General features: G+C 44.3%; 11 protein-coding genes across 20 annotated transcripts in view; 7 read left to right on the forward strand and 4 right to left on the reverse strand.

The window, feature by feature from the left end:
• The window catches only part of fam83c (family with sequence similarity 83 member C), a 6,370-nt gene extending 2,682 nt beyond the window's left edge, over positions 1-3,688 (forward strand). Inside the window, exons 3-6 of the mRNA XM_037448233.2 lie at positions 194-361; positions 581-705; positions 1,115-1,333; positions 1,664-3,688. Coding sequence (XP_037304130.2) covers positions 194-361; positions 581-705; positions 1,115-1,333; positions 1,664-2,411 — 1,260 coding nt within the window. The 3' untranslated portion in view covers positions 2,412-3,688. The remainder of the gene's footprint in view (positions 1-193; positions 362-580; positions 706-1,114; positions 1,334-1,663) is intronic.
• A 6,761-nt stretch (positions 3,689-10,449) lies between these two features.
• mmp24 (matrix metallopeptidase 24) lies at positions 10,450-25,802 on the forward strand. Its single transcript, XM_037489798.2, has 10 exons — positions 10,450-10,890; positions 18,004-18,152; positions 18,903-19,019; positions 21,098-21,197; positions 21,478-21,682; positions 22,331-22,492; positions 22,827-23,041; positions 23,438-23,576; positions 24,455-24,721; positions 25,384-25,802. The coding sequence occupies exons 1-10, from the start codon at positions 10,750-10,752 to the stop codon at positions 25,746-25,748; spliced, it is 1,860 nt and encodes a 619-aa protein (XP_037345695.1). The 5' UTR covers positions 10,450-10,749; the 3' UTR covers positions 25,749-25,802.
• A 1,856-nt stretch (positions 25,803-27,658) lies between these two features.
• Positions 27,659-32,377, reverse strand: LOC119229452 (nuclear factor 7, brain-like). Its single transcript, XM_037489794.2, has 2 exons — positions 32,211-32,377; positions 27,659-32,138 (listed from the first exon to the last, which is right to left on the reverse strand). The coding sequence occupies exon 2, from the start codon at positions 32,119-32,121 to the stop codon at positions 30,733-30,735; it is 1,389 nt and encodes a 462-aa protein (XP_037345691.2). The 5' UTR covers positions 32,122-32,138; positions 32,211-32,377; the 3' UTR covers positions 27,659-30,732.
• A 2,259-nt stretch (positions 32,378-34,636) lies between these two features.
• Positions 34,637-39,098, forward strand: eif6 (eukaryotic translation initiation factor 6). Its single transcript, XM_037489795.2, has 7 exons — positions 34,637-34,760; positions 35,254-35,399; positions 35,840-35,925; positions 36,358-36,533; positions 36,704-36,880; positions 37,073-37,257; positions 37,548-39,098. The coding sequence occupies exons 2-7, from the start codon at positions 35,293-35,295 to the stop codon at positions 37,555-37,557; spliced, it is 741 nt and encodes a 246-aa protein (XP_037345692.1). The 5' UTR covers positions 34,637-34,760; positions 35,254-35,292; the 3' UTR covers positions 37,558-39,098.
• Positions 39,077-42,499, reverse strand: map1lc3a (microtubule-associated protein 1 light chain 3 alpha). Its single transcript, XM_037489797.2, has 4 exons — positions 42,308-42,499; positions 40,498-40,553; positions 40,184-40,290; positions 39,077-39,619 (listed from the first exon to the last, which is right to left on the reverse strand). The coding sequence occupies exons 1-4, from the start codon at positions 42,345-42,347 to the stop codon at positions 39,457-39,459; spliced, it is 366 nt and encodes a 121-aa protein (XP_037345694.1). The 5' UTR covers positions 42,348-42,499; the 3' UTR covers positions 39,077-39,456.
• Positions 42,500-43,154: 655 nt separating this feature from the next.
• dynlrb1 (dynein, light chain, roadblock-type 1) lies at positions 43,155-45,002 on the reverse strand. Of its 2 annotated transcripts, XM_037448374.2 has the most exons (5): positions 44,855-45,002; positions 44,520-44,595; positions 44,039-44,206; positions 43,556-43,632; positions 43,155-43,469 (listed from the first exon to the last, which is right to left on the reverse strand). In XM_037448374.2, exons 1-4 carry the CDS (start codon positions 44,855-44,857, stop codon positions 43,589-43,591), a joined length of 291 nt encoding a protein of 96 aa, XP_037304271.1. In that variant the 5' UTR covers positions 44,858-45,002; the 3' UTR covers positions 43,155-43,469; positions 43,556-43,588. The 2 variants fall into 2 exon arrangements, with proteins under 2 accessions (XP_037304271.1, XP_037304270.1); XM_037448373.2 differs by having other exon boundaries at positions 43,155-43,632.
• A 1,374-nt stretch (positions 45,003-46,376) lies between these two features.
• On the forward strand, positions 46,377-51,679 carry ssuh2.1 (ssu-2 homolog, tandem duplicate 1). Of its 2 annotated transcripts, none has more exons than XM_037448489.2 (12): positions 46,377-46,497; positions 48,148-48,243; positions 48,751-48,835; positions 48,926-49,055; positions 49,169-49,229; positions 49,511-49,635; positions 49,728-49,790; positions 50,289-50,368; positions 50,516-50,608; positions 50,699-50,804; positions 50,900-51,007; positions 51,355-51,679. In XM_037448489.2, the coding sequence occupies exons 1-12, from the start codon at positions 46,476-46,478 to the stop codon at positions 51,487-51,489; spliced, it is 1,104 nt and encodes a 367-aa protein (XP_037304386.1). In that variant the 5' UTR covers positions 46,377-46,475; the 3' UTR covers positions 51,490-51,679. The 2 variants fall into 2 exon arrangements, with proteins under 2 accessions (XP_037304386.1, XP_037304387.1); XM_037448490.2 differs by having other exon boundaries at positions 48,754-48,835.
• A 1,044-nt stretch (positions 51,680-52,723) lies between these two features.
• si:dkey-49n23.1 (semaphorin-3D) lies at positions 52,724-74,618 on the forward strand. Of its 2 annotated transcripts, none has more exons than XM_037447812.2 (18): positions 52,724-52,856; positions 60,412-60,594; positions 66,590-66,744; positions 66,818-66,883; positions 67,107-67,226; positions 67,345-67,435; positions 67,711-67,839; positions 67,931-68,073; positions 68,490-68,604; positions 68,841-68,910; positions 69,422-69,566; positions 69,711-69,933; positions 70,802-70,890; positions 71,531-71,572; positions 71,890-72,047; positions 72,869-72,933; positions 73,446-73,579; positions 73,683-74,618. In XM_037447812.2, the coding sequence occupies exons 2-18, from the start codon at positions 60,459-60,461 to the stop codon at positions 74,094-74,096; spliced, it is 2,295 nt and encodes a 764-aa protein (XP_037303709.2). In that variant the 5' UTR covers positions 52,724-52,856; positions 60,412-60,458; the 3' UTR covers positions 74,097-74,618. The 2 variants fall into 2 exon arrangements, with proteins under 2 accessions (XP_037303709.2, XP_037303710.2); XM_037447813.2 differs by having other exon boundaries at positions 66,821-66,883.
• A 941-nt stretch (positions 74,619-75,559) lies between these two features.
• Positions 75,560-90,071, forward strand: rtf2 (replication termination factor 2). 2 transcript variants are annotated; one of them, XM_037490419.2, is made up of 9 exons: positions 75,560-75,719; positions 76,116-76,210; positions 76,404-76,497; positions 76,868-77,007; positions 77,224-77,302; positions 86,456-86,566; positions 86,781-86,841; positions 87,777-87,848; positions 88,043-90,071. In XM_037490419.2, exons 1-9 carry the CDS (start codon positions 75,651-75,653, stop codon positions 88,264-88,266), a joined length of 945 nt encoding a protein of 314 aa, XP_037346316.1. In that variant the 5' UTR covers positions 75,560-75,650; the 3' UTR covers positions 88,267-90,071. The 2 variants fall into 2 exon arrangements, with proteins under 2 accessions (XP_037346316.1, XP_037346317.1); XM_037490420.2 differs by having other exon boundaries at positions 88,070-90,071.
• Positions 79,158-83,754, reverse strand: gcnt7 (glucosaminyl (N-acetyl) transferase family member 7). 2 transcript variants are annotated; one of them, XM_037490418.2, is made up of 5 exons: positions 83,413-83,754; positions 82,435-82,684; positions 81,609-82,350; positions 80,377-80,469; positions 79,158-79,913 (listed from the first exon to the last, which is right to left on the reverse strand). In XM_037490418.2, exons 2-5 carry the CDS (start codon positions 82,639-82,641, stop codon positions 79,672-79,674), a joined length of 1,284 nt encoding a protein of 427 aa, XP_037346315.1. In that variant the 5' UTR covers positions 82,642-82,684; positions 83,413-83,754; the 3' UTR covers positions 79,158-79,671. The 2 variants fall into 2 exon arrangements, with proteins under 2 accessions (XP_037346315.1, XP_037346314.1); XM_037490417.2 differs by having other exon boundaries at positions 80,377-80,472.
• A 2,038-nt stretch (positions 90,072-92,109) lies between the features above and the next one.
• On the forward strand, positions 92,110-102,731 carry tfap2c (transcription factor AP-2 gamma (activating enhancer binding protein 2 gamma)). Of its 5 annotated transcripts, XM_062564121.1 has the most exons (9): positions 92,136-92,173; positions 94,626-94,920; positions 95,547-96,005; positions 96,324-96,375; positions 97,591-97,662; positions 98,238-98,460; positions 99,448-99,566; positions 100,792-100,933; positions 101,138-102,731. In XM_062564121.1, the coding sequence occupies exons 2-9, from the start codon at positions 94,873-94,875 to the stop codon at positions 101,430-101,432; spliced, it is 1,410 nt and encodes a 469-aa protein (XP_062420105.1). In that variant the 5' UTR covers positions 92,136-92,173; positions 94,626-94,872; the 3' UTR covers positions 101,433-102,731. The 5 variants fall into 5 exon arrangements, with proteins under 5 accessions (XP_037304382.2, XP_037304384.2, XP_062420105.1 ...); XM_037448485.2 differs by lacking the exon at positions 94,626-94,920 and having other exon boundaries at positions 92,110-92,173; XM_037448484.2 differs by lacking the exon at positions 92,136-92,173 and having other exon boundaries at positions 94,529-94,920.
• Positions 102,732-139,534: the final 36,803 nt, after the last annotated feature.

The following is a 139,534-nucleotide window of genomic DNA, read 5'->3' on the forward strand; positions in this document are numbered from 1 at the left end:
GATTGAGAATAGGTGTATGAACACAATAGACTCAGAAGTTGCATCGCAGTTTGGATTCAAGTGTTAACGTGTCCTCCTCAGCTGGATTTGTATTTCATTCATAATACCGCTCCAATTAACATGTTGGTCCATGTGTGTGTCTCCCTCTATGTGTCCATTTGTGTGTGTGTGTGTGTGTCCATTGGTGCTGCAGGTGATCGCGCTGGTGATGGACGTCTTCACGGACGTGGACCTGCTGTGTGACCTCATGGAGGCCTCCAACAAGCGCAAAGTCCCCGTGTACATCCTGCTGGACGAGAAGAACCTGGAGCACTTCACAGACATGTGTTCGGCCCTGGACATCCGCAGCACTCATCTGAGCGTGAGTACTGCCGCCGCGGTCACGCCGGACGCCATGCAAGCGATTCGCGCCGCAGGATTACGCAAAAAGCCGACGGCATTTGCCGAATCCGAAAATAAAAATAAGTGGGATATATGAATAGTAACGTTATCTGTGTGTTTGAACTGTAACCGTTTTTACCTTCCATTAATCCCCTGTTAGTAATTGTGCGTGTGTGTGTGTGCGTGTGTGTGTGTGTAGAACATGAGGATCCGCAGCACATGTGGCGACACCTACTGCACAAAGAGCGGCAAGAAGTTCACCGGTCAGGTCCTCGAGAAGTTCATGATCATCGACTGTGAGGAGGTCATGGCTGGGTCGTACAGGTGAGAGCCACACACACACACTGTTTCACTGCTTCCTGTTACTTTTGCTTTGTTAACTTTGTAAATCTGAATATTATTATATAAATAAATGGAGTGGAGCTCTCCTTGTTCTATCAGCTTCTCTGATGATGATGATGATGATGATGATCTTCTTTTATAGTGCGACACACAACAGCCAATAGACAGAATATCAAATGAATAGATGTCATGATAAAACGGATCTGGGTCCTTACCTGGAAGATAAAAGATGACATTTAAAAAGGGAAATAATAATCCTCTTCCTTTCCCGCTGACGCACTTCTTCTTCATGTGTACATAACGACGTAGTGCCCATAGACGTCTATGGCTCCCTGAACACCCTGAACTCTTTCTCGAGCTCACTGCCCCCCCCCTCGTGTCTCCTCTCCAGCTTCACCTGGCTGTCGGCTCAGGTGCACAGCAACATGGTGATGCACTTCTCCGGTCGCATCACCGACAGCTTCGACCGGGAGTTCCGCTGCATGTACGCCGACTCGCAGATCATCGAGCGATTCGCCTGCCCCGAGGACGAGGGGGCGCCGTACTACCAGCCCTACCAGGCCATGATGATCCCCGGCGCCATGGCGGGGCTGGACCTGCTCTCCGACAGGTACCCAGCTGGAGGCTTTGAATCGTATACGTCATACGTTTCTATAACAGATCTCTGGACGTGAGATATATATCAGAAGGAGCTATGGATAGATGTCTACATCCATAAGAAACACAAAACCGTATCAATCTGACCATGAATATTAATAAACCTTTAATGTGAAAATTCAATGAATCCAAAGAAATTAAATGTTAGAAAAATACGTAGTTTGCCTGATCTCTTTGGAGTTTTGTTCTCTTTTCTTTTGCGTTTTGCTTGTATTTCTTCTGTATAAAATACAGACAGTATAATCAATGCTGATGTCGTCCCCCCCCTCCCCCCCCCATCCAGCAGGCAGAGGGACTGGCGGAGCTCGGATAACTCCAGCAGCCAATCGAGCAGCAGTGTGTCCAGCGTCAAGGCTGCGCCTGGGATGACCTCCAGCACCGTGTACAAGGTCACCCAAGGTCACGACAAGAAGGAGTTCAGCAGCAAACCCCACCCGGGGCCCATGAGGAGGGGCTCGGGGCAAACGCCGGCTCCTCCGACTCACGTGACGCCGGGGCCGCGAGTCCCCGCCAACGGGGGGGCCAATCACCACGCAGCCGTGGACCGGACGCCGCCGCCCTACGGGCATCTGGCGGCCGGAGAGTGGCTCAAGTCCAAGTCCAACTTAGTCGGCCACTCCTCCAAGTTCCAGGGGCTGGGGTTGTACGACCAAATGTCAAACCTGGAGCCCAAGGCCCAGCCGCCCCCCCCCGCCAACGATGGCAAACTCCCCCGCAGGCAGAGGTCCCCCTCCAACCTGTTCCTCAACAGACTCTCGGACCTCTTCCTGCCCCCCTCCAGCAAAGAGCCCTTCCGGGGGTCCCCGTCCCCCCACGGCGCCGCGCCCTGGGGGGGGCCGGACCTCTCTCAGCCCGAGCCGGAGAGCCAGCAGAGCCCGCCCCCCCCGCCGGGCCCCCTCTCCCCGACCGTGCTGATGAACCGGCACGACCGGAAGCGGATGACGCTGGGCCACAGCAAGCTGGACATGGTGAACCAGTACAACCAGTCAAGGCAGGTGTACAGCCGCTTCGAGCTGAAGTCCTCCGACTGAAGGCCGGTCCACGGCGGGCTGGACCCCTGGACCCCCCCCCCCCTCACTTCCTGCCTCTCTAAGAAGCGGATCGCCTCTCCTATCATGTGAGCAGAGGTTTGTGGTTAAATGTTAAAGAATTATTTTAGAACCGTTAGAAAATCTGAAAAATTCAAATGATCACCCTTTGTAAGGAAATGCGACGACAATGCATCTGTTGTTGGAGATGATGTCGCTCAGCTTCCAGCTGCTGGGGCGCGTGTGCAAATTTTGTTCTTCCCTCTTTCTGGCTCCTCTGCAGCAAGCTGTAAAGTTTGCAGTTCTTCCTTTGCAGACAGCTTGGTAAAACCATCTAATGCTGGGATTTCCCAGTGTAAAATATGACATTTTGCACTCTGCTAGCACAGGATTAGCATTAGCAAAATTACATTCAACCTAAAAGGTATAAAATCGCTCGCTGTAATTGTGTCACAGCTGATTTTTGTCGGTTTTACTTTTTTGTTTAAACTAGGGTCATTTGCAAAGAAAGAGGACAGTTTAGCTGCATTCCCTGAGTAAGTAAAGTAATAATTGGATGCTGAGGAGAAGAAGAGAGAAATAAATAATTAATGAAAAGAAAGTCTAAACATCTCTAATAGTCAAACCTTTACCAAGCTTGTGGTAAGTGGTTTCATTCTTTTCTTTGTTTCTGTGCTCCAATTGTTTGTGTCAGGACATTGTTCTGGACATCACAGAATAAGTGTTAACAAGGGACAGACGTGTCCCTTCCTGCTGTAAATGAGACATTTTATGGTGAAAGAACTGAAGGTTTTACAGCTTTCTCATCCCTTCAAATGTTGTGGTTGTTTTGTAAATAGACTGTGAATCAGACTTTAGATACAGTTCAAACTAATTGTACTATTTGTCGTGTTTTCTTTTGGGGATGAATCAAGCTGATATTTTGTAGTCTTTTATCCAAGAGGAAGTGCTAATATTTGACGTGGATGAATTATTTGGATGTGTTTACTGTTCATTTCAGTTGGTGTGGATTTACTGTTTTTTTTAATGTTTTACAGGCATCAATTCCACCACGTCTCATGTTTATTACTATGACGAATGTATATAACAGTGTATATAATACATGAAGTGAGGAATCTGGGTTATTGTTGAAGAAACACTTTTGTTAAAAGTTTTTTTTATTTTTACAATGTGTTATTTTACTGGAGAATGTGAACTTTCCGTTTAAAAGTCGGGCCATTGTTTGGAAGATGAACACTTGAGGGTTTAATAAAACAAAAGTTTGGCGTTACGAGATTTGTTGTCCGGACATTGTTTGGTAAAAAAAAAAAGGATGAACGTTGATGAAGCTGGAACCTTCTCCAACTTACACCTCTATTTATAATGTTCTCACTGAATTGTAAACACAAAGATAATAAGAGTTGGGGACATAGTTACATTCAGATTCAATTTTGCCAGGATTTTAATTTTAATTTGCCACCACTGGTTGACTGAAGTATCGCAACAGCTGTTTTTTGGATTAACTGGAAATTAATCAACAGACTGAATCACTGTATACAGCTGTGTATTCTAAAATAAAAACACAGCTTCTAGTGCAAACTATGCCAAACTTTAAAGAATTACTGTTCTTTTTAAACAGAAAAATGGTGCCGAGACCTTATTGCTGTTTGCAGTAGGTTAGTGAAGCAAACACATTTGGATCTATGAGTCTAAGAAATCAACTTTCCCTAACTGGGCTGCTGTAACGTACGCTTTTCCTGTCAGAAACAATGTGCGTCGTGTACGAACAATGGACCATCCCAGAGACTCTGGACACAACAATCATCCCCACAGATCCTCAGCGTTTGCTTTAAATATGTGATCCCTCACCGGGTCCAGGTTCACAGGTCCTGTCAGTAAAAGACCCAACACGGCCAACATTGACTCTTTTGAGATAAAAGCATTGAAGGCTCCTCTCTGTGTGCACGGAGGGGGGGGGGGGGGGCAGAGGTTTGTAGGGCAGACGAGGTAACTCAAGCTTGACTCTCATGTTTCACACTTCACCACAGCTGCCAGAGAGAGTGAGGAAGTCCACAGAGGTATAACAACCTTAAATAAATAATCAAATCTCTGTAGCCTTTTCTAAAATACCAACAAAGTCAACGGATCGCTCGTGACCTCAAAGTCTCTTTCTTGAATTTGAAACGAAACCAAACCAAAAGGCCACAGAGAAGGTTCATTGTTTATGACGCTTCCATGATGTGGCCGCTTTATGGGCTTTATACACCTGCACATTGCAACGGCTCAATCACTCCTGGCCCCACACAGCAGCGTTCCCTGCCCCCCACACTGTGGTTGTGGTGCATCCCGATGTTATCTTCAGGATGCAGAGTTCTTCCTGCCTCTTGGAGCTATTTTCTGCTGGGTGTGTTGATGCAGGATCGGACCTCAGGGCTGTAGGTGCTGTGTGCACGTGCAACAGTGTTTGTGTGTGTTTGTGTGTGTCCTTGACGGTCTGTGTTTTGAAATGCGTTGGTCCCTTGACTCCTTGACCTGCATGTTGTAGTACAGTTCCTCTACTGCATGTGTGTGTGTGTGTACAGCAGGAAGTCTGGTGTATTGTCTTCTCAGCATTCTGGTACAGGTCTATATTTTCTGCAACGCTGGAAACCCCAGTGAAGAGAAGTGAGCACGGGATTATCACTCCTATTTATTCTAAATTTATCAAGGCTATTGTTGGGGCTGAGGGGCAGTGCAGCCAGTGGACTGTATAGTACAGCCACAGGCTCCGCCCACTCGTTGAGGAGAACATTGAGGTCAGGTGATGAGGAGACGCACCTGGGGCTGATTTCTTCGTCCGAGAGTATAAAGCTCAGGCAGAGCCACCTGGCTGGTGGATGGGAAATGGTGGAATGGCATTAACTTGTGGCTCCTGATCATTTTGGCTCGGCAAACACCTTCTATCACAACCTTTCTTGGTGTCTGTTGACATTTGGTCTAAACACCTGTAAACAGGTGTGTGTGTGTACTGTACAGTTGCAACACATGAATAATCTCTAGAGGCCCTGGACGACAAAAACTCTCAATGAGTCACTGCCAAAAACAATTTAGCAATTCAGTGTTTTTTTTTGATGCGGTTAAGTTGCATGTCTCGCTGACGCTGCTTGTTCCCATTTCACAAGGAATTCCTTCACACCGAGGGCTTAATGCTGGTATGTCAGCTGAGGCGGAGGCTGAGTTTCAATCAAAACAAACAGTGGCAAACACACAAAGATCTTCTAATGCTTTCATTTTCTCCTTAGACTTGTACCGGAATAACTTGAATATTTACCTCTAGTCACACAGTGGTGTTGTCTCACTTAAGGCTGCGTTTTGAAGGAAGCTTTTCTGAAATGGCTTCAAGGCGCTTTGGCCAAACTCACATTTAAAGGCCAAATATCTACACAAGAACGTGGCCTCATTCCATTGGCCTCAGGGTTTCAACAAGCATGCAAATACAAAGCAAGCTCAGTGTCACTATGCAAAGTTTGACGGGTGTGTTCGGCTCGGCGGAATGTGGCTTCTGTTTCCAAGGAACTTTAACAAAAAGGTATCTAAGCAAACAGTGGCTGTCAGAGACCGAAGGCCTGGAGGAGAGAGACAGAGAGACCGAAGGCCTGGAGGAGAGAGACAGCTCTGCTGCTGAAGGAGCTCCTCATCCTCCTCCTCCTCCCTCCGGAGCTCCGTCTGCAGGTCCAAGGCTACAGTGAGGATCCGGATCTGGGACCGTCCCTGGTGGACTGGTCGCTCCTGAAGGCCCAATGCAGCTAAAGGAGCTTCTGGTGAACCTTGGTGATGTCATCTGTTGATGGCACTGATGGTGTCATTAAAAAAAGCTATGTAGAAACAGACCACCTTCTTACTGATGGTGTTGTTTACTTCTTTATAGAGTCCTGATATTAAGTTCTAGTAGCTTTCCACAAGGTTAATTAAGCTAAACTGTGGAATATATAATCCTCTATTCAGCATGTTAGCCTGAAACATTTGCTCATCTGCAATAAACAAAGAGTGGCACAGAGCCTGAGCAGAGGATGTGACAATGAATAAATGAGCCTGTGTACCACATTTCATGGCATCCATCTGGATGTCGTTGAGATGATTCAGACTAAATCATCTCATCATCATATTACAAAAATCCCGTGTAAAAACAGGTTGTTGGGCATTAGCTTGATGTGTGCAGGGTACAAACCCTTTGTCTGACCTTTATTCTCTGGAAGTGATCCAACAATCACAATGTCACTTGTTGTCACAACAGAACTGAAGAGGACACAAAACTCGTCGTGTAAGAGATCGTAGAATTGTTGCTTTGACAAACATTTTACAAAAATAACTCCAAATGTGAACGTTAACCCCGTGTGCAGCGTTTCCTCGACTTCGGGGCGTTCGAGGCTCTGCTGAGTCGTGTAAGTGAATATCTGAACCACAGGATGGCAGCACGCTGATGGAGTTCACTGAAGGGAGCTCGCGGCTCCGGAGTCTGTGCAACCACGTCTACAAACAGTTGAATGTACTTTATATTTAATACTTGAAAATGAAGAGAAATTTTGCTAATTAATATAGACATTTTATGTTTGACAGATCTTAAGAAAGAAAACATTAAATCAAATGTCTTCCTGCGTGCATTGTGTGTTATAATAATAATAATAATTATTATTATTATTATATCACATGTGATTTTAGATGCAAAACACTGTGAGTGGTTCACCTGGATGATAACCGACACTTACACAGACTGGAAATACAGATGAGCAACCATCTCAGCATCCTCAGAAAGGAGGAGCTGTGGGTTCAAGATGTGGGTGAATGGAGCCTCCGTCCACGTCCAGATGATGGTCCACGAGGCTCGGCTGAATAAGAAGTGTCGGTTCATCTGAAGGGATCCTCATTGCAGAACAATGTCAGCTGCTGAAAACTGGGTCACAACCCAGAAATTAGAAGCCGATATAACTGAACAGGAGGGAGAGGGAGGTGTGAACCGGCTGGAAGCAAACCACAGAAGAGAGAGGAGGAATCAGGAGAGAGTGAGGCGGAGCATGAGCACCAAATGAGGGCTGAAGGACAGAAGTGTTAAACGAGTTTTCAGAGCAACAGATTACATGAAACAAAGCAGAAACAAAGAGGAAGGTGTGAGAAGCTTGCACTCATGTTCCATGGAACTGGCAGACCATGACGGAGGCACAGTGGTGATGACTGAAGTGTTGCAAGGGAGGACAGCTTAGTAACCAAGGGGAGGGAGAGATGAGGAGGAGGAGGAGGAGGAGGAGCATCACAGCTCCTCATTGGCATCATACGAGCGAGAGATGGATCTGCGTCGCTGTTGGCCGCCTTGCACTGTGTGGGTGTTTGTTCACACACTGCCTGAGTGAGCAAGGAGGATTGTGGGTAAGCCTGAGGGGATGACGGATTTTTTAATTTGAACACTGTCCCAAAAGGAAAAACTCTTTTTTCTGTTTATCTATCCCCCCCGGGTCGATTCTGGTGAAACCAGATGAAATCATGAAGGTTCACCAGAACCTCCTTCAGCTCAGCTTAAACTCCAGTAGAGACAAGTCCACCGTGGACAGACCCAGATCTTCCAGTAGAGACAAGTCCACCGTGGACAGACCCAGATCTTCCAGTAGAGACCAGTCCACCGTGGACAGACCCAGATCTTCCAGTAGAGACCAGTCCACCGTGGACAGACCCAGATCTTCCAGTAGAGACCAGTCCACCGTGGACAGACCCAGATCTTCCAGTAGAGACCAGTCCACCGTGGACAGACCCAGATCTTCCAGTAGAGCACTTGATGAGGGCTCTCTAATTGGTTACAACTTCAAAGGGGAAAACACTCTTGAGTAAATTGTAAATTCATCAACATGCTCCGTAAAGAAAAACCTCCTCACGATTCTGCCAAATCAAGTGCGTAGGCATAATTTGTAAATGAAACCAGGTCCATTTTCACAACTATGAAGGCGCTAATGTTGAGCGTTTCAGTGAGGAAGAGAGAGAAAGATCTGGAGATGGAGAAGTGAGAGAGTGTGGAAGACGGGGGGGGGAGATGAGTAGGAGGAGAAGGAAATGTGTTGACTCAGTCTGCATCCCTGCCACTTTTTTTTCTTCTGGCGTTAGTATGTGCTACTGATAGTAGCCTCATTGTTTAATACAAAACTGCTCACTGCTCTATTACTACTCATATGTCGACAGCAGTAGGAGCCGTGCATTTGATTTGTTGTTCCACTCCGTGGTACTCGGTACAGGCCCGAGGGAGTTTCAGATCGTACCAGTTGTACCAACATGTTGCTATGTGTTTTAGCGCCCTTACTGGAAGCCATGCACACAGACTATGGATGGTGCATGTGGATATTGATCTTCTGAGCACTCTGCTCCGTTGTCCCGTCGAGGGGTAACACAAGAGGGAGCGTAGTAAACATTCCTGCATGGGGATGTTAGCGTTGAGCTCCAGACAACACAGGTTTATTGGTATAGCACGTTTCAATGCAGTCCTTAGCAGAATAATATAATACAAATTAAACAACATGAAATATATACATCAGAATAAAACGAATGAAAGGACCCGTATAAACAGAGTGAAATCCAGGAGGACGTGTCCAAATGGAGTCTGAGGAACACCATCTGCTTTCTCCACATCACCTAGAAACGCAACAAGAACACAGAGGAGAAATATCAAGGACATCAATAATACAAACACACACACACACACACACACACACACACACACAAACAGACCACCTGCATCCTTGGCACCACCTTAGGTCAGAGAAGCTGAGCTGATGAGGTGGAGTTAAGAAGTTACAGACTACTGATTGGTCAGAGGGAATAATTACCAGCGTGACACAAGATGGTCTGCATGCATCTCCTGCTATAAGAGCCCTGTCAATCACTGTGTAGCCCCGCCCTAAAAAACACACATGGTCTGTTTGATTCTAAATGGACCATAATTCACTGAAGTCACATCATGCAGTATTGAAAAATACTTGAAACTAGAGATTGAGACCATAATGCATGTTTATAATGTTTACTGAGGGAATAAATCAAGAGAGAAGTAGAGTAATTTTCTCATAGACTTCTACGGGACCAGAGGAGTCGCCCCCTGCTGGACAATAGAGAGAATGCAGCTTTAACACCTTTGAAGCTTTGGCTTCCCTCTTCAGAGGTTGAGGACTGGTTGTAACGTGAACTTTGTATTGTTTTCAACTCCCTGGTGATTTGCTCCGTTCCACCTGACGCCTCCTCTTCACACTGACAAAGATCTATCTCCTTTCTGCTGAATATGTTCTTTTCTTCTTTTCCATTAAATGAAATACTTAAGTGTAAAGGACCAAAGAAAAATCTCTTTCCTATACTGTGCAGAGCAGAGGTTTATTTCCCCACACACACCACCCTCTTGAGCGCCCGAGGGCAGATGTATTATGAATCAATACTCATTCATTTATGATCTGAGTGGAAGCCAATGTTCCTGCAATGACGTCACAGGCGACCACAGACGTTTCTGATTCCACTTTTCATAAATTCTGCAGGTTTGATGACATGGTTTGGAGTATTTGAAGTGAAAATAGAAGTGTACTTTTATTTCTCTATCTCTCTATCCTCCCTCTGGTCACATGGTCAGCACATGTGATCAATGTGGAGATGTGGGGAGTTATAAAGTCGAGAGATCGCTGTTTTTTGGAGTCGGATTCCATCTTTATTCTTCCTCGTACATGATTATGTGGACGAGCAAACGGGAACAAGAGTTCGAGAGAACATGCAGCCACCTGCAACACATTGGATGAAAGGATTCTATTGTTTGACTTTTCTATGGAAAATAGAAAATGATTGATGTCATAATCACTGTAACTCTACGTCTTGTCCACTGGAGAAGCCCCGAATTGTTGAAGTAAGGTGGCAGGAGGACAATGAGCCAAAGAGACAAAGAGGAGTCTGGCTGCCTCTGGAGTGCTCCTGGTGGTGATAAGCCGCTACTGCAACAACATCCATCCATCCCTCTCTCTCTCTCTCTCTCCCCCCATCTCTCTGCGTCCCGCCCCCTTCTCCTCCTCGATGATGCCCGAGACAGACCGACCAACCTGCACGTTGTAGCCAGGCTCCCCAGATGTTCCGCTCCACCCAAATGAGTCTGCGCAATGGCCGCTGAACCAATAGCGCGTCCGCGCTGGCGCACCGGGAGATAGCGGGAGACAAAAGAGAGGAGGAGGGAGGAGGAGAGGGAGGGAGGAGAGGAGAAGACGGGATGAGGCGCGACCACACGGACTTTTTCCTCCGGTAAACAACCAGGACCCGGAGCCTGGCAATCTTTTCTGAGTAGTGGGCGGGGGGCGGGGGGGGGATTTTAGGGGCCACAGCCATGGCGACGGGAGGAGGAGAAGGAGGAGTAAGGCGGAGGAGGAGAGCCGGGCTCCCGGGAGTCTGCTGGAAAACCTGCTACTTCCCCATCCTGTTCTGGGTGGTGTCCGTCTGCGGGGAGGAGAAGACGCTGATCGTGGAGGTAGGCCCCCCCCCGCACCATGGCTCCACACGCTTCTCCTCGGGATGTTTATTTCTTAGTAACGCACACTTGCATGTTCGCTCCTGTTCCGGACGACCAACATGGGGGGGTCGTGTGGTCCAGTGTTATTCATAATAGTTTACACTATTAATCCGCTGTTGCTCAGCGTTAAAATAAGATAATCTCATATCGTTCATAAACATGCCTGCAGAGAGCTTCAGAGGTAACCCGCTCCTCTGCTCCACCTTCCAAATATAGCCCTTCTCCATAATTCATGGACGTGGCAGTGGGTCGGAAGAGATGAAGGAGAAGAAGAGATGGGAAGCGGCAGCAGACAGATGTGTGTGCAGACAGATGTGTGTGCACGTGGAGTTCTTTGTTGACAGGTTCCTGATGAAGATGCCGTCGTCTTCTTTGGCTCAATGGGATTGATCCCCTTTCTTCCACACATTGGGTTCGCTATCAAAGTGCTTGTTGCCGTGGGAGACGAGGTGTTTTGTGTTGTTTGGAGGGATGTTTGGTGTTGCTTGTGACTCTTGACAGACAAAGGAAGCTGCGCCTGTGGCGGCCGCGCAAAGAAGGGAGATGTTTCTTTCCTTTACTGAAGCTCCATGCAAACGTGAAACCCTTCATGTGCATAGAGGTGGGTTCATCTCGTAGATTGATTTCTTGTTTGATCGCGGGAAAGGTCTCCAAAGCCCCAACCGAGGTGACGTCTTTTGTCCAAGCACCAGTTCATGTCACACAACACAAAGAAAACCAGCAAAGGTTGCAGATGCTGACGCGGGGAGGAGCTCTACAGGCAAAAGGAGCTAAACGCGTAATCCATCCTCAAAGTGTTCGGCGAATTAATCCACATTTCTTCCGGGAGTTTCCTCCATTAATTTTGGATGCAAAGTGGAATCGAGATGTGTCTTTTTTCGTTAGGGACGGCATAAAAGTAGTTATTGTTTCCGTCGAGGCTACACAAATGACATCATGTGACACATCAGATCCTCTCAGCCTGTAAATAGTTGAATACATTTGTGTCTGAGGTCAACATTTTATTGAGTTTACTCTCAGTGAAGTGCATTTGAGTTTAAGTAACATCAACAGGCTAACATGCTCATTATTCGTGGATGTCAGCCTGCACATGTTAGCTGTAAACACTGAACGTTTCATGAACCAAATATTATGGCGAAGCCTTGTCGAATCTTTTTTCCGCTTCTTGAACAACTCGGTCTGAAGGAATTACCCACAGTGCTTACCTTTGTGAGGTTAAACATGTAGCAACAACGTGGAGCAAGACTTACTAAAAACAATGCCCTGTTATTGGGAGATGTCCCTCAGGAGAGGAGGAAACGACGTGGATGTTTGTAAGGCACAAGAAGTCAAGGTTGTCATTGTCATTTGAACCCCAACCACCACCTTCTCCTCAACCTATCCCAAACCTGTCCATGAGGCAACGAAGGTTAGGGACGCTAAAGTATTGAAGCTGCATCCTCTGTAGTGACCACCAGGGGGCGACTCCTCTGTTCCCATAGAAGTCCATGAGGAAATGACTCTACTTCTCTGTTGATTTTTTAATAGTCTCAATGTCTAGTTTCGAGTGTTCTTGAACACAGCATGATGTTCATTTTGTAAATTTATTTCATTTAGAGTCAAACGAACCATAACGCAGGAGATGCTTTAGGGCGAGGCAACATGGTGATTGACAGGCAACAGCAACAGTTTGTTTTCTTGCATAATGACTCGTCAATTATATCTGTCTTATAGAGCAGCTCATCTTCACCATAACTCCCTGCCCCGTGGCCGCCAAATGTCTGACCGAGTTTCCTTCGGCTCAGCTCGTGTCTGAGTGTCTGTGATCACCGATGGAAGGTGAGAGAGAAACACAGAGAGAGAGAGGGAGAGAGAGAGAGAGGGGTCTTCGTCAGTCTCACTGGTCCTTTGTCCACAGATGTGAGGATGTGCTGATGTGTTTCGGGTTTTCGGCTCTCTGGATCAAACCCTGGTTTGGTGCACATTGTCTCTTTTGTTCTACAGACGTTTAATCCTCCTTCAGGTTGTGTTGTGAAGGGTGTCGTGCAAATTAAACTGTTATTATGATCACAATGGTCGTGGAGGTCCTGATGATTTGGAATGATCGATTGTTGATGAGAAGACGTGTTAATTGATCACAGTGTTTCCATGGATTATTTCTTTTGTCTTTTTCCTCCTCTTTTCTTTCTCTCGGTTTGGTACAGAGGATTTTTCCAGACTGTACTGAACATTACAGTGAATGTTAGGCCATTTACTCCCAAAGGCTTTAAATAAAAGATAAAAGCCTGAGAGCTTTGTGGGGCCAGCGAACTGATTCCGGTACCTGATCTTGTGTGTGCCGATCCAATAATGGCGTGTATAACAATGACAACCAAAACATGTCATAATTACCTCTCTAATATCTATTTTGAAAGCAATTTCTAACTGGAAAAATGAACTTTTAAAAGATCACAATTGAACACTTTATAATTTACCTTTTGTATAATACCCATTTTTACTGACTGTCAAGTCAGCCTGAGTCAAGGTAGATTGTAGCTGTTAGCTTTTGTTCATTAGCCGAGCTAACAGCTAGCATGAACTAGCTCTCTGCAACACAGCAATACAGAACCGCTAAGTCAACTCAAATTTATTTCTTCACTGTTTTTAATCGACGTATTCTTATAAAACTCTTCTTTCAATAACATCCAGCTCATTTTTGTTTTTGTCCTTTTTGGGATTGTGTTGATTCAAATCTGATCTATAACAGCGTGTTCATCTCCTTTAACTACGAAATTGCTGGATGAAAACCGGCACTGAAGGTCCAGAGTAAAAAGGCCTTAAGGCCCTCTGATGACATCATCACTCCTCTCTCTTGTTGTAGCTTAGCATATTAGCATCCGAGGAGCGTTGTCCATCCAGAGAGTGGAGTACTCCACCTGTAACTTGATGGAGACGCTCTGATCTGTTCTACCACGCCTCCACCTCAGACCGTGTGTGTTGGAGTGTGCACAGCGTAGGCGGTGTTACTGGAACCCACAAGGACTTCATACTCACTTTTCATTTTGCCAGCTCGGAACGCTTTGGCCTTTTAATCAACAGTCTTGTTGTTTTTCTCTCTCTGTCTTTGTGCTGTTTGTTTTTGTGACGATCAGTTTGAAGTACTTAGAAGCCGGGATGTGACTTATCAGTACTTATCTTAAATAATTCAATATGCCTCAGACAGCCTCCTGATATGCATCGCTCTCCTCCGGGAGTCGGATTAACTTCTGTGTCCTTCATCTAGTCAACTGCCGTTGGTTGTTTGCACGAAAATAAGCACAAGAAATCCTTCAGGCATGATTTAAGAATTAAAGCTGTGTGGCCGAATGCACAAACCTCACCTTACTGAACTCCATGAACAAACACAAATCCCATCTAATAAACACAAGCAAACATCCCTGACTGGGGAACAGAGCATCACTGCCACTTGTTCTGGTTAATATTTACAAAATTAGTTTGTTATATTGTTTATTCTTTTATTGTTTCCGCTCACACTTTTTTTTACCAAAAACATCCCTGTGAAAGAAAGCATCCAACCAGAGTTTACCAGAGCTAACATGAGCTAACCAGGGCATCCCAGAGCTAACCAAGGCTAACCAGAGCCAATCAGCTAACATGAGCTAACCAGGGCCTACCAGAGCTAAACAGAGCCAACCAGTGCTAACATAAGCTAACCAGAGTTAACATGAGCTAACCGGGGCCTACCAGAGCTAACCAAGGCTAACCAGAGCTAACCAGGGCCCAACGGAGCTAATCGAGGCTAACATTACATTATCTGTCATTTAGCTGACACTTTTATCCAAAGCGACTTACAATAAGTGCATTTCAACCATAAGAATACAAGCTCAAAAGAAAGTGCAATTTCATTAAATAAGCCGATCTACAACTTGCTCCAGAGCATTTACTCCCCTTTATGCTAATTTCTTTCTTTCCCTTGTCGGTTGCGCTGCTTCAGTTTATCATTAAATATGTCATGTAAGTGGTATTTGGGTTCTATTAGCCCAAATAATCCATATATACACAAGAAACAAAACACATACGCTTATAAACCTTTACTCATAGATTTAAGCTTTGCGCCTTAATGCACCTTTCTTTCTGTGTCCATTTCATTACACACTATTTTATTAATTTCGTTATTTGTTACCGACATCTGGTGAAAATTTCATGTCAACAACACCTTTACAAATATACATGTATTTACTGATAAAAATCGTGTTGTGTTGACTGCTTATTTCTCTCCCTGCTGTGTACGTATATGTGTCGAGCTCTGGGGTCATGTGATCAATTATGAATATGAATAAGTGGTAGTTGTTGTCAGCGGAACCAGATGACTCCCCCCGCCTCCCCCTCTCATCACCCATCTGTTGAGAAAGCTGTCGGCTGCCTCTTGGATCCGAGCTACGCCCCTTGGTGGCGCTGTAGCGCTCGGTCACCTGTCGGTCACCTGTCGGTCAAACTGGGCGATGATGTCCTGATGATGCGTGTCAGTAGATATAGTCCATTCATGTTTCATCTGAAGCTTCAGACTTCTGTCCTTCAGGCCTTCAGTGACTTCACTGTTGCTTAGTAACCGTGAGGACGCGGATTGGCAAATACGATTAAGATGAGTAATAGCCAGTTGCTAAGTAATCAGCAAAAAAACAACTTTTTGAGAAAGGACCCGAAAAAGACTCAAAAGTTTCAAGGAGTTTACAGTGACTAACATTTTACTGTGACTAAATGCGTCAATCACAACGAATCAGCAGAATAAAATGATTTAAGTTCCCCAAAGTGACGTCTTCAATTGTGGTTTTCTCTCCATCCACAGGCCAAAATCCAGAGATTAATTTTACAATTTTATAAAAGCAGACAAAGACGTGGTGGCAGAAAGCCATTTAACACGAGTGCTGCATTTAGTCAACGTCTCCTTCATTCAAGTTTCTCCTCATCCCATGTCTGTTTTCAAAATAAAGTCCAGCAACCATTTGGGCTTGTGCAGTTCTTTCAAAATAAAACTCCCATCTTCACAAGAAACAACTCTTTAAGTTCCAGGTCAAATGTACTTGACTATATTTGAGAGAAGCTCTTTTTTGGGATATTAAAGAGGGATAGATTATATTTATATATGTACTATATATACATATATATACATCAACAAATTATGCTTCTACAATCGTTTGTGTTCATCCTCAGATAAACAAACTGCCGGGTGGAGGCGTGACCTCGCTCCGCCTCCTTCGTCCCTGAGTTTCCGTCGCCATGGTTACACCCTCGGCGGGAGGCCGGTACTCGACAATAAAGCCAAAGTGCTGCTGCTCCACAAAGAACTTCTATACCAAATGAATACAAAATAGAGTTTCTGCTTATTTTTCTTCTTCAGAGTTTTTAAATACACATTTTGATCAGATTAAAGATTGTTATTTGAGATCACTATTTGAAGTTAAAAAAATCGTCTAAAAAGCAGCGTTTTGTGCGTCTCTAGACCAAGGTTCACTTCCTGTTTGTGTCTCGCTTGTCCCTGATTTGTCACTCACGTGTCACATGGTCCCTCCTCAGGAAGCAAGCGTGCTGTGAGTCACAAGCGGTGGGAGAGTCACAAATGTTTTATTGAACATGTTCAAATGTGGAGGTTCTATTTCTGCCAGTCGTGCTGCTGCACTCACCTTATGTAATGTGTGTGTGTGTGTGTGTGTGTGTGCGAGTGTGTGTCGGAGCTTTGATGGCACTGTAGTACTTCTTGTGCAGCTGGTAAATTATTTAATTCAAGCGGCTTCTTCTGAGCCAGCAGCAGCTGGGCCACTAGTGTGCAGAGTGCACACGCACACACACCAACACACAAGCACACAGAGACACACACACACATCACAATATGGCACAGTAAGCGGTGCAAGGATGAAAACACACACACATTTGCTGAGATGCTGAATATAGACACACACACACACATCAATAAAAAAAAGTACTTTTTGTTCGAAATATAGAAGAGCTTTGATGTCTGAATTCTGAATAAAAAGGTGTAATTATTGTGCCTTGGTAAAATTGCTGCTGATATTTCTTTTGCTGTTTTTTTTTTCAATCTCATTTTCTCATTATTGTGGTTCTGGATTGAACAAAAGTCAATTTCCAGGAATCAGACGGACATGCTGTCATCGCCGAGCACTCTAATTGGATTGTGAGCGGCTCGATGGCATTTTAGGACCAAAGGCCTTCAAGCGAGCTACCAGTGGACTTAGCTCCTTCCACGGAGAAGTTTTTTCCAGGTAGCTGCCCGGAAGGGATTCAGGTTCACCGTCCAACCCCAGCGCAGCAATCACAACACTTTTATTCCCAGCGTCACTCCTTCTCCCAAATGATGACCTAATATCTTGAAATGAAACAACCCAGAGATTTATTTCCTCACATGAGGAAGGGAATATATTTCAGGTATATTATGATATCGCATCCGTCACGGTCGCCAGGCAGACGATGGTGTTGAGCTGAGACTTATTGCTCTGAAATATTAATGACCTACTGTGGAGAAGGGCTGAGCCCCCCTTTCCTGTCGTTCCCCCCTCGCTATCTATCTCTTTACTCCCCTTCTTTCTACTTCCTATCTTCCTTTCTTCCTTTCTTCCCTCTCTCTCTCTCTCTCTCTCTTGGTTGTGTTATTGGATTGGGTTATGTCATATTAAAGAGACAGGTGCTCTGAAAAGTAAAAAATACCACATTTAATAGAATCTTCAGTGGAAACTTGTGGATTGATATTCGATCGGGCTATTAAAATGTTCTGTACAATTCAGCTCTCTCCTGAGTTTCTCTCTGATATATATATTCCATAAATAAGTCCACCCTCCCTCTCTGCCGACGGGAAGAAACTGTGTGTGTGGCGGGAGGTCTCGGCCCTGATGGACCTCAGCCTCCTGCCGGATGGAAGGATGGAAATTCTTAGTTCTTGATATTCAAAAAGCTTCAGTCTACAGGAGAAATAGTCCCATGTATTTGTTATTGAACACTTTCTGTTCTGTTGAAGTTGGTGGTCATTAAACAGAATTTTTAAAACACGACCTTGATCACAACCTTCTTTTGTTTATTCCCCCCCCCCCCCCCCTCTGTCAGACGTGGCTGAAGAACTACGGCTACCTGCTGCCTAACGACCTCCGCACCTCCGACCTGCGGCAGGAGAAGGCCATGCAGTCGGCCGTGGCCGCCATGCAGCGCTTCTACGGCATACCGGTGACGGGGGTCCTGGACGAGACCACAATAGAGTGAGTGAAGCACTTACAGGGGCACGTGCATGCTAACGTTCCTTCAACGCGCATAAGCAAGGCTTATTTAATGAAATTTCACTTTCTTGTTTCTTGTTTTTTTTTGAGTTTGTATACTTATGGTTGAAATGCACTTATTGTAAGTAGCTTTGGATAAAAGCTAAATGATATGTAATGTAATATAAAGTAAAAGTAGCATCTTCATGCTAACGGTGCACCTGCATCCTAAAGGAGCATATTTATGCTTAAAGGAATGATTTTTCGGAGGCTATTCGCATTCAAAGAGACAAATGAGACAATTTGTAAACAGATGTTTTTGATTTGAGATTACTTAAAATTAAAAAATTGAGATTTTCTCATTCAACCAATGTGTGAGGAAGGGACACAAATGATCTTTTAAGAGCCTTCACATGTAGCCAAAATAACCTGTTCCAGATCCGGCTTGAGCTCGGCGCGGCGGATGAAACACGTCGGGCCGAGACTCGGGATGAATGACACTCTAGAATCAGGTCGAATACACTGGCCCGAGTCCGGCGTACGGCCCTGCCGTCACTCGGCCATAATCTAGAAAAAAACTGGGCCGACTGGTTTGCCGACTGGGATCCGGCTGAGAACCACAAACCCCTCAATAATGTAACAAGCATCGTTCTCTTGATCTGCAACCGTCATCTGGAAGAAAACGGTTTTATGGTAGTTAGCATCAGCTGATGTGTCCCCTCCTGTGTGCTGAGGCCTGCTTGTTGTGTGCAGGTGGATGAGGAGGCCTCGCTGTGGCGTCCCCGACCATCCTCACAGCAGCCGGCGGCAGAGGAACAAACGCTACGCTCTGACGGGGCAGAAGTGGAGGGACAAAAAGATTTCCTACAGGTTTTTATCCCTCTAGTTTCTCCCCCACTCTGGACCTCCCTGTCCCACAGGACCCTGCATGCATCGCTGCATTACTTCCTCCCACTCGTGTCTAACGTAAATTACAGCGCTCCCGTGAGACATTGAAGGCGTGGCGAGCTTTGTCTGCGCTGCACTCTCCAGCATCACATGACACCCGAGTGAGATCACTTTCCTATCGGGTTCCCGTCAGAAGCTCCTCCTCGTGCCTTGCCTGCTATCGGCTGTCAGTAACTTAATCATTCAGCCCCGGGAACTATCTCTTTTGATGTTTCCTTAAGAGGGGGGGGTAATGCTGCATGGATGACATCATTTACATTCAGATCACGCTGTAACCTCCTGTTCTAGAGAGTGATGTCTCTGCTGAAGTTCAAGCTGCATTCTCTGTAGCGACCACCAGGGGGTGACTCCTCCGGTCCTATAGCACAGGGTCCCCAACTTTTTGGCCTCACGGACCGTTTTCATGTTGGACAATATTTTGTCTCACAAGACGACAAAATAACCGGCCGAGAGAGGGGAGGGGGGGGTGGGTTGCAATTGTTGCAGACGGATCGACCGATGCCGAGTGTGCGCAGTGAGGAGTGGATGAATTATAAACGAGAAAAAGAAATATGTCGAGAAGGACGAGAGCACGCAATTAGGAGACCATCCGGTCCCTTTTCAAAATAAACCATTTTTCAGAGAAAATAAAGTTAAATAACACATTTACACTTTGACTTCACTTTAAAGAGCCAAAGGATGCTGCCTGGCTCAAAGTGAAATATCTAAACCTAAATACGTAATAGCCTTATTACCAAACACCACTGCAGAACTCCACCCTGCAGCACAATACCCTCCGTCTCTTTAAGCCGACGCACACACGCTTTCGGCTTCGTCTTGTCGCGTCCCGGTCTCCAAGAAGAAGAGAGATGACAAGTTCTTTCAGCTTCCCACGAAGGTAAATCCTACGTGTTATGACTGGAAGGACCCGGAGGCTTTTCGGAGTTCTGAAGGCTCCATTCACACACTCCAGGTTTCCTTCACTCCTTTCATTCTCTGCAGCACACGTTGTTATTTAAATGTCGTGTATGGCTGCCGTCTCTGCACATGCAACTGAAGTGCTAGACAAGTGTGCGTGCATGTGTGTGTGTGTGTGTGTGTGTGAGTGAGACAGAATACCATCTGTGTGTTTTGGCCACAGGTCATTTGGCCAGCTTCACCGCCGAAACGTTCCACACCGTTTACCCAAATCAGACTATGCAACCTAGCTGTCTGACACACACACACACACACACACACACACAAAGCACTGGGGTTCAGGTGGAGTAATAAATGCACTTTTAAAGGGATTATCATGCAGACAGAATGTGACTCAGGGGGGTTTGCAGATTAACTTTTAGGACTGCACAGTTTTTGTAATTTTTTGCTTCCAACTATTGGATACAAGTTTTGAAAAAAATAATCTATTGGTCACATGGCTTTCGGACTTCAGTAACAGCACTGATTTGGTCATCTTCACCCAAACTATAATATTTTTCCAAACCTAGAAAGAGATTATAGTTTATAGTCTATGATAAAATGATCACAGACTTCGATGGGACCAGATGAGTCGCCCCCTAGTGGTGAATTCCCCTAAAGAACCAGAGTTTCCCTCCTCTTGTTTACACTCAATCTGCATCATTATCCTATCTTTTCCTTCCTCTCTCTCTCTCTCTCTCTCTCTCTCTCTCTCTCTGGCTCGGGGTGTAGAGGTTTAAAAAGCTGAGGTTATAAAACATGTAATCATAAAGCTTCCTCTCTCTCTCATAGGAGGCCCGTTTCCTTTCCTGCCTTTACTAATGACTAACGAGTTTTTGAGTGGGTGTATAAACACAACTATCCGCAGAAAGCTGTGGCACTTTGTTCCAGACTAATGTCCCAACAACATTCGTTATCCCCAGAAGATGAATCCCAAAGACTTTTGTGGATCCTCTAACTTTGTCGATGCTTCTTTGAGATCCAACCCGGCTCATCGCTGCATCGCGGTCCTGTGGGAGGTCGGGTGGACTTCTAACGCTCTGTTTCTGTCGTGCTCCCCACAGCATATCGAACTTCACCCCCAAGGTGGGAGAGAAGGACACCCAGCGAGCCATCCAGCAGGCCTTCATGGTGTGGCAGGCGGTGACCCCGCTCTCCTTCCAGGTCAGAGGATTAATCCACTGAAGACGGTTACACCCATCTGGTACCAGAGTAGTACATGTGAATAAGTAATACGTCTTAGTCACATGGATGAATTTCATTCATGATCCTGACTTTACTTTTATTCATTCTTTTTAACTTGAGGAACACAAAAACAAACTTGCATCCCTGCACATGTAGATGCATTAAGATGAAAAACAATATTCAAAAAGAATGGAAGAACATGACAATTTTATGGAGGCTTCTTTTTAAATAATATTTGCAATGAAATTGTGATACACAGGAGGTGCCATACTCGGAGATCAAGAACGACGGCAAGGAGGCGGACATCATGATCTTCTTTGCCTCTGGTTTCCACGGCGACAGCTCCCCCTTCGACGGGGAGGGGGGGTTCCTGGCGCACGCCTACTTCCCCGGCGCCGGCATCGGAGGAGACACCCACTTTGACTCGGACGAGCCGTGGACGCTCGGCAACGCCAACCACGACGGTAGGGCGGGTCATGTGATGTCACATGTGGGGAGGATGTCTTGTGGACACGTCCGAATGAGAGAGACGGGTTCCATCACAGGGAATTTAAACATGGCCGAAGGAGCCAAAGCAGACGATAAGTCGTCTTCCTCCTCCTCCTCCTTCTCCACTACCACTTTAGTCCACAGGGGGCGCCAGAACCACCACACAAGGTGTTCCTCGTAGTAGCTTCAGTAGAACCATGGAGAGATATATCTCTTCGGACCAAAATTCTTCTGAAATTTTCAAAAGCGTCCCTCACGTTAAATCTGCATACAGGAAATCATGTAAATGTGCTGCATCCTTCTGCCGTTACCACGGTGACACTTCATTGTGGGACCGTTATTCATGCATTCACAGCATCTACATTTAAGACCTGTTTCTTTACTGTGAACTTTGAAGTTCAGTGAGGACATTGAACTAGCCCCCGTTGGGCTCAGGCCAAGCTCGCCCCCCCCCCCCCCCGGGTGCGTTTGATTCTGTGTTTTTTTTGTCTCTTCTCTCATGTGTCTGGACGGGGGGACGGGAGCACAGGGGGGGTTCTCTGCTCCCTGCCTTTTGCTGTGAAGTCATCGTTTTAAATGACTTTTCATCCCCTTCACCCCGCCCCTCCTCCCCCCGTCTCCAGGTAACGATCTGTTCCTGGTGGCGGTCCACGAGCTGGGCCACGCGCTGGGCTTGGAGCACTCCAACGATCCGAGCGCCATCATGGCGCCTTTCTACCAGTACATGGACACTCACAACTTCAAACTGCCTTTGGACGACCTGCAGGGCATCCAGAAGATCTACGGTGAGGTTCAGCCCCCCCCGGGGCAAATCTGAAGTCTGACCCATTTGAGTCTTTCATTTGAAACCTAAGAAGTATCACAGCTTAGATATTAGTCATGAATCAATATGAAGAAGTGAGCGAGTGAAGCAGGATGAAAATGTCTTTGTTCCACTTCAGAGAAGAAGAACTGAGTGAAATAACCATGACAGCTTCCTGCTGTAATAATGAAAACTCAAAGAACACGTTAAATATCTGAAAGATGAGCTTCAGCGTCTTCTCTGGATCATCAAAGGCTATGATCCAGAGGTGTCATTGGATTGATATTATAATTGTTATTATTATTATGAATCCAAAGGAATACCCACGGCCATGTTGGAGCCCACCCGCCCGCTGCCCACCTTACCTTCTCGGAGGACACACTCCACCTCGGAACGCAAGCACGACCGCCACGGCCGGCCGGCGCGCCCCCCCGCCGACCGCCCGGCGCTGCCCGGCAACGGCAAGCCCAACATCTGTGACGGCAACTTCAGCACCGTGGCCTTCTTCAGGAGGGAGATGTTCGTCTTCAAGGTGTGTGTGTGTGTGTGTGTGTGTGTGTGTGTTTTCTGTGTGTGTGAGGAACATCAAGAAAGAAAAATCCATTTTGATCCTTGATCTTTAAACTGAATGTTAGAAAAGGTCACCAGTTCGTCTCTCTCTCTGTCTCTCTGTGTCTGTCTTTCTGTCCCTCTGAATGTCTGCCTGTCTCTTGAGAGGGGGGACGGGGAGGTGGGGGGGAGGTGGTCGGGGGTCAAAGATGAGGAGGAACTTGATCTGCATTCTTCTTGTACCTGCTTTCCTTTCCCTCTGGGACCTCAAACTGAACCTCTGTGACGTTTCTGAGCGCTCTGATTGGCTGATTCCACGGATGACTTCATCCACTGGGCCCCTGTGAGGTCGAATGTCTGACGGGTTCTTTACCTGCAGGACCGGTGGTTCTGGCGCCTAAGGAACAACAAGGTGCAGGAGGGCTACCCCATGCAGATCGACCAGTTCTGGAAGGGCCTGCCGCCTCGCATCGACGCCGCCTACGAGAGGTCGGACGGAAGATTTGTCTTTTTCAAAGGTACGCGGAGAACCCGCCCCCCCCCCCCCACACACACACACTTAATAAATCACCCTTTAGTCTCATGGGTCCACACATGTATTTTTTCAAACTGGTTCACCAATTCACTTGATTTTATTTGTGATTTAAGTCCCATCATCTCAAAAGGCCAGACAGCGTCCCGCTCACAGGCCGAGCGACATTTAAGACATTTATACAAATATACAGTATGTGTAACACTTGCACATCTATCTAAACTTTTCATATTTTTGTATTCATATGCAAAAGATTCAGTTATGAATGTATAAGTGTTCAACAATATATATATATATCCTCAAAGCCTTGTGATGATAAAAGCACCTTTGCTTCTGCAGCAGTGATATGTGCAGCTCATTTATTGCCTTTGATGACTGGAGAGAAGCCGTTAGTGTTTTTCTCTGTGTGCTCCGTGTTTAAAGGAGTTCCTGTTGAGTCAGGCAGATTTCATTGCCCTGTAAAAGAGACATTATGTCATTTTTAATCTTCTTTTATGTTTTCCCACATCGATCCTCAGAACACCATATTACAAAATAGCAACGCTGCAGACGGGCTGTTTCAGCAGCTGCTCGCTTCTTCCTGCTTTGAAAAAGAACAATACGATTTATTTCTGACGGTTGTGTTGGTGTTTTGAAGAGTTCATTTCCCCTTCTGTTGTTTTGTCTCTCTGCCAGCTGGATACCTAAAAAAAAACACATTTTTGGCCGCTCTGGATGATCTGGATCCTGGATTTCCTTAAATAATCTAATCTATATATTAACCATGATTCAGAATCCTTAGGGCTGTTATTGCACCTTCAACAGATGCTAAATCCGATAACGTGTGTCCCATAATCGGCGTTGTGACTCGGCTCCCCCTCGCAGGCGACAAGTACTGGGTCTTCAAGGAGGTGACGGCGGAGCCGGGCTACCCCCTCGGCCTGGTGGAGCTGGGCAGCTGCCTGCCCAAGGACGGCATCGACACCGCGCTGCGCTGGGAGCCCGTGGGCAAGACCTACTTCTTCAAAGGGGACCAGTACTGGCGCTACAACGAGGAGAAGCACACGGCGGACCTCGGGTACCCCAAACCGATCAGCGTGTGGAAGGGAGTGCCGGACGCACCGCAGGGGGCCTTCATCAGCAGGGAGGGATGTGAGTGACGGGCTTCTAAAGATGACCAGCCCCAGCTTCGATGAATGAGGACATATATTTAAACATGTAGGACTGAGCGAGGCCAATCAGCGTGTAGCCCCGCCCTCAAGCATCCCCTGCTTTATGGTCTGTTTGACTGTAAATGGACTCTAATCTACTAAATGAGCATCATGCTGTATTGAAGGAGACTTGAAACTAGAGACCATATACTCATGTTTATAATGTTTACTGAGGGAATAAATCAGGAGAGAAGTAGAGTCATTTTCTCATACACTTCTTTAGGTCCAGAGGAGTCGCCCCCTGGTGGTCACTACAGCGAAAGCAGCTTTTACACAAGAAGTTTTGTGTTTTAAAGAACCCGAGGTTGTCCCCTGTTAAACAGAAACCAGAGGGAGGGGGGGGGGGCGTTAGGTTTAGATGAACCAAACCATCAACGCTTTAGAGCTGGTCCTTTAACAGTTCGATCCCCGGGTTTTATTAAATGAAATTACTGTGCAGCGTTCCAGAAGCTCAGGACTCATATTGTCCCGACCCGACTCCCTTGAGGGTCCATGGATGATTTGATTTTTCATCAGTATGTTCATTGCTGAAACACTTGACTCAACTCACTCATTTCTCATTTCTGTTCTCGGCCCCCCCTCCCCCCCTTTCATCCCCCCCAGACTACACCTACTTTTACAAGGGGAAGGAGTACTGGAAGTTCGACAACCAGAAGCTGACGGTGGAGCCTGGGTACCCCAAGTCCATCCTGCGTGACTGGATGGGCTGCGACCAGTCGGACATGGAGCGCTCCGGCAGCAAGGCGAACCGCGGGGACCGCCAGCTGCCCATCGACGACGTGGACATCATGGTGGCCATCAACGACGCGCCGACCACGGTCAACGCCATCGCCGTGGTGATCCCCTGCGTCCTGTCACTGTGCATCCTGGTCCTGGTCTACACCGTCTTTCAGTTCAAGAACAAAGGAGTGCAGCGGAGCGCCGTGACGCAGCACTACTACAAGTACCCCGTTCAGGAGTGGGTGTGACGGGCAACCCCTGATTCCAAGAGGTCCAAGTCGGCAGGTCGGAGGTGTTGGGGGTGGGGGGAAGGGGTGAGGTGGGGGGGGGGCAGCCTTCGCACCGTGAGCTCGCTCACGTTGGCTAAAGCCAAGACGTTGATAGCAAACGAAGCGGGGGAGAGTCCGCTTGTGGGCTTTCATTTTTCCGGTGCCGCGCGTTCACCCGTGTGCGTGTCTGGGGGCTCTGAGGGAGACTTCGAGCCACTCCGAGGGCTAGTTTAGTCTTTTGTCATGTGTTAGCGGGCCGCTGAAAGGGAAGTTTGACTCTTTGTTTAGGCCTGCTCCTCCAGTGATGATCGTGATGATTCTCTCATCGAAGCCGGGAGATCTCCAAGTTCTGACTCGACGTGAACATGCGGACTCCAAACGATGAGTCAGATTCAAAAAATAAAAATAAATAAAAAATTTGAAGATAAAATATAGGTAGAAAGGCCATAAGATAAATAGAACCAGTGATCTCGCCTTGGATGTCTGAATTTAATGAATTCATACTTTTATGAAGCTGTAAAAATGTTAACAGGACCTTTTTTTTTACTACACAGAACAGAAAGCATCTTCATCACCAGAAAATCTGCTCTTTGCCGCTTGGACTTCTAGGTTTTAGCAGAGGTGGAATAGCCGGTCATCAGCGTAGTGTGACACATAAATGGTTTGGATGAATGAAAGTTCATAATTCTTATCTTAGTTACAACAGAACATTTAAGCCCTTAGTTATCAAACTACTTCAGACTGAAAGGTCTTCACTGGAAAACATTAAAGTCAAAGCTATTGATATTTTTTGTGATTAAAGAAAATATTTAGCTGAGTGTAATTCTGGGATTATTTTTATTTAGATCACCATGTCCCATTTTGGCAACAAACTCAATTAAATATTGTTGCCAATTTATTTATATTTAGAAAACTGATGTTTATCATGGTAATTCATACTTGAGATGTCAAGGATTTCACACAAATTATTGCATTTCATCTGTCTACAAACATCTTCTTTTTTTAATAATGAAAAATATTATAGATCTTATTATAGTTCTTCATGTATTGTCTCTTCCTGCTATGGAAGTATTAGGACCAGGCATAAGAGCGTAAATGATTTCTTTATACCTTGTGCATTTAAAGAATAAAGAAGAATGTCTAAAATTAAGTTGAATTTTCAGAATTTACTCCAACGCCAATGTTTAATTTATCTCAAGAGTTTATTCTATATAATGATGTCTTCATTCTGGTACCTCAACTTTACTCTCAACATTTTTCATTCATCCTTGAGTTTTTTTTCTGATGAAATTTCATCTTCAGTCAAGTTTAGACTTTTTTCCTCAAAATGTTTCCCTTTGTTCTCTAATATTACTGCAACTCTAACTCCAAAAAGACATTTCTCTCGTTCTGCCCTCAGTACCAGTCTGTATCCGGTTCTGAACATGCATCTCTTAAATGTCACTCCAACACTTCTGCAGAATCCAGGATTGAGTCTTTAGGATATTTTGGAGAAGTTGAATGAATACGGCTCCTGAGCTGAGTCTTTATTCTCCTCTTTGTAGATGCACATTGATTTCATCAGGATTAAATATGTGTTTTTATTGTGTTTTAAGAGCTTGTCCACAGAGATTTGGACATCTTTGGTTCTGAACTCTTCTCAGAGGGCAGAGACCTGGAGACCCTTGGACACGACAGTTCTTGTGGACTGTTGAGTCTCTTTCAGTAGAACCAGGATGAATCGTGGCGGTCCAGATCCTCCCTTTGCTCACGAGGTCTCCGACCCGCAGGGATCGAATGTGTTCTTGCTGCTCCTGCGTGAGGTGACCACAGATCTGTTGTTCAGTGACAAACGTTTGGTCCTCAGGACGGACGATGGAACGTCCGTCTTCTTTTACCTTCTGGACCGGGCTGCTGGGAGGAAAGATGAATGTCTAGAACATAAAAACCTTTTTTTCTCAGCTTGAGAAAGAAAATACACAGAACTTTTTTAGTTTTTTTATTCATGTAATCATTACTTTCATGATAATAATTATTGATAATTCAAAAGAATAGCATGGCGTCAAAACCCTTTTTTTCTGCAAACAGTCCAAAGATATTTCATTTATGATCAGACAAAATAAAGTGGCAGCAAATAATCCCATTTGAGAGGCTCGAGGCAACGGATTTAATAAAATAGTCACATTTTCAACATAAATATTCAGTATGTGTTCACAATTGGATCGTTTTAAGCCAGTATTTTAAATGTGTAATTTCCATTTCGGAAAGAAACCTTTGAAGGAAGATGAAACATCTGAACTACTGCGAGCCTCCTGGAGGTGGAAACGTCCCTCGGAGCTGAGACGTCTCACTGGTTGCTCCCGCACGGTGCTGAAGACAACACACGGATCATTAATAACTCCAGTGTGACCATCGGGGTCTTTAGACCTCCATCATCTCCACTCACCATCCCAGGGATTAAGTGCCTTGCTCCGCGGCACTCCAGCGGTAGACGTTGAGGGAGAGAAGCTCCAGCTTTCTGGGGCCTTTAAAGCCGGCGACTCTCCGGTTGGTTGCTTGATTTTTTGTTTTTTTTATTTGTTTATTGGAAATGTTTAAGCTCCTGAATGACTCTTGATCTCGCGTCATCTTCATCAGGTTACAGTGTGTTTTTTTTATTAAAGGCTGTTGCAGTAGATACTTTTAACAAAAGGAGGGTGTTTCTGACACGTTTAAATTCTATTGTGTGCACAGACACCACCCTCCTCCACCCGTCTGGGGGGAAAACTGTGTATTTATTTACTGAGATTTACAGAATAGAATAGCAGTTTACAGCGGTAGAGTGTATCTCAGCAGATGTCTGTTTGTGAAAAAGGACAAAGGGGCCCTTGAAGAGAACATACTGTGGTGATTTGTCGTCGCTTATTCGTGCTACTTATGGAACACACATAAACACCTGTACTTCAGATGTTCATCCTCCGCTCGTCCCAATTGAAACTTGTTCATCCAACGGTTCTGGTCCTCCGGAGATCTGCCTCCTTTATGGTCATCGTGCAGCGGACCCGGGGACAAACTGCCACTCGGATTCGTCTCTGCGTCCAACCGGACGCCGGAACCGATCCTCGTCTTTCTCCGTCCACTCAGGAGATTAACGGAGGACCTTCTGTTTCCGGAATAAAGAAAATAAAAGCGCGCCTAAAAAAGAAGCCCCAGGGAGCTGCGGTCGGAGGCTCATTGTCACTTGGGGGGCGGGTTTGGACAACAGTGCGTTGCCTTTAAAGGTAGACTCAGTGATCACATGTCGCCACGGCTCAGAGGTCAAAGGTCACACTCTGAATGAGGTAAATTCAGCACCTTCAGTCCATCACCATCCTGCATAGAATTAGCCGAACTGCTTGTGTGTATTTTTGGAGCCTGAGAACAAACTCATTCACTCCTGATCCAACCTTTATTACACCATTTAGTTTGGTTGAATTAACCAAACTATTCAAATTACTTCAGCCTTCTTTTAAAGGGTATTCTAGACTACAGTTGCTTTGTAAAACCAAATCCCAAACTAATGATTGGGCTCAAGGCAGAGCTCACGTGTGAAGACGGTTTCATAAGATCTCAAGTTTCAGATAAAAGTTGACGTCTTCATCTCTGAGTCCGCAGTGTGGCTTCATGTGTCCCAGTCTTCTTTTAACTTGCCCGTTGTTGCCTTTAGTTTCTAGAGTTTCTCTTTTCTTAAGAAAATATGTATGTTATAAACGTTGGTGAATAAAAACATATCAAAGGTAGGCAGACTTTCTGGAGTAACAAGATGTATTGGTATTATTTGGATAATATCACAACTACTTCTACTACTACTACCACTTCTAGGGAGGGTTTAACAGATATAGCTTTAAGAGAGATACATTTGTTCACTTAGTGTTCTTATGAAGGTTTTCTGTAAATACCTTATTACTTTTGTTTGCTTTGGGTTTTTTGACTAAATGGGTTGATTATAAAATTGAAAAGAATCTGATGTTTGTTTACTTCTTAACACGCAGGTTGATGCACTCTTTAGTTTTTTAACTGAGCGCTTTCCTCTGCAGGCGGATTGCTGATATCAGCTCATGTAAATAAACACCAAGCTTTGGAAACGTTTTCATTTCTCTCTTATTTAACAGTTAGTCATCATCCTTTACACATAATTACCATTATTATGACAATGCTTATATTGGATAGGCATGTTTACGTTTAGGATTATTCCGTGTACACGTTTTGTTTCTAATGAGACAAAGTTTGATCATTTAAAATGGATTTTTTTCCTCTTTTGTTTGGTTTTACTGTGCCACGCAAATTATATTCCAATAACACCATGTTCTGTTAACGATGAAAAGTCAATAAAAGTGAAAACTTGGTTGTGTACCTTTGTTTGTACTGGTTTTAGAGGATGATTTGAACACTTCATGGTCATTGTTCCGTAGTCATTCTGTTTTTCTCTTTCCTGCAGCAACAGATCGAAACACCACAACATTGCTGGTTTTATTTATTTAGTGATTTTTAATACTTCCATTGATGATATTTATTTTCCCACTAGTTATTAACAAAATACGCCTCATTGTTTCTAACAATTTGTTTGATCAGAAAAGTGATTGACCACATGCAGTTTTCTTTTATTCCATATAATAAAACATGTACTTAAACTTAAAATAACACAATAAAGATGAAAAAAAGACTGAATCCAACCTGAGTTAAACATAGAAAACACACTCTTTGATATGAATGAACGTAGCTTTTGAAGCTGTTGATGAAGATTAATATATAAGATTATTGTATCCATGTAAGCTGCTTTCAACAAAAGTGTCATCAAAATGAAGATGTTTAAAAATAGAAACAAAAATAATATTTTCAAAAACATTTGTAAAACATCAAAATGAATGAATAAGTAAGATCATCATTCCCCTGGTTAATAAACAAGACAGGAGCAGCTCGAAAGGTTAAAAAGACAACATCATAAAACCATTTGTGATCTTCATCTCTATCTGCTCTGGTCCAAAGTCACACAGACCTTCAGTGGTGAGATCTTCAGTTCATCTACTGTGTAAATGTATGGAAACATCCTCTCAGTGAAGGTGTGTGTGATGGTGTGTATGTGTGTGTTAGTATCAGCATCAGAGAAACACAGCTTCCCTCCGTTCCAGTCCAGATGCACTCTGATCCTCTGAAGCTTCTTCTGCACTTTGAGAAAAGTGGCTGGACCTGATAGTAACCGTGCTGAGTATTTTCTGTCAAAGAACCCTATTCCAAATAATCCAGACTGTAAGTTTCCCTTCCTCTGGGCAGACTCTGCTGACACACCTACATACCAGCTTCTACTGTATCCTACTTCAACATCCCAGCTGTGAGTCCCTGAGTTAAATCCCTCAGAGCCCAGAACAGAGCTGTATTTATCAAACCTCTTTAAATTATCAGGAAGCTTCTGTCGCTCTCCTCCTCTCACACTGGTCAGATCTTCAGACAGGATGAGGTTTCGATAAGCAGTGTTTGGGTCCAGAACCACAGGAGTGTAGGAGACCATCTCCTTCATCTTGTTCCAGATGTTGAAGGTCAGGTTGCCCAGGTGTTTGGCCTGGTCTATCAGAGCTCCTGATGGCAGCTGGTGGTCCTCCAGCAGGGGGCGCTGCTGGACTCTTTCCACTGCAGCCTTGTAGTGGTTCAGGAAGGAGACATCTTCAGCTCTCAGCTGCTCCTCTGTGGCTCTGATGGTGTCTGAAAGAGCTGCTATCTCTCTGCTCAGAGCCTCCATCTTCTCCTCCATCATCTCAGTCTTCTGCTCCTCTTCCTCCCTCAGAGCCGAGATCCTGGCCTCCTCTTCCTCCTCTAGAAACTGGTGAAGCTTCTTGAACTGATCCTGAATCAGCCTCTCTGTGTCTCGGGCCTGGACCTTCATGTGTTCTGCAGTTTGATCAGACTCCACTTTAACTTGTTCAAGGACCTTTAACTTCTCCTTTAAGGCCTCCAGAGGTTCCTGAAGGTTCTGCTTGTGTTGTTCAGCAGCTTCATTGATGGGTCTGAATCTGTGGTCGGTGTGTTTCTCTGAATCTCTGCAGACGAGACACACCGGCTCCAGATGGTCCAGACAGAAGAGTTTGAGCTTCTCAGAGTGCAGACTGCAGAGAGTCTCTGAGGCTCTCTGGTCTCTCTCTACTATGAAGGACTCACACAGGTTCTTTAACACCAGGTTTAAAGATGGTTCTTCCTTTGAAGATCTTCTCCTACAAGCTGGACATTCCCGAGCTTGTTTCTCTCTCCACCAGCTCTTCAGACAGACTTTACAGAAGCTGTGGCTACATGACAGAACAACAGGATCCTTGAAGACATCCTGGCAGACAGGACAGCAGAGATCCTCCTCCAATCTCGAAGCCATTTGGTCCCAGAGTAAAGCTGAAGACACAGAAAGTACATCAGACGTGTTTCCCCTCCCTCCTCTACTTCACTGTTTCTACTTAAACTCACCTTCGGTGTGGAGTGTCAGTAGGTTGAAGCAGGACGCTGGTAGATTCTCTCTTTTCTCTCCTGTAGAACCAATTGGAGAAAGTTGGTTGGTTCTGAAGGTGAATGTGATCGTCTGTTTTCAGTCTGCGTCTCTCTCTTCAGCGACTACAGAGGAACTGATTCTGGTGATTCAGGAAAGGGAAGGAGCTTTGTCACAACGCTGAGAAATGTTGTTGGTTCTCAAATGTTACACTGAGGTGTGTCTCACCTGAAAGTACAGCATCAAGGTTGGACATGTAGTCTGACAGGTTCAGCAGGCTGCTACAGTAGTGTTCAAAGTTTGAATGCAGGTTAAAATAAGTGAAGAGGTTAAAATATAACTTAACAACAATAATAACAATATAACAAATCGAGTACATGGAATATCAAGTGAAAGAGCCAACAAGTGATGTGATCCAACTGCTGCTACTCCTTCATGCTTCAAGCCACAGAGACACAGTTTTATAAACTTGATTTAAAAGATGTTGACAGGACGGACCCAAAGGAACCGGTCCTGTCCGATTTATTCCATAAATCATATCAGAAGTTTTTGTTGTACTACTGTATTATTCATGTATGTCAAAAAGAACATGGTAGTTTTTTTGTTTCATTTCACCTCTGAGATCTCGTGACACAAAAGAGCCGCGGTGTCTATAACATTAAGAGCTCCACCTGCAGACTATAAATGAATTGGAGAGAGAGAAGGGGGGGAGAAGAAGAGATTCCTCCGTATCTCGAGAAATCCCGACGCGGAGCGGCCACTCCAGAGATCATTTACAAGGGAGGAGAGATCCCTCCGCGCGATGTACCGGGAGAGCTGCAACGTGTTTCCAGGTAGGAGCCGGATCCGGTTTCACTGTAGTGTTCAATACTTTCAATTTGTTTGTTCTTTATCAGCCTCGCGATCTAGCAGCTATATAAACGTTACTTAGCCGGTTAAATATATTTAGCAACATTAACCATTATATATTTTCACCATTGCAGAATTGTCTCATCCAGGTGTCCAAGTACAATTCTGAAGACTGAAGCCAAAGCTTCATGAGTTAAAGCTGCATTCTCTGTAGTGACCACCAGGGGGCGACTTCTGTAGTCCCATAGATGTTTATAAAAAATGGCTCAACTTCGCTCTTGATTTATTCCCCCAGTAAACATTGCAAACACGAGTTTATGGTCTCAATCTCTAGATTCAAGTCATCATTCTGAAACATGAACTAATCTTATTTCCACTCTTGCTACTTCAAAGCTTTTTTCTGATGTTAATATTTTAAAGTTACATGTGTCTGAGTTACTTTACTTGTAACTATTCTAAATCTCATCTTGGTCAAGATCTCGCGCGAGACCGACTTTCGCTCGCGCAAGTCTGACTTTTTCTCTCTCGAGGCGGAGTTGTACTCACGTATGTTTAATTTACGCGCGAACGAACCTTATTTGCGCTCTCGGATTTTGACAGCGATTTGCCGCCATACTACTTGTCTAAGTAGACATTATATAACTAGTTCTCAGGACGGCCACTTACTTGTTTTTGACATTATGCATCTTCTAAAAATGTGTTAATATCTTATACTTCAGGCATTTATAATTGTGGCTTATATGGTGGAGGACAGTAATTGGATACCAGGAAACAAAAAGGGGGTTGGGTCTACCCACCCCTACAGTAGCTCAGGAGGGACATTTCACTGCTGGTTACAGAAAGAATAAGCAAGACGAGAACAAACGAGGAGGAGTGAGACGTCCTCAGCTCCCGGTTGCCATGCAGATTTCACACGAGAAAGAGGAAAGACGGTCCGCCGACCACTCTTATTTTTAAATGTCCCTCCCCCCCCCCCCCAAAAAAAAGTCAGTATAATATACTCTGTTATTCTTCTTTTAGTTTCTATTAAACCAATATTTGAATATTTGGTGAATGGTATGTTTTACAACCTAAAGGAACGACTTCAGTAGAAATAGGAAAGAGGCTTTAAAAAGAAAGTAAAGATAATTAATTAAATATAAATGGAAAAATGAGCCCCAATGCCCAACAATATCTGTAAATAAAAAGTATATATATATAATCTGGTTCAAGTAATAAAGTAAACTGAAGTAAAATAAGATTCCGCTTTTTTCACTGCTTTTATAGAATATATTAAAATATTTCGGTGTTTTTTCTCTCTCGCTTTAAATTGCATGACAAATAACTATTACAACTATGAGCCATGAATCACAAAATCAAAAGGTCAGTGTTTTTGTCAATAATTTATTAAAGGGTATATGATATTTGGTAGGTTGATCTGCGATGGTGGAGGAACAGAAGTGTAAAGTTACACAAAATAAAAAACATGATGCTACAGAGAAAAACTATTTTTATTTTTTCAAAAGTATGGGCACCGTACCCGGGTTGTTTTAATAACTCATTTTCTTACTGTAACGGGGTTATTTTATTATTTATTATACCTCCTTTCTACGTCTTACGTCACCACGTTAAAGCGGAAGCAGACACGTGTGGGTGAAGAAGGGAATCACCACGCATGTTGAGAGGACACTGCTTGTTCTCAGGTAATCGTATCTTCAGGAACTTCGAAGCATTTTAGAAACACACATCTCGATGTGTTAATAAAGTTTCGTGTTCATAATAATGTGTTTTTGCTCTCTGGCAGCTGAAGTATAGGCTCTGAAAGCTAGCTAGCTAACTGGCTAGCACCGTTACTCCCACCGGACTGTCATAGCTGCTAAACACGCAACTTTTATAGTTTAATCTACATTTACATACATGACATCATAACAAGAGGCTCTTAACCTTTAACAAAGCAATGTGTTTATAAAATATGTGACATGTTCTCCTCGCTGGCTGCTAAACGCCAAAAACTTCAAAAAGCTAACCAGCTAGCATTGGTCGTCTGGCCCAAATGTCACAGTTAACGTTAACTTAACGGTAGTTCACTCGTGTATTATTATTTAAGAAACATTTAACAAACATGACGTGACCATCAGCAGCTCGTGTGGTAAACAAATGTGCATCTGTGTTCATTTAAAACATGTGTCGTTCCAGGACCAGAAGCTAAACCCTTCCACCCCCTTCTACGTCATCATGGCCGTCAGAGCGTCGTTTGAGAAAAACAACGAGATCGGCTGCTTCGCCAAATTGACCAACACCTACTGCCTCGTGGCCGTGGGGGGCTCGGAGAACTTCTACAGGTGAGCAGCGCGTGTGTTGTGTGACGTTAGCATTTGGGCTAGAATGGCTTCACGGCGGCGACCTGAACTCGAGCCTCTTGGGCTGACGTCATCAAAGATCGACACGTGCTTTTTAAAGTCACTAATCTAAACGTCTGAGTGGTGTTCCCATGTTTTTAGTGTGTGGAGAGAGGTTAGAAGATGTTATTTATATTTGTAGTTTGAGAAATTGTGTGCCGAGTTAATGGGTAAAAGTTTCTTAATGAAAGAGTTGAAAAACATCCTACATCCATTATATGTAACGTTATCATGGTATGAAATTACCTTCATATGAATAGACTGGACAACATATAGATATATATATATATATATATATATATATATATAATTATATATACTCACTCACCGACTTAACACACTGCACTGAAGTCGTTAATAAAAGATACTTTGTGTGGCCGCAGTGTGTTCGAGGGGGAGCTTTCAGAAACCATCCCCGTGGTCCATGCTTCCATTGCTGGCTGTCGCATCATCGGGAGGATGTGTGTGGGTGAGTATACATACACACACACACACACACGCACAGACAATCCTCTACAATGTTTTCAGGCTAGTGAGCCCCAAACTGAGATGGAGTAGAGACCCCTACTATAAATATATTAGTGGTGTCAGAGATCGATTCGCTTGGCTCACTTGTGCAGATAAACACATTTTTCAAACCTAAGGTTTAGTACCATTTTTGCTTCCCTGTAGATTCTACTGATGGGGTGAGGGTGGTGGATGAAACCATTCCAAAATGTTGGCATTGTTTACAAAGAAAATCATAAGAACGCTGCCCTACATGGAGGATGGCCACACATCTGGATATTTTTGTTTAAAACTAATAGCAAAGTTATTTGCTTTAGGTAATTTAAACGTCATTACTTAAAAAATGGAAAGCAAAGTTATATTTGACCCCTCCCCTTTTCTTTTCCTACCTCAGGTAACCGCCACGGCCTCATGGTGCCAAACAACACCACCGACCAGGAGCTGCAGCACATCAAGAACTGCCTGCCGGACGCCGTGAGGATCCAGCGGGTGGAGGAGAGGCTCTCCGCCCTCGGCAACGTGATCGCCTGCAACGACTACGTGGCGCTTGTCCACCCCGACCTCGACCGGGTGAGACACCGTGGGGTCGCTGCATTTTGGAAATTTTTATATAATATAAAATGTTATATTTGAGGGGGAGGGGCTTATCTCCAGGGGAGCCTCTGTCGCACTATTCTCTACAACCTCATCAGAACTAAAAGGGTTCTGGTTGACATTCTACTTCTACTCCTCGTGTCCAGGAGACAGAGGAGATCCTGGCAGACACCATGAAGGTGGAGGTGTTCCGTCAGACGGTGGCGGAGCAGGTCCTCGTCGGCTCTTACTGCGCATTCAGCAACCAGGGCGGCCTCGTCCACCCCAAGACGTCCATAGAGGACCAGGACGAGCTGTCGTCTCTGCTGCAGGTCCCCCTGGTGGTGAGTGACGTCCACCACTGATCCCCAAAGACACACCCCCTTATTATCAAGGATCTAGCTCAAATACAGCAATATATTTTATATAGTGAAAGATATTTTTTATTATAGATATTGTAACAGTAGTGGTACAAGAGGAAGTGTCTATACCTGCGGTGCTTGTTAATGAGGTGACCCAACTGCTCACTTGCCCAGGCCGGCACGGTGAACCGGGGAAGCGAAGTCATCGCGGGGGGGATGGTGGTCAACGACTGGTGCGCCTTCTGCGGTCTGGACACCACCAGCACGGAGCTGTCTGTCATCGAGAGCGTGTTCAGGCTCGGCGACTCGGCGCAGCCCTCCGCCATCGCCACCAGCATGAGGGACTCTCTGATCGACAGGTGAGAAGGGGAACTTTCTTTTTCACTGAGGGGATCGTGACGCCCAACAGATGTGGAGACAGACTGTCTCTTTGACACTCGTCCATCACACACACTACCATCTGCTCATTGTTTACAGATTAATTTAACTTGTTTTGATTTCTACTAAAGTGACATACATGTATATATCTATAGATGTCATCTGGTATACAGGTCTCCTAACATGCTCCTCACTCCTTGTATGGTCACCTCCTGTAGACGCTACAGTAGGCTTTTCTGTGACGTGACCCATGTCTTCTGTCTCCCATCAGCATGGCTTGAACCAACACTTTCGACGGAGCTCAGCTGCGGATCACGTTCCCCTCCAGACTGCGCCCCCCCATCGTTTTGTCTTTTTTTTATTTGTAGCGTTTGGTTTAAACCAGATGGGTAGAAATACATTTTCTTCAGTTAGGAGAGAAGTGGTAAGAATACAGTTTATTTCTGTGCCTCCGTCAGTCGTCTGGATGCTTTCACGCTAAACAGGAACTTAAAGAAGCATGATTTTCAAACTGCATCACTGGCTGTTTCTGACATATAAAGAATTTAACTCCAGATCAGTTGGGAGGCGCCGGCCAATCTTAGAGGAAGAGACGTCACTAACCCACAGGTGGAGTGGCCTGTCAGTGAACATACACCAGCAGGTTGGATGAACTTAAAAAAAAAAAAAAAAAGTTTGTAAAATAAAGCACCTGGTTTTTATCTGTGTTCTTGTGAGTCTCTTTGGTTCTCTGCCCAGCATACGTCACAAGAAGTACATTGTACCTTCAACTTATGATTCAGCCTTTAGGACTATGACCTGCAAGTATTTTGCATACAACATTTCACTGGTCTTAAGTTTCACCTGCTGGTGAGTAGAGGATGCCATCTAATAAAATTAAAAAAAACTTCAAAGACAGTTTAAAGGCAACTTTTTTCATTTATTGGCAAATGCTTTGAATGTTGCAGAAATGCATCTATATTCATTTATGTACACACACCCCTCTAAATAGCTTGATTATATGCAGATATATTTTATATTGTTTGGTTTGTCGGGTAAACTTCTAAAATGACTTAAAACAAACAATACAATTTTTTTCTATGGCATGAAATCAATTAACATTTATAATAAAAACATGCAGGTTTGTAGTACACTCAACCTTCTGTCTTTAAAGTGTCCGACACATGGATACAAAAGAATCATTGTTTTGTAGTTACAGTAACTCCTAAAAAGAACCTATGCCACTCGTATTTATCAACTTGTGTGCAAAAGAAGCTTGTTCATTCTAAACATTTAATACATTGTTTTCACTTCTGATGTTGGTCTGTGCTACGGTGAAAACTACCAAAATAATAAAACCTCTGCTGACTTGTCCTGCACAGCCAGAGTTCACTGTGATGTTTTTATGAGCCTGTCACATTCTGATTTGCTTTTGACTCTTAATGTTTCTCTTAAAGGGGCAGCGTGACTAGAGGAGTCCCCTGGGACATCTTAAACTGAACTCGTTCTCTATGTTAAAGATATTTGTGAAGCTAATGGAACTAAAGTGGCCTGTGAGCAGCTAAAAGTCACACAAAAGCTCCTGAGGTTTTTTGTGTGGTTTGTCCGCTCTGGGCCACCGTAGCAACACGCAGGAAGCCGTGAAGAAGAGATGTAGTTATTAACCGACCGCTCTGCAGAAACCACCGCCTGGCCTTTAAGAAACTTAAGGATATTGCACATGTAAAATTAGTTTAACAGTCGGTTTTTCAGATGACGTGTACATGAATGACTCAAACTACGTGATCTAAACTAAAGAATTTAAAAGAAAAAGTGAGTTAAAAAAAAAAAAAAGAAGCAACAATCTGAATCAGTGACCTCATTGCCTTCTAGTCCCCCTCTGGACTCTCACATGGTCTCAAGTTTAGCTCGTCCACAGACACACGCACGCACATTCGCTGGTTTCATTCGACATTTTCAAAATAAAAGTCTTGCGCGGGATCACATAGACGAGAGGAAATTTATAACCGGAAACACTTGCGGGTACGATTCTGGTTAACGGCGAGGACGAGGAGAGACGTCCTCTGGGTTTTAGTTGCTAGTGTTCTACTGACCAATAAGAAGAGGGCACTAAACTATGGCGAGAGAGAGGCAGTGGGGGGGGGGATTGTAATCTGACCAACAGGGTGTCCACCTCTCTCTCTCACACACTCGCTTTCTCCCTAGCAGCCGAAGGTCTCCTGCGAGGCGTACACCATGTAGAGGAAGCCGTCCTCGTCCCTCTCCTGCTCGTAGATCTCGGAGATAGCCGTGGACACAGACACCATGCTGTGCTGGTTGACCAGCAGGAAGAAGGCCTGCGTGGGGTTAAGCTGCAGCCGGCGCCTGTAGGGAGGGGAGGGGAGGGAGGGAGGGGGGAGAGGTTAGAGCACACGCGTTGTTCCAGCGTAAATATTGATAATCATTTAGGAGCTACGAGGTGAGGAAGAGGAGCTACGTGAGCCAAACAGAATCTGGAATAAAAGCATATTTATACATTTGATACTTTGTTGATAAAAAGGAGGACACTTCACTGAAGTCAACAGACTTGAAAGCAGCACCTTTTGACGATGTCAGAATCAATGCAGTCACACATCATCTTCTCTCACCTCTTCCTCTCAGTCTCATCTTTCCAAGTCATTACATTACACGTCATTTAGCTGACGCTTTTTCCAAAGTGACTTACAATAAGTGCATATTTTCGTTAAATAAGCCATTTTACAACATGTAATACAGTATAAGTAAGATAAGTGCAATTTAAGTGCTATAATTTGTTAGTGCTACAGTTTGTTAGTGTCATGTCAAATTGACTTTGTACATCACAGACGTTACGGCTTCTCACACACACAGACGCACACACACGCGCACGGCTCCCCTCGAAGGTCCTGTCTGTTTTTTTTGTTTGTTTACCTGATGATCTTCACCAGCTCGCTCATGTTGACGTGGTCGGGTACCAGGAACTTGGTCTTGTCCAAAACGGGCAGCTGCTTCTCTCCCTTGTATCTCTCGATGATCACCTGCAGCAACACAGCTTCCTGTGAGTCACTCTGTTGTCGACAGGAAGTGACATCCTACCGGACGAATTACGCTTGTGCTACCTGTACAAACATGAGTGCCAGACTATCTCATGCAAGATAGCATCCTTTGTGCAGTACACACACACAGAATAACACACCAAATCTTAATAATGATCACTGAGGCGTGGCATGCTGGAGTCAGCTTACCGGTATCTTGTTAGGGTGCTGATCCCGGATCTGCTGGACCTCTTTGCAACGGTCAGCTGTAGGGAACAAAAGACAGAATTCATCTCAACCGATTTGTAGAAACTTTTTGGATACAAAGCTCAGATTCCCTCGCCGATGCAAAACCAGAAATGTATTCTTACGCAGATGAAACAAACAGCTCCTTGTCTTGAGAGAATTAAGAAGAATAACGTCTCTATTTGCGGCCCTTTTATCAAATATGATAAAAATATATACAGGCACCGCCGCACAGAGTTTGTAAGTTTAGTTCAATGTGATGTTTTCTCTTAATTTTAGCCCAAATAAAATCAAGCGAGGCCTCATAGATAAACAATAAGTCCCGTGTTCCGTCTCCCTGATGATTCATTCATGACTTTCAGGCCCCCGGCTTCGGTTTGTGTCACAAACTCCAGAGGAAGTGACCGTTTAGACGGGCCGGTCACATGTGGATTGAGTGGCAGGGAGACAGGAATCTCTGTAAGGAACCCTGAGACTTGCCGAGATGAAGACTCCTGCGGTCTAATAACTACACCCTGTGTCTCAGAACTAATACATCTTCTCCACCTCACTGGTTTCACAACAGACACTCTCTGTAAGAAAAGATGCAGTTCAGCCTTTTCTCCTTTTATAAATTCGTTGCAGGGTTCAAAGTGTGAATGGGGCCTTTGTTTCAGATCGAGGGACGTTGGATTTCCTCTGCTGAGTGCTGGAATATTCATCAAGAGATTCAGGGATGAAAAACAATTTAAAAGCAATCACAGATGACATGAGCTCATTTTAGTTAATCTTCTTGGTTTTAATCTCGTCTTGTGTAGAGAGAAGTTGTTGAGGACTCTCGTCAGGCGTCCTCGAAGCTTGTGTTACACCTGAGTATTTGAGACAAATACTCATTTCCTAAAAAACAAAACTCAACACTGCAGGTGCATGACGCAACATCTTTGTTTCTTGTTATGTGACACCACAGTGACACAGAAGACAAACACTAGAGATACAAACATGCTGCTGTAGATTATCGGGTAGTTAGTTACCTTCCTGATCAATATTTTTCTACGGCAGGCTTTTTAAATTTTATTAAACTTAACTCAAGAAATACGAGTAAGAAACATTAAAAAGCACAGTTCATGGTAAGGACCATTATTAAGTGAACAAACTTTACAATAGTGCGAAGATTTAGTACAGAGAAATTATATTATAATTTTATCTGTGGTGTCTTGACACTTGAGGTCTTAATGAAAAGGTTAGAACGACCTATTCAACACTGTGTCACTGCTTCTTATCCCTCAGTTCTTATGCAATGGACGGGGAGACGCGGGGGGGGGGGTGTTCAGGTTACAACATAAATCACTGAACACGTGTGTACTTGGTCAACATGTGACCACATGTTGTTTTCCTTCTTAAGTAAACACATGAATGTTTACTGCTAGCATAGGTGCAGCTAGGTAGCTCGGCTAGCTGGCAGAAGGCTGGCTTCGAGGCTTCGAGGCCGGTCAAGCTAACGTGACAGTGACCCGGATGGCTTCCAGACAATAGCATCAAACGGACTGCAGGACAACGTCGTCAAGCCCGATTTAACGTGTTAATTTAACGTTAGCAAAATAAAATATTGTCTAAACATGGCCCCCTGGAGCTTCCGTCCAAATGTTGTTAACAACCCGAGCCATGACGCCCTCGTCACGGACACACACGTAAACACCGCACAACGGACTGCACACAGTCTACATATACACAGAGGGAGCTAGCGGGCCGGCTAACTAGCGTAGCCTCTCTTCTCGCCCTCGAGTGCTTTTCTTACCGAATGTCCTCCTTTGTTTGAAGGGTCTGTCGGACGGCATCTTTGTCGCGGTTATTACACAGTAATAAACTAATCAACGGGCGGTGTAACCGCTCACAACGCCACCCGGTGACGGAGGAGCTGGCGGGCGTTTAGGTCGAGTGTCTGCGGGCTCAGTCTGAGAATCTGCTCCGGACAAACAAAGCAAGTACACTGAGGCGGTGACGTCATCGGCGGATTTAAAGGGACCGTTCACACATTACTTGTTTACGTTACAACTGAAACTTTAATAACGTAAAGCAACAATAACCCTGGTCATAATTGTATCAGTAATTGTAAACAAACCTGAATATGGATGAATAAAATGCATGAATTATATTTCTCAAGACGTTTTGTGTTTATTAGTCCAAAATTCATAATGTATTACTTAAATTATAATGTCTCAGAAGTTCCCACATGGTGAAATGTAACACAGTCAAACTCCTACAATGAGAGTAATGACAAACACAATGTACCAATATATATTCATGCAGAGCATATAGATCTGGTGTAATAATGATTTATGTGTTGTCATCGTCATAAGCAGAAGATTTGAGAATCACACCGTATTGTTGTGGTCAGATTGCTGCTTTGTCTTTGTAGTTCTGCATCTAATTCTGAACAGCGAGAATTCAGTTTCTTTTTAGACATTTTGAGTCATTGTAGACGTGTTCTAAATTGATTCGTTTTAAGTCTCCTTGTCATGCATTTATCTCTTCTCATGGTTTTGAGTCTGAGTGACTTCATGTGAGTCCAACACCGATTGGTCGTCCACATAAAAATGTGGCAAAACATCAACATGATCTAAATAACGTACAAAACCACACAGAACATTTAGAGTTTTTTATTTCTTAAAAATAACCATCGGAAACTTGACGTGGCCGAGCAGAGAAGTGTTTGTGGTGTAAGTACTGAACTCCTCCAGCCAATTAAACAATAAATAACAATCTCATGTTTTCCATTAATTAGAAGTGAAGATCCTCCTCGGACTCCTCGATGAGCTCTGGCTTGTTCTCTCAGTGTTGAGATGTGTAGGATTATTTACGTGCTCTAATATCTCTGCCATAAACACAGCGATGGGGAGGACGAGGCTCGACTGGAATGGTAAAACGTGGAGATCCGATCCGCCTCCTGCCGTTACTTCCTGGTGGAGTGGGAGGAGCTTCTGGTCAACGTCCGCTTTGATTTAGAATGTTAGAATCGTTTAAAATAAAAAGAAGAAAGACAGACAGAGCGAGAGACGAGTCGGCGGCTCCTCCTCTCTCAGTCCGACGGGTTCTGGATGACGATCAGGAAATAGTCCTTATCTGTGAGCACCAAAGACACCAGGGTTAGACTCAGAGGAGCGGATACGACTCAAATGGAAACAGTTCGGATCTAAGTAGAACAACAGGAAAGCAGTTTTACTTTTTCTTCAGATCATTAAACAGAATCAGTGAAATCTACTGTAACAGCCTCTGTAGTGTTTATCTCTAAAAACATCCTTCTCCTCTCAGCGCTGCACAAAAATATATGCAAACAAAGGCAGAACTTCTAAGAATCAGATACCCTATAAAGAACCAATGCACGCATGGACACTGAAAGGGTCAAAGGTCGCCGGTGCTTGTTGAGGCACATTGTTTTTGTTGCATTTTATCCCAGATTTGTGAGCAGTGGCTTTTGGGGCCGATGGCTCGGCCCTCCAGGTGCCCTGCAGAGGGAGGTGTGTCTCACCTGGAGCGATCATGATCTCATTCTTCTTGGAGCGGATGCGGAGGAAGGTGAGGTCGTTCTGGGGGTCGATGCCCCGCACGGTGCTCCTGGCCTTCATCACCAGCTGGTGGATCAGGCCGGCGTACTGTACCGTGCTGGCGTTGTCCAGAGTCGTCTTGATGGGGATTCCTGATGGGGAACGGGTTCATTTAGATCAGGAATGTAGCCTCAAATCAACGGAAGAGTCATTGATCATAGTCATGATGGGAAAAAAAGGCAAAAAGAGAGACAAGCCAAGAAATGAATGGTAGAATAAAGATAATTTGTGATTATTGATGCTGGCTGGTTCATAACCATAAATAGGTGTTGTGACTCGTGAACTAACATAAATTAGTGGTGGTGTTGTGGCCAGGTAATAATCATCAATCAATTAGGTCGTGTTGTGGTTGACAGGTGAACATACACTAAAAGAATAAATGACGTTACTCCCTCATCCTCTCACCTTCTGAATTGATGATGATGACACCCTGAACTCCGTTCTGACTCTGGATCCTCTTCAGAGTTTCTTCTACTTCGGCCTGGTAAGACGATTTAATATAATTTAACAAGGCAACAAAAGCGAATGAAACCCCTCGGTGACCACGACACTAATTGCTGCCAAATGAACACAGGAAAATAATCAGCTAATAGCTAAACCGAGCTACACCGACAACGCCCGGTTAGCATGAATAAGCTAGCCGCAGTTAGCAATTGATTAAGATCCCACAATATATTCAGTCACAACGAAAATATGACCTTTTTAATGGAATAAATGTTTAGGCTGCCAGCCCATCTTACCATTTTAATGATCCGTGTCAGAGATTAGTCTCCGCGCCCCGCAGAACAACAGCTAACGGCACAGTTTGGTTGCTGGGAGAAAACAACTGACGTAAACTTCCGGGTCAGGTCACGCAACGCTGCGTTTGCGGTCCACCGTAAAAAGTGGTACACACTGCGATCTACTCGTTTACAAATCACAGTTTTTGAACTACAGAATCAATTGGGTGGTACAACCAGGGGTGGATAAAGTATTTAGATGTACTGAAGAAGAAGAAGTAATCATACCATATTGTAAAACTTATTACAATAAAAAGTTACAAGTAAAAGAAATCTAGTATAATCAGGAATGTATTGTCTGACTAAAAGTGCTCAATGAAGAAAAACGTCACAATTTTCATTTAACAGTTTTACAAAATAGCTGTCAATTATTCTTTTATAATCATCTATTATCATTTTTATCTGAATAAATGTACTTTGTGACAACCCAGAAGTGAAATAACATGTAATTATCTGGTGATAATCAATTGACTATTTAATAATAAACATTTACTGCATATGAAGATTTCATTTCCTTTTCAGCCAAAATCCCAAATGCCTTTCGGCACATTTATGTTCCTTTTTTTTAATTACTTTTTTTCTTCAAGGCTAAGAATGTAAACAATGTGGGCGCGGCCAGTTTCTCTCATGTCAGATATAAACGAGACTTGACCGGAAGTCTAGAGATGCCACCTTCAGAGTCAAAGAGGAGCGAAACGCGTCTGGAATTTAACTCCAGGCAAATATAGTCAATATTCAAGTTGTATTGCTACAAATGTCACTTTGAGAAAAAATAATTATCCGCCTACAAACATTCATCCATTCATGTCTTAGTCTCAGGTGTAATGAGATAACAATATATTTTTATATTTCAGATTGCTAGCTAGACAACCCACTATACCTGGATTAATTAGCACCTGTATCCACTATACATCGACTAGTTAGCACTTCTACCCACTATACCTGCACTAGTTAGCACATCTACCCACTATAACTACTAGTTAGCACTTCTACCCACTATACCTGCACTAGTTAGCACATCTACCCACTATAACTACTAGTTAGCACTTCTACCCACTATACCTGCACTAGTTAGCACATCTACCCACTATAACTACTAGTTAGCACTTCTACCCACTATATCTGTAGCCTATCCACTGTACTTGTTGTTCCGGTTTTAAATGAAAACAAATATACATATATATTTTTTATTGGATTACATTTTAATAATAATTTAATAAAAATACGATCTTTTTGTCCAACAATGAAAACAGTGACTATTAATTGTGATCTGTTTTTGCTATATTTATTGCATATGATGTCATTCTTTATGACATTCTATTCTTGTTTGAGTTAACCTATAGTTAGGGGGTTTATCATAATACATTGTTAAATATTAAGGGAATGCACAATATTCTCACGCTTTCTAACAATAATTATTAAATCATTGCAGGGTAAAATCAACAACGTCAAAGTCGAAACCGGGTCTTTTGATTGTGAACCTTCACTTCAGGCTTTTAATTTGGAACCCCAACCGGAAGCAGTAGCTGCCTCTCGATGAGTTCCACGTGACTGAGCTTCATTCCCTAAAAGCAGCGTAGACATGAACCAGGACGAAGACCTCGGTGAGAACCACGCCTTTACCCTTTTACTTACTTTAGTAGTTAACTTTAGTTTACTTTTTTACTATTCACTCTTTTACTATATAACTGTTTCGCCCTCCGAAGTTTGGGTGGGGGGCGGAGGGGGTGTGAAAGGTGTCTGAAGTAAATATGACGCTTCAGGTCAGAAAACCTTGTTTGGAAACTTGAGTGTTATGCATCCTTAAAAATAGTGATGGTCATTATTGTCTTAAAAATAGTATTTTAGATATATTTACCGCAATTATTAATATCCGTTATTATTATCCAATTACTTCAAGAACACTCATTTTTGTTTCATATTTTATTCATGATTTTTCTTTCCTGAACTTACATCTAAGTATCAAATATGACTGAATGAGATTTGTTTTTATAAATCTGTGAAGACCTCAATAAAGATCTGTGCACTGTAACTATAAAGAAATGCCAATATGCTGTATTTATGTGTGTATTTGTACCTGTAGTTCACTGTGGATGTTGAGTTGTGTTCACTCTGGAGTTCTGCAGGACTATTTTGGATGCATTGTCCGGTCTTGGCGCTGTGGGCTTTGGTCTCCCCCCTTTTAAACCCTCTCTTAACAAGCCTCCACCCCCTCCCTGCTTCCCTCGTTCCCTGTTCCCACAGTCTGTCCATCTCAGCCCAGATCTCATGAGGGAAACACCTCCTCGCTGGTATTTTTATCCCCCAGCCGGAGGTATTGTTGTACACTAAAACACTAAAGGTGTGTACTTTAACCGGAAGAAAACACGCTAACGAGGAGCATGACGCACAGAAGGGTTTCAATCAGGGTTCTATTGTGTGTATTCACGTAGTACTCATTGATTGTTTAGAACGACATTGTACTCTTTAATTTATCTGATGCAGGTTGAGAATTTAAAGTTTGGACAGCAGTGAAATATATACGGTAATTATATGATGCATGTATTCCTGTAGTGTTTTATTGATTTTTATTGTGGTAAAGTAGTTTGGTTTGTAAGGAATCCCGTAACCATGTGAGCGTCTGCTGGTTTCAAAGGTTAAACCTCACGATAAGGCTCTATGAAGCTCACATACAGATGTTAAACCTCACGATAAGGCTCTATGAAGCTCACATCCAGATATTAAACCTCACGATAAGGCTCTATGAAGCTCACATCTGTTAAACATCATTATGGGGCTCTATGAAGGTCATATCCAGATGTTAAACATCACGATGAGGCTCTGTGAAGCTCACATCCAGATGTTAAACTTCATTTGAGGCTCCATGAAGCACACATCCAGAGGTTCATAGATGAGGCTCACCAATGGAGACTCTGAAGGACCTTTCTGATACATCTACTGACGTGAGGACTTTGTGACACCTCCTCCATTTCTCTGCGGAACGAACGTTCTCCATCGTTATGACATGACTTTTTATTACCTGAGAAGGTGGTGCATGTCGAAGGAAACAAGACAAAACGATGTGTTAGAACTTCAGGTCAGAGGCCAGTCGTCAATCCAAGGAGTTCGAGAGGCTTCGTCCTTTATCGGCTTTGTCGGTTCTCACCGTCGCATCAGTTTGTAAATTCTCATAGGCCGAATAAAATATGAAACATATACATGTGGACGGGAACATATCCAATAAAAACTACTTCTTCTTCACTTCACCTTTTCAGGGGCCTTTGACCCCAACATACCAGAGGAGGGACCTTCAGCACCACCCGCTGGCTGGCTGGACGACGTACATGGGTACCATGGCAACAAAGGAGGCGGTGAGTCTGGTCCTCTTATGTCAATCAGTCTGACTTTAGTCTTGCATGCGTTAGACCAAGTCGATCACCAAGGCAGTGCCGGTTGATCTCTTGCCATTGGGGAAAAAAAGATGCATGCATGCGTGGTCGTCCGCGGGAGCTAACGGAAAGGTTGGTAGTGCTAATTGCAGATCGTTGCTTACTAACAGACACATTTAATTTCATTCCAAAGCAGCGCAGGCTGACTCCAATCAGTGCAAGCCATCGAGTCAGGTAATGACCAAGAATGTGTGGGATAGCTGTGACGCTTCCCTCCTTCTGACAGACGAGAGGCTCGTTGCCTTTTTATATCGACTGGATATAAAAATCGTGCTGACGTCGTGCAGCGCTGTTGTTCCGTTTGGTCACCGCTACTACGCAGTTCTAAACCTCTGTGTGAACCAGAACCACCCCTCTGAAAGTTAATCTTAGGAGCTTCATCAACCTTCATCTCTCGTGTCTGTGTCACTGTGCCCCCCCCCCCCCCAGAAGGGGACAACCCGTTGTGTCCACCCCCTCCGGCCTACACCCCCCAGCCCGAACTCAACAGGAACACCTTGGTGCCCAACGTCAGGTAACAAATTCCTTGAGTCCACGAGATCCCTGTGTGCGTTGTCTCTGGCAAAAAGATACACAAACGTGTGTCTGCGTGCGTGTCCTCCAGGGTCCCCACAGTGTCGGAGGACGTGGCCCGGGACGCCTTGCTCAGATTTGTGGAGTCCAAATGGAGGTTCAGCTCCAAACCTGCCAGGAACCTGGTCTTCAAAGAGCTGAAGCCCATTACGGTGTACCGGGTAGGAGAACATCTCAACCACCTGAGGTGGAGCATCTAACACATTGTGGAACACAAAGGTGTACTGTGGGGAGTCCTCACTTCCAGCCTGTGTCTCTAATTGTCCCCCTTCAGTATAGACTGGAGACCTACACCGAGACCAGGACCAGCGCCTGGCAGTTTGAACCCTATAATGGTAAAAAAGTTTGTCTGGAGGTCTGATTGGAGGTGTATATGGAGGTCTAACTGGAGGTCTAACTGGAGGTATGACTGGGGGTCTGACTGGTGTTGTAGAGTTGTATTTTAGTACATACACAAACCTCCTTTGATGCTCCGCAGGCTTTCTTCTCCTCCGAGTGTGAACATTCCAAGAGAACCATCCATCTCCCCTCGAGGTCCCAGGACCTTTGTTGGGGAGGCGTGAGGCTGTGAGGCTCTTCCTGCTGGTTGACTTGTTCATTCTCTGTCCTCCAACAGGACAGGCGGTGGATGGTCCTCAGTTCGGGGTGAGTCCTCCTCCGTGGGACGTCGTGGTGTCCCCGCCCCAGAGGTACACCGACCGGGTGGAGAAGGTCCCCGTGCCCCACTCGTCCTTCGTGAAGGTGCGGACTTCCCTCACTGATCCTTTTTCATGTCCTTTTTCTCAAAGTGATTAGTTAGTACATTTGTGTGTTTGTGTGTGTGTTTTTATTAGCTGTGTCACAAGTGCCACGGCTGTGGAAGGACTCGCTGTGGACACTGCCACGGTAGAGGCCAGGTGAGATGTCCTCAGCTCCAGTGGATGGAGGAGGTGGAGACTTCTCCGCATACATCTAAAGAGATCTATGAAACGCGGTCCTCATTCCTCTATTGATGAATATTTGGTTTTGTGTGAAAGACGGATGAAAATAAGCCCCACTGACGTTGTTGTCGTTTTACAGTGCAGAAGAAAGAAGAAAAAAACATTTTCCATAAATAAAGAGCGAGTCGTTGCTAGACTCTAGACAATTCAACATTTTCTTTGAAAAAACATCAAAAGAAACACAATCACATGAATCCAATTACACACTTTGATTTAATAGCCAAGAGAATATACCAAAAATGTTTTCTATGAGGTATGATATATATATATAAATATATATATAGTGATTTAATAAAAGGTCCCGTTATGACCAGAAGCTTGTTACGCGTTTCCATCTGTATATATCTACATAGATCTATATCTACATAGATCTATGTATGTATAGCTTTTTGATGGTCTCCTCTGGTGTTACAGAAGCGCTGCCCGTTTTGCCATGGCAACGGGCGCTCCAGGAACAAGAGATGCACTTCCTGCGGAGGCCGAGGGCGCAAGAGGTGGGCCTCGTCCTGTGATTCCTGCTCTATTTCATAATTTATACTTTATCTCGGCCACAACAGCTCTGCTCGTCTTTTAACTTATTTGCACAAATCCTTCACACATAATACCCTTCCTGCCCCCCCCCCCCACCCCTCCCTCTTCAGGTGCACCTTCTGTCGGGGCCACGGACACAACACCTGCTCCGTCTGCCACGGCAGCAAGAACCTGCTGCACTTCATCCTGCTCACCATCACCTGGTAGGTCAGAGGTCAGAGGTCCTTTGTCTCAAAGTTATTAGTATGATTGTGTGCCTGTGTGTGTGCCTGTGTGTGTGTGCTCGCCTGCAGGAAGAACGACATTAGCGACTACATCCCGGACCGCCAGCCAGACTTCCCCGACAAGAAGTTTGAGAAGGTGACCGGAGACCCTTTCTTTGTGGACGAGAGCGTTCTGGTAAAAAAGACTAAAAGCCTTCTTTTGCTTTAATAATGAATGATGAGGTGATGATGTGGCGATGTGACCCTCACTGATGCACCGCGTGCTCCCAGGTTTACCCGATCCAAGGTTTCCCTGATCAGGAGATCTGCGATGTCTCCAGGAAGCTGATTAACGAACACCTCAATCGCTTCAGCTCCACCAGCCGGATCCTGCAGCAGGTACGAGCTCGCTGAGAAGGGCCGAGACGCACATTCAATGAAAGGAAGCCCACAAGTCTTTCTCTGCCTCGACTGAGCGGCTTTAAAAATGTCTGAAACATGTCTCCGAAGGAGACACCAAAAAGCTTCAACGTAAAGCAAAAAACACTTAAATAGACTACAGTTTATTAAAAGAGAACTACAGTACAAAGCCGTTAGAACACAAACAAAAAAATACTTCAAAGAGACAAAAACACCCACAAGAAGACAAAAAGTGATGTTAAACCTCTAACTCAGATGAGATGTAATCCTAAAACGATGCTATCGCCGATGCTAACGCCGATGCTTACCTGCTGTCTGCCCCGCAGCGTCAGACCATCGAGCTTGTGCCTCTGACCCACGCGCTCTACACCTACAACGGGAAGGAGTCCGGCTTCTTCGTCTTCGGGGTGGAGAACCAAGTGTTCGTCTCCAAGTATCCCTCCGCCTGCTCTATTCTATAGGAACCACCCACCTGTTGATGTTGGATGTTTCACCGGAAAGTTCTCTAAACCCAGCCAAAGAAGCATTTACACACAAACCAAGAGACTTTATATATTTTATTATTAAATCAATGTTTCTACTTCGGTCAGCTCAGGTCTCCAGATGAGAATCCATCCGTGATAATCATCATCTTTTATAACGCACACCTTTTTTGTATTTTTCTGTTTAACGGTTTGAACCGCTGCATTTTATATGTGAGATAATGTTCTCTTCTTATTGTTTACTGCCACATACTGAAACCAGAGCGACGTGTTCGTTACACTAAACTCACCTGGAGTTCTGAATAAAGATCTGTTCCTGTATGAAAACATTTTAAACAGCTTCCCTCTCTTTGTTATGATTTGTTATGCTCAAATTTTCTATTATGAATATACTTATGAAACCAAACCTTCATAATGGGATGAATGTAAATACCATAAAGAAGCCGTGTTTCTCTTTTAACATAATCATTACATTTGATTTATTAAAAACCTGTCAACCCTGCAACACGAACTCTGTCCACCAGAGGGCGCTCTAGTTTCTTCGATCGGGGCTTGAAGGACGTCTGAAGGTGCGTTTGGAGACATCACATGATGTGGGAAATATAGCAACTCAAGAACTAAGAAATGTATTTGAATAAGAAATCATCCGGGTTTTTTTTTTTTAACTTATATTGAAAGTACACGAAATATTAAAATTAAAATCATACACCACGTCCGAAAAATCATCAGAACAAAGGCATGGAAAGGAGTTTTGTGTTTTTAAGTTTTTAAGTATTTTAAGTGAAGATACTTCAATATGTACTACAACATATTAAACTTTAATTGAAGGTATTATTATTATATAAGAATGAGGAGGCTTCTGTCTGATTTTTGCCTTTAAAAAATATTTTACTTTGACAGCTTTTTAAAAAAGGAAATAGTGTATTTTGTATATCTTTCATTGATGGACAGTAATGTAGATGATATCATTAAAATTGACACTGTTAATTAAATTGAACCAAGAGTTCTTATTTTAAGTTGGTGTTTCTTTTGCCACTTTCAGTTTGATCTGTTTAAATGTTGTTAATATATACAATTTTAATAAAAATCTGCGATGATGTATACACATATTTCAACCTTTACTTTTCACTGTCTTTGTGGATCTTAAAAAAACAATCCCAACTGGAGCGGGATCTTCCGAGCGGTACATGAAGGCAGCATCAGTCCGCTGCGTGAGCGAGCGGCTCGTCCCCGCGTATGTTCACTGTGTCCATCCCGCGAGGAGCCCGCAGGTGAGCTGACACGGACCGAACCGGACCGGGACTAAAATACCGAGGGACACAATAACAGAGTCCGGTTCCTGCTCGGTGAGTTCAACAAAAACAACAACAACAACAACAACAACAACAAGCTTTATTGTGAAATACCGGCTGAGGGACTGAGTCTCTTGTTGGAGCGGAACGAGAATAAATGTTTATGTTGCTTGATGGTTCGCTGGGTTTTGATCTTAGTATGAAGATATTATAATAGTTAGTATTATTTTATTATATTGCATTTTATAATATTATCCAATGTTTATTACATTAACTTTAAAAAGAGAAGATCAATCAGAGAAACTTGATATATTGTGATGGTGATATAGTCATTAATTTCATCACTTTTATTTCTTTAGAATCTTCCGGACAAAAAGTGGCCTCTGAATTTAAACTCAATTTAAATTTCAAATTAAAAAACAGACTTTGAGACTCATCCTGGTGCGTGTGTGAGTCTGCGTGTGTTTAAAGGGGTTCCGAAGGTCATTGAGAAGTTTCCAATTCAAGGGTCATTGAAGGTTGTTTGAGGTCTTCCAGGATGTTCTGATGGTCATTGAAATGGTTCAAGGCCGCTGTGGTCTGTGAGGCTCTACGAGGTTCTTCTCAGATACTATTGAGTCATTAATAACTTTCCCTGAGGTTTTGAAAGATATCTGATAGTAATTGAGGATGTTTCAAGGGTAGACATTGAACTTTTGATCTATTCACGGATGTTTCAAGGACTTTCCAGGTGATCGTTGAGGACATTCTGTTCCAGGATGTCTATCAATGAGTTCAAATTTGTTTGAGTTGAGTCAACGTCCCTCCGTTTGTCACAGCCTTCCTGTTAAGCCCCCCTGCTGTTTCCTGTGTGTGTGTCTTTCTGCTTCTGCTGCTGCCACGGATTCCCACAGTGTGTTGTTGTTGTGTGTTCATGTACTGTACTGGATTTTACCTAACTATTCAGGTATCATTTGATACAACGTCTTCATGCAGGAACATGAGTTCTTGACACCTTGTAGTTATTTCATTTCTATATTTGAGGAATCTGCTGATTATTTTCTTCCGTCAGTCCAAGTACTTTAATGTACAATAGAGGTACTTTAAAGATGCTATATAGGTAGTTTAAAGGTACAATAGAGGTAGTCGCCCCAATGTCTGTATGTGTATGTCTCTCTGTGTGTCTCTGTGTGTGTGTGTCTCTCTGTGTGTCTGTGTGTGTGCGTATGCAGGTGTCTGTGTTTGTGTGTCTCTCTGTCTGTGTGTCTCTGTGTGTGTGTTTATGCAGGTGTCTGTATGTGTGTGTTTCTCTGTGTGTGTGATCATCTGTGTGCGTGTGTGTGCGTGTATGTGTGTCTCTGTGTGTGTGTATCCTGATAACCTGTAGTTCCTCGATAACAGGATTCTAACCCTAGCTTTGACCTTTGACCTCCTCCTTCATAAACATCTCATCCCGTATTTACTGAGTGATGAAGACTCTGATGATTTAAGACTTTGCGTTTCACTGCGTCACCTCTGAACCGATCAATGAGCTTATTGATCATGACAAGAAAACTGCTTCTGAAAATGAACCGGATGAATATCTGCATCACAGCTAAAGAATAATATGAATAATATTCACAAGTCAAATGATTTCTCTTTTTACTAAAACACAAACACAAATATTTATTATTATTTATATATAAATATATTTATCTATATAAATGCCACGTGGCTTCATTCCTTGGTTCTCTATTTTTCACAATAAAAGCGCAGGAACTCTTTTAATGTGAAGGCTCAGCTGGAGGTCGTGGTTCGACATAAATCTGTGTAAACAATAATAAAAACAAATGAATTATTTCGGAGCAACTTGAATAATTTCACTCTTTTGCTGCCTTGATGAAATGATTGCGTATTATCTTGTTTCCTTGTTATTTCCTCATTGTCTCTTCGTTGCTTCCTTCTTGTTTCCTCGTTGTGTCTTCGTTGTCTCCTTGTTGTTTCCTTGTTGTTTTCTGGTTGTTCGTTGTTTCCTCTTTGCTTCCTCCTGTAATCATAACTCATTGTAAATGACCCTTTTTCATACGTCTCAGATTATGCATTAGGAAGTTACAGAGGCTGAGTTTTCATTCAGTGGGATCATTTCCTTCTGTTCTGAGTGCTACGATTCATTAACCCGAGGAAGCAGAACACTGAGCGTGTTCTTCTCATGAAGCAAAGAGGGAAATGACCGCCGTGGAGACAAAAGAGAGCAGACCACCCCGTCCATGTCCCAGAGGACGGGACAGCTGAGCAGTGCTCACATAAGTCATGATCTTTTGACTCAGCTTCATCTTTCCTCTCTTCCTCTGGTCATTATTATTGAAGAATCAACAAATAAAGTATGACTGCTCTCAGTTCGGCGTTTACCTTCTAATGCAAACCTTCTGCTGAAGATGAAGTCAGTTTAAGATGCTTAAGAAGGTTAAACTAATATATTTATCCAACGACAGAATTGTTCCCATACAAATTGTATTTAAATCATTTTCAGTGATAGTGATAATTATTCATTTTGAAAGGGTTCTATTCTGTATATGTGGGTTTGATTCACATTTGGTTTCATCATGACCAAAAACACACACTTGACTCGACGGGCGTGTGTGTCTGTGTGTGTGTGTGCGTATAGCACCATCTCACTCTATTTTGACTTAGTCGACTAATTAATAACTTCTTATCGGGACCGGGGCAACAATAAAGTATTTCTGCCAAGCAGAGCGCTTCCTCCCCCCGAAGCCTTCTGAGCCAAACGGCGCCAAGCACGCACACACACACACACACACACAGACACACTGTGGTCAGGGCTAACAACCTCACAAATCATTGTAATGTTCCATTGCTCGGATTGTTATTAATAAATCCTTTAATTAATCGGTCAAGCTTCAAGTTTGATCTGTGTGTCTGCTCATGAGATCAACGTTTATAATACACAAATATAAATATATGTATACATATATATATATATATTTATGTGCATGAGCATGACAATAACAGGACACACTCAGACGCCAGTGTTTTATTTGTGTCTTCAGGGGAGACATTTGTTTGAATAACCGCAGGACAATGTAGTTGACTGAAAGGACTTTATTCTGGAGGCCATTGTTGATTCTACTGTAGCAGGACGGTGTGTGTGTGCGTCGGCGTGTGTGTTTGTGTGTGTCCACTGAAACACACGTGTCAAGGCGCTGGAGGAAAAGGTCAGAGGATTCCAAAAAGTCCCCCCGGGTTCATCCCCTGGGGATCAAGCCGCCAAAGCTAACGCGTGCTGACGGACAGAGCGCTCAGCGGGAAGGCGAGCATGCTGGGAACGTTTAGTCCACGCCACGCCGAATGCGAACATCTCGCTCCGTCAGGTTAGATGTCACGTTCCACCATCGGAGCGCCACAAAGCGTTGTGTAGCCCGAAACGGACTCGTCTCTAATTTAATCGGGACTGATGAAACTCCCTGTGACATGTTTTCTGGATGAGGAGGCAACGTGTGATCCCACAGCGTCCAACCGAGAGGAGGTCTGCATGGAGTACAACTTTAAGGTCTTACGCGGAATGACTCAAACCTGGAAAGAGCAGAGGAAACAGCAAACACAGGCGGGAAACTCAAACAAAGACAGGAAGTGAATTACTCACCAAGCGTGGGTTCACAAATACAAAATAAAACAGGAAGTGAAACTAAACAGAGTTTAGATCCTAGGTAATGATGTAGTGATTTTAATCCAATACTATTCAGATGATTAGGACATAGAATGTTGTACTATTATTGATTAATAAACATTTTTTATCATAATTTTTATGTTAAATGCTGCTAATAATGTGCTCATTCAAGTTCATCATTTTACAGATGACACATGAAAAGTTCTCATGTTGAACGCGTCACAGTGTCAGAACCTCAGTTGGTTATCCGTTAGCTATTAGCTGTTAGCGGTGCAGCTTACCCTACTAGCTCTCCTCCTGTTGAGTTAAACGCTGGTTGGTTCCTTACAATGTCACATGATCAGAGACTAGAGAAACATCAATGACGTCATCATCACCGATTTGACTCAATGCCGGAGGAGAAAACTTTGTGAGCTGTTAATGTGCTCTTTAACCACTTCACGTTTACTGACCGTTGTAGTTGTTCCACTCGTCTTACATGTGTGTGTGAAGCACAGGTGGCTGATGATCAGCGCCTTCTCTTCCTCTTCCCAGAACCCCCCCGAGACGGGGGGCGGACATTTCCTGCAGATAGAAGGAAGACGGTTTCCTCTTGCCAGAATTCCCTTGTTCAGTGCAGCTCAGTTCCCACAATGGCATTTGTTTGTCTTTCCTCTAGACGTGGGAAATCCAAAGGAGGCGCTGGTCTTACGGCTTCTTCTTTGATGGTTTTAATCTCTTCTCTCTGACGACCTTTGGAGGTGTGATATGCAACGTTTTTTTTATGGACAAGAAGAGAAGAACTGTCCTCATACATCTATAACGTCTGTGACGGATGTGCTGCCAGTCGTGGATATCTCACCAAATCCATCACTATGTAATCCATGTAGTCATCAAACAGCAAGTGAAAAGACCTCCAAAACCCACACAGGGTCAGAGGTCACTCAAAGAATAGGTCTCTGTGCCAAGAGACGACTGAACTAAATAGTTTAACCAGAGACCACACCTACACCTACGTGTGTAACTATCTTTACTAAACCGAACTAAGTGTTTAATCATCTTTATTACACAGAAAACAACTACAAAGAGACACAACAGGACTACAAAGAGACACAAAACAACTACAAAGAGACACAACATGACTACAAAGAGACACAAAACAACTACAAAGAGACACAACAGGACTACACAGAGACACAAAACAACTACAAAGAGACACAACATGACTACAAAGAGACACAAAACAACTACAAAGAGACACAACATGACTACAAAGAGACACAAAACAACTACAAAGAGACACAACATGACTACACAGAGACACAAATCAACTACAAAAAGACAAGAAATGCTACAAAAAAGAAAAGACAACAGATCTAACCATTATGACGTGCACAAAGCTGTTAATACAAAAATATTTCCAAAATTAAAGAAACAAAGCAGTCAGATGGTGACCAGAAAGGGAAAAAGGTGCATAGTTACATAATATATGAATACATTTTTGCATCTGTTGAGAGTTTTCACATCTGTCTGGGGGAACTTCCAGTTTTTGAATGAAAAACAGTTGCATAAATGGACAAATATTTGCACGTCAGAGCGAAGCCGCTGCAATTTACTGCCCTTCTCTTTCATCACTTCCACCTGATTACTTTCACATGTTGTCAGAATGTCTGTATTTATCCTCCTGAGAAAGTTGGTCTTAGCATTTCCAACAAGTTTTACTGCTGAAACGTGCTTCACAGGTTCATTCACAGGTTTATTCACAGGTTTTTGTTCTTTTAGTTCCTAGTTTTCAATTTCAATTTATTTTCTGAATTTCACTTTCTTGAATATGATTTTTTTTTCATCTAGTCTATTAGTCTTTTATAATAGTCAGAGTAGTTTCTGGTTCTGGACGTCTGGTTTAACAATTCCCAGACCGACCAACACTCTGATACACACCTGTAAATTAGCATTGAGCCCTGAAGCATCTCCTGCTTTAGGGTCTATTTGTCATTGAAGAAGACTCCAAACTCGAGATTGCAACCAAAAACTCACGATTAGATGTTAGAGTTTAGTGAGGGAATAAATCAAAAGAGAAGTAATTTTCTCATAGACTTCTATGGGACCAGAGGAGTCGCCCCCTGCTGGTCGCTAAAAAATGCTTTTATTTTTAACATAAATGAGTCAGAGATGAAGTAGAAGAACAGGTAGTTTGATGAAGTAGGATCAAATGGATGAAGTTTTTTTTTTAAACAAACGGGTGCAATATACAGCGTAGAACTAAAATACACGCTTTCTAAAGTGATTATTCCTTACTTTTAGATTAGGTCTAAAACTAAATTAGTTTTTAAAAAATCTATTGACCTAATATATATATATATATATATATATTTTGACAGCAACCTGCAGTACAAAACTCTATTCATTCAAAGTGAACTTCAACACAAATTCCTCCCTTTTTGAAAGCTTGAAATGTCCTATTATCTTCCATATTTAGAAAGTCCACTTTTGGACTTTTTATTCTTTCCTTATTCAAACAAGGGTTTCCCTCCACTAACATAGGAAGCTCCACACAAAGAGTCTATTTCCGTCTGTAAATTTAAATATTTTCTCTCGTAACGTATCTCTTCATCTGATCATCGTTTGTCTGCATCAGCAGCAGGAAAAATAATAAAAATGAAATATGTAACCATGTGTGATTATGATGGATGTCTGATAAACCTGGAAGTGGAGCAGCATGTTGTACAAAATAGTCGTCCCCCCCCCATAGTGCAACAGGAAGAGGAAATAAAGATGGCAACAGCTGATAACCATGGGACCCCCCCCCCCCCCCGAGTTTTCATATTTTAACACAACACTTACCCTCCGTCTCTCTCTTTCTATTTTCAACATTTCATTTTCACCTTCTGCTCTACACAAATAAGGAAGTGATGATTTCTTTTCAAAGCGGCTTATGAAAATAACAAAGTGCAGAGGATGATCCGTCATCGCCAGGAACTACAAAGGAATGAACCCAGAGCCTTAGCCATAGAGATTCAAAACCACAAAGAGACTCAAAACCACTACAAAGAGACACAAAACAACCACAAAGACCGGAACCCTTCGCATGAAGCTAACACCCTGGCTGCGGTTTGTCTCTCAACAGCTACTTCCTGCTTTCATTTCTCCAACTGAACTCTGAGATACCTCCGGCCTGCCACCACGGTGAGAAGGTGCAACATGATCCAATGGCTCCGTCCATATTAAAGCACAGGTTCATTTATTCAGGCGGCGAGCGGCTCGCTGAGGACAATGTGCTCAGGAAACAAGTTTCTCTCGCTCACATGTGCGGTGATTCAATTCACTTAGATCACACTTGATTTGGGAATTTTCTGGTCTGTTGGAGTCTGATTTAAATGATCTGTGAGAATCAGTTGGTCTCTGAATGTGTTTTGTTACCTCAATGCTGATCTGGAACAAATCGAATACTCTGTATATTTAAAACGCGTGGTTTCACCACCTCTTGCTCTTCTCACGAGTTTGAGGTCACCTTGTTTATGGCCCGAGGAGCTCTGCTCTCCCTCTAACGCTCTCCCTCTCTCCCCCCCACCATCTCCCTCTCTCCCTAACGTCGTTCGTTGTAAACATAGTTTCAAGTCTTCGTCAATACAGCAAATAAAGTTAAATTTGGTTCATTTACAGTCAAACAGACCATAAAGCAGGGGATGCTTTAGGGCGGGGCTTCACATTGATTGACAAGTATTTCCAGAGTAGCTGCTCCTACACTAGATTATATACATATACATGTATATAGATATATAGATATACATGCCTGACAACAAAACTTGCTTTGGTGAATTATTTTTTTCCTCAATCTGCCGCGTGCAGACCTTGAGTAACGATGGAGGAATATAACGACGTAGGGACGAGACCACGATGCACGGAGCCATGCTCCCCTCAGATAAATCAAAGTGTGACTAAAAACACATTCAACCAAACATCTCACGTGTCTCTCTCCCCCCGCAGCTCAGACCGAGATCCGACCCACTTGACCTTCCTCACTGCCGTCTCTTATGCCGGCGCCGGGAGCCGGAGGGGCGGAGCCTCCTCGGATGCTGATACTGTGCCTCCTCCCGCTGCTGTGGCTGCAACCGGCGGACGCCGAGGCCACGAGGCAAGGCGGACCGCGGTTGCAGCTCTCGCACTCAGGTAGGAAAATGCTCCGGGAGAGGGAGGGGCTGTAAGGGAGGGAGGGGCTCTGAGAGAGAGGGAGGAGCTGTAAGGGAGGGAGGGGCTCTGGTAGAGGGAGGAGCTCTGGTAGAGGGAGGAGCTGCAAGCTTGATGCTTCCCATCGGAACCCTGACATTCAGGTGGTTTGTGCCCCCCCCATGTGTCTCCTTCTTTGACTGCTTGCACATGAGAACATCAGACCTTCACTCTCTTACTTCCACATTACAGTAAAAGGTCGGTCCAAACCGGATCAATTAACTGGTGAGGGACAGAGAGTCAGGTCTGACTCCAGTTTAAAGGTGTTCAGCTGCAGAGAACATCACGACTCAGCGTTCCAAACAGTGTGGCGGCCTGCTGCTACCGTGGAAACGATGTCCTCCAACACAGGGGAACATGTCTTTGTTTCTGAGAGCGTGGAGGCCTCGGTTAAAATCTCCTCTGCTGCAGAAACCCTCGATGAAAAATACAGCGGGGGATTAACAGAGGAACGGCGTGGGGGGGGCAAGGCGGTGTTGATGGCTGTTACGGTGCACATAAATGTTTAAAGCTGCTGCAGTTAGATTAATTATGTGGGAGAGCTGTCATCAGGGATTTACTCACAGCTATTTAAGGTTGGAATGTTACTCCTCTACAAGAAGTAGAATAGCGGCGCCTCTGTGTGTCGGTTAGCGAGACGTCGGTGGAGCGAATGGAAGCAGCAAATCAGATCAGTGACACTAATCCGGAAGGTTTGAGAGGTCATTTCATTAAAGGAGGAAGACCACAGGAGATGGAGACTTTAGATCTGAATGAGAGTTAATCATTAAATAACCATAATTACTACATTTTAGTGGAAAGACATAGTAGCTGATATGTTTCCCATTTGCGTTTGCTTTCTTTGACTATTTTCTCTCACAAAGATATTTCAGTTCGAACATAAAAGACAATGATACGAACAAGACAATCAGAGACCCACTGCTCAACAAAGCTAACACAGAATTAACAGCTCAGGAGGTGGAGACCAAAACCTCAGCTAAAAGAGAGAGATTGTTGGATACTGACACAAGCACAAAGACTCCTGATGGATGCTCGGCTTTGATCTGTAACTTCTGGATGTGGGAGACAACCATTTGGTCACATGTTTTTGTACATGTATCTTGTTGGTGGAAATGCACTTATTGTAAGACGCTTTGGACAAAAGCGTCAGCTAAATGACATATAATGTAATGTAATGTACCAAAAAATCTGTCAGTGTCTTAAGGTTGGTTGTTGAGGCATTTCGGGGGTCTGAAGTGTCAATCGAATGGGTCTCAGACACTCCCAAAACCACCTTAATACACACCCTTCATTTAACCAGGTGAGCGTACACACTCGGTAAACACACACGAGTCGACGCCCAGGATGACTGTGATTGGTTCTAAGAAATACAGAGGTGTGTGATTTAAACGAAAGAACCAGACCCTTTGAAGATGCTTTCACATCAATCATGTCTCATATACCGAATCCAACTTTGGGGACATCTTTTATCTTCAGCTGCCAGTTCAATCTCAAAATCTTTGGAATTTAATCAGAAGTTACGTGGACGTTAAAAACCTCGAAGAAGCTTGGGTTTTCCCTCGAGAGCAGATGACTTGCTTTTCCCATGAACAGTCAGTATCTCACTCTGCAGTAGATCTCATGATGTCACTGTGTGTGTCTGTGTGTGTGTGTGTGTGTGTGTGTGTGTGTACAGTAGCAGCTTGTGGTTTTCATGGCAGTTAAGTGGACTCCAGTTAATGAAGCAGCATGCGATGCTCTCGCTGTGTTTGTAGCTGCAGGATCAACATTATGGAAACTATTAAGATTTTATAAGCCAGATACTCAGACAGGAGCTTCAGGGGGCAATGGACACACACACACACACACATGCAAACACACCCTGTGTGCGTCACAGCTGACCCAGTGTTTGACCTATGCAGGAATCCACAGAGACCAGCCCTCATCCTGCAGGGAGACACACGCTGTTAGCCTTCAACCTGACAGGAGTGTGTGTGTGTGTGTGTGTGTGTCTTTATGTGAGTGCGTCACTGCACTAAAAGTAACCCAACCAAAAAAGGCTTTTCTTTTTCTCATCCTCTCAGACTCAAGTCTTCCCATTCTAAACATCATAAATATGATCATTAGCCACATGCAGGTGCACTTATGTTTTTTTGAGTCGAGACTCTATGGAGATTTGCTTTAATTCAAACCCTTCACATTTCACAATAAAAAATGCATGTTTAGTTGAGTTGGGAAGCAGAGAAATTGGAAAAATTACTGAATTACCTTCTATTCACCTTCTATCCACCTTCTTTCCACCATCTATCCACCTTTTATCCACCATATCCACCTTCTATCCACCTTCTTTCCACCTTCTTTCCACCTTCTATCTAATTTTATCCACCTTTCCATCTTCTGTCCACCTTTTATTCACCTTCTTTCCACCTTCTATCCACCTTCTATCCATCATCTCTTTTCGGGTTCTCCTCCTCGTAGCTCATGAGAGGAAACATCTGGTTTTCAGAAGTTGAGGGTTTGGATCTGGATAAAGAACCGTGTCCTGTGAGTATCGCTGACATGAAGCCGCTGCACCTCAGACGTCTGCAGTTTGGCGCCCTGCGCGTCTTCCTGACATCAACTCGTTGGTTCTCTGGCTTTTACAAAACTTTCCAGTAGTAAATTGTTGATGTGTCTCCACCCGTCTGGGACTCAAGGCGAGTTAAAACAAACGCCATCTCACGAGGGATTCGTCTTATGATTCAAGTAGTGTGATTTGACCTTCTAAAAGTCAAATGTGTAAGTATGTGTATGTATGTGTGTGTGTATGTGTGTGTGTATGCGTGTGTGCTTGGTACCTGATTTGTTGTTTCAGAGTCGGTTCAGAGAACATTTAACTTCTCTGACAAGAGTTCTTCCTGCTGTTAGTCTCTGCGCTAACGTGAAATGAATCCAAGAAAAACACGCTGACCTCATGTGTGCCTGTGGGATGGAATGAAACGCAACACACACACACATACTTATTAGTGTGTGTAAGTGTGTATGTGTTTTCTCTCTGTCACACACATTATTTTGATAGCTGGTCACTCAGACTGATATAAAAACATGAACTGACATACTCGTGTATGTGGAAATATCCAATTATCCTTTTGACAGCTGCCCACACACACTCACACGCACACACACACACACACCCACACGTACCATACGCACACATCTGTCGCACGCGTCACCACGTTTGTTGTTTCATAATTACATGAACTCACAGAACAAAACTCCATAAAAAGTAATTCAATTCCGATTCCGATGTGTCTGTGTGTGAAGGTGTGTATGTGTAGGTCTGTTTGTGTGCGTGTGTGTGTGTGTGAAGGTGTGGATGTGTAGGTGTGGATGTGTAGGTGTGTGTGTGAAGGTGTGTGCGTGTAGGTCTGTTTGTGTGTGTGTGTGTGTGTGTGTAGGTGAGTGTGTGTGTGCGTGACAGAAAGAAAAAAAGAGAAAATTAGAGAGCGGTTACACTCACACACCTGTGTGGGTTTGTGTGAGTGCGTTTGTGTGTGTGTCGTGTGCGGCCTCCCGGGAGGTGTTGCCCGTACCTTGCGGTGTCATGCAGTGAACCTTGACCTTCAACCCCCCCTCCCTGATTAAAGTAGGTTGATTTAGGAGAAGCGGAGACAAATGAAGGCGAGGTTAGAGTGTCAAAACAGGGGGCAAGGAACGAACTGGAGGAGGGAGGAGGGAGGGAGGGGGGTGGGGGGGGTGGATGGAGGTGGATGGAGGCAAGAGGGGGTTGGATGGAGGAGGAGGCAGGCGGGCGAAGGTGGGCGGAGGAAGGTCACAGAGGGTCAACAGCTGAGAACTAATACTCAGGTCAAACTGTGTGCGCGTATGTGTGAGTGCGTGCATGCGTGTGTGTGTGTGGGTATGCGCGCTTGTGTGTTCATGTTTGTGTGTAAGTAGTAAAGTTAAAAAATAATCCTTTTAGAATCTTCATGAGGTTGTTTTTGTTAAACAGTGTAATGTTTTAGAGGCACGATAAGATTTTAGACCCTTTATCGTCACATTGTGATGTGGAGTCTTTTATTAGTTTTATATTCATATATTAATCTAAATCTGTTATTTGCTGTCTGGAATATATACATTTTAAATGACAATCATTTGTAGGAATAGTTTGTTTTCCATGTTGTGGCTGATTTATCTTTTATTTTATTGATTGTTATATATTTATATTAGTACTGATATTCCCTTACAGTTACAATTCATATCCAAAAATCACTATATTTAAATACTTTTCTGGTTAGTAAAGCTTAAACTTCTCAATTGTCATGAAATGTGGATTTATTTCATATTTAAAGAAGATCTTCAGCCAGTTTCATAAACACAGCGCGCTACTGACCTTTGACCTCAGATGAGCTCTGCCTTCCACTTCACGTTCTTACTGGCATGGATTCTCTGCTGGAGAAGTGAGGGGGATGCACACACACACGCAAACACACACACACACACACACACACACACACCCCGACGCTGGTTAACGTCGCTGACAGACGTCCTCCATTTTTGACTCGTTACCAGATAAGAGACTGGTAACAGATAACAGCTGATTACTGCCTGTGTTAGGCAAGGTTGCATGTGTGTGTGTGTGCTGAGGGCATGGTCTACGTCACACACACATACACACACACACACACACACACACACACACACACACACACACAACCATCTGTTTGACTTATTTTGACACCTCTCTGTTTCACCCCAGGTGTTTACCAAATGCTCTGTTAACACCTCCACCTCCTTAAAGTAAATTATCTGTGTGTGCATTTGTGTGCTTGTGTGTGTGTCTGTGTATGTGTGCGTATTGGTAGAAGTTACACTTTCCTCCCACAGATGAGCAGAGCTCCGCTGATAAAGGAACACAACTATGAGATGGTGAAAAACTTCCAATAGAATGCCAAGAATGTGACTACTGATCTTTATTTAGTAATTATTAGTAGTCATCTGTGTTGGTAATGGTGGGAAACACATGGAGGCTCCACATGTAATAAATATTCACAACTATTCACATATTCATTGCCTCCCATCCCTCCCCACTTCCACCCGCAGTTTCTCTGATTTATGGTGGCATGACTGTTGAGGTCTTAGATGAATCAATGATGTCATACTTAACTGAGGAGCTCAGAATTTAATGCGTTTAACAGAATATGATTAAAATAAACACGTTATATGAGGGACATATTTTAAATGAGATGGAGAATGAAAGGATTTTGAGAAGCTTTTGTCAAACGTGATGTGTTCAAGGACCATCAGAAAGAAGAAAATCTGACAAAAATCAGGCTCCTCTGTGACTCAGAGGCTTCGTGGCTGCATTTCCTTCATGCATGACACAGTGTTTCATATGTATTCTGTTCCCGTAGCAACATGCTGAACAACAGAACCCAATCAACTCGGTGTCCCGTCGTCTTTTCCTTCTCCGGAACATGTTGACATCTGTGATGGAGGATGAAACATCTCCCCCTTACCATCACGGCGACCCTTTAGTCTTTTTAGCTCTTCGTCACACAACCAGCGTTGGGACTCGTTTCCAGACCGGTCCTCGTTAACGCGTCCTCGTTAACAACTCAGAGGAGGAAGCGCCGTTTTATGAGAAATGTGTTCTTTGTTGGGGAGGAAAGTAAAGCCCTCAGATCACTTCCTGTCCGCTCCTTTCATCTGCTCCACTCCCTCTTCTCTATTCCACTGCACTCTGTGGAGAGGAGTAGTGACAGGAGTGTTGAAGAGAGTCACTTGAGTCTAATTTACTATTTGAATACCCTCATTTTTCAACCAGAGCAAAGGAAGTGATTGTATTTGTGAATGGGTGAATGATGACATGAAGTGTTTAAAGCGTTTTGAGAGGTCGGGAGACTAGAAAAGCGTTAAAAGTACAGTCCATTTTCCATATAAATGGGAAATGATCAAAGCTCATGTTGGTCCATCTCAGATCTGAGGAACGGTTCGGCCCTCTTCTGGGAAGGCGGAGTCAGCGGCGGCTATCAGGCCCTGCTATTGGACGAGGATCGAGGGTGGCTGCTGGTGGGGGGGAAGGACCACGTCTACCTGCTGAGCGCGGACGGCTCGGACCTCAAGGCGCACGCGGTGAGGACGCCACAGGACATTGGCAAGTTGAAAAAGAATCCGGAAGACGTCTTGACTTCCTGTTCCTGTCCAGCAGGTCCACTGGCCGGCCTCCACGGAGCACGTGCAGCGCTGCCAGCTGGCCGGCAAGAGTCTGGAGGTAGACACGGAGTCAAAATATAATGTTCACGACATTGTTTTAATCACGCTACGATAACAACCGTCTTTTTCATTAAGAAAACAACATAATAAAAAAGCTGTTTTGAGTATTTGTGCTAAGCTAAGTAAGCTTTCTGTGGTGCTCTTTGCGCCTGCGTCTCTTTACTGTTCTTCCTGCTTCCAAGTCACGAAGACATCACATTGTGTCTCCTCTTCGTCCCCAGACGGACTGCGCCAACTTTGTGCGTCTGCTGCAGCCGCTCAACAAAACCCACGTTTACGCCTGTGGGACCGGAGCCTTCCACCCGCAGTGTGCCTACCTGCGCCTGGGCCACACCGCACAGGTGTTCTCAGTCATGCTCATGCTCTGCGGGAGGTCATGTGACCGTGGTGGAGTTCCTTTATGGTCTAATGTCAAGTCATGTGACCGTGGTCTCTCTCTCTGCCCCCCCCTCTCTATAGGAGCCGTTGTCCATACTGTCTCACACAGTGGAGTCTGGCAAAGGGAAATGTCCCTTCAGTCCCACGCAGGCGTTCACCGCTCGATTGACTGGTGGGCCTCCTCCAGTACACACATGTAGTCACACACACACACACACTCATCATCTACTTCAGGATTGCAATTACAAAGAGGCTCCGTTAGGTCCTTTTTTATGTCATTTTGAGATATAATTAGAGAAATAAAGACCCGATTGACTGTGTTGTCCAGATCAGAATAGTTTAAATATGTACTGATTAGAAGTTAGGGAGGGAAGAACAATGGAATTAACCAGGAAATGAGTTTCTTGTTTCTTCTCCTTATTTACATCCTTCTGTCCCTCCCTGCAGACGGTGAGCTCTACGCAGGGACCCCCGTGGACTTCATGGGGGTCAACGCTGCGGTCTTCCGTTCTCCGGTCCGGTGCAGCAGCCACAATCACATCCGGACCGAAGCCAACGACCAGAACTGGCTCAACGGTGAGAAGCTTTGCCCTCCATTATGATGATGATCATTTGACCAGGACCAACTAAACTCCCCCTCCCCCCCCCCCCCCCCCCCGCCATTCAGAGCCGGACTTTGTGGGCTCCTTCTCCATCCCCGACACCCACAGCCCGGACGACGACAAGATCTACTTCTTCTTCAGGGAGCGGGCGGCGGAGGCCGACCAGTGGGACCAGCGGGTGTACAGCCGGGTGGCTCGGGTCTGCAAGGTTAGGGTTAGGGTCAGAGACGTCACGTGTAAAGTCAGGTCTGGTCTTTGTTTCCAGCAACTTCATATTGTGAACTCCAGAAACATCATTCGTAACATTCATTTGATTAATTTGAGTATTGATGCGAGTAGCAACTAGTGTGCTGAGGTCTGATTGTGAAGCCAGCAGCTAGAGACCTTCGTTAAGCATAAAGACTTGAAAGGGGGGGAGGGCAGCTATTTAAAAAAAAAAAGTAATTTATACGTATAAAAAAGCAGTTTCAAGTGTTTGTGCTAAGCTAAGTTAGCATTCTTTATATTTACGCAGTGAACGGGGTTTCCGTCCATCAGCTTAAAATTAAGATATTTATTTTTTAACAAATATCAGCCGTAGTTGTTGTTCTTCTTCTTCACCCCCCTCTTCTCCCTCTTCTGCAGAACGACGTTGGAGGGAAGCGGAGTCTCATCAACCGCTGGACCACCTTCCTCAAGGCCCGGCTGGTCTGCTCCGTCCCCGGCCCGTCCGGGGTCGACACGCAGTTCGACGAGCTCGGTGAGATCGCCCTCTTTCCTTCCTTCCTTCCTTCCTTCCTTCCTTCCTTCCTTCCTTCCTTCCTTCCTCTCGGCCTTTTCTTTCATCCTCGTTCGTTTTATTCTAAATCCATCATCTTTGAAGACGAGGTTCCACCATCTTTTTTTCCCTTTTCTCCTCATGTTCAATCTGACCTCAGGAGCACACAGATTCATATCATTACCATTAAAGGTTAAAGCTGTCACTGTGTCTTCCAGAGGACATCTTTGTTCTGGAGACCAAAGACCCTCAGAACCCGACCGTCTACGGCGTCTTCAGCACTTCCAGGTGAGAGGACGCACCTGTGTCAATGTCCAATGTGTCCTCACGCAACAGTACTTATGATAGCTTACAAAAAAGGAATTCACCTTCAAAAGTCCATCATCTTTACAAGAAAAAAAAAGAAAAAAAACTAAACTGCTCAGTTATGTTTTGACACAATAGAACTACTTGAGGAAGAAAAAATAAGTTAGAGTTCAAATAACTCTGGAAATGGTGTCAGAATAACACTCAATGATAAAAATCCTAAACCAGGAAAAATTACAAAAGTTGACAAACTATGTTCAAATCCAATATGTGTCCACTTGTTAGCAATGTTGGAGAAATATGAAGCGCTAGGTGTTAAAACAATTTATATTTCTACATCCTCTCTGCGCTGTGGTCACTACCTGAAGCTTCTCTTATTCATGGTCACATGGCTGAAAGCTTTGTTGTTGCCCGCGGTGTGTTCGAGGACCGGTGGAATAAATGACGGGGTTTTGATGTTAGAAGAGAACTCTTCTGTGCCCCTCCCCTGCAGCTCCGTGTTTCCCGGCTCGGCGGTGTGCGCGTACTCGATGGCGTCCATCCGAGCGGCTTTCAACGGGCCCTTCGCCCACAAGGAGGGCCCCGACTACCGCTGGGTCGAGTACAAGGGCCGCATCCCGTACCCGAGGCCCGGCACGGTGAGTCCACGCGGGATCAAACCACGGAGAAAGAGGGGGAGGCGGTTCATTTTCTTCTCGCGAAGCGTTTGAGAGTATTTGAGATGTATTTAAGCCCAGCATTGACCCCCCTGTAAACCCCCCCCCCACCCCCCCCCCCCTCAGTGTCCCAGCGAGACGTACGACGCGCTGCACAAGTCCACCCGGGATTTCCCCGACGAGCTGGTGAGCTTCATGCGGCAGCACCAGCTGATGTGGGAGGCCGTAATGCCCCTGGGGGGTCGGCCCGTGCTGACCCGGGTCAACGCCCCCTCCGCCCTGAGGAGGCTGGTGGTGGACCGGGTGGAGGCCGAGGACGGGCCCTACGACGTCCTGCACCTGGGCACAGGTGAGTGGGGGGGGGGTGGGGCGGGGACTGCTGAGTGTGTGAGTGGGGGTGGTTGGGGGGGGGGGGGGGATTTCTTCTCATCATCTGCACATAAACCTGCCCGATAAATGCTCTGATTCTTCTTCTTGTGGCTGTGTTTGGATGCAGTGTATGCATGCGTGTTTGTGTGTGTGTGGGTTTGTGTTCCGGCATACGTCCAGAAGAGTAGAAGAAGAAACTATTTTTACATGAGTAGAAGTTGTGTTGTGTATTTTACTCAGTGTTGGTTCTCTGTGTTATTTTAAGTTTAGTGAGTTTAGTAAGTTGTTCCTTGTTCTCAGGAGGACACAGACAGTCTTCATGCATCATTAGTCCATATAGGGTCGGACTCAGTAGACACACTGATGCATGAACACATGTCAGGATGCTCCCACGAGGCCTCACATCACAGGACTCAGATCTCTCTGTGGGAATCCTCTTGTGTTTGTGTGTTCGCTGCTCGACGAGAATCCCAGACTCAGAATATGAGGGGCGACTCCTCTGGTCCAATAGAATTGAGATAATGACTCTACTTCTCTCTTGATCTATTCCCTCAGTAAACATTGTTAACATGAGTTCATGGTTTCAATAGCTTGTTTCAAGTCTTCAATACAGCATGATGTTCATTTAGTAAATGATGGTCGTAAACAGACCATAAAGCAACAAGCTGATTAACAGGTCTCTAATAGAAAAGAAAAGGAACGGTCAGGTTTTATCATAATTCATTTTAATTAAGTGTTTGTTCTCAATAAGAGAACATGTGGGTCCACGGAGTTGAAATATGAACAAATGAGCGGTTCTTTCGGTGTTGGTGTGTAAAGTAAATGTCTCATTGTGTCGATGCTCCCAGATGATGGGAAGGTGCTGAAGGCGGTATCGTTTGTCAAAGACAGCCTGGACAGGGAGGAGATCATCCTGGAGGAGCTGACCATTTTCAAGGTGAGACAATAAAAGAAATAAAGGCGTAAATACTTCTTATGTGGAACATATTTGTTTAGAAATAATCAGCTGAACATACAATGAAGATATTGATATCTCTGTAGATAGGCGGATAAGGAAGTAAAGGACAGTGATAAAAAAAAAAAAATCCAATTAAAGTAGGATATCAGAAAAAAAAGAGTGCACAGGTAAGGGAAACCAGACGTCTGTTTACGTATCAGGGTAAAACAGGAAGTGAACCATTTCCTGCGCCGTGCTCCTTGGATGGTTGGTGAGATCCCTACAAAGATACCTGCCCCTTGTCATTGACCTGAGGCTCCGCCTCCTCGGGGGTCAGGGGTCACCGAGTCCCTTTCTGCGGGTCGGAGAGGTGGGGGCCGCCCCTCGTCAGGTTTCCCAACTGGAGACCCTGAGGCATTCCTGAAGGATCCGGTGTGGCTTTTGAGTCGACACAAAGATCTCCCTCATACATCAGCTCATTTACATTCATCCACCCATCCATATTCATATCTACTATGTAGGAGATATATGACACATAAGAATATAGTGTATATATACAGTATATATCATACTATCCTTAAACGGAATGTAGAAAAGCAGGTTTTTATTAAACTCATCCATTTTTCTTTTTTTCCTGAAGAGTCCGACTCCCATCCTGAGCATGCAGCTGTCCACTAAGAGAGTAGGTCTACTTGTCTTTATGTCTCACTGTCTCATCCGTTTGTCTTTATGTCTCACTGTGACTTTTATCAAATCATAACCCGGTATGTTGTGACTCTTCTTTTATATTCAGTAGCCAATAAAACGCAGATATGATGGAAAAGGTTCATTTCATACGTAGAATGAATTCCAGTTGTGGGAAACATTTATATTTATACTTGTAAACATATTCATATTCAAACAAATCGTACGATAACGTAGGAGATCACGTGTGCTGTTGAGCCTGTCTCACCTCCCTCCCTTTTCCCCCGTCTCGCTTTCACTGTCTCTCCACCACAGCAACAGCTGTTTGTGTCCAGCGAGGAGGGGGTGGCCCAGCTGGGGCTCCAGAGGTGTAATCTGTACGGGTCGGACTGTGCCCAGTGCTGCCTGGCCAGAGACCCGTACTGCTCCTGGGACGGCCAGACCTGCTCCACGTACTTCCCCTCCAGCAGGAGGTAGGGACGTGTATCTATTGTATGCATTTTAAGCTGTTACTGTTTATGGAATGCTCTCACACGGGACACGAACAATAGTCTCCTGAATAACATACCCCCCCCCCCCCCCCCCCCATCCCCGACTATACTGTTCCCCACAGTATTGTCCCGTCAAACCACGTACTACTTCACTCATTTCTACCAATTGATGTAGAAGTGAGTGTGAGAGTCTTCAGGAGCTTTGTTTCACTAAGTGAATGATGCCTGATAAAGAATCAGCATGCGTGTGGAGAGGGAGAATAGAATGAAGAAGAATCGGGAAGAAGAAAGAAAGAAAGTTTAATTAACACCCCCTGAAGAGCAAGACAATTATTATAATATATCATAAACCTGTAGTCTAATGGAGAGAAACATGAGCCGTTAGGCCTGTAGACCTGTTCCAGCGTGAAGGACGTGAGACGAGGAAGGGCGGGGTCAAAGGGGACAGAAGGTGACGGCTACAGTTCACGTGGCTGGAACAACACTCGGTATTTTCATAGCCTGTTTCCTCGTTCACGACGGCAGTAGCTCCGGGATTCTTCCCCGCGAGGAGCCAACAGAAGCCCAGCAGCAGCAAAGAGGACTATCCAATGGTCGTATAGGACATCATCTTGTCTTCAGTGTCCACACCGTCAGAGACGGGGACATCAGAGACATGTCAGCACGCCTTTTTGCGTACAAATATTAGAATCATAGTCAGAATTACACTAGAGTACATCTAATAAACAGCTTATAGGTAAGTTGCATAATTCATGTGTGTGTGTCTGTGTGTGTGTGTGTGTGTGTGTGTGTGTGTGTGCCAGGCGGGCTCGGAGACAGGATGTAAAGCACGGAGACCCCTGGAGCCAGTGCCCCGTCACAGAGGACAGTAAGGACATCCGCCTCCTGATGTTGAATAAACTGCTTCTGTTTGGAATGTTGCTGAGAAACACACACACACACACACACACACACACACACATCAACACTGCCATTAATCTCTCAAATGCCACAGATTTTTGTAAACTTTTGAAAAATTTTGTAAATTGTAAACACAGAAGAAAATTTTCACACTTTGTTTTTTGCAAAAATACTCAATACCAGCACCTCACTGACATCACTACCATTATGCAAGAAATATAAGTGAATATGAACACGCCACCGCCCTCTAGAGGTCGGATTGAGTAACTGCAGGTTTCTCTTCCCAGATAAACTGGTGGCCAGAATGATGAATATGATAAATATGAATATATGAAAAATGTGAACAACCTTCTGTTACCATAATAACAGGGATGTCAGCTTCATCAAGTTGAAATCAAATCAAACGGAGTGGCCTCATCTCAACACAATTAGTTTATTCACATAAGTATAATCCAATTTTGCACCACCCCCACCGCTCAGACCCGCACTCTGTGGAGGTGAAGCCGGTGTTTGCCGTGGAGGGGAACGCCACCTTCCTGGAGTGTGTTGCTCGCTCGCCGCAGGCGGCGCTCCGGTGGACGCTGCAGCCCGCCGAGGACCAAGAGCCCCGAGAGGCGAGTCGACAACTGAGAACAGCTGGAGTGAGAATCTCTCCTCGGCTTCCGGTGTATTCAAACGGCGTGTTATTAAAACCAGTTCTCTCTCTCTCTCCGTCAGCTCCATCAGAGCGGCGAGGACGACCGCTCCCTCCGCACCGGGCGGGGGCTCCTGGTGCAACGCCTGCAGGCGGCCGACTCGGGCCTCTACACCTGCGCCGGCCACGAGCACTCCTACCGCCAGGTGCTGGCCCGCTACCGCGTCCACGTCATCCCCAGCCGCGGCCTGCGCGCACCGCCGGGCCCCCGGCCCCCAGCGGGGAAGGCCGCTCCGGCTCTGGCTCTCTGGTACTTCTGGCCCCACCAGCAGCTTCCACCGAAGAGCTACAAGGACTTGCGCCGGGTGGCCGTGGAGCAGGACTGCGAGCAGCTCTGGTACCGAGAGAAGCGGCGGCAGCAGAAGCTGCGCAACTTGAAGCATGAGAGCAAGAAGGCCCGGGTGAGGAGGAACAACCCGCCGGAGGCCGCGCTCTAGTAGTCCACGCGAACACTGTGCGGGGAATATTTTCACCTCTTTATCGTTCTGTCGAGGAGCGGTTGTCTGTGCTCTCTTTAAGAAACCAGACTCCATTGGTAAAAAATAGGGATTTTACCTCTCAGCTCAGGAACTGCTGCTCTGATCAACCAAATTGTTTAAATCATTGGGTGACTTTAAGGGTTAGTTCAGATTCACCCAGGAACTAACACACCAACAAGCACCAGCGGCCCCAGTGTTCTGAGAATCTGAATTTCTATTTGTATCGATTGAGTCCTGGTCCTCATACAAGCCCAGTTCAAAACATCATAACAAAATCTAGCACTGGTAGTGATGAGAAGAGAATATTTTCCTTGAATGTTTTGAATTTCATCCACAATTCAACCATGCTTTTTTTTCTGTCCGAATGATGTATTTCAACCTGAAGATGGCAGCAGATTGTAGCTGATGGCCGACACAGAGGACAAGATATATATATATATATATATATATATATATATATATATATATATATATATATATATATATATATATATATATTTATCTATATACATTAACAAGTGTTTGCCCGATGTTGCTACACATTGAACTCTTTGAACATATAAATCTTTGAAAATAAATATAAATGTAAATGTAAAGCTTATGGATTTTGCAGTTAAACTAATAGTTATTATTAACACCCATATATATTAAATAACTCTATTTTTAATAGTATTCTTACTTATCAAGATACTGTTCATATGAACTTGTGTTTTTTTTTTAAACTTTACAATATAAATAAATGAAATTGTCTTCATAAGTCCCAAAGGTTGTATATAATAAAAGATTGTAACCCTTCAAGGATGTTGTTTTTTTTGCCACATAATAACTATATTATATTATATATTTTTTTATTATGGCATTTTGTCAACACGATATATTTTTTTTCCAAAACGTTTTTCCACCAAATATTTTTTGAGAATGTTCTTTGTCATTTGTTAAGATATTATATTTTGATGGGTTTTTTTCAACTTTTTTTTACTTTGTTCTCCATGACATTTTTCCATCTCCTTTTTTAAACGAATAAAAAAGTTTTAATAAAGAATAGTTAGAAGAATACATCTGGACATGCAGTAGCATAAACCTGTGTTAGTTAATCGTATCTTAAATGAATCCAACAGGCAGAAGCACAGCAGCTGAGTGAACGTTTAGTCAACAGTAAATATATTTTCGCACGCAATCTATTCGTTACAATTTAAGGATGTAGGCTATTGTGACAATTCATTTTTTTAAATATTTATTTAACGTTTGTAATTGTTTTTATAAAGAATAACGAATTAAAAGAAATTTGAGCTAGTGCTTCCAAACTGCTGCGGATGCAACAAAATTAATCTGAGTAGATTAATCAGCCACTAGGGGGCGACACCAAATTGGTCCCACATCCCGCGAGCGTTGCAAATCTCTCGTTGTTTGTTTACAACCTGATAACTTCCGGTCGGCGTTACCTCGGTGCACAGCAAGCTAACCAAAGCTATTCGGTTGTTTCAAACTCAACGTTTCAAGTCAGCCTTCAGGATGGGATGTGACGGTGGAACGATTCCTAAAAGACACGAGTTGGTGAAAGGTCCCAAAAAAGTCGAGAAGGTGTGTTACGCTCATTGATTGATTCTTCATGTTAAAAGTCACGGTTAGCAATGTTTTCGTTAGCTCGTTAGGCTAACAGAGTAACTGTATCCTATCATTACTTCGTGGCTATTTACATCGACATATACGATGGTTTGATGAAGTGATATGTAAAGTTATATTATTTTAGTTCACGGTAATATTAGCGAACTTGTAATTCGTCTTGTTAGGCGTTATGTTTGGCTAACTACTCGACAGCTAGCTAGCTAGCTAACGTCAGCACGGGTAGCGTTACACTAGTGTTTATAACGTTACGTTTATAGACACGTTACTAAACATTTACCGTTAGGCAATTGACTACTGTGGCACGTTACATGTTATACAGCGTGCCCATACGTATCTGTTCGTGTTTTGCAGGTTGATAAAAATGCAGAATTGGCTGCCAAATGGAAATACTGTGCCTTGAGCCAAGAAAAACTCAGACGCCCCATTGTGGCCTGTGACTTGGGAAGGTAAGAGTTGGCTTTTTGTTTTGCTCATCGTCAATCTTCTGTGACGTTGATGGGGGGAAAAACACAACAACAGCTGTTGTGTTTGTGTCACAAACTAACGACCTCGGCATAACCGCATCGTCCACCTGTTTACCCATATCTGCTTACTCCAGCTTTACTATGTCCTAAAAGTCTGGTCCGTGTTATGTTTCAGGCTGTATAACAAAGATTCTATCATTGAGTATCTTTTGGATAAGACTGCAGAGAGACCCAACGTTGAGGCTGTAACTCACATCCGTGGGATCAAGGTAAGTGTCGAAGCTCTGCTGAACAATGCGTTCCCAAACGTGTTTAGGCGTGTCAGCGGCTGTTAATATTAGTGTGCGTTTGTAGGGCTGGGTGAAAAGGAAAATCTAATAAAATTATACCCCTCTCCACGTCGACCCACAAATGTTTTTGACAATATATTTAATAATGCAAGCTTTGATCTGCAATGAATCAGTGGGTAAAGAACAAAACGCCTAGAACAGTCTGGAAAATAAATCATGGAAAAGTCTACACTTAGATTAGATACCAATGTAGATATTGTAATATATCATAATTTAGATGTAATATTTTTATAGATATATATCTGTTTCTTATACATTTGAACCATTATTCCTTTCACTCCCCTCACAGGATATTAAGGAGCTGAACTTGACTGATAACCCCGAGTGGAAGGGAGAGAGAAGCAATACTAAAGGAGACATATATGAAGACATGCACTGTGGCATGTTCATTTGTCCTGTCGTTGGGACGGAGATGAACGGCAAGCACAGGTAAGAAGTAAATGGGTCTACAAGCTAAGGATAATAAAAAAAGCTGCTCCATGTATGATGTGTCAAGTATGATGGTAATACAGAACTATTCTGTTGTCATCACCACTGTTAACTTTCATCCAATGTTAAAAAGAATGCACCACACATGTACTTGTATTGACCGTTGACTTTGTGCAGGAAATATAATATTATAAAATCTGATGTGTCCATTTTTAGGTTCTGTTACCTGCAGACCTGTGGCTGTGTCTTTTCTGACAGGGCACTGAAGGAGGTCAAGACAGAAATCTGCCACAAGGTGAGAAATATTTGATCTTTTCTCCACAGTTTATCCATTTAAATTGCTTCAATGAATCAGTGGTTTGCACATATCCCCTACATCAGTGAGCTATCTGTGTTCAATGATTCTTCTTCTGCAGTTATTTCACCACTAATGATTGGTAAATAGGCAGCGCTGTTATCAACGTAGATAAAACATTACCGGAATGTCATTCACATGGTGCCAGAGGCACAATCTGTTGCTTGGATAAATATTAATGCGTCTTAATACTTAAGGTACTGTAAGGAGGTTTTGGAAATTTAGCAGTAGCTGAATAAATTATTTCAACTAACCAGAAAATTTGGAAGAAACAACAACACTATTCAAGGTACCGGACAATAAGCTGCTTCTTTTTTCCCACGCTTTGAACCCAGCGGCTTATACAACAGTGTGGCTAATGTATCATTTTTTATGGTCTAATGCGCTGGAGCGAGACTGACAGGTGCAAGGTTTATTTGATCCGTAGGACTTTTAAGCTAAAAAGTACAAAATTGTCTGCACGTAATGTCCGTTTGGACAAGGAAGCATGCAGCGTTATCCGATTTGACATTCTGATGTGTCGTTGGCAAATGTTTGGTTACCTAACTAAAAAAGGAAGGTTCATTGTTGACCTTTGATTTCCCAACAATCATTTAACCAATCAAGGTGTGTGTGTGTGTGTGTGTGTGTGTGTGTGTGTGTGTGTGTGTGTGTGTGTGTGTGTGTGTGTGTGTGTGTGTGTGTGTGTGTGTGTGTGTGTGTGTGTGTGTGTGTGTGTGTGTGTGTGTGTGTGTGTGTGTGTGTGTGTGTGTGTGTGTGTGTGTGTGTGTGTGTGAGAGCCCTTTAGCTATTATTTATTGATGCGTGGTGTAAAGCTCCCTCTCCGTGTTTAGCTACACCTTTTCTTTTTGGCTTTAGGTAGGTTTTCTACAAGATAAACAAAACCTGCATCAAGGCTCCAACACTGTTCATCTTTTTAAGCATTTCCAAACAATGAGCCAAATGGAGAAACATGGACCTATGAACAATTTGGGAAACTGACCTATTTAAAGTAATTGTATAGCTATTAACGTAATTTCTCATGGCCAGGCTATTGTTTGGTTGCAGTGCGCGGATCACATCCAGTGACTGTGGAGGCGAAACCATCTTGTCCCAGATCAGTTATTTTACATTGCCATAAATAGGGCCTGAAAGCAAAAGTTATAGTACCTCTTGTGGGAAACTGACTCCGCAGAGATGGACTTATTAGGAGAACACGGAATTTATTTTATTTATAGCCAATGACATTTAGAGGGCCTGCTTCTTATTTAATCCGACATTTGGGTAGTATAATGTGCATAGTTCCTTACATTATTTCAGCATTTACTTATTAGTTGGGCTTCCAACATGATCAAGTTTGTTACATTCCTCTTTGTTTTAAGTGCTATTAACTCTGAATATACCCTGTGCCTGTGTGTTTTAGATAAATGACGTTTAAAAGTTTCCTTAACTGATCAGAGCCGGCAGCTCTTTGTTTGGAGTCACCTTTTGTAAAACTGATAATAGCCACTATGACTAACCGTATTCCTGAAACTATGACTTAAAGCTTCTGTTTAAGTGCTTTTCCATGAAAGCCTCAAAGCTGCCGCACAAAGCATGAAACCCCTCCACCATGACTTTATGGATAATACCTTTAGGAATGCTCAAGCATTTTGTTTCGCAGCTTCAGACAAGATGTGTCCAATTCTAAAACGCGTTATTCTCATGAGACCAAACATGGATGTGAGCAGAATATTGCTTTGGATAAACACATGGAGTCGTGTTTTACAAAGGAAAGAAGGGAGATTTTTTTACATTGTCTTTGTTTGTTTGCACGTGGTACACTTTTATTGAAAAAGACATATGCTATTTTTAAGACTCTTGTTCAGGGTTTCGGGCAAACCCTGGAACTTCCAAACATTTTTTTAATTCTTATTAATTCCTTACAGTGCAGGTTGTTTTTTCCAGCGTTTGGTGGTTGATTGACATCCCAGACAGGCACATTAACGTGTCAACGTGGAAATTTCTCTCCTTTTTATTAAATAAAAAATCATTATCAATTGTTTTTTTTTAACTGGACTACACAATAATAAATTAAACATAATAAATAGTTATTTTAAACAATATGAAGTTCATATTCAGTCATAAAATGCCCCTTTCTAGTGCAGTTGTCTCGATGTTGTATACATGGCTATTTTCAATGAAAATAAAATACATAAAGATCCTCGGGACCCTTATCACACACACACACGTACGTATGTGTCGCTGTCAGGTGGAACAACGATCCACTTCCTCTGTAAAGTGCTAGCATTGCCTCAGAGGAAGTGGCAGTTTTACAGCCAACCGCGATTTCATGCTCCTACGGTGCCGTTTATGTAACTGTTGCTGGTGTTTCCCCGTGTGGCCAGCAGCCACGGTGGCTCTATGGAAACAGTCGCCTGGTTCAACACCTTGGTCCTGTGCCACTGCTCCAGGCAGTCCAGGGCCTCGGGAAACGTGTCCCTCTCAAACTTATTGGCAAACATGCTGTTGCTGTTGATGATCCATGGCAGGTCCTCCATGCCGTAGATACAGATGTCTCGTATGTAATGCCCTAGAACACAACAAAAAGCGTAGTCTTTACTTTTATATTCAATTGAATGTCTGTTTGTTTTGCCCTACGCTGTTACGTAAACATCCTCTTCTTCAGCCTGTAAAAGCTAAATTAAAAACAGACGCGGTACTGAAGAATCCGTTGTTCGAGATAAACCTTCCTTCTATCATCTTTTGTTGAGTAAATCTTGTGTTGCCGTAGCAAGTAATTGGTCCTGTAATCCTGTCTGGAGCCAAACATAAAACATCGAGTATGGAGCAGACCGTTTGTTTGTCATGAGGGGAAGGAGTTGTGCTAATAATAATTAATTGGTAGACAATGATGTGATCATTCTTTTGTAAATGACATCACAGATTCACTTTATAAATCATTTAAGAATTCACAATGCGCATAAACTGACGGTGATGAATCATTAAGGTAAGTTGCTCGTTATCACACACACACCCGCACTTCTGTGCCGTACCTTTGCAGCCACTGTGGGACGTTCCCTCTTGATCCCTCCACTTGATTGCCCGGATTTTGCCTTCCCAGCCTCCATCCGGATAGCTGCCGGGAGCTTCTTTAAACACACCATGAGACAGGACAAATTAATTGAAATTAATTGATCTATTTTCCATAATTTACTTCCCTCTCTGAGATGGTCCCGATGCTTCCCAAAGAAAAGCTCTGTGGGCTCTCTATCAAAGTTGGGGATGAGAATTTGCCTTCCAGTGAGTCCCCCTAAAGCCTTTGCTATTGTAAAACCTAAACGAGCTGTTTCAAAAACTTTTCCTTTAGCGTAAATGTGATCTTCGCGAGGCCTGCACCAGGACGCTTTTCAGTGCGGCTTCCGCCCACATTGAAATGTCAGGTTAACTTTCCTACCTCAGCGCACAATAGCAGTGCAGAATAACTCTTAGTTTATCAGGGGGAAGTATTCAATGCACACTTTTTTCCAGGAGGGGAAACCCTGATAAAACACTGCAGTCTAGCAACAGGAGCAAGTGTGTCACCGCGGGACGCACATTGCAAAAGGAATTAACGTCTTTAAGGCAAAAACACATCCTAACCTATTTACTATTATTATTAATCGACCAATGGCAGCATTACTTGATTAGTGAAATGTATTTTAAGAGTCTGGTTACCTACAGAGTATAACTGTAGGGAATTAGAATGAGCTGGTTTTGTAAGTTTGTGTTTTTTATTAAATTTTAATACGGCTGTTTAGCTATTGAATTATCAAAAAACCTTTTATCGTGTAATATATTGTCATGGAGATTAGAAATGATCTATTTTGTGGTAATGCATTTGGACCACAGCTCCTGTCTCTAAAGCAAATTAAATCATTATGATGGCTTCATTTGGGCTGTGATCCAATCCACACTTTTTTTTGTTTTCTTTTTTAACTTTCTGACTCCAACAGAACGTTTATCCCCCTACGAAGTGTTTAGCTTGAACACGCTCGGATTTAGTGCGGCTTCCTGTTGAGTCCACAGCTCGTGCAAATTTGAAATCTTGCCTCACAGTCGATGATCCTGCTAAACCCTTTACGGTTCAAATGTGCTGTTTGACCTTGTTGCATTGATTTGTTTTTCGGCATCAAACAAGCAGATTTTGTTTGAACTTCCTAATCACAGAAGTTAATAATTAATCGGGGGGGGAGGGGGGGGTTCGCGGCGGTTATGCTGCAGAACGCATTTGAATCGGGCGGTTTACCTGCGATGTGACTGAGTGTCACCCAGTAGTGCTCGTCTGGACTGAACGTGTCTTTGGACCACTCCAACAGGTCCTGGGCCACCGGGCTCTTCAGAACGAAGTCCACGAACTCCCTGGTGAGAGCGTAGTACGCCGTGCCAAAATAAACCTGCAGATTGTGCGGAGGCGGAGCTTTCGTCAGCCTGGAGCCCGCCCGAGCCACGTGTGAGCCCGTTATCTCCTTGTGCCGGAGCTGCGTCCTGTGCATCATGGTCCTCGGCTGCTTGACCCCGGGCGTCATGTTTCTGTCCCGCCACTCTTTGCTCTGCATGTACCGCACCAGTTCCAGGTTGCTCATGACGGGGAAGTCCTGTCCACACAGATTCACCACCTTCCTCCAGGCCGTCTTGGACCGCGCCAGGTCCGTCATGCAGTTGAAATCGGCCTGCAGGCGGGAGAAGCCGGCGTACGTCACTATCTCGCTGCGGCTGGACAGGAAGGTGTTTTTGAAGCAGCCGACCAGCTTGAGCACGGCCGCCTTGTACTCGGCTGGAGCCTTTCTGTCCACGTGGATGCAGTAGACGTTCTGCGGCATGTAGATGGCCCGCAGCAGGCGCACAAAGAGCTCCAGCTCCTTGTGAACGGTCACAATGAAGGCCAGCGGGTAGTCCTCCTCCTCGCGACTGAGGGGCCTCGTGATGAAGTGGAGGTCTCCGATCAGTTCGGAGCACTGCGTGCGACTGCTCGCAACGTAGCTTTCCACCTGGTTGACGGAGAGAATACGCATGAACACCTCGTCCGGGGGCGCGGTTACCCGTCTTGCATGTCGACGTGCATATGGACGTACCTGGCAGCCCCGCCGGTCCCACTGCACGTCGTCGTCCGCGCCGGCCAGTAAAGCTTTACATTCAGCGGAGAAGGGCCTGCAGCTCGGAGGCTCGGCCAGCTTGAGCTCGGTCGGGACCCTGGCCCTCATGTAAATAACTGAACAAATGATGATACTCATCCCCAGGCACAACAGGAAGCTGCATTTAGTCCCCTTCAGCTGGCACATAATATCCCTACTTCACGGAACAGCACCACCACAGATACAACTCCTGCAATGAAGACATCCACAGTGGTAATTTGCAGTAGGGGTCTCAGACCCCCCGAGGGGGACGTGAAATAGGGTTAAATATGTAGGTTAGTGCTAATTGATGCTGCCGGATTTGACATCAAGAATAGTTTAGTGTGCAGAATGTTGGCTCAGTGCCTCAAAGGGATGTTCTTTTGGGTGGTTCAATTAAAACGTATCCAGGATACGACGACAGGAAGTAGCTTTCTTTAGTGAGCCGTCCCGCTCTCTGCGATGCAGAATGTTCCCCGTTGAGCAGACGAGAAGCTCTGGCGTATCGAGACACGGCCGGTCTCTTGAGGACGAGTCCTAATCCCATGTCAACCAAGTGTTCTCACTCCAATCCTCGGGCTGCTCGAGTCTCGCCGCTCACAGGAAAACAACACCAAGGATTCACTTTTCCGTGCGGGGGGGGTTTGCCATGGTTTCTACCCTTCTACCCTTCTGTTGAGATCCCAACACCTCCCCGCCACACCTTCCTTAAACTGCCGATGGGAAAACAAGATAAAACCTGCACCTTGCTCTAAATCCTGGCACACAGCGATCTACCATCTGATAGATTTAGGATCCCTTGTTTTCAGAAAAAACCCATTTCTTTTCACATGATATCCTTACTTTGTGATTACGTTTGCCGTCTAAATCTAACATCCAAAGCTCACATGGAGGCATGCAGTGTGTACAGACAGAGACGCGGCGAGTTGAGCCATTTACCTTCGAGGCAGCTCGCTCCGTCCGTCCCAGCGGCGAGGAAGTAAAACATTAGACATCCGCGCCTCGCTTGATCACTGTTACCGCAACAGCTCCTGGGAGCGTGTTACTAAGAACCAGCCGCTGGAGAGCACAAGCCATGTGCACCGTTGTGAGCAGCAGCAGCAGTAGTAGAACTAGTTGTTGTAGCAGCAGCAGTAGAACTAGTTGTTGTAGCAGCAGCAGCAGTACTTCTGTCCGATGTCTGACTGTGACTTGGTTGACGCTCTCTGAGCTCAGGACACCGACCGAATGAGACGCTTTACTTTGAGCTTCCTTTTTCTGCTGTTGTATTCATTGCTGATAAGTCGCTTCCCCCCCCCCCCCCCCCCCCCCCCCCCCCCCCCCCTCCCCCATCCCCGTGAGACGGGGCCTGCCCCTGCCTGGTTACCGGTAGTGGCGCACAGGTCTGACGCATATCTCACACTCCTACACACACTCACACACTCGCACTCACACGCTGATTCTCTCTCTCTTTCTCTTTCTAAGCTCCCTCCTTCCTCTCTCTCTCTCACAGCTTCCCCTTAAAGTGTCCCGCTCAGTGGATTACTGCATCGTTCCCTTTTAGTCCTTTTGCTCTGATTCATTTAGTGTCTCTCTCTCTCAAATGGCCTTTCAGTTCCAGTTCCTCTGCCCAGTTAGAGATGCACACATTTGATTATCCTCCGTGTGTGTCCGCCGGGCGCTGTCTCTCAGCGGCGAGATCCCCAGAGGGGGGGCCTTCCTCCTCCTCCTCCTCCCTGGCCGCCGCGAGGACGCGGTCCCCCGCGGCGTTTGAGCTAATGGCGGCAGGCAGCAGAACGGCTTGCTCTAGAGCAGCACTCGCCGGGTTTGTTTGCCTGGTCAGCTTCTGAGATTATCCCTGTTGTGTTGAACGGAGCACATAGAGTTCACTCCCCTCCCCCCCCCCCCCCCTCTAAACCCAGAGGGGCTGCATTACAGAAACACAATAGATGCCCTGGTGGTTCACAGGGGTTTAATATTTGTGTTTGGATATGGGTGTGTTTTACCTCTTTGAAGCAACCATGCTACTTAATTTATACACAATATGATGAAAAGGAGTGTAACCATCTGCTCTCGGGTGGGCGTGTCATGGAGAGATGTGGCGGCGCTTGCTCTCTCGGTGTGGGCTTCACACAGAAGTGAATTGTTGACTCTTCCATTTGGTTAACCATTTCTAAACTGATTTGAATGAATGGAATCGGGTAACATGTCCACTGTGTTCAATGCTCCATTAACAAGCAGAGTCCAGACTTCTCTTTGGCAGTTTTGTTCCAATATGTTTTCTCCCTCAGGGCCCGAAATAAAAGAAGTGGTTCAGGGACGTAACTTGTGTCCAAATAAAAAAATTCAAATAAACTGATGATCACATAATGTTTTGTAAACCAAATGTTCTGTTTAAGCGTTCTTCTTCTTCTAAAACCAAAAATATACCAACATACTTGGAGCGTCCCCCTGGGTGCTTTTCTGTCATTCATCTACATTTTTTCCTTTTAACGGTCGGAGCAGTGCCAGACTGTCAACAGCTTCTGGGTTTGTTAGTGAGTTTCTCATGGCTGCTTATGTTTTTGGTCAATGACCTAAGCACAACATGAATTAGAAGCTCCTTTTTGTTGTGTGTTTTTGGAGGATAGCACATTATTTGCATAACCGCCAGGTTAAGGTATGGTATCAGATGGTTATGGTTTACAGCCTCTGAAGAGACTCGAGAGTCTTTAAACTTCTTGCACATCTCCGTTAATGTGGACGGGACCCAAAGACGTGAAGTAGAACATTTCACTAGAATAGACGGCAGCGTGTTCCGCACTGGATCTTCTGGCAGGTTGTGATGTTTGTAATAGTTGTTAGTTTAGTTTAGCCTATTTTCCATCTTCTTCGCTGTGTAGGTAAAATAAATACACCCCTGAATGCAAATGTAGTTAAAAGAGAAGGTCTGACGTGTGGACGTTGATCGGAACTACTTTCATTGGTGCGTTCAGAAAGGTGTTGAGACCATTCTAGCGTATCTGCTATTTCTGTTCAAATATTTTGCCACAGGTAGCGTGGAAACATTGGCTGTGAAGCAGGCAAAACAAAACCTCGCTCTGCAAGTCAAAGTAGGGCCACATCTCCTTATCTGTGGTGCACCTCAACCTTTAATCCGGGTCTGTGGACCTTTTCCCCCGGTCGTTAATTGTTTTTACAGAGGTTTGCACATTTGTATGTCGGGATGTATCCAGATGATTTGTTTTGTAAATCAGGTTAACCTAAAAGAAAGTCCACCTTTTTTAAAGTAGCCTCATACCTTAATGTGTTTATTAGTTAAATGTCTGTGCAATGGGGGGATATCCAACCCAACACATAATGTAAATTTTAAGGGTTTTCAGCCCTTTTGAAAAAGAATGTCCCACGACTCCAAATAAAGAAACTTAATGATATGCCATTAAAGGAGAATAAACAAGGATTCAAATATGTACTTTTGCTGCCAGCTATGGTAATTAATAAAATAAAATAAAAATGGTAAAATAAATAGTGACTTCAAGTTAATTGCATTCAGATTTGTGTTTTTGCCACACGCTTCGGAGCTTTCATAAGTTCAGGGTTGTTTTAAGACTTTTTTTTATTTTCATGGAACCCTTTGGCGGTACCTTTTGCAACCTGCTACACGGCGCGACAACAGCTGCTGTAAATGAGTTACTTAGAACAATTTACTTCACTCAACTCTGTCACAGTCCCCGTTTACAGCTCCAGATAAAAACATCGGAAGATATTGATGTGCTCTGATGCGATTAACTTAAATCAATTAAATTCGGCAACCACTGTGAGCAGGGAGCTGCGATGCTGTTGCACTCCACAGCGCGGGCTTCTCCTACAGCAGTGAAACGCATGTTACGAACACATTAACAGGCGCCAAATGCATGTTTGTTGCAATCAGCGGCGTTCCACCTTTTGCGATAGTCATCCTCCTCACCGTTCTGACCATGTGAGTTGGGTTTAGTTGAACTGAGTTTTCCTGTTTTGGTTCTAGTGCGGCGACGGGTTCAAAGTCGAGGACCTGGTTGTGCTCAACGGCACGAAGGAGGAGGTGGAGACGCTGAGAAAGAGGATGGAAGAGAAGCGGGCCAAAGCCAAAACCAAGGTGGGGTTTTCATTCCAAAGAAATGCTGATATTTGAAGAGGTCGATGAGGACGAGAGAGGAGCGTAAACATACTTTTGAGCTTTTTGATGCCACCTGTCTTCATTACGGAAAATGTGCTTTTTTTTTTTCGTAAATTGGTTTAACAAATTATAATACTAGTCTGCATGATAGTTTTGAAAGTGTACGAATCAATACATCTCCCTTCATTTCTAGAAATCCAAGAAGAGCAAAGCAGCCGAGACCCCGCTGGTGTCCACAGCGCTGGAAGCCAAAGGTTTGAGGCGTCGTCCGTCTGTTGTTGCACAAACAAAAGCAGGCGGCTGAAAAAACAGCACATTTGAATGATGTTTTGAATTTTCTTTTGATCAAACATTCAACCAGCGCAAGCTGCTGGAACGCACCTACGCATTGATATCGTTCCACAATTGTGTGGGAGCACAACACGGCAGAATGTGGCACCCGTCGTCTGCTATAGAAAACCCTTTTGAGCCACTTGAGCCTGTAGATATCGAAGCTATCTTTAGACTGTGCCGTGGATGGTGGATTTAACTTTCCCTGAGCCAGTGGATGAGAGTCTAACAGGCAACTCCTTTTTAAATATTTAATATAATATTTCATGTGCTCTGAGATGTTTTGTTCTCTCACAAAAGGGTTTTCATTTGTCGAGGCGTTGAGTGTTTTTCTCTCATTTATCTTCACCATCTCAAAGCAAACTCTCTGTCCTCATTACACACTTTTACATTATTTCTTCACTTGCCTGTGGTTTTATAGTGTTTCCTGGTTAGTTCTCCAGAGCCGCACAAAGCTCTTCTCCCCCCCCCCCCCGCCCCAGTGAACAGGATGTTGCCTGAAAATCTCTGATGTTGATATCTGTTGCTCAAATCAAAAGCTTTTGATGAAACCAATGTGGGCAAACTGCTGCTTTTCTAAAGAGCATCTTAGATGTGCAAGGTTCGCTATCAGATGAAACATTGGAAAACGGTCAATTATGGCCGCCCAACTTCTCCACATACCGCCATGGATCCTACTTTCATTGTTTTTTTCTTTAGGGTGTACACAACAAGCCGTTGATTTATGAATTCAACTTGAATGAGAGAGCTTCTACGCAACCTTTTGCAATTCTGTATCATGTGTTCAACTCTTAGAACTGACTGAAATCAAAGCTAATTAAGTACTCCAATAAAACATCCTTAATGTTTCTTCCCCCAGAGGACACACAAACTCAAGAGGTGGAGCTGACGGGGAGCTCAGAGCAGAATGCCGGTGAAAGCAGCCACTCAGGTAGCCAAGCACACAAACACAGACACACAAAGCTTACAAGTAGACGCACAATAAGAGACCAAGCGGTGTCATGTGTCCAATGAATGAATACCACTCCTGTGGTGGAATTTGTTTATTATAGAACAAAGTGAATAGCAATTGTAAAAATGTGTTTCAGAACAGAAAAAGTATTAGAATATTCCCTGTTTTGAAAGCTCTTTTACCACCATTTCACCACCCAGCTGTTGACGGACCCTCCGGATCCTCCATTTCCGCTCAGGGCAGCAAGTCTTCCTTGTCTTCCAACACCAAAAGGTCCTATCAGGAAATGACCGAGAAGTCTGAGGTCTTCAAATCCCTGTTCACCACCCACAGCTCCGCCAAGCGCACCAAAGACCAGACGTCCAACTGGGTCACGCACACGCCGTATCACTTCTAGGAGCCGGAGCTCGTCACTGATGAACCGAGTCCTACGTTCCCGTCCCTCGACGCACAAACACACACACACACACACACACACTCACACACGTGTGAAAACTCAGTCCCAATATATCTCCTCGGTCCCCAGTAGCTTTAGTGTTTGTGTGTTGTCGATATTTTGTTAATGGCTCCCCAAGCTGTTCAGCCTCTTTTGTTTTGTAACTCTGCTCCCGTGTATTCCCCAGCCTCCAAATGTCCCCAGTCAGAGGGGCTCTGAGAATTGATGCTAGGTGACATTTTCTATCGCTGTCACTCTGCTGTCTCCTTGTGGACACGGTGCATGTTTTCTTTTTCTTTTTTTAGAGGGACTTCTTCATCAGGGGAAAAGGGGCTTCAGAACACGGGCTCAATTTTAATATTCAGTTCAGGCAAAATAAATTAGATCTTGAAATCTTTAAAGCAGTTCATTTTTCTCTTTTAAAAAAAATGTTTTATATTCTTTTAGCTCGCCCAATGTTAGCTTGGTCACACGTGGTACACTATTTAACACAGGACAATGTAATATATATTTCATTGCATTGGTTATTTCTTTTCTTTATAAAATCTTAGTTAATAACAGCCGAGCAGATTAGCAAAACAATCTCTCACTTTTAAAACAAGCATCAAATTTGTTAGAAATTCTCTTTGAGACCTATATTTTTAAGAAATGGAAAACAATTCGAATGTCATTTTATAAACCTGGATTGTGATTGGGTTATCTTATTTTGATGATCTTTGTTTTGAAATATGGGTTTCTGGGTATGATAAATCAAATGATGCACTTATCCTTGACTGATATATATATATATATATATCTATATATATGTATATATATATATCCTTCCGGATATGGATCCTTCCAGACTCTGGTTTGTTGGGGAAAAAAACCATGTTCCTCAATGATGTGGTTCTTTTGTTTGTCTCTCTGCGTCTACCACTTGTAAAACTCGTTTTCACCTTGTTTCAACCTTCCAACTTAAATTCCAGTAGACGTCAAACACAACGTTTGTCCTGCTATACGTACCTGGATAAGTCTGCATCTTTGGCTAATAATGGCTACACATTTTGGTTTGGTTGGTAGGACTGTTGATGTTCCATTGCATAGGAAGCTAATATTGTTGTGCATATTTTGATACATACCACATGAATATAACATTTTCACAATTGCATAAAAAATGAATATATGTAAAAAAATTCTCATGTTGATTATTAAAAACATTTTAATTTGGAGCAACTAAAAATGGAAGTCTTGACAAATGAGTCATATTGAATTTTCATAGGCACCATTGAATTCCTTACATTTTGATGTCAACAACAAGATATGTCAAGCCATTCGAGTTCAACACTGAAACGTCCTTATTCCCTTTTTTGCAACGGCCATCTTGAAAAATGGCCGTCATCTAGGAGTTCTTGTATAGTGGATAAGAGAGTATTTCTTAGACATTAATCATACCAAATGTGCTTGTATCACCAAGTGAACGATGTTATGGAATATTGACTTAATCTGCTGGACTTACTGAAGCTTCTGATGCTCATGAATCAAAAGAATAAATACAAACATACTTATTGCGTTACAATAAGTGGGTTTTTTTTTTAAAGGAAGACTGCTCACATGAACATATTTAAATATGTTGGCTCCCAGTTTAACAGCAAAATATATTGAACCATCACATTTTCACAGTTGTCTTTTTGAGGAGATTCAGAATGTATTCTACCAGTTTTCAGTTGGATTGTTTCTTTGAATGTCACTAGTAAATGCCCAAAAATAAATTCATCTCGAGTCCTGTTAAGATTTTTAATTTGTATTTTTGCACTGTATATTTGTTAAGTCTGTATAGCAAGTAAAACACTGTCACACGATATCCAACATGCAAACGAGAGCAGTAATTAACTTTGACAGATGTAACAATCCCCCCCCCCCTCTTTGTCCTTGAAGGCGAATTCACCTGCAGATTCTGCTCAAAAAGGAAAGACGAGAAACAAACTTCTGCTTTTTGAGTTTTGGAAAAGTGGCACAACTGTTCAAATATTACTTAAGGTCTCCTTTTGGACAAGAATGCTTCTTTTTATTCTCTCCTTGTAACTTCACCTTTGACATTTTACATTTCCTTTAAATTATGCTGTAAATTAGAAGGCTATCTTCATAAGGGAGGGTGCATTTTTAATCCTCAGTTTAAAAGGAGCATCTGTTTATGAGCAAAAATATGTCATATGACTAAGTTTAGAATCATATTTATAAAAATCTATAAAATATTTTAACATGTTTAAATACTCCAGAAGTGAAAGCAATGTTGACGTCCAGCTGCGTGGTAACGTGAGGACGCAGCCACTAGGTGGCAGCAGAGTGTTGATCACTCCCTGGGATGAAAAGCCTTGAGCTGTGGTTGCAGGGTGAAAATAAGAATATACAGGGGGGGGACCTGCCTGCTTCTCATTAAATGCAAGTTGCACCATAAACATCCCCAACCAGTGTGGCTAAACATTTAAATGAAAACACTACGTACTCATCCAGCGGCAGGATGACATGTTTTTATTGTTTTTGTTCTATATTTCAGCGCATTCACCATTATGTGGTTTATTGAAAAAAGATGCATCAATAATGACAACCAAGCTCCCGTAAGAACTTTTTTTTTTTAATTGACCTTTTATGAGTCAAACAAAGTAAGTCCGTGTCTTCACGCAGGATCAAAGACACTCTGACATTGTAACTCTAACATTATCATCCTGTGTTGTATATATTTCAGTAGCATTTTATTAAAAAAACACGTGATTAGCCTTTTTGACGCGTGATCGATTTGGGAGCACCGAAATATACTTTGTGATGTAAATGGAATGGAATCAAAAGGAACAAGTCGGGCTCATAGATGTCTTGTGAATGCTTGAACTCGCTTTGGATTAATGTGCTAATGTGTCATGATAGCAGTGACATGCAGTGACATGCATTTACCATTCATGGTAAACGTATTATAACCATACGTATGGAATGCATATTTTAAATATTTCAAATAAAAATAAAGTTGGAAATCGTATCCCGTTGAATTGTCCGACTGTGTTTTCCATTTGAAATGAATTGATCTGGAATAGATATAGGAATTAAAATATGTAAATACGAATATAGGCTTTTTTAAAATTATATTTACCTACTGCTTAAAAAACGGTATTGTTAGATGAGACTTGAGGTGTCTGACGGATCAGGAAGGTACGATTATTTTCCTTAGAACAAGAAATTTAAGCTACATTTTCAACCACGTAGCGAAAAGCACTTTGATGTGTTCATTAGTTTAAGCCAAAGTATTTAGGGGATCAGATAACAACAGCCATTTTAGGCCTTAAAAAGCTTCAGAGGCTTTTGAAAGCAGATTCTTTAGGTCAGCCTGAGGCGACGTGGCTTTTGGGGGGGATTACCTCATCTTGAAATTTCCCCACGTCTTATTTTCACCTTTTCTTACCCTTTACCCTTTATGACATTGTTTCTTTTTTTCACAACAATATCAGATAATTATTAGATTTGAAAAAATATATCTTTGTCATATGGTCCAATCTGATAGGCCCTGCTTACTTTATTTGCATTATTACATTACTTTATTTATAAAGATATATTTTAATTGTGTTTGTTTGGGCACCTTTTCTCACCTCATCAATGCTAATGTGCCCGTTGTTTTTAAACAAAACGCGGGCTTCCATCGAGGAACTATACGTGGCTTGTTTCGATCGATCCCGCTCAGGTGTTGTGTGAGAACACGGGCATGCGCATGCGCACCTGAGCGGCCGTCAGGTGAAGTCGGCAACGTGAGCCTCTCGCGCCTTCACTTCGTCCGCTGCGTCTCGGTGGGATCGCTGCGCCTCGAGCCGTGGAGATGTCCGTCCTGGAGAGGATAGACTGGAGGGTGAGTTCTCTCCTCTTCCAGCTGACCTGCGACATGTTTTATCGCTTGTGTGTGTGTGTGTGTGTGTGTGTGTGTTATTTTTTAACTGCTTCCCACAATCATCGGCTGTTTGTGATACAGAACAACCGGTGATTGATGCCATATGGCCGTGGCGTTATTCACTACAAAACGTCAAATACTACAAATGCATTAGAAATCAGTGGGGTTTTTAAAAACAGAAATGGAATTATATTTTTATTTTGTCTTTTTTCCTCTCAACAAGTTAACCATCGCAGTTGTATTATTTATTTTATTAAACTATAACACGAGTCTTGCCGCATAGAACATATGGATATCATGCAGGATTTAATGCAGTAAGTCAGTATAGCCTCCTTTAATACTTCATAGATCAAATTAAAGAAGGCGTCATTTTACAGAATAGGAATGTAACCTACATATATCACAGCGATCTTTTATTGTCGGCTTTGGGGTTGGTTTTTCCGTGCGATTTTGGATTTTAACGCGATTTACTGTACAGGACATTTAATTGAATGCACCTTGTTGTGTAGAAAACCAATTTAGAAACGACTGAGCAGAAGTTCTGCCCGGCATGGATCCATATATCATCTTTACACCTGACATAGACGACTGTTGTTAAAACGACATGGTGGGCATCAGATTTGTTCAAAAAAAAAACACGCGTGACTAAACCCCTTCAGAGGGTCCCTCCCCGCGTCCACCGACGTGAAATATCATTTAATCAGCGCGCATTTCACTTCTGCTTCGCATCACAGCAAACCAAGTGACCAGCACTTAAAAAAAAGAAGAAGCAGGGTAATCCTCACTCAGCAGCACACGCCCTGTTGTTCCCATGCGCGGCCCAGCACCGCAGCTGTCTACAAGCTCTGTCTCATTAATCCCCCAAATTATAATCTGACATTTAGAATTGGTCAAATGGCAACAAAAAGTCATTAATAAAATGAGTCCAAATAATGCACGTATACAGCCATGCAGTGGCCCCGTGAGGTTCGGTTCGGGAAGGAGGTATAAAAAAAAAATCAATGGACAGTTGGGTCGTTATGAACAAATGGAAAAGAGTAAAACGAACATCTTTTGTTCTCGCTTCTGAGATTTGATGCGTATCAGAGCTTCAAAGCAGCCTTGTTTTAGACATTGAAAAGCTCCACCAAAAATGTAAATGAGCTGAAGAGAAAGAGTTGTTTGTTGAGATCCTTTTGAGCTTCGGAGTTTTTGGAGAGAATGATGCTAAACCCCTCGAGCTTATTGCGGTTTGAAAGGAGCACTTAGCCTCCACTGTGAAATACCAACATCACCATGTCACTGACTATTTGAAGGCCTGTTATTCTAATTATGCGTCTCAATCAGAGTTGCAATAACTTGATATTGTAATTGTAAGTGCTTCACAGGCATCTATTATTTTACTACTCCATTGTGCTGGTTACATTGAAAAATATGAACATGAATTAATTATTATTATTTTCATTGTATTATTATAAAACGGGAATGACGATCAGTTTTCAGTATGAATTATTATTAGCAGTTATTTATATTAACACATTAATATGTAAACATGGTATAGTTTGTGTTAACTCTGGGGAAAAACAACTTTTTAAAACCATATAATAGAGTCTTTTGTTAAATTAATAACACCAATGAACCGACTAAGAGGCAGTCCTGAGCGTCATGACCTCCCCATCAAGTTCTCTGCAACAATCCGACTATAGGGGCTAGTTAAAAAAAATCCCTTGGCCATTTTTTTTTAACCACAAATTATCGGATGAATATACCAAGAACTGTCATTTGGAATATTCCCTTTAACCCGCACCTCGGTAGCCCATGAGCACGTCTGTAGGGAGAATACTCCTCAACAAGTGTCCTCCCACACGTTTAAAAGCAGCTGCCTTCCACTTACTGATGGCTTTGAGGAGATAAACACAAACGCACGAGTAGGTGCTGAGAGACTGTCACCCACGGGGGAAGTTTCCCTTCAGTAAAAAGTCAATGGCTCCACACGTCGGACGCTTCAAAGACGGACCCACTTCTGATTGGCTACAAAACCCCGCCAATCAGCAATATTGTCATTTTCCCTTTTTTCTTTTTTTTTTCTCCCCCCCCCCTGACATCATCGTGCGGGGCCACGCCCCCTCGCAGCGACCGCGCACATAAAGTAGCCTTTCGGTGCTAAACGCGTGCACAATATGCGACTGAACATCGCTCCTTTGTCCATAAGAGGGAGTCGAGTTTCTTACGTGCACCGTCGTCGCCCCACTTCCACGCCAGCGCTCGAGAACACATTGAGCGGACTGAGAGGCGGCGGGGAGGAGAAGGAGAAGAAGGAGGAGGAGGAGGAGGAGAAGAAGGAGAAGAAGGAGGAGGAGGAGGAGGAGAAGAAGGAGAAGGAGGGGGGAGTTCGGTGGAGATCTTTCGTGACACCGGTTATTTTCTTCCGTAGTGGCTGTTGGGAAGTCATATCTGTGGTTGGATAGTCAGTCGCTGGGTCACTTCGCCCCATTCAGCCTTCACGCGCAACTTCGCCTCTTCGCCGCAGCGGAAGAACACGGCTGTTCGTGGGCACCAGGAAGCTTTGGGGCTTTTTTCTTCTTCCATACCTGGATTAATTTAAGATTTTTATTTTTATTTTTTAAACTTTTTATTTAGAGGTTGTTTTTTTTTAACAGAGGGCCCCTTTCTCTGTCAGAATGTTGTGGAAATTAGCCGACAACGTGAAGTACGAGGATGACTGCGAGGTGAGTTTCGATAGTTGCAAAACGAGGGATAGCGGCGTGGCTTTTTGATTGACATGTCACAAAAGTTTGCCAGTCAACGGACGCGTGTAACCGTTGGCCATTTTTTTTAAAAATTCACTGTCATGTGCTAATGTTAAATTCTACGAAACGGAGATGAAATGGACACCGGATATAAAAGCTGAGACGCCAACTGTGAAGCCAAAACAACTATTGCGAACTACAACTATTTTCTAAATAAATGCAAGATAACTATTTCGATGGCAGCAACACCAGTGATATACTTTATTTTGAGTTAATGAAAATGATGATTAAAGAATAAAAAAAACAGAAGCATAGGTTTATTTATCACGCTACAACACAGGAGAAACGTATTCAATCCAATAATTTAGTAAGCAATTCAATGGAAATAGTACAGTATCCATTTACACTCTAATAATAATACAATTTTTGTTCATTTTAAATGCAAAGTCTACATATATTCACGCTCTTCACGGAGCCATTAGGCATCATTTCAGTGGGTAAAGGCCACTTCGAGTCCCTTGTGGGAACACGCGCCATCACAACCTGCCACTTGGTTATCAGCTAAATCACGTGACATGTATCTCTCCTCCTCCCCCCCCCCCCAGGAAAGGCACGACGGAAACAGCAACGGGAACCCCCGGCTGCCTCACCTGCCCGCGGTCAGTCAGCACCTCTACAGCCCGTCCCCCTCCCTCTCGCACCCGGCCAGTTCGGACTTCCAGCCGCCGTACTTCCCGCCTCCCTACCAGCCCATCTCCTACCCGCAGTCCAGTGACCCGTACTCCCACCTCGGGGACCCTTTCAACATCAACCCCCTGCACCAGTCGCAGTCGTCGAACCAGCAGCAATGGCCCGGTCGGCAGGGCCAGGACGGGCTCTCCTCGCACGGGAGGAGCGGGCTGGCGAGCCAGATCCTGGGCCTGGAGGGCTCGTCCGGCGTGAGGAGGGAAGGCTTCCGGAGGCCCGAGCTGCTGCCCCCGCACGTGCACGGCATCGAGTCGTCGGGCATCGGCGGTGACAGCATGGGGATGCACGACATGGGGCACGGACTGGACGACGTTCAAGTGAGTGAGTGGGTGGACAAAGTTGCAGCCAGGCGACAAAGTGTGCGTGCGTGCGTGCGTGTGTGTGGAGGTCGCGCTGAGGTGTGTGCACGTGCGCGAGTTTACGTGCTGAAACATAGTAGCAAAATACCGTAATACACTTTAGGATGACATTCAAGTTTAAACTTAATTGGTTACTCTGCATACACATATCTCTTTATCGATAATATTTTCTTTGTTCAGAAATGTCTTGCTGTCCCTCCTAAAGTGTTTATGTGTGTGTGTTTTTTTTTAAATGATTCAAACAATTGCTTAATCCTTCTGTTCTTTTTCTATCAGCATGTAGATGACCACAGTGTTATAATGGCAGACCAGACAGTCATTAAAAAAGGTAAGTTCATTGCACGTTTTCGACACATTGAATTTTCAATCGAAAAAACAACAACAACCTCTCTTACTTTGAAAAGAAGAAATGAACCAAACACATTTTTGGGATATATTATTGGGAAATCTGTCTTTTTGCAAACAAATAAATATGCTGGAAATTTCCTGCAAGGGCCATATTTTTTCACTCTACACATAGGAATTGTCATAACAGTTACTTTAGGTTGCATGTCAGGGCACTCGGTACAGCAAAAGAGGAGTGTTGTATTTGCACTTGCACTGCATACACTGATAATCCTCACAGCCATGAGATGCACTTATCTAATCTGGCTGTGATCCTTCGCCTTTTCTGTTGGTGAAGGTGCTTGAATGGGTGCCCAGTGGGAAAGAACGGATCCCTTTCAAAAAAACAAAACCGACAGACTCCAGCTGACAGGACATGAAAATTGAGCAATCTCACAAACCTCGGTGTTGACTGTGAGCAAAGAGGAAAGCTTTGGATCATCTTTAGGCTCGCTAAGCTCGCAATTGCAGCTCTTTTCAGTTCACGTTAACAGGAAATTACGAGTTGATCTCGGAGCAGTGTTTTTGCTCTGCCGAACGAGCTTTTTTGGCGGGGTGTGGCATCGGGCTCGCATGTGAAGGACAGTTTAGTTATTTGTTGGGACATGAACTGTTTTTAGTGAGAACTCCCTCCCCCCCCCCCCCTCTGCTTTGTCACCAGGGCTTCATCAAACAGACTGACTCATAGGTCTGCCTGTAACATTATTAAACTGCTTACATGCCTTTCTTCATTTATTTGAACCATACGCATGCAGATACGTGGATGAATTCATGGGAAGATTCTGCAATAATAATATAACTATATATAATCATGTGAATGTGAAACAGATTTTTTTTTTTTTCAAGCGTTGAGGTTAATACGATGACATTTATGTGATTTTACACAGTGAATATTGTGTTGTTTCTAAAGCATTCTAGCAAATATTGTGGCGATATAAACGTCGCTTCCTGATGGCGCCGACGGTAGAAATCCATTAGCACGGCGCAAAAAAAAACAACTGCCAGTCCCCACTGGCTACGGAAATAAGCGATGGCTCATTATGTGCCCGTGCTACGGGCAATTTAGGTTTTCCACTTGTAAACAACGGCATGTCACTCCCAGCCATGTGCCCCGGAGGAGCCGTGCAGCACCCATGTGACTCTGTGATTTCTGTCTCAGTATTAGGACTACGAGGTGGCAGGAACCTTGATCGCTTACAGAGGACTTATTATCAGGGGGGAATTCTTGCTGGTGAGATAGCCATATTCTGTAGTTGTGCTGTACTGTTTTTGTTTGTCCGATGACTGTCACTGCTTTTGTGGGTGGGTTTAAAAAGTTCATTTTTAAAACCAGCAAAAAAAACAAAAAAAACACACACACACATTGTTCGAAGTAGAGCCTTTGAGACCAGATGAACTGAGGTGTATCTGTTGCTTAGATGACGGGCTGTATGTGTGTCTGTGTGTGTGTGTGTATCTGTGTGTGTGGATGGGTGTTTGGCACGAGGGCATTTTAGATGTTTCACCACCAGGCAACCAATGTTTGGGAAAACCACACAATATTTCTTTTCTTCCAGCTGACGCTGGTTTTGTCAGTTGTGCAGATCAGCATGCACACAGTTCCTTGTGATTACGTACAGGAGAACACAGATTCTGTGTTGCACAGAGCGGATTAGTGTGATTAGAGTTTATATGCATACACAGGAGAAGTGCATTGTAAACACATTCTTTTGCACAACCAGGACCGTTTTGTCTTCCCTTTTTGTTGTTTTTCACTCTGCAGCTTACCCACATTCTTCTTCTTCTTCCCCACCCCTCACCCTCCAGGGCCTGTCACTCTACCCAAAGGCAACGTGCTGGGTCTTCCTTTCCAGAAAGAGTCCCTCCTGGGCATGGTTTCAAACCCCATGGAGGTGTTCTGCTCCGTACCGGGCCGCCTTTCCCTGCTGAGTTCCACTTCCAAGTACAAGGTTACTGTGGCCGAGGTCCAGAGACGCCTGTCACCCCCCGAGTGCCTCAACGCGTCGCTCCTGGGAGGCGTTTTACGCAGGTCAGAGCTCACACTCATTCAACGCGACAGCAAGTTGGATTTGATACGACACAGGAATTCGGCAGGATCTTATTCTCAAAGTATAAGGGAATCTAATTTAAGCATAATTCAGTTATATATTTTTTGTCAATAACCGTATTGCCTGCATGCTTGGTAAGGCTGTCCGATGGTGATGATGATGATGATGATGATGATGTGCAGACTGAAAGCTTCGGAGCCCGTTGGGAGAAGCTTTTTCTGAGCGCTCGGCTCGTTTTTCCTGACATTCTTTGCGGAGTCTGCAACTTTGGTCCTCTGCTCCCACTGAGGAATAGGGGCGGTTACCTTAAGACCGCGCCTGTGTCTGTCGGGGTTTGCGGCATCGGGCCGGTTCATCCGTGGCAGCGCGACTGACCTCGTGGCACATATGTTAGTGCGGCAGTCTGTTGAGGGACTGAGGGTACAGTATGTACACAACGGCCCCGACGAGAGCGCTTTGTGCTTCGGGTGCACGTTTGCCACTTCCCATGTGCCTGTGTTAATGCTGACATGCGCACACACACACACACACTCAGACATTTCTAAGTAGGTCATATAGCACTAGGAGGGGGATCGTTAGCAGAGGGGGTGGCGGCACTCGTACACACACACACACACACACACACACCTCCCTAAAGATGCTCCCTCTCTCACCCGCCATGGGGAGGGAGACGTTGCCATCCAGTCATGTGTAAAAAAACGTATCGGCCATTGCAAGTTGGGGAGTGTGAAGTGCGCGTGCAAGGGATTTCTGTGTGTGTATGTTTGTGATTCATTTGTTTTCAAGAGTGCACAATGAGACCTCCTGACAGTACTTTCTGTCTAGAGCTCAGCTGACAGCACCATACTCATGTATTCCTCTTTAAATGAATGCTCTTAAGCAGATGCCAAACAACAAAATATTGTGTGTGAAGAGATTGACTGCATTTATTTGGTATGATATGCATACTTGTTGTTGTTGTTCTGCAGAGCCAAGTCAAAGAACGGAGGTCGTTCCCTGAGAGAGAAGCTGGATAAGATCGGGCTCAACCTGCCTGCAGGAAGAAGGAAGGCCGCCAATGTCACACTACTTACGTCACTAGTGGAAGGTATGGCATGTCACTCAGTGGCTCATCGCACCTTCACGGGTGTAATTGCCGTTTGCAGCGGCTGGAATGTGGCTGCCTCAGTGTGAGAACGTCTAACTCATTTTAAGTGTGTGGTTTTAAAGTCCTGTGCGACACTTTTCATCATTGAAAGTGTCAATGACAGGAATGCAATGCGACGCGGCTTTTGGCCGCATAGTTCTGCTCCTTTTGTTCTCACTGTAATTCTGTCAATTCAGCCTGCGCTTCCTTCAACGCAAGCGGGTTCACTCTCAAGCATCAAAGATAAAAATCCATTTTCATCTCAGTCTTGGCTATTCCCAGCTTTGGAATACCTTTCAGTACAAACTCTACCGCTGTAAGGATAGTATTACACTGTACTGTGAGCTATGCGTTGTTTGACCACAGATCTTCAGTTATTTAACATCAGTTATTTTTTGTTTATATCTACATGTGTGTGTGTGTGTGTTAGGAAGACTAACGTCGCCCTTTCACCTGCCCTTGTCAATGCCTTGAAAGCTTCACCGGGGAAAACTTTTATCACTTTAATCACATCCACCTGCCGCGGGGCTGAGGTGGAATATTTTTTCCCTCTCTTGCGCCCTACACGCCTAATTCTTATAAATGAGCGGATGATTCTGTGCCGCAGAATGACCAGAGGCTTGTGTTATTTAGAGACCTTCAAAGCTGAATTAAGCCTTGTTATCTTGTGTTTGACTCGCCAGGAGGGCCTGCTGACCTTAAAGATTGTGCTTGTGAATAGCTGCCCGCGTCCCCCAGTGATGTGCGTGTCTATCAATGAGCGGTGCTGCGGGCGCCGCGGGCACTCTGCGCTAGCATTCATCCACATAAGCCCATTATGACCGTGCAAGTCGAAAACCACCCTCAAGATGGAAATATATTCATCTCACAAGCCCTTCTTCCCTCAAGCTAGAGGACTGAGCACAGCTGATTATTCTGTAGTTCAACTGCTTCCCTTCATGTGCATCAGGTCCAAAACGCTGCTCGTGTAATGCTCTAAATTGATGAGTTCCCGTAGCCGGGCAGCTCCCCATTTGATCTCTGCCCAGTGGGCCAGAGGGCATGCGGGGGTAAAGCCTGTGTAAATAATAATATTTATTCTTTCAGAAATTGAGTTTTGGTTTGAGGCTCAAAGCCAAGTGTCAACTTAAGGCCTGTCCCGGGTTTCGAGACCATTTAAAAAGGATTTACTTTATTTTTTCCCCAGGTGAAGCTGTTCATTTAGCGAGAGACTTTGGTTACGTGTGTGAGACGGAGTTCCCTGCAAAGGCCATTGCTGATTACCTGGGAAGGCCTCACGTAGAACGCAACGAGGTCAACTCTCGCAAGAACATGCTGCTCGCTGCCAAGTAAGTGTCTGCTTCCATTTGTGATTAACTTTAATTTGCATGGAAATGTGCCCCCTAGCAAAGTAGGATATACCGTAACTAGAACTAATTCTTAAATACTTTCATTGATCGCTAAAACATTTCTGATTTTTGATTTCGTCGTCCAAAGCGTTTTTTTCGTATTTTCTCTCATCCGAAAGTATTTTTCTGTTCGTCGACCAACAGGCAAATCTGCAAAGAGTTCACTGACCTGCTGACTCAGGACCGCTCGCCGCTGGGAAACTCTCGGCCGGCCCCCATCGTGGAGCCCGGGATCCAAGGCTGCCTGACCCACTTCAGCCTCATCACTCACGGCTTCGGCTCGCCCGCCATCTGCGCCGCCATGACCTCGCTTCAGAACTACCTGAACGAGGCGCTCAAACAAGTGGACAAGATGTACCTGAGCTCCGGTAGCGACACCCAGGGGTCCTCAGACAGTGGGAGCAAATCTGCAGACAAAATGGACAAGCACAGGAAATGAGAGCTCAGAGGAGAGTCCTTGTGAACTTGAGACCCCCAGATTCCCTTCATCTCGCCGCCCCGTCTGCCCTTTTTTTAGGCTTTCTTTTTTGGATTTTTGAAAGAAATCTATGTTGATTGATTGCGTATTGTCATTCTGAGAGCTGCATTTGTATGTGAGAGAGAGTTTGTGTGTAATTGCACTGTTGAATTTTAATTAAATGTTTTGAGAAGTCCCTGTTTGCTTCAAACCAACACTAATAACAACCGCCTGGGGGGGGGGGAGGGTGGTATTAAACCACACTACGGCCATCGGACCTACTCCCTGTTGACAAGATGAGGAAAAGAACAAAAGTGTGCTTTTTTTTTTCATCTCAAAGACATTTTTTAAGATGAATTCCTCTCGGCCGCCTCGCCTCCTCTTCTGCTCCGTCTGGAGGCAAATCCTCTGATTTCCTGAGTCTCAATGGACTTGCAAAGGACAACTTTTATATGAGAAAGCGAGAAGAAAATCCACTTCATTTTTTTTTTTTTTTTTCCACTTCAAAAAGGATCAGTGTTATTGTGAATCTTATTGGGCTGAAATGAGGAGAAAAACTTTTTCTCCGTCTGCGTTTGGTCAGAAACCAGAGACTTGATGACCTCGTCAGTGTTCATGTGGATTACAGGCAGCAATGCTTCCATTGTTGCTCTTATGTTTTAAACCCGACAGCCCTTTGTTGTGACCACGTTAGGTATTCATGATTCTATTTGTATTTAAGAAAAACAAAAAATTCCCACCTACCCAAAAAACCCTACTTCAGTCTTCCCAGGTTGTATGTTTGTTGTGAGAATGTGTGTAAATGTATATATTTCTTTAACAAATTTTAATTAGACATTAAATTCCAAACATAGAATTTTATCCAGTGTCTTGTCCTGGATGTAAATAGTTTCTAATTTATGTTGTAATTTAATGGGCTTGTGTAAATACTGGTATCTGGTGTGTGGTTTCGCTTTCTATGACGTTGTGTTTCACTTTTATAAATGGGTTAGTTTTTTATCGAGTAGAGGTTAGGAAGTGGGCATGATATAGCTTTTTTTTGAAAATATGTTAAGACAAAAAAAAACTGTTTACAAAAATTCAGAAAAAAAAAATTAAAATAAAATGAAAGACTCAAGTCTGACCCAGTGAGTAAGTGATGTTGCATGGGCCGTACAAAAAACAACAACAAAAAAAACAAGTATTTGTGATAGTCTTGTTGAGCTCCTTTTGGCAGTGTTTCACAGAAGATGGTCAAGTCATGGGTTGGAAGATTTCTTCCTATTAATAAACCACAAAGAAAACCCACAAACCAATGGGAACAGCGGCCATCATTATCTGCTCACTCAGCTTCCCAATCAGGCTGTGTGAGAGAGGAGGACCTCGAAAAGACCTCATGTGATGAACAGAGATGCACAGCTCGGAGCGCCCCAAACGACTTTCTGTTTAGACGCGGACGACTCCGCATATGTACATGCGTAACGTATGCTGAGCAGACGGTTTGAGCTGTGGGGCCTCGGTGTGAATTTCTCATGTAATTCAGCGTGGCGAGTTTTCTTCTGCAGAAAAATTCCTTTCGACGTCTTCTAGGGAAAGGCTGCTGGCTGCTGCGCTTCAAGACTGCAGCGGAGACCTGAATGCGACCGAAGGCAAAGGTTGCTCAATCGTCCCTTGCCAAGCCAGTTCCTGCTGATTCATGTGGTCCATGTGTCCCATGAGCTTGCGTTTTAGCACTTGACCTAATAGCTGGATTCATCAGTAGGATCAATTTGTTTTTTATATATATATATATATATATATATACACACATATATGTACATCTGCACCAACATTTCGCCCCCCCCTAGGCCTCCGTACGTCCAGCGCTGCAGGTCTAGAAGGCGAAGCCACCGTTTCCGGGCCCGCGCGTTACAGAGGCAGCAGTGTGCCGTACCCATCACGGTTGAACAAGTATCAGCCTCTCCCCTCGGGAACCGGTTGAACCAGACCTGTCAACCTGGCGGCCTCTCCGCGGTTGGTTTTTAACTGCCTTCAGTAGCTCGTGCGCTTGGCCGTGAGAGAGAGAGAGAGAGGGAGAGAGCATGCAAGAAGAAGAAGAAAGGCGGCGGAGTCTCGGCGTCTTTGATGATGGGCTGGACCCGATTTCTGAGACGTCAAACCTCTGAGGTGACTGAGGCTCCGACTGGAAGTTATTCGCTCTCCCCCCCCCCCCCCCCCCCTCCTCCAGCGCGGCCTTCTTTCACGTTGCCGCTCTGTCAGTCACACGACGGGCCTTTTGTTTTTTTTGGCAGCCGCGAGATACTGAACAACACGCACCTCTCGCTCCTGACTTTACCTAATTTATGATGGCAAAAAAATAAGCTCAGAAGGGAGAAAATGGGTAATCTGACACGCAGAAGAGTAACTGATGTACACAGGATCATTGCTTAATGAATGAAGTCCAGTGCTTAGGTTGGACACAACTGACGTGTCATTTTTAGGAACATTTCGGAGCAAAGTACCAGGCAAGATAAAGCATGTGTGCAGGTAGGAGCTATTTACGGAAACATGAATACCTGTGACTTTTAAAACCATGACGTCCTACCAGACCGCTGTCTAGAATCATACCGCCGAGCACCTGTTTCCTTGGTCTCGCATTTTTTTTTTTTCAGAGCACAAGGTAGCTGGTCAAACATTTTCCCTCCAACAGTGAGACAGCGTGAGTAATGCCCCTCTGACACGCCTCACAGAGCTGGGGAACGGGAGGCGAGCGTGGACTTGTTGGGCTAACCCGTTAACTAACACCTAATGAAAAAAAAAAAACAACAGAAACCTCCTACTTTATTTTCAGAGATTATAACTGACGTGCTAATGTACTCTTTTGATCTCATTAGGAAGCCGCGGGCTACTTGTCAACTCCAGATTCACTGAACTGTAGTCGTATCTCACGCCAGCTCCGAACTGACCTTTTAATGTAGGTCACCTCAAGTCACATGACGAAGACAAACGAGGCGGCAAAAGTGAAAACCTGATCTTTTTTTTTCCTTTTTTAAATCTGTCATATCAATGTGCCTGTATCTAAAAAAAAAAAATCGCTTTCTGATTCATATTTAAAAAAAAAATAATTTCCTTGACTGTTACAAATGTGATTTTATCCTCCATGTTCCCACTGAGCACTTTACTCTCATCCGACCACTTCCCCCTAACGACATGCCTTTAGAATCTGTTGTACATTAAGGCTCATTTGCAGTCAGACTAATTGCTTGGTTACAGTTCCCAACCACTGAAACCACTTTATGAGTTAGAGCATAGTCTTAACATCCCATGTCACAAGTGACAAGTCACACAGACAACAGTTGGTTCTTGTGTGCAAATCAGGAGAAAAAGTCATTGCCAGCTCAGTGCAAGATCATTTGAATTCAAAATATGTGTCTCAATATGGAGAAAAAAAAATGAAGATCAATCAAACGCTAAAACAAAATCTACAGTTAATGTAAAAGCGACAAAGCGAATGACTTGAATGTGTTGAAAGTGAGGAAATGGTCAAAAGTTAAAGGAAGAAAAGGGAATTTAATTTCACATTCAAACTTAAATTCATTATTACTTGTGCTTACTAAAGTGTAAAGTCATAGGAAAAACATCTCTTTAACCTACATTAAGTGAAATATTCAGTCTTAATCTGTGTTTTTCATGCACACACAACTTCTTCTTGTCCTGTTGTTGAGAGCTCATCTCGCAGGTGAAACAAGTGCAGGAGGAGGCCGCGTGTGAGGAAGGACCCACAATCCCTCATCAGGCCGATTTAGGCCACCTATTTCTAGTTAGATCTATTCCTAAAATTGATCAAGAATACATTGAATAAGTGAAGTTTTCCTTCACAGATTGATGTACTTGTTCACACGTTGTGTGTTAACCTCAGTTTGCTTGTTTTAAAATTGGGATTTTCCTCCTTTTCTTACAGGCAACGTTGTGGTCAATCTGGGCTTGAGGGATGGGGGGGGCATTATTTTATTTCGGTAATGATGCACCTTTAAACACTGCGGTTTACCTAATCACGTGATTGAAGGGGGTTCAGTCCATTCGGAGTGGGACCAGAAGGTGTAAATGAAGCCACTCTGTTGGAGTTCCTAATTTTCCATTGACTCTCGGTTCTCTCCCCCCCCCCCTTCCCTCCCTCCCTCTCGCACTGTGATTCGTGTGTTCATGTTGACTTCTAGTTTCCGGTGACACTCAGCCATTCAAAATCCCCTCATTTATCCGGAATTAAATACCGGAAAGGGTATATTTAGTAAGAATAAAATAGGAGATAAATGAAATGGAGACGGCAACCTATGAAGAGATGCAGGAATTTGTGTACAACTCATCCAATAAAGAAAAAGACAAGCCGTGAGTTTCGAAAAGGCTTTTTAAATTCTGCCTCTCTGAGACCAACCCGGGCGTTAACCACAAGGATGCATTGAGAAAATGCACAAGTATAGATTTCCTCCACGTTTTGGCTTTGTCTTGGTTGTGGTGTCACGTGTGTCGAGGAACGTTTGAGTTGTGTCTACACCCAGCGTGACTCGCTCCTGTATTGCATAAAACACACCTGGAGTTAAAGTGAGTGAGTCGCGTCGGTATTTTCCCACCATGTCGTACTTTGCTCACCGTGAAGCGTTTTATTTAATCACAATGTCTCATTATCTCTCCGTTGATAATGGCCACCACCTTTCTTTTTAAACCAAAATGAAGTGTTTTTAGTTTTATTAAACCGTGTTTTGAAAATATGCAACAAGCATACAATTGAGTGCTGACCTAAGTTGTGGTATTTGACCCATCCGGAGAATGTGTTGAAATATCTGGTGACACTTTCTGGTGACACTATTTGAAAGTTTGTTTGTGTGTGTGTTTGTGTGTGTGTGTGTGTGTGTGTGGAAGGCGGGGGTGGGGTGTAACTGTGTGGGCAGCGTAGTTAAATAATGAGAGTAATAAGCAGCTACGGTAGGGGTGAGCTGAGTGTGTGTGTGTGTTTGGAGCAGGGAGGGGGTGGGGTGGGGTGGGGGGGGGGCTTGATGGGTTGAGGCCTAATCCCTGAGGAAAATGTGGAAGAAATTAATCCAAATTACAAGGACGGGGCTAGTCTGGCGTCTGGGTCTGGAAGGCCGACAGAGGGAAGGGAAGAGAGGGACAGGGGGTAAGAAGAGGGGACACAGCCTTCTTCTTCTTCTTCTTCTTCTTCTTCTCTTCTCATCCTGTGGGAATGAGGTGGCCTGTCTTCCTTCCTCTTCGGGCCGGGCCCCTCCTTTCGCTCCCTCTCGCCGATGCTCCTCCCCCCCCCCCCCCCCCCCTCCTTTTACCAATTAGTCCGCAGCGTAGCCGCTGCCCGGCGTGGACGAGACTGCGGGGACCTCTCGATCCCTGCTCTCCTCCCCGTGCTCTCTTCTCACAGACAACAGATGTCTTGGTTTCTCAGGGAACATGCGTCTCTCTCTCTCTCTTCTCGCTGGCCTCTTGCAGCCCCCCCCCCCCCCCCCCCCACCGTCTCTTCAAACCAGACCCTATTAGCCAACAGGAAAGAGATTAACTGCTGAAGAGGCCTGAACCAACTCTCCATCGGCACAAATAAATGAGACCACATTCGCGCACGGCGCAACGTGCCTCTTCTTACCCACGATACGCAAACAGCACAGAGGACTCACACAGGCCCATGTATCTGATGAAAAGCATCTGCCGCCCCGCCTCCGCTGTGGGACGCACAGGCGAGTTCTGTTCACCTTGGCCCGAGCGCAGTAATGGGAACAAGCTGTTTGGTCAACAAACGGGGCCCCGTAAACACAAGCTTTCAGCGCAAAATGACTGTCTCTCTAATCTAGAAGATGTGGCTCCGTCGTTGTCACTGTTAATGGGATCCTGGATTATCAGGGATCATTATTGATCCGTCTTTGTTTTGCTGATCGTCCGCGCTTCGACTTCTCATTGACCCACACGTGGTGGATTCCCGAGCTCGGTGGGTGGAGGCCGGGATTGTGGGGCTGAAGCCGGAGTAAAAGGCCAAAAACAACATTTCATTGACGAAGAGCTTCTCTAAAACCACCTGCTGCCTTCGAAGTGCTCCCAACCTTCTCATTTTAATGTTAATGTTGTCATTCAATGGTCTCTATGATATCTTGAGTATAGTTCTGTTCTTGGATTTGTTGTGAGCCTTCATGTGCAAAATGACTTGGTTGGATTTAGGAAAAAACTACATTTTTTGGTTAAGATGTTTCATAAAAGTCAGTATTGCTGCATGGGTTTCACAAAGTTTCCACCCATTCAACTTGACCTCCTCCCAAACCGTGCAATGATTATGACGACCAGACTAAGCAGCTGATACAATTTTCTTTGTCTTTTTCATCATTTCCTTTGTGAAGGGTCACGCGCATTGTGTCCAAATTAACACGGGGTCGCTGGGAGAGAGCAACAACAACCACAAGACCTGACTGCAACCACATCGGAGGCATCATCGGTGTTCACCTCCTCAGTCACGCTCAGCCTGCTCCGCGTCCGCCCCCCCCCCCCCCCCTCCCCCACCATCCCGTTTCAAATCAGTCTCCGCGCCCCGTCGTCAGGCTGGACGCAAACATCGGGACCATTAAACACTCCCTAAACTCTGACACAGTCATGGTACACCCCCCCCCCCCCTTCCCGACAACAACAACTCGCGTCTTCAGCCGCACATGACAAGGAGGAGGGCGGGGGGGTTTGGGGGGGGGGAGGTGTTTGTGTGTTGTCTCCAGAGCAAGGAATGCCCATAGGCAGGGACCAGGCTTTATGGTTCAGCTAAAGGTAAAGCTCATTACTCTGGCAGTCCCCAACCAGCTGGTTTGAGCCTCGGCCCTCGGGGCCCTTTGACTTTCCACTAATAAAGATGGCCGAGCAGAAGAGAAACGTGCAAATAGGTGAGATTCCGCAGAGAGAGAGAGAGAGAGAGAGGGGTGTGGACGGTAAGTTAATAACAATAGAGCGAGTGAAAGATCGTAACGATGGTTATTTTATTCGTAAAGAGGGTTGCTGATTTCCCCAAACGTGCGTCATAGAAATAGAATAGAATAGAAAAAGCACAGATGAGCACAAAGTGAGGAATTACGTCCCTTACATTTAACCCTCATCATATTTCAGAAGACGAAAACGATCGAAAGCACTTCTCTCTCTTCCGAGTGGGACGGCGGGAACCCGACGTGACGAGGTGAGTTTAAGAGGTACAAAATGGTCAAATGAAAAGATACACGTCTGCCAAAGCGAGAGAAAATAGTAAACATGTGAAGCCAAAGCTGCTTTGAATGGATTTCTTTGAAAGCAAATGCTTCCAGTATGGAGTGAATCAGTGTAAAACCACATTCATTTCCTGCCTGTGTTTATCCAGAGAGGGATGAGATACAAAGCTGTCCAGACTTGTTTGCAGTGCGCTGTGCTGAATGGTGTTCAAAGATGCGCTCACTGCAGACAGGGACAGGCCATACTTAAGCAACTTGTAGTAATACTTATAGGAAAAGCAGTTTGACAGCCTCGCCGCTACTGCTCCGAAATGTGTGCATCTCGACCGGCAGCTTTCGGACCAGGCTTTAACTTTTAGAAATAACACTTTAATCAGCATTAAGACAACTGTAACAACTGTAACTGCTCATCCCAAATGTAAATCTTTCATGTTTTTAATCAGAGACACTGAGACATTTACTCCTCTACTCCCTTCTGCTTATTCCTTCCTTCCTCAACAGTTTATCCGTCCAAAGTTTGGCACATGGCAGCCGCAGACTTGCATGCCTCAATTATGTTGGAGGCTATTGTGTCGGAGGGAGGGAGAGAAAGGGAACGATGTTTACAGTACCTACCCGTGGCATCCGGCCACAATGCTGTTTGTGCATAAAGGAGGGAAGGTGGTGATGAAAGGTGTCAGTGTCCACTGTCAGATTGGCGTAACTCCTCTTTAAACAACAGACGAGAGAGAGAAAGAAAGAAAGAGAGAGAGGAAGAGGAGGAGGAGGAGGAGAGCGGAAGAGCACAGCTATTTTCTGCTGTGGTTTTAGTTAAGAAGGATGCAGAGTGAATTTAGTCCAGGACTTTCCAGGCAATCTGGCAAAAAGTGCTATCTCCGTGTGATATATTTATTATATTAATGCAAACGGACATTCAAAGAAGAAATCTCCAAATGTTTGAACTGGCTTCATGTGTGTGGATAAAAGATTTACCGTTTTCATACATCATCATTAATAAGACAAAAGCCCTTCACCTTTGAAGGCCGCTAGATGAGCACGTTTTAGGTGCGTTTCTTGTGTAGGTCGGTGCGTGAGCGATGGAGTGAGTGACTGCATTGTATCGCGTATACACACACACACACACACACACACACACACACACACACCAACGTGCACCTGCCTATCCACGACGTGGAGAAAAAAAAAGAGAGAGAAGAGGCTAAATCAGCGTGACCGCCGCTGACAACGTTTCTGCTGATGCAACCGCTGCTGGAGAAACTGGCCTGTCAAAGGAGCGGAGGGGGGGGCGAGGAGGGGGGGGGGATCCCAGATGGCCGTGATATGAGGGCAATAAAGCTCATATCTCAGCATGTTTACCCTCAGAGAAACGCTGCTGTATCTGATTGTTTGGTGAGAATCGGAGGCGTCACGCCCGTCCAGGCGAGCTTTCAACACCTTAAAACCCAACCAACGAGGCCATCCTTATACTGAAATACTGACGAAACCATAGTACCGTTTCACACAGGATGTGACACTACGTTTTCTCTTCCGGAAAAAGGAAAAAAAAAAATTGGAAAACAGAAAAAGAAGACACATTTCCTTATTCACATTTGAACAAAGATCAGATACAAAGAGTTCATAATACACATCCTGCTGTGGGAGCACCGGTTTTCACAATTCACACAGTTATGGTGCCTGACTGCAGCGACATTTACTCGCTTTGGTCCCATCTGTTAACACAGAACAATTTGAAGAGCGACACACAGACTCGCATCAAGAGCAATATTCGGTACAAATGTAATGCAACACAGACTGACTCTTGTAGTGAAACTAAACCATGGCAGCCTCTTTGTTTGTGTGTGTTTTTCTTCATCTGTGCATGCATGAGGGAGAAGGAATAAGAACCTGAGTGTATGCTTACACGTGTGTGTGTGTGTGTGTGTAAGTGTATAGGTCTGAATGTACACGTGCGTGTGCATGTGTGTGCGTGTGTGTGTGTGTTTTCAGTGCATTGTGCAAACAGAAGGACAGAAGTCTCGGGCAGGGAGAAAAAAATGTGCAGCTTGAAAATATCAGTCTTGTTCTGACACGTCTCATCATTTTCTGCTCTACACCAACCGCCTCACTTAAAGCACAGCTGTCTGTTGAGCAGCTTGGAATCGGCAGCGAAACCCCACCACCACCACCACCACCACCACCACCGGCTCATCAACAGAGGCCACTCGAAAAACATCCGGACTTTACTTATTAACAGACGAGACGACCTGGCCAACGGGACACATCTGCCCAACAAATATGAAACCAAATGATAGGATCTGTGGAGGTGGAACAAACGAAAACAATGGATCTGCTTTTATTGTCCTCCATGGTGACAAAATGCTCGGCATACACTGATTTATTGCAGATGAAGTTAAATGTCCAAAAAGGAAATGGGCTAAATTAACTCTTACAACATTAAAGCTTACAACATAAGACTATTCCCCCCCCCCCCCCCCCCTCATCCGTGTACTGTCCTTCCTCCTCGCTTTACCTCAAAGGGGAAACAGGTTCTTAACTGTTTAATCTCCATCTGATTCCAATTTCCCTCTAAATTTCCCTTTGAAAACAGTTTCCTTGAGGAGCTTGATCTGTATTCCTCGTCAAATTAATGCGGATACTCTAACATTTGTTTTGAAGCTTTATTTTCATCCGAAGGGTCAAATCTAAGGTCATCATAATACTAGTAATATTGTACTGACACTGCTGTGATGTGTCATCAGTACTTTGCATTAATCATACATCCAATCTTTTGTTCAGTTTTTAATATGGGCTTGTGTTCACTATCAGCAAAAAAACACAAGGCCCATAAAGCAGAGTTTTTTAAATAATCCACGTCCACATGACAATATAAAGGATTTGGTGATTTTGTTTATTCTGTGTTTATGTATCTACTTTTTCCCACACTGCAGATCATTCAGCCCCGAAAACAATTTTTTAAAGAAAAAAAAGTGTATAAAAATATATTTTACACTACTTATTGATATTGACATTGACATATTTTTCTACACAGTATAAAACGTCCTCTAGTAAAGGTCATGGAGCTAACAGCTGCTTCAGTCACCGTTATTGGGAAATCCTGCTGCTGCCATCACCAAATCACTCTAATTTAGTCCGCTCAGACTAATGTTTCAATAGTCAGACGGGGGGGGGGGGTTCAAACTTATCTTGCCTACACTGTAGGCCGCTGGGGAGAATAAAAACAACAACTCCCATTTTATTGGGGAACATTCTTGAAACAGTTACAAGGAATGTTATTTTGCTGCTGCTGCTGTTAAGCATGCATTCACGTGCACAATAACTAACTAAGTTCTGGCCTCCAAAATACGCTCATGGAGTCACGGCCTAAATTCTGATTTGCACAGACAAATGCACCAATGTGCAGGTGGGTTATTGTGGCTAATGTTAAGCAAGGTTTGGATAGAAACCGCTGGATAGCAGATTAATAAAGGCTCCGGTGGGACTCGCTGCATTATATAGCATGTGGTGGGTCGACAACTCAACCAGAGACACCTTAAACTCCACAGCGCGGCAAACTGGAAAAACTGGAATGCAACCAGCGTTTAACCCGTTCTACCTTTCTTATATCACAAATAAATTATATTTATAGAATTACAGATTATTATCAGGATTTCAGAACACAGGATCTTGGACTATCTGCGATCTCTTATAATAGTAACAGTGCATTAAGCAGGTAACAGGGTGAGGAGTATTTAGGGATCTCCCTCTGCTCAATCTACTGTGTCACACTGAGCATAGCGGAAATGTGTCTGTTTCAAGCATGTGCTCACATACGTGTCTCAATGTGGGGGTCTTGGGAGGGGGGGGGGGTTGCAGAGCAGCATGTACACACATAAACATCCTCCGGGCAATGGGAGTCATCCTGGGAATATTTATCTTTGCTGGTAACGCAAAGAGGCAGCCAACCTCTAATCTGGCCCTCAGCTATTTTCTCTGAAATCTCTGACGGGGGGGCAAGAGGGGGGTGGGGGGGGGGGGGGGGGTAAAGGAGGAAGGAAAGGAGGGACACAGCAAAGTCAGTGGGGAAGAAAAGAAATCTCTGCAAAGGTAGAGGGTGCAGGGGAAATAAGTGGGAGAGACAGGCCTTGTCTGGTGCCTGTGCATGTGCATTAAATGTGTGTGTTTCTTGACATCTCCACAGATTATAGGTGTCTGTGTTTATGCGCATTGCTTTTGTGCATGTGTGTGTGTGTGTGTGTGTCCAGGCAGGGTCAAGAGGGGTGGCCACGGGCTGGGTGATGAGGCGTGGTAGGGATCCTGCATTCGCTGTGTCTGTGAGGCAGGCATGAGGTGGGGTGAAGGAGGTGTGTGTGTGTGTGTGTGTGTGTGTGTGTGTGTGCGTGTGTGTGTCAGTGGCCATGCCGCTCCCCCCCAGGCTGAGCTGGATCTCTCAGTGTGCGTCTGATTCAAAGTGAATGGCAGCGTGCCGCGTGGCTCCATCGTGGCCAAATGACTTCTGACACTCCACGCCTTGTTCCTTGATGTCTGAGGAGACAAGACGACGCAGACACACACACACACACACAGGAAACTGGAGCATTTGTCATGAAGTTTCACATTTTGTAAATACTCCTTTCTGTTAGAAAAGTCGTGGAAAATTTGAGTCTCCAGCGTCTCGTTACCTCCTTTACATCTATATGTGCTTTAATTGCACATCGCTGACCTGAACGAGGGCTGGAAGGAAGAAGGACTGTCAGATGATCAGATGAAAGCGCGCACACGGGAACAGGAACAGGACTTTAGCTGCACCGCCCGCATGTGTGCGTGTACAGTACGTAGCATCATTTGCTGGTGTGTGTGCTCAGTCAGACCTCTTGGTCGGGGCAGTCAGTGTGTGTCCATTTGGGTCTGTTTGATACTGTCATGTCACATGCAGTCTGCTCTTGCTTCGCTTGTCCTTGCCTCGGGGGGGGAACTCGTCCAAGACAAGCACTCAATTTGACTTGGGCCATGTTTTCCGGTACATCACTACCGAGTCTTAGGCCACGAGGGTCCCTCGCTTATGTTTCCATTTCCAAGGGTACGACCAAATGGTTCGTACGTGTCTTTTGTCCGTGACAAGGATTGGCCGGCGGCCCGGGCGGTATCACAGCAGCAGAAGAACACTATCAAGTATATTATAACAAAGCACAGCCGAGAGAGAAGAAGATCAGTGACAGAGATCTCCTCTTAATACAGGCCTTCAATATTAAAGTAAAGAGTCATGCATGTGAAATATTACCCTGATTTAGAGCTGTGTAAATAAAGAAACTGCGCAATCACAGAGAGGTTTTCCATGTAACTGAAGCCATGAACACAGAAAATGACAAACACTATCACACACTTCTTGAGTAGGACATTGTGGTGCTTGTGGATAATGTAACCTCGTGTTTCCCCCAATAAACAGAACCGCCATCATGTTGTATTTGCTGATTTTGTTGGTTTAACCATCTGTGTGAATAAGGTTACACAGTGTGTGTGTGTGTGTGTGTGTAGGCCCCCTTCAGTCATCAAACCTTTTTAACTTAATTCATTGAACCAGTTCACGTACACAATGCTGCACACAGACTCACATTCCCCATGTGCATAGGTGTGTGTATATGCCATACAAAGATTGCGTGTGGGTTGGACTTTCCTGTCTGAATGTGAATGAAGTACACTGGTTTCCCTGTGTGTGTGTGTGTGTGTGTGTGTGTGTGTGTGTGTAGCTGAGCTCAGGTGTGCAGTTGTTGCCCCCATTTCCTTTCGGGGGAATTTTTATGACTTCTTTACAAAATAAACAAAAACAAACATGAACTGCATGTTGTTTTAGAGGAATAAACGTTCCATGTTACAGCTCAACTCACAAAATCGAATTGAATGAGTACATTTTTGGTGCAAAACGTAAGTCACAAAGAGCTAAACAAAGTTTTTCCAAAAGAAGGACAATGAAGGGAAACACAATGGTTCTTGTATCGGTGTTTCTTGAGTGGAAAAACAGCACATGTATTTGACAGTCCTCATTTTACCCAACGCAACCAGCATATTATGCAAGAGCGGATTGTGTTGAGTTGCATCTGAGGGGCAAATTACATACTTGTCTCTTTCAGTGAGTATCAGCCCGACAAGCACGTTCCACGTCTGCCCTTCCCTCCGGCCCAGTGTAACCGTTCTCTGCAACACAGAGAGGAGAGGAGGACAAACAGAGGAAGAGACAGACCGGGGTACGGAGGAGACAAAGGACCAGGAGAGAGGAGTAAAGGGAACAAAAAGAAAACTTTTTATGCCTGATCAAAGTGAATGAAAAAAAACACACACAAAAAACGATGCTGACTGAAACGCACCGAGATCTCACAAAAGAAGCGTATTGTTTCAGAGTTAGTGAGAAACATGTGGCGCTTTAAGGGATAATATCCGCTACGCTGCTGCTGATGTCATTGTCAAACTTCCCCGTACCACACACACAAACACACACACAACCACACACACACACACACACATCCCCCCCACATCCCTCCAGCCTTCGGTTCTTACCTCTCTCCCTCCCTCCCTCCCTCCTCTGAGCGCCCCTGGCCGCGCAGACGAGCTCTGTGAGGATTAATTAACCAATTAGGACTGGAGCCCTTGGGAGGCGTTTGAGGGTCCTCTTGATGTCACCCCCCCCTTACACACACACACACACACACACACACACACTGAGGCCACAATTAGGCTTTGCTGTAACAGGCCTCACTGACTAAGAGACGCGGCTCTAACAGCGGCGCCCCCCCCCCCCCATTTGAGTGACCGTGTAGGTGAGTAACCTTTTAATTGCATTATGCTTATTATCCTGATGTCCACTGCCTCTGCCCTCTCTGAGCCCTCCTCTCGCCCTCGCTCTTTCCCCCGAGGTGCCGCTTGATGAAATTAAGGAGGAACCCCCCCAATGTGAAAGGCTCTCCTCCACCCATCTCCGCCTTTCAGCGCTCATTCCATCGCTCCGAGCAACAGGCTCCAACGCTTTGTCGTCTGCAAGTTTCCCCACGAAGGGGACGTCGGTCTCGCGCTCGCTCGCTGGCCGTGGGACGGGGGGGGGGGGACGACAGGGATGTAAAATTCTCACCTGAAATGTGTTGTCGTGGCTTTTGATACCACTCCCCCCCCCCCCCCCCCCCTTGCTGCCCTCGCGCACAGACCGTGACACGGGGGGGGGGAGCCGCGGCGTCCAGTACGCCGTACTGTCAGCGCTGACTGGCCTGATTAGGAAAACAGTGCAGACGGCCACGGACACACAGCAGGGGAGGGGGGGGGGGGCCCATGCTGCCGGAGACAAGACGAGACAGGCCCCCCCCCTCCCTGCTTCCCATGGGTTCCTCTCATTCCGTGCGCTCACTTGGCCAGCCATCACAGCAGATCTCCGTGCCGGCGTGTGACCTGGACGGGATGCAGATCTGTTTGTTAAATGACGGCTTGACCTCTTGGTACGAGACGCTTAACCTAAGCTCTGTGAGCGCGTTGACCCCCGCAAAGCGTTTACGTGCCAAACAGGAGCCCCCGAGGCCGGTCCATTACACCGGGCCAATGTTTTCATTCATAATGTCCGAGCCTCGACACTTTTATACCTATGCATCCTAATGTCCTTGAAGGACTTGGAAGATTAAACCTGTCTTCACTTTCTAAAAACTTTTTTTTGTTCTCATGTCAAACTTCTACTCATTTGAATTTACCTGTATACTTTCACATAATTCCATAGGTCAAGACACTGGAAACCTTGATATACAGACTTCACTCAGATTTTTTATGTTTTATAATCTCATTTGTTGCCATATACTGTTATGAACATGATCCACACGCTCAAACCAAAGATTCGGATTGATTCCTAATTGCTCAAGAGAGATTTGCAAGAAACGCCCGGGCTGTTAATCTTAAAGCTTGAATAATTACGGACTGTCAATATTAGAAACATATGATATCATATAAACATAATATTTAAGGGCTATGCATGTTCCCAAATTAATATTATGTTAGTTAACTTTAAAGCTGGCAGTCATTATTGGCCCTGCATTAACACATAGAAAAAGGTGATGGGGAAAGTATTAGCTCACAATGAGCCATCACTGTCTGTCTCACGTCGTTGCGTGCTGACGGATCAACGAGACGGCGAAGGTCGCTCTCTCTCCTTTCGTCGCCCTATCTCCCCTCCATCTGTTAGTGATCTCCGAGAGCACCGTGTGCCACGAAGGAGCACGGGGAACAAAACACAGGGGAAGGAGAGGAAAGGAAAGTAGAGGTTTTTACTACATCCCGGTACATCCTGCCTTAATGAGCCCCCCCCCCCCCTCTCTGTCTGCCCATCTGTCCCCAGCGGGATTGGCCGCACAGGGCCCCTGTGTTAGTGGGGAGGTATGTTTGTGTGTGTGTGTGTGTGTGTGTGTGTGTGTGTGTGCAGGGAAGATGTGCTTGGGAGTAATTGATTCAGTCGAAGCAACAGCAACTGCATCCTCTTTAGAGGTAATGTGCCGATTGCAGGATAGATAACGTCCCTGGAGGATTTTCCCCTCGTTTTTTTTTTTTTGGGGGGGGGGGGGGGGCTTTTTTTATTTTGTCACTTTCTGCCTGTTCCTGAAACATAGAGTCCATACAGTCATAACAACACATGTTTAGGATTCCCCTGCATCTCATTTAACTCCTCGGAGTCATCCATCCTCCGCCCCCCCCACCTCCGATGACCCCTCTCCGTGGTACAGTCTCATTAGCCTGAACTGCAGCGGCTTGTTAACCCCACTAATCGAAAAGGGAATGAGCATAAAAGAACCCAAGAATTTACTGCCAGGTCCCCACTTCAAAGGGACAGTAGGGAGTGGTGGTGGTGGTGGGAGGGGGGAGGGGGGGGGGGGATCAGAGCAGCAGACTGAGGTTGTGTATGCGTGCACTCGATGGTGTGTGCATGTATAGTTTGATGAGTTTAAAAAAAAAAAAAAAACGTGCTTCTCGGTTGCTTCTCACATACGAAGAACTGAGAGCTTGCACAAAGAACCGCTTTAAACAATGCATGCGTAAAAGAGGCACGCCGCAGCGCGTCCTGCTCCCATCAGCTGCCGACCTTCCCTTTACCGCCCTACACCGGGCCCAACTTGCTACTACTAAGATCGAGGAAAGGTATGTCGTGACAGGCCAATACCCAGGTGATGCTGCCACAAAGAGGCCCGGGCCTCGTGTCACGTTGGTCGAATAAGACAAACACCGCGATCCGGCATGCCGGAGCAGTTGTTATAGGCGCCGATGCCGTGACATGAATCTGATGACCACCGTAGAGAGTTAACTCTGCCCTTCAATCAGTCAGCACGTACCCCTTCCCTCCAGATCCATTCACTCCACCGGGCGCGGCAGTCAACACTCGGCAAACTCCGAAATCCCAGAGGTGCAGAAAGGTGCTTTGTCAAGGGGAACGTGTAATCCATTTTATTCAGTCACACGTGTTTATCTTTTGGATCCTTTGTGTCACTTACACTGCGCTTGTTTGTCTTGTGTCGTTTTCAGTGTGAGCACAAAACCTTGTGTTTTTATATTATTCAAACAAAGTGAGAGACTGTGGTCGGGTTGATTCGGGGATTTGGCTCCTCCAGAATCACGGAGCGTCACGATGAAATGTGTTAATACCAGCCCCACTCGCTCCCGTCTCCGTGTTTTTAGACGCAAATCTCGGTGGGAGCGCACAACAGGGCCGAAGCAATTCCTTAAGGATGATTAGAGGTGTGTTTAGAAAGCCCGACGTACGTACGTATGTATGAATACTGCAGCTGAGTGACAGGAACGTATCGGCGAATCAACGCCGAGGTCAGTCGCGGTGCCGCTGAAGGCATCCTTGATCTAAAGCTGGTCGCTGTCTGTGTGTACTTCATCACACGTACACTGTATCTCATGCATTTAATGAACTCTCAGTCGGATTGTTGCAACTCCCGTGAGTCCTTTTGTCTCAGAGTTTTTCATTGTCTGGATGCAACTTTGCGTGTCGCTTGAAGTACTCTGTGAAAAAGACAACAGTCGGACGCACTGAAGGGTATTTAGCGGCGGTGAGCTTTGAAGTATTTTGTGCCAATTTGGTTTGTGTGGGTGGTGGTGGTGGTGGTGGTGGTGGTGGGGGGGGGGGGCTGAGAGAAAGAGAAATGTAAGAAGAAACAGTGTGACAGTTGGTGTGGTTTAGTTGGTACTGGTTCTGTGTCGTGCCTCTAATTTTCACCACATGCTGTCTACCGACTTCTATGAGCTTCACAATGGCAGTTTAGTTTTATAGCAATACCAAGCAATACAAAAAGCATTTATAGAATTGATCACTTATGTGTGTCCATTACTGAAGCACTGAAGATACTTTATTGTAGGCCACAACATGTTCTAAATTATATACTAAAGCAAAGCAAAAAAATGAGTTGCCCGAGTTTCCTTCTTGACCTTGTTAAATGAAAACTGAATGCAGTTCCTCTGTTGCGACTGACGGCTTCTCACAACGTCATCTGAAGTGAGCAGCGGTGTTTCTGCTTTGGTTTTGTACATTTGCACAACATGACACAGGTTCCTTATCCCGTTTCTTTGTGCGAAATAGTGTCTGTGGACATGTGATTAGGCAACAACTGACCTCAGTGTTTAGTCACAAAGAAACAGAATCTGTGAGGAGTCAAACCAACGTGGCTGGAGCTCCTCCACCGTGAGACCAGAGGGGGATATTTTTAGAAGTCCATGTCTCTGTCACAGGTCTGTAGAAGTAATCATGTGGGCGTAAACATTAAACCATTAAAGTGGTTACATCTTTCTGGGAAGGTTACGGTAAAGTTAGGAGGAATTAAAAAGCTGTGGTCCAACGCATGGCAACAGACTAATGCAGAGATTATGAAAGAAAAAAACAGTTTCATCATTCCATCCATTTTGGGCTGATGGTTCCTTCCACTGTTTATGTGATTATACAACATCACGCTAGATGCGTAATCTTATTTTGTCGAATCAATGTTAATTCACATCCCTTTAGATTCCTTTGCATCTGTTGACATTTGTGTCGATGAGAATGTATTTTCAAATAGCAGGCCTGCCGTTTATTTCATTAAGGTTGTGTAATCCGAGGCAGACTACGTGTCTTAATGAGTGGAATCCTCCAACAATGCACATAATAGGCCTGAATGAATTAAAGTAATGAACTAAGATGAACTCTCCATGGGCTACGTATTAATGAGAAGGACCACTGGAACACAACCTATATATATATATATATATATATATATATATATACATACAATTAACCAAGCCCTGAACATTTTCCCCCCTCTCTCGCCTTCTTTCTCTGAAGTAAAAAAAAAAAAAAAAATCTGTCATTGCACTTGTCACTTCGTAGCATGTCAAGCACAGAGAATGTATTCAAGCCTTTGGCAACGTGTGGCCTTTAAGGGAAGCCCGGGCGCAGTTTCCCTAATTAACCCATCCTCCCCGTGCATACAGACGTTCACATCCACGCACCACAAGGCCTTCTTCATTAGACAGACACAAAGATCAACAGATTAATTTAATCTGCATAAATGCAAATGTCCTCTCTGAGCGTCCTGCGTGGAGACGGTTGGCTCGGGAGTCAAAAAGAGTTGTATACAATTCATACACGGCATACATAAAACAGAAGCATTGCTTTTCTTTCGTTTGAACCACTTCTAAAAATAGTTTGAATGTAACACAAAGGAGACGTCGTGTCGTTTATAGCAGACAGAATAAAGAACAAAGCACAAGAGGACAACGTAAACACCTTGAAGCACATGATTGGTTCATTAGGTATGTTACAGTAAAGTCACAGCTTGGCAGTTATATGTAATTGATTTACTTTATACATACAGTCATATGACACATCCGAGCCAGGCCCATCATTAATTATTTTGCAAGAATGGACGCTCAAGGTCGACGTCACAAACCCTCATTAGGGCATTTAAAAAAAGCCTCGTTATTAGGGCAAATTAACCTAATTCTGGAGGTTCCCGTAAGGCGCAGATCAAAGCAGTGACAAGTCTGAGACAGAGTGCAGGCGTGACAAACGGGACGTGCCCGTGTCTTCTTGCAGCGCCGCACAAAGTCAACCGTGAAAACCTACCGCCATTAGACATGCAAAACAACTAAGCACATGTTTGCTCTCATAGACTGCGTCAACGCAAAGAGGGGGATTTTTTAAGTGAAAGCAAATGTAATCTGCATGAATATCTTCAGTGAATCTGTCAAACAGAGTTAGACGTTTTTTGCGTTTTTTTTATTTAGTTTGAAAAGCGTGTGAAGCTAAATGCAATCTGGAAACACTGAATGAAATAAAAACAAAATCTGATGCTGAATTTCTGCTGCAAAAATTATTAATATTATTAGAATCTTTTGCAGAGAGATTACGTAAAACATGGCGGTAAGTACTTGCTTGGCCTTTTGGAGACATTAGTGAATTGCACTCAGTGGATGGTGAAAATGTCACTGGCCGCATTAACTCTCAGTCAGTTACTCTTGGAAATTGCGATGAAACACATATTGAAATATGAAAGGCCACAAAATACTGAGTTCACTTCACTTTACAAGTCATGAGAGGCACTGAGGTATGCATTTGGTAATCAAATGAGTTAATTAATTAGTAAAATAATATGTGTGACCTTTTGGATATTTAACTTAAATAAGCCTCCATAAAAGCAGAAATAATCTGGGTAAAAACATATTTCAAGTAAAAAAAAACAAGTATTAAAACAAATAAAACATATCACACCTAAAATATTTACCCATCAAAATATAGAGAATTTAGGATCATCATTCATTTGTATCCACAGAATCAATTAAATAAACAAGGGTAAGAAAGAGTTAATGCAAAGAAAAACAGAAGAAGAAGATTACATTCATTTCCCTGATCACTACTCTCTCTCTGTCACACACACACACACACGCACACACACACACACACACACACACACACACACACACACACACACACACACACACACACACACACACACACACACACACACACACACACACACACTACGCACAGATGTGTTAAATAGCTTTGGTGGCATTTAAAGTGTTTTTTATGAAGCGCCTGAGTGGCAGCGATACCCTAAAAGGCCTTCAGCAGCAGTCCCGGTACTGCAGCGTCCCTCCTTCATGTCCTGGTGTGCGGTGCCTGGCCTGCGTTTAACAAGTCCCACCCCCCCCCCCCTTTGCTTTTTAAAGACATGTTTAAACAAACACAGCTCTACTCTGCATCCCCCCCCGCCAGCCTCCCTTTGAGCCCGGGACCCAGTGTGAAAAGGTGGAGCCGGTCTTTGGCTGCTGGTGTACCTCCGCGGGGGGGGGGGGGGGGGGGGCGAGCGAGGGAGAAGTGGTGACTGTGGGCTCGGCCTTCGGTGCCTTCGGTGGGATTTCACAGAAAGGCCCCGGCGGATGAACGAGCGCTTCCCTCCCGGAGGATCAGACGTGTGCAAGCGGGCTTCCGCTCATTAGCCCGCTCGATCCGGTGGGGGGGGGGGGGGGGGGGGGGGGGGGGCGCGGGATAAAAGGAGGCAGGGCAGCCCCTGTTGAACGTACAAAAGAGGGCTCCTCGTGAGTGTGTGTATCCCCACTGGGGTCCCAGTGATATGGAAATGCAGGGATTGTCATGATCTAATGAATGGTCAGCTCCTCCCAGCTCCTGCTGTGATCAGATGATTTGGAGGCACAAGGGAACCCGTGGTCCTTGGGGACAGAAGAAATGCAGAGGTTGTCCCTCCAGACCCCCCCCCTCCCCGCATCAAAGCTGAGAAAGTGAAAACCTTGTGCACATTCCTAGCCAGCTGGACAGACGATAGTTGTCTCAGCCCTTAACTTGTGCATCAGCACAAAGCAAAATACTTTTCAGAGTTCATTTTTCCGGTGTTGAAGTGCAGAGTTGAAATCACGCTGCAAAAAGTTGATTCAACTGTTACAGAGTCAATGGTATGAACGAGCCGGGAGTCGTTATCCAGTGTCAAGATCAGTAGAGTTAAATGAACTCTTTCACGCTTCTTGGTGTTGGGTTTAACTCGACGTACTGCGGCGCACGGGTTGGAGAAGGTGTGCCTGGTTGGAGGATCAAACCCTGAGAAAGACACCTCGCCCCAAATTGCTCCCTGGGCTAAAATGTAAAAACCATGTAATGTAATTCGCTTTGGATAATAGCATTGGCTAAATGACGTGTAATGTTTTTAACACAGATTTATTTTTGACACTCATTCTGAAGTGAATTGTTAACACATCGTTGAGTGTTGATTTAACACTAAGATTGGGACAATATAAACACAATTGAATCTCACAGAGTCAATTGGACTCTCTGAAATGTGCTGTGTACGTTTGATTGTTGTTGTCGAGCCTTCCTCCATCCTATCGTCTCCCATCACATGCTATAGTGAGAAAAAAAGCATGAAAGCCCCGTGACCTCACATGACAACCACAAAAACGGGCTCAACAATGGATGTCTGATACTCAAAGCAGTGGCAACACGTCAATGCTGCTGTTGTTGTTGTCTTTTTTTAATACAATGAATCTGGTTCATATGGCCACACATGAGACGATGTACATTTAGGAACACAAAGGACCCTAATCGAAGTTGTTTGGTGGTCGCTTGCCATCGGACTGAGACTTTAGGGAGTGTGAACAACCTCTCGGCAACCCGGCGAAGCTTTTTTATCCTTTTTTTCGTACATCACGTTGAACAGCACAGACGTGTCTGGGAGTTTCTTTCTTTCCCTCTGCTCCTCCGGCGCATCAAACGTATCCACTGCATGGAGGAGCTACGGGCTTTGTTTGCAGTGCCCCTGCCCTGAGACAGAGCAGCTCTCCTGGACTACACTAAACTGGCTTGGCAGCCGGCGTGTGTGCACTGCCAGGCTTGAGGGAAAGTGTGTGTGTGCGCGCGTGTGTGTTTGTGTGTGGATTCCTACTCATGTACACCCGTATCTAAATTTCCCTGGTGCAGAGATGTAGGGGTCCAGACGCTCGGCATCATGGGCATGCATGCGCCCCCCATCTGCACGTGCTCGTATCCGACACACACACACACACACACACACATACACACATGGACAGACACCAGCGCAAAGGAAAACAAATGGGGCGCATTAATCCTCGTACCACCTCTTTTGGCACTCATCAGTTCGTGACTTGTGAAAAGCGCCAAAGTGAGGATTGTAAGTGAGCAGGACACTCGTCACAGGTCCGCCCATGAGACCCAGTGACACCTGTCATCACAGCTTACTATGAAGACCTGCTACACACCACCTCCAGCCTCGCCTGGCCTCGTCTTCTCCACCGACAAATATGGAGGGTGGGTGGGGAGGGGGGCGGGGACGGAGAGGAGAGGAGAGGAGAGGAGAGGGGGGCCGGGGGGGTTGGATTTATAGATCCTCTCTTTCTCTGTTCCCCGTACTGGTGGCGAGGTTAGAGGGCACAGAGCCGGATGGAAAAGGAGGGCGAGCGATGGAGGGGACGAGGAGGAAAGTCCGCCCGGTTAGCGCTCGTCCTTCAGATGAGCGCGCTCGGGCCCCGTGGCTATCGCTCGCCTTCCCGCCTGACTACACACTCGTGACAAAGAGGCTGTGTTTGTGTGTGTGTGTGTGTGTCTGTCTGTGTGTAACGTAGGATGCTCCAACCACTCGACTGGTTTCACTTTGGTGACGAGTCCATGTCCATGTTTGCAGTGTTTTCTATGTAGGTGCAGAGGTTTCTCAACAGCAAGTTTCCCCAAATTTGTGGTCATTTCAGCGTGGAAATGTTTATTCCCTCTGGTCCTGCTTTGAGGCTTGCCAGTTCATTTTTGCTCGCTAAACAACGCGGGGGTTCAGTGTGGCCCCCATATGAGTTGCCTTACAAAAGGGAGCTGAGAAAGAAACTAAAAAAAGAGAGAGAGAGAGAAAGGCTTGTTTGGTCGAGAAAACATTTAACAACTTCCCCTGGAAATTGAAAGAGGAAATAGTTTTGGGCTGGATTGCAGTGTGGGGGGGTGGGGGGGGGGGGTGATGAAGCCCATATGAGTACCAGATGAAGAGAGCAAACAGCCAAGCGCAACTGACGGAGGGAGAGAGAGAAAAGAGGGAGACAGTCTTTTGATGTCCTTCATTTACATCTCACAACAAGAGTGAAAACAAACAAAAAAGATTGTATGAACCGTAATAGAGGAAGAGAGGGAGGGAGAGAGAGAGAGAGAGAGAGAGAGAGAGAGGGAGGGAGAGAGAGAGAGAGGTGGACTGGGTGTTTATGAGGTCATTTACCAAACTTGTGTTTTCAACATTTCCTTCCCACTTTAATTTTTCGGCTTTGTTCTACTCTAATTACTTCCATCCACATGGGACAGTGTGTGTGTGTGTGTGTGTGTGTGTGAATGTGACTGCAAAGCCATGGTGTGTGTGTGTGTGTGTGCGTGGTTGTGTATAGGTCCACGTGCTTGTCACACTGCAACTGTGCGCATTGCAACATAGACAAAATGAGAACATGCCATTCCTTCTTTGTACTTTATCCCTCAACTGTTTCCCTAAGCTCTTACAAATGTCCAGCTAAGGATAATATAATAATAAGGATAAAATAATATTATTTGCATAGAGGTGATGATGTTTCTGAAAGATAACGGCAAGGAGGTCACAAGAATGCTCTGAAGATTGATCTTCTGGTGAAATATTTGACATACGAGTTGCATGCAAAACATTTATTTGATTTTGTGTTTTGGTAATTTACATAATTAGACTTGATGCAAATAATAAGGAACTGATACTGTCTCTAAAAGAAACAACTCACAACAACTTACAACCTACAACATGTACAGGTCAATCAGTCAGTCATCTTCTCAATGAAGGTGTGTCCATACTTTTGACTGGTACTCTATCGTGACAGAAACTCATGGGATTTTGTCTATTTCTCTAAAACAGGAAGTAGTTAATTCAGCAAAATGCACAGCGTGAGTATCTGAATACATGCATGTGCAATGTGAGCATCGCTGTGTACCATGATCATCACTGGGTCGGATCCCACCCGACCTTGCATGAAGCCACGTAGGTTCAGCCCGACGCAGACGGACCCTGATCTGGCTTGGCTGTCGCCTTCGACATGCAGTCGGAGGCTTGTGGCGGGAGGAGGCGAGCGTTCGGCACCTTGGCGGCAGCGGCAGCGGCAGCAGCGTCTCCTTCTCTACCCGGCAGAGCTTTGCATTTCTGTTGTGCAGATTCAACACAGACGCCGCGCTGCTGGAGACCCGTGCCACGACGCTGGGCCCGCTGGAGGGAAGGGAGACGCGGGGGGGGGGGGGGGGGGGGACAAGAGGACAAGAACGGGGCAGAATGTCAGACCCTCTTTGAGTAAAATGCTTTTCTAAAGTGATTCTGGGGCTGCCGAATACCACTGCCTTTGTCCTCGAGGACAGCCAAAGTCAACACTAAATGAAAGGTCTTTGTTGTCATTTTACCGGTGTGGACGGGTGTGCGTTGCATTGGACTCTGCAGGAGACTCGAGTCCCGTCAGAGACCTGCATATTGTGTTTTTAAGAAAGTTTACCTTGTTCACGTGTTCTGATCTATTGCTTCTTGGCAGCTGCTTGGAAATGGCAGCGACCCAATGGAAATCTCAGGTGAGTCACTCCGAAATATTTTCCACAGGGTTTTAATTTTTAATGCTAATTTGAAATGCAGCACGCTGGGTGTTAGCTCTGTTAGTCACTCCGAGCTTCGTTATTGTCAGGAACCTCAGAAGGTTACCGCAGGTGTGTCCCCAGAACACGGTGCTCAGACATGTCAGTGTTGCGCAATCTGCCACGTTACGGTTCTCAAATCACTAAAATTATGTTGCTTTTTTTTCAAATTTTTAAGTTAAAAGTGGGCATTGGAACAAGAATGCCTATTTTCAGGATGAAGGGAAATGGGACAGAAAGGTCCAGAAGGGATGCACTGATGGTGATGATGATGATGATGATGAATCTGCTTTGCCAGAGGCTGATGACATGGGTGAAAGTCTTGGTTTTCTTTTCTGCTAGAGGGGAAGAATATGTAAGGCCAGGTTTCTCTCTTTTTCTAAACATCGTCTTAAACTTTTGCTCTTCGCTAATATTTTTTGGAGTATGAGATTTAAACTTTCAACGCCTCAAATGACATTTGCACATCCCACACCTCTCGTTCAGGCTGAAAAGCTGCCACCTCTCACTTTGTTCGCGGTAAAGCCGCTGTTCTTCGGGCATGGCGGGTGTAGCGATGGCTGCCTGGCATCCTGGCTTCCCTCGGATCAGAGCATGACTCAGGCACGTGTTGTGACATTCTGTGATATTTGCATGTTAATTTATGACATTAAGAAATCGTCTCCACCGCCTCAGGTGTTCCCGAAAACTTCCCTGTGGATACACTATGAGTACAGTTGCTCACGCTCCTGCTAAGTGAACCTGACCAGGCAGCCCGGGCCGATAGTATGATCTTAACCCCTTTTACGTGTTTCTTGAGAGAAAGAAGAGGAGTGTTCAGGGCAGCCAGGCAGGGTGTAGGCACACAGAGTAAGTCTGGCTCTGACTCACTGTGGCAGCGGCTTTAATGAGAGCGGAAAAGCTGCAGTGTTCTCATGCGAACACTCGCCCTGAGGTCTGCAGGGGGGTCAACCGTGGTGCGTAGACAGAGAGAAGGAGAGGAAGGAAAAAGAAAAGCACTGTCAAAGTATCATCACGAAGCACTTAAATGATATCAGTGGGTGTCTAAAATACCTCACGACACCTACAGTGGAGCCCGACTGAGTTTTTGACTTGATACGTTTTTGAAAAATGCAAGAAGCTAAACATTTTGTGGAAGTGCAAATTCTCAGGTGGACTAAAATCAGCTCATACAAACACAAAATAAAGAGTCCCGTCAATGGGGTGAGGGGCATCTTAATGAATAACATGATATTGTGCTGAAAGAAAAAGGTTGAATTATGAGTCAGTTTACAGCAGCAGAGAATAGCGATACATTAAATGGGGGAGAAAGAAAGAAAGAGAGAGAAAGGGGGGGGGGGGGTCTGAGTGCTATAGCGCAGTCACTGGGAATTTAATACAAGCTAAATGTGTAACCTGTGCTGATGCCGTGGCAGGGGGGGGGGGGCAGAGAGCTCAGGCCGGCTAGCTGCACGCCGCAATCTCTGCAGGGAAACTGCCCGGCCGCCCTTTTCTGTGCTGTGAGGTTGGCTTTTTTTGCAGCCTCCCTGTTAAATGGGCTTTAAGTTGTTTTTGGTAAGTTAACATTTGGTATTTACAATTGTTGTTTGGTGATAAATGAAGCAGGACAAACGCTACATTTCTGTTGGCGTAGCCAAGGTTCGTTTTAAAAGAAGTTGTTAAAGTGCAGGCATGAACAAGCAAACAGACAATAAAACAAGGCTGTGACAGTTCCAGGTTTTTTTTTTGCAGCGTAAACCAAAGTACAATTATCAGCAGTCCTTTTTCCCACAACTTACTTGATGCCAAAACTCATATTTCTTGAAGCTGCAGATTTGCAACTTGCTCATTGTGATAATGACAATCAGTGATTACCTCAAGGAGAATAACAAAGGCCATGTGAAATAATGTACCCGGCACAAAACATTCATCTTTATTTCTTCATTTAAGAAGAAGTTAGAAGTTAAAAGCAACAACTGAAGTCAACGCGAGTTTTTTACTCCAGTGAAAAAACACACGTGAAGGGAAGACGCACAATAAACTGCTGCTGCAACGCGTGCCTGGCATCATGTGAAAATGAAAGATGGCTCGGTTGGCATGTCACTGGCATCAAACAGCTCGTTTTTTATATCCAGCTTCAGTAATGTAAGTATGATTAGGGCTCGCTCCGGGCAATGATCTGCCCCACTCATTTGAGAGTTTCATCAATTAACACCACCCACAGGGTTTTTGGAGAAAAAAAAAGAAGCTCTGAGCAACCGCAAAGGCTACAGTCGGTTTCCCCTCCTTCCTGGTGATTAGTTCTCTGCTAGAGTTTCTTCAAGGACAACGTATGACACGCTGCTTATCTTTGTGGGAAACACACCCTCCTTTCGCTCGGTATTGACTAAAAGATATTAAACGGGAAAATGCCGCTTCACACACACACATTTGTGCAGTGTGCACAGTGCCGCTGATGTAAACATGAGTGTGTTTTGGAAATGATAGACATGTTCAAGGACACGCTCCTGTCTGAAAGAGCTGCCAATCAAACCACTTCCTGTTAAAATTTATATAAAAAAGTGATTTGCATTATTTGCAAAAAGTAAAAGAAAAAAAACAATACAAATTCAGAGCAATGTCAGTTTCAATATATAATTTGTATAGGAATTCAATCTAAGTCAATGACTATTTAAATGTGTTTGTGTAGTGGTGCCCCTAAGACAAGAAACCGAGTGAAAGAGAGCCCTCTGGTGTCGGTGACAGCAACAAATCCATCATTCCCATCAGCACTGCTAACAACAAAGCGAAGCACTGCCTTTATTAATCCCTCTCCCACAAACCAGAGAGTCTGCCTACAAACACATGAGTCAGTTCCAGTAAAATACATTCATCGCGATCCTTTAAAGGATTTAATGAATTAAAAAAAGATGAGGATAACAGCTTAGCTTCTGTCAAAATATTTTTTGTTATTAATTGTAGGCACAAGAATTGACTAAAAACATTTGAAAAAAATGAGAAAATAACCAAAGCTGGTGTTTCGCTTTCTTTCACAACTCTCTCTCACACACACACACACACACACACACACACACACACACACACACACCCACACACACGCTGACCCTCTCTGCTGGCTTTGTGACCCTCTCTATTGTCATGTATACATGTTGGGCAGGGCTGCTATACGCAGACAACATGCCAAGCTAAGTGTCGGGTGTGGTGAGGTCACAAAGATCCCCATCTCCTATAATTACAGAGGCATTCTACTGATATTTTGACTTACCTGTGTGTGTGTGTGTGTGTGTGTGTGATGGGGGGTTGGGACAGAAGTCTCTCTAATACAAAAGGCAATGCGGAGACCACATTCATTCTTGTATAACAACCTGCCGAAGGTACATTTACTCTAAATAAATCTCATTACCAGGCAGAAGAGTTTTTTTTTTGTTGGTGCGGGCAAAGAGGGGAACTCAAAATGTCCCCAGACCGCTTCCCCAGGGACGTGCTTTCACTCGCCCTCGTAGCGCCACGAGCTGCAGCTTAATAGCTCTTCGTCTCCACTACTTTCTCCCAGCGCTCGGAGGCCACAACACGGACCTCTGGAAGGTGCCGGCGTCGCCCTGGAGCCGCGTGCTGATGATTACTTACGCACTCCTTCAGTTTGAATTGGAAAAAACTAATTTGCTTTGCTTGATTTTTACATCAAATATGCATTCCTTTCATGGCACCTTGCTGCTATATTTAGCTCTTTATCTTTGTTCCATTGCAAGGGTTTCCCCTGTAATCCTGCCCAGTGCTTTGGCTAAAGGAAGGTCGATTTATTTAAAGTAAACACTTCCGAGTCACTCCCATCATCTGCATGGTCAGCAGCTAGGATTTAGTTTGTGTGTATTAAAGACTCTTCTGGAGGTGACGTAAAGGCTGGAAAGCAAAAAAAAGTTTGTCTTTTATGTTAGGATAACTGTGCATAATTCATTCCAAAAACTAAACAAAACAAGGACGCTGTCACTTTCTTTGTTTCCACGCATGGCCTCACATGAGTGAATACTCATCTGTTAAGGATCGCTTCAAATTTTTAATACATTATTTGAAAATCAAAAAAATGTAAACCACAAGAAAGACTACAGTGTTCAAGAAAACAATAGTCTCCTTTACACAGTTTGGATTGTCACTGTTTGAAGTTTTCAAAAGTTATATCTTTCCAAAACTAGAAGTGAAGTGAGTTGAAAGGAATAGTGTTCGCACATTTTGTTTTAATCAGAGAGGAAAAGAAAGAGGGTAGAATCCAAATAAACACACATTTATTCTTCTCCAGAGATCATCCAAACTCTTTTCTCTTCTTTTTTTTTTTTAATGGTCCCATCTAATCAGCAGTTCCAAACAAATGCACCGTGGCTTTATAGAATGCCTTCAAGCTTTTGTTTACAACCAACAACATAATAGGCATCACAAAAGAAACAGCCCTGAAGCAGGAGAGCGCAGGCTTAACAAAAAACCAAGGCACTCCAAACATTGCTTAAGTTACAACTGAATGACCTGTTGGCTACCTGTTTCACTAACACGTGGATGTTCCAGCTCATTCCCTGAAGGTGTGTCATCACACGACGTATGATGTGAGAAATAAAGCGCACAACCGCCCAAATTGAGAAATAGAGGAATAAACACACACACCACTCGGGCCACTTGTCGTGAGCTCAGTTGGGCCTTCATGCCGTCGCGTGACTAGGGTGCTACAGGCCGACGATGCGCACGCTGTGTGAGTAGTCGGGAGGTCTCGACCATAAGTTGGATCCCTTTATGATAATCCCATCAGCCTGAGCCTCCTTATCTCTCTGAGTGATTGGCAGCCCGGCCCTGAGGGGAGAAGAGCACGGCCGACCCCGCGTGACCGAACACACGGCGCTGATTTACTGGCCGAAGGGTCGCCAGCGACGAGTGGGATTGGAGGATATGTGTTGTCTGCAAACACGCAGTTGAATGTAACGGCTGTGTAAAAGTAGGTCAGGTGCAGGGAGAAAGAAACGGTCGTTGGAAGAAGTAAAGAGAAAATAGAACTGCAAAAAAAATTAAGAATCTCGTTTTGATCCCTATTTTGAGATATTTAAAAATGTCTCACACGAATATTTTTGTCTGGATTGTCGGTGCAATTTTATAGGAGGAGTGCTTGGAATGTTATTTTTCGTAATAATGTGACAATGAGCCACTTAAGGCATCCTACATTTAACAGCACTAATGCAATGGAGGAAGTTGTTATGAGACCTTTGTATACCTGATATGTTGGAAAAAAAGTGTATTAGAATAATTTATCCAGCGTCTTACCAAAGAGTTACGTTGCCATGGTAACTATTCCATTGTTTTGATTCACTCATTTGAAATTTAACACACACTCACAATGTAGGTCGCTAATTTATTTCTATGAATGTCAAACCCCGGGGAGTGTTTTTTTTTTTTGATAAACTTTTAATCAAAAGTATACACACTCCTCACTGAATGTGTTCATGCGTGCAGTTTTAACCCGGGCCATGATTTGAGTTCATCTGCTTCATTAGCAGAGATGACAGGCCAGTGCCACAGCTGTCGACAGACTACGGCGAACCCCACCGAAAACCAGCCGAAAACCTGAGGAGGGCGGAGAGGCCGAGGAAGGGTGAAAACGAGTTACACCCCGAGGGCCTGCTGCTGCCATCTATGACTTATTCCCTCCCAGCAATTAACCGGCCCTGGACTCAGCAATGGGAGTCACATTCTTTGAGAGAGAGAAGGAGAGAGAGAGACAGAGAGAGAGAGACAGAGAGAGAGAGAGAGAGAAGGAGGGAGGGACATTGCAACATGTCAAAACTAGATCAGTCAAACTGAGGAGGAGCAGTTAAAAGGGACAGTCAGTAACCTTCATACATGACTTCTCTTTTATCACAGAGCAATTTATTACTCAAGAATCAATACGGCATCTCTGCCATGCACTTTATATAAAACATCAGAGCATTTTTAACCGCTGTTGTTTTAGTCAATCCCCCACCATTATTGTCACAATATGTTATATTTGATTTAGATTCGCCAAAAAGCTTTTATTGTTTTAATAAGGCATTTCTTTTATTTTGTTCCCATTCCTGCCATGCAGTCTTTCTTCATAAGAATGTGCACAACAAAGACACCAACAAAGACACGGGTATGTGGCCCGACCATCACCACTGACCCAATCACCAGCTTCTGGGTGTGCAGCTGGGTTTGTGTGTGGAATCTTCTCATTTTTGCTCTTTGTGTTTTGTTGGTTGGAAATGATTGTAAAAAGTGACCTGGTCTCCCTTCTGCCTCTCTGATGTAATTTGAATAAATATTACTTAAGTGTAAGAATCATATTGTTTGAAATGAGTGTGAAATAATCTTCGTTTTTTTCTCAGCCCTCACGAAGCCCAATGAAACCTTTATATTCAGTCAAGGGGTAAAACGGAGAGTTAAAACAATAAAATCCTCAGTACACTTCTGAAATCTTTTTTACCAAGCACAAATCATCTGTTTCGCAACTTCCAGTTTTTTCTTTGACAGGGTCAACAGTCAGCCCTGCAGGGAGGACTAACAGCACAAATGAGAATGTGGTAATTGGTTAATTTTTATCATAGCCCTTTAACGGTAAATCACATGAAGCCTGACAGAAAGAGTGTGAATCAATGTCCAAGCTGCCGTTACAGATAACACATGGACTCAAAACACCAGAGAGCTGCCACGTCTACAGAATTAAATAATTAGTTTGAAATAGCATGTTGTTTACAGACATGATTTGATGCGTTGCTCGTTGGTATTTAATTGATTTTCTTCTGCACTTAAAGAAACCAGTGGCTTTGATGTTTCGATAAATACAACCTGAGAAATCAAATTAAGTGTTAAACACATTTTACTGTAAGTTACAGCTTGGGGAGTATAAATTCAATATTAAAAATAAATAGTGAAAACGCAAAGCATAAGGTCACACAGATGAGTAATAATTACAAGAGGGTGACGTTTTAAACAAAAAATGTCATTTTTAAATGCATGACATATCATTGTGTTGACATGATTAGCGAGCATCGTTATTTTTCTTCTCAGATGCCTTGATGAGAGCTCCGTGGTGTTGACAGTGATGAATCTACCAACGGACCACTTCGGGCCAGCTTTGAAATGCCACTCTGTCTCTGGCATGCCTAATCCCTCCTTTTTTTTATGTTTGACATGGAATATGTGGAAATGTCAAAAAGAGAGAGTATCTTACGATGACAAAGTCATGCCATTTTGAAATGTTCACGCTTGGTTTTAGTCATTAGTATTGGAAAAACTATTCACCCTGACATGTTTTGAATAAAAAAATGAGTAAGTTTGTGGTGACTCACAGCTTGGATATTTCACATGACTCCTAACTAAGACCGAATAAGTTACAGTTCATCCGCACAAGCTTCTCACAAATTTTCAAAAAGAAGGGGGCCAAGTATTGAACCTAGATGGACACCACAGGTAATGGGAGCTAACGACAACGTGAAGTGAGAGGGCCTCGTCCCTCCCTAATGCTGTTACACTCATATTTTAATGAGATATACATGAGTTAGGCTACGCAAGGGCTTAGACAAGGTGTCAAGGAGCAGCCTCTGTGTCCCACAGAGAACATAAGGCCGTTGACTGGGGGTGTGCAACAGTAGGAGGACTTGCTGCTTTTGTCAGGTTGGTGATTTCTACACTAACCGACAGAGTAACGGTGTGAGGTGAGGATGCCAGAGGTCGGCCATGACATCCACACAGGTGTTTAAGTGAACCAGAGCCGCCAGATGTTTTCCTGTTACACCCTTTTTGTGTAACTGATATGATTTTTTTTTTTTTTAATTGATCCGCAATGTCTTGTCATACTTTCATGCATGCCATGCAACATCATCTCTTTCTGTACGGTGCCGAGTCTTTCCAGGGTCATGAAGCCTATGCAAATCTTTCTCTTGGGGGCCCACAATTGTCTAATTCAATTAAAAATAAAAATAAACTACAGGGGTCAGACCCCACAGCCTCCTCATGAATAATGAGGGGCCAATGTTGCCAGAAAGTGAGACTAGACAGGCCTGTCTCTCTCTATCTTTATTAACTGTCATACTGTTAAGTACATTCACCAAAGGCTGTTGTGCATACTGTGTGAATGTGGTTCATGTGCTACTGGTCTCACTGGCTGGTTTATTACTTGCTTTTTACGGAGATCTATGTTTGTAATTTAAGGTTACAACAAAATCATTTTAGTGTGATTTCTTCTCAATAGTTCTTTGCACAACTTCTGGTCATCGAAAGTTCAGAAAAGAAGCTCATCTGCGTCTGATGTGCGATGACGCAAACATGTTTCACAATGTCATTTGCATTGATAATGGAAATAAAAAAATCGACCGAGGGTTCAGAACTGCTTTCTGCTCTAAATCTATGACGTACACGTTGCAGGAGGATTTCTGCATCTTCCTGCAGATGCATTGCTGAATCTTTGCAACAGTCAAAGCATGCACTCCTGTCACGGTTTCCCTAACTAACACGCTGACACACATGCTCCTTTGGCACTGGAAGAAAAGTTGTTCTCAGATGCAAACTCCGATAACACCTTCAAAGCACAGTCCACAAATCCAAGATTGAACCAAGATTTTTTTTTACATTGAATGAGTTTTTTCACTTTTCAGAGTGACTGTTGTTGTGATTGTTGGTGTGGTCAACGGGAGCTTAACTAGTTGTGTAGCGTAGTGAATTAATTAAATGTGTGGCACGGAGACAAAACGTCAACAATGGTCGGGGTCAAGTGCTTGACAGGTAATTGCAATATGATATTTTATGCACTTGGCACATGAGAATTAAACGTAACTCATTAACGTTCCACTTGAATAAGGATTCCTACGATCGGGAGATGTTCAGACACGTTCTGAGGTTGCGAGGTTGTCGCTCCTATATCTGTGGAGGAGGTGTACATTCATATGTTGTTTAGGAAATTACAGGTTGACATACTTTTTTGATCACTTTCCCTTTTATTTGGAAGTACTTCTATTTTTTTGTGCAGCCCATTTTAAAATAGTTATTCTCACTAGATCTTGCTAGTGATTTAGTTGTAAAAAAGCAGATTAGAAAATGATAACACTATTGTTTATTTATGCCCTGCAGTGTCTCCTGTGTGCTGCGCTTGGGTTCATGTTCATTTACCTCGTCATGACATGCAGCTTTTAACAAAGAAACAATCCAGTGCCACTGTGGATGTAGCCTGAAGGTTTTAGAAGTTACATTACCATCAAAAGTGCTGGTTTCAATCCCTTGACTGGTTGCGAAAACATGGTGAGAAAATGGGAAAAGAAGTAATAAAACAACCTTTTCCAGGTTGTAGTGCTAACTTCCAAATGTATTTTTATTCACATGCTTATTTAAATAAATGAGGAATTAGTCTTATTACACTTTACAGTCTGAATATCCACACATGCAATTATTCGTTGATTACTGCGGGAATAACAAAAATGATTTTGCGCACACTTACTTACTGCAGCTTTGCTGATAAATTATGACACTGTTCACAAAAAGGCCAATGGTAAAAATATCATAATCCATTTTCCAAATTTAGTTTGAACCGTTCTCTTTTTCATTTCATATGAGGGATTATTTCTTAATTACCTCCCCTTAGCCAGAGCATCATGTAGACCTATAAGTGTCCATTCAACCAAGCCAGGATCAAGGTGAGCGTAACACCTGCACCACCGCAACACTATCAAGGCCTTCTACCAGCTCTGTAGCTCCGAACTCTCCAACGCCCCACGTTCCAACCCCCTTCCTCCACCCACATGTTCTCCACCTACAGCCCTCAATCCCTCCAGGGCTCTTCCGCTTGCTGCTTTAGTGTGAAAATGTGCCCTGTGTGTTTTTCAATAAATCTCTTAGAGTAATAATGCCTTAACCAGGTGATTCACGAGCACGCTGACAGCTCAAATTGCCGGTGTGAATCTTTGGCATTGCATGAGTCGGCCCCTCTCTGCCCTCTCTGGCCCCCAGGCATGCAGGCTGGGGAGGTGAGGGGGAGGAGCCGGGACGGGAGCTGCAGGATTAACCGCTGTCACCTGCAGTCAGACGGCTCACCTGCTGCACTGCAACTGAGACGCAGGCAAATCAGTTGGTGGGTGTGTACATACTGTAAGGTGTGTAATGCCGAGATGTACACCAGATGTCTGCATGTTATTTTATTTGCTTGTGTTTAAGCATAATTTAAGCCCATTGTTTTTGGTTTTTATGAACCATCGTTTTTTGGGGGTTGTTTTTCTGATATGTTTCATGATCAAAACCAGACTCATCACACTTATGAAACCCATTGCATCGCACACAAAGACACACAATGAAAAAGTCACATCCTTCCCGCATCCTTCTATTTGATGCATGGCTGTCCTTCAGGTCTTTGAGGTATTCATTTTTTGTTGTCTCATAGCGAGGTCTGTGGAGCTGACCACTGTCTCACATCTGGCTTCTGCTTTTTCTTCACTGATGAAGCAATGCTCCACAAAGAGATGGAGTCTTACACTCCGCTAGCCTTGGACTATTTTTAATAAATTGATGTGGAAATCCTATTCAAATGAGCCGTGGCCAAGTGAAAGCCATTAGGGCAAACACTTGGAATAAGGTGGCTTTACGGCCTCATAATAGTCTCTTTTGGTGCACATCTAATGACCGGTAAGGTATAAATCAGTCTGATGGTGTTTAGAGAAGGTTTGTGCAGGATAAGTGGCAGGAACAATCCAAATTATGGGAAGCAGGAAAATGGTCAAAACGTTTGGCGTTTAAAAGATGAATGAACTGTAGTTAGCTTTAGTAAGAATGATCCGGTGTATTAAAAAAACAAAGAGACAAAAATGATTTCATGACGTGTTTTATTAGCATTCTTTAACCAGCTTTTGGTTTCGGTCGAATATGGCACTTAAGACATCAGCATTAGAAAAGAATTTTAAATGTATGTTTTAAATTGTTTAAGTCAACCTTAAAACCAATATGCTGCAACTGTTTAAAGCAGAGCTTGTTATTGAGGATTATTATTAAGGGAAACACAAGTCAAATATGCTGATAAAAGGGACTTTATTTTAAAGGACAACACCAATTTTAGCCACTTGAATTACTAAAATGACTAAAAAACATAAATAACTTCTTCATAATAACTTCTTAACAAATGGAGATTAACATCAACAAAGCTTGCTGGCTGTGTCCAAAGCTCGTATGAAGTTGAACTTTAAACAGAAGTGCTGTAGATGTTGTTTTTTGCATTTCTTCCTCTTATGAATTAAAGGATCTGCATTTGTGACAGAAGAACAAAGAGGCTCTGACTGTTAATTCATTATCCCTCATATTTTTCCAATTCCTTTGTTCAGAAGGATTTCTGCCCTTATACTAAAACATGTTTCCACTAAAACGCTTCTTTGGCCTCCCCTTTGTCAACCCACCCCCTCTATTATCCAGTTTTCTCGATTTTTCTGTTTCCATCTATGCCCCTAAACCCGTCTCTCTTGTTCTCTTTGACCACCAACTACCTAAAATGTACTCACAACAGCGTTACGGACGACAATCCCCCCGGGGGTTCTTGTGGTCCACGTTCCCAGAGAGTAAAAGAGACTTAACGGGGGGCGGGGGGAGGGGGGGGGGGAACATGCTGGAACAAATAACGGAGACAGACTGCAGGCGAAGCCATCAGATACGCAGATGGGCACAGATCAAGGAATCAAGGAAATTGTGGAGATCAAGTCCCACCAAAGTGGTTCAACTGCGGCTTTGGATGTCGTGCCACCATGACTGCTAACAAAAACGTGTACATAGATTTGTGTTTGCTGGCGAGGAGGGTTTACATCAGTAATGTCACGGGGGGACACAAACGCCTGCTAAGACAGATTTCTGGATCTCAGATCTCAGGCTGCTGATGTCTTTTATTGTGAAAATCCAAAAGGCTGTTTTAGGTTTTCTTTCATAATAGTGCTGACGTCAAAACTAAATCATGAGTAACTTGATGGGAGTGAGGAACTATACAAACGACTCAGTCGGCTGACTTCTGATTCTTTTCACATTTCACTCTGCCAGTTATTGCTCAGCATGCACATGTCCAAACTCAGGACTTTATCAGGGATGGTTACTGTCACTGAAAATGACTCTTTCACCCTCCACCCGGCATCTGCCCCCCATAAGAGTGAATACAGGTGACATTTAACTGTTGCCAAAATGTTCAGTCATTTGCCATCACGCCTTCAATTAATTCTGACTGCACGATGGCATGAGCAGACACTCAGAAATAGCACCAAAGTAAAGAGGAAACCTACTGAAATGCATGCACACCTGGCACGGCGTGTGTTCTAAATGCAGATCATAAAAGCGTGGTTGGGTCATTTCTGCAGAAAAAGGACGAGGGGATCTTAGTTTTGTTAATGTCATGCACCCTGATGACTCATTTCGACCATACGAATGTCACTTTTCCCGTTAGCAACACATTGGGGTTACTTATTTCCCTGGATGGCTTCAAGAAACACAATTTCAACAAGCAGTATCATTTTGAAAATAACAACAACAGTGTAATATAATATATCCCCCCCCCCCTTTCCAGCATCTATTTCCTTTACTGGCGGCTTGGAGGGAGAGTCCATGCTGGAGAAGTGACTGCGGGGTCCGATGCCGCCCCTCCCCTGCCTCAGGACGACAGCATAAACTGTGACACCAGGGCTCCTCTTCTGGCTAAAACTCCTTGTTGTGTTAGCTAATTAGATATCACAAGCCTGGCCTCCGAACACAGTCAAATCTCCTCAGTGATACCACAGGGTCGATTGTAAAATGACCCGTGGCCCGAAGAGGAGACGGATTCTTTTAACAGAATGTCACGTTGACCTTGTAGCACGCGGCAAATAAATAATGTGCCACTTTGGAACCAACATGGAGCTGATAAAATAATCCTACGACCGATCTTTGAGTCCTAGAAAGATGTCGCAGATATAGTGACCGTAGTCCGTTATGTGACTTACAGCAATAATCCCAATTCTCCTAGAATACTCTTAGTATCGTACAATTGCTTCATTGAAAATTGTGAATATGATTCGTCAGGATATTCAAATACAACAAGACGCCTTAATATTACAGGAAAATAAAGTCATGATCTAAGCTGTTATGCATAAATCACTGTCAATTCTTCTTATCCATACAGATGGACATGCAATATGGAGTTGACATAGCATAACATGAGCAGCCTGGATATGCAAATTTCCAAGCTTGCATGCACAAACAAATCCACGAAGGAAAGAAAACTATTT

The sequence above is a fragment of the Pungitius pungitius genome, chromosome 8, assembly GCF_949316345.1.
Source record: "Pungitius pungitius chromosome 8, fPunPun2.1, whole genome shotgun sequence".
Classification (NCBI taxonomy): domain Eukaryota; kingdom Metazoa; phylum Chordata; class Actinopteri; order Perciformes; family Gasterosteidae; genus Pungitius; species Pungitius pungitius.

What these genes read in the sequence shown, in the direction of transcription:
- rtf2 (XM_037490419.2), top strand. Translation starts at nt 75,651, where the DNA reads ATGGGATGTGACGGTGGAACGATTCCTAAAAGACACGAGTTGGTGAAA. An exon ending in GTCCCAAAAAAGTCGAGAAG is followed by an intron (nt 75,720 to 76,115) that starts GTGTGTTACGCT and finishes CGTGTTTTGCAG; the next exon opens with GTTGATAAAAATGCAGAATT. An exon ending in GGGCCAAAGCCAAAACCAAG is followed by an intron (nt 86,567 to 86,780) that starts GTGGGGTTTTCA and finishes CTTCATTTCTAG; the next exon opens with AAATCCAAGAAGAGCAAAGC.
- ssuh2.1 (XM_037448489.2), top strand. Translation starts at nt 46,476, where the DNA reads ATGAACCAGGACGAAGACCTCG. An exon ending in ACCTTGGTGCCCAACGTCAG is followed by an intron (nt 48,836 to 48,925) that starts GTAACAAATTCC and finishes CGTGTCCTCCAG; the next exon opens with GGTCCCCACAGTGTCGGAGG. An exon ending in GGAGGCCGAGGGCGCAAGAG is followed by an intron (nt 50,369 to 50,515) that starts GTGGGCCTCGTC and finishes CTCCCTCTTCAG; the next exon opens with GTGCACCTTCTGTCGGGGCC.
- eif6 (XM_037489795.2), top strand. Translation starts at nt 35,293, where the DNA reads ATGGCCGTCAGAGCGTCGTTTGAGAAAAACAACGAGATCGGCTGCTTC. An exon ending in GGCTCGGAGAACTTCTACAG is followed by an intron (nt 35,400 to 35,839) that starts GTGAGCAGCGCG and finishes GTGTGGCCGCAG; the next exon opens with TGTGTTCGAGGGGGAGCTTT. An exon ending in TCCACCCCGACCTCGACCGG is followed by an intron (nt 36,534 to 36,703) that starts GTGAGACACCGT and finishes CCTCGTGTCCAG; the next exon opens with GAGACAGAGGAGATCCTGGC.
- map1lc3a (XM_037489797.2), bottom strand. Translation starts at nt 42,347, where the DNA reads ATGCCGTCCGACAGACCCTTCAAACAAAGGAGGACATTCG. An exon ending in CAAACAAAGGAGGACATTCG is followed by an intron (nt 40,554 to 42,307) that starts GTAAGAAAAGCA and finishes TGTTCCCTACAG; the next exon opens with CTGACCGTTGCAAAGAGGTC. An exon ending in GAGCTGGTGAAGATCATCAG is followed by an intron (nt 39,620 to 40,183) that starts GTAAACAAACAA and finishes CCCTCCCTACAG; the next exon opens with GCGCCGGCTGCAGCTTAACC.
- tfap2c (XM_062564121.1), top strand. Translation starts at nt 94,873, where the DNA reads ATGTTGTGGAAATTAGCCGACAACGTGAAGTACGAGGATGACTGCGAG. An exon ending in ACGGACTGGACGACGTTCAA is followed by an intron (nt 96,006 to 96,323) that starts GTGAGTGAGTGG and finishes TTTTTCTATCAG; the next exon opens with CATGTAGATGACCACAGTGT. An exon ending in AACATGCTGCTCGCTGCCAA is followed by an intron (nt 100,934 to 101,137) that starts GTAAGTGTCTGC and finishes GTCGACCAACAG; the next exon opens with GCAAATCTGCAAAGAGTTCA.
- mmp24 (XM_037489798.2), top strand. Translation starts at nt 10,750, where the DNA reads ATGGCGACGGGAGGAGGAGAAGGAGGAGTAAGGCGGAGGAGGAGAGCC. An exon ending in GGGCATCCAGAAGATCTACG is followed by an intron (nt 22,493 to 22,826) that starts GTGAGGTTCAGC and finishes ATGAATCCAAAG; the next exon opens with GAATACCCACGGCCATGTTG. An exon ending in GGGAGATGTTCGTCTTCAAG is followed by an intron (nt 23,042 to 23,437) that starts GTGTGTGTGTGT and finishes CTTTACCTGCAG; the next exon opens with GACCGGTGGTTCTGGCGCCT.
- si:dkey-49n23.1 (XM_037447812.2), top strand. Translation starts at nt 60,459, where the DNA reads ATGCCGGCGCCGGGAGCCGGAGGGGCGGAGCCTCCTCGGATGCTGATA. An exon ending in CACGCAGTTCGACGAGCTCG is followed by an intron (nt 68,605 to 68,840) that starts GTGAGATCGCCC and finishes TGTGTCTTCCAG; the next exon opens with AGGACATCTTTGTTCTGGAG. An exon ending in TGCAGCTGTCCACTAAGAGA is followed by an intron (nt 71,573 to 71,889) that starts GTAGGTCTACTT and finishes TCTCCACCACAG; the next exon opens with CAACAGCTGTTTGTGTCCAG.
- dynlrb1 (XM_037448374.2), bottom strand. An exon ending in CATCATCATCAATTCAGAAG is followed by an intron (nt 44,207 to 44,519) that starts GTGAGAGGATGA and finishes GTTCCCCATCAG; the next exon opens with GAATCCCCATCAAGACGACT. An exon ending in TGAGATCATGATCGCTCCAG is followed by an intron (nt 43,633 to 44,038) that starts GTGAGACACACC and finishes TGGTGCTCACAG; the next exon opens with ATAAGGACTATTTCCTGATC.
- gcnt7 (XM_037490417.2), bottom strand. Translation starts at nt 82,641, where the DNA reads ATGTGCCAGCTGAAGGGGACTAAATGCAGCTTCCTGTTGTGCCTGGGG. An exon ending in GGGACCGGCGGGGCTGCCAG is followed by an intron (nt 82,351 to 82,434) that starts GTACGTCCATAT and finishes TCCGTCAACCAG; the next exon opens with GTGGAAAGCTACGTTGCGAG. An exon ending in GTCCCACAGTGGCTGCAAAG is followed by an intron (nt 79,914 to 80,376) that starts GTACGGCACAGA and finishes GTTGTGTTCTAG; the next exon opens with GGCATTACATACGAGACATC.
- LOC119229452 (XM_037489794.2), bottom strand. Translation starts at nt 32,121, where the DNA reads ATGGCTTCGAGATTGGAGGAGGATCTCTGCTGTCCTGTCTGCCAGGAT.